Source organism: Ixodes scapularis, unplaced genomic scaffold, assembly GCF_016920785.2.
Source record: "Ixodes scapularis isolate PalLabHiFi unplaced genomic scaffold, ASM1692078v2 PGA_scaffold1__304_contigs__length_218370807, whole genome shotgun sequence".
Taxonomy (NCBI): Eukaryota; Metazoa; Arthropoda; class Arachnida; order Ixodida; family Ixodidae; genus Ixodes; species Ixodes scapularis.
In genome coordinates, this window is record NW_024609846.1 from 28482105 (window position 1) to 28626283 (window position 144179).

The 144179-nt window shown below is 46.9% G+C and overlaps 3 protein-coding genes across 3 annotated transcripts in view; 2 read left to right on the plus strand and 1 right to left on the minus strand.

Annotated features, from left to right (window-relative positions):
• The window catches only part of LOC8027089 (scoloptoxin SSD14), an 85206-nt gene extending 70617 nt beyond the window's left edge, over positions 1 to 14589 (plus strand). The window contains 5 exon segments of the mRNA XM_042290113.1: positions 2307 to 2382; positions 5183 to 5373; positions 7014 to 7251; positions 9905 to 10018; positions 14443 to 14589. Of these exon segments, the coding sequence (XP_042146047.1) occupies positions 2307 to 2382; positions 5183 to 5373; positions 7014 to 7251; positions 9905 to 10018; positions 14443 to 14589 (766 nt within the window).
• Positions 14590 to 42218: 27629 nt separating this feature from the next.
• LOC120844926 (scoloptoxin SSD14) lies at positions 42219 to 105827 on the minus strand. The gene is made up of 13 exons (XM_040216946.3): positions 105151 to 105827; positions 81787 to 81867; positions 75524 to 75733; positions 72184 to 72306; positions 68402 to 68499; positions 66755 to 66950; positions 62343 to 62506; positions 57231 to 57435; positions 56039 to 56114; positions 49480 to 49670; positions 47698 to 47932; positions 45500 to 45613; positions 42219 to 42499 (listed from the first exon to the last, which is right to left on the minus strand). The coding sequence occupies exons 1-13, from the start codon at positions 105255 to 105257 to the stop codon at positions 42353 to 42355; spliced, it is 1947 nt and encodes a 648-aa protein (XP_040072880.1). The 5' UTR covers positions 105258 to 105827; the 3' UTR covers positions 42219 to 42352.
• Positions 105828 to 126955: 21128 nt separating this feature from the next.
• Positions 126956 to 128341, plus strand: LOC8026859 (pseudopaline exporter CntI-like). The gene has a single exon (XM_002406295.3). The coding sequence runs from the start codon at positions 126956 to 126958 to the stop codon at positions 128339 to 128341; it is 1386 nt and encodes a 461-aa protein (XP_002406339.3).
• The last annotated feature ends 15838 nt before the right edge of the window (positions 128342 to 144179 follow it).

The window sequence follows — 144179 nt, forward strand, 5'->3', positions numbered from 1 at the left end:
ACCGAATGGAACTCTACATGCTGCCAAAAACAAATATTCGCCCGCTTGGAGTGTCATATTCCCTATGTCTAAATAAACACCTCGCATTCTCAGCGCATGGGACAGAAGTCAATTCATGTTTACGCAAGCTGTTTTTAACCGTTGCTGTTGGTGAAATTTTTTAATTTCTGACAATAGCATTCACCCCCTCCCCATAGAAAGTTTCGCCCTCTTCTTTGTCGTCTAAAAAAAAAAAAAAAATAATAACCCCGAAGCGTTTCCCAATTGAAGCCTCTGCATTCTCACTTAAATTTATTTTTTCTGTTTTTGACCTCCTCGGATAAAAGGTTTATCGGTATATGTAGTTTGTTTTCCGCAGAAAATGCTGTGTTAATCACTCCGAAATCCTAATCTTCGCAGTGCGAAGAACAAATAACGACGCTAGAAACGATACAAAAGTTCCGACTCGGAAACACGATGTGGGGAACGTTCAATTGTTGGCCCGGCACATGATGTAAAACTGTAGACCAGAAGTGGCCAAGCTCCGGCGGCTCGCGGCTCCCTCCCCTACGCCCCCCCCCCCCCCCCCCCCCCCCCCCCCCCCCCCCCGGGCCGCTCCCAAGCATCCCTGCCGTTCACAGGAGAACTTCCGCAAAAAGAAAAATGAAACGAGTTTTAAATCGAAAGACAGGTTCCAGTTTGATAGTCTTGTGCTACCTTATGTAGAATTGGACTGCTTTTGACTCGGATAGGTTGAAAGTAGTTCGAGTTTCGTGTATTGCTCTAGACAAAGTTCCCCCCCGCGGCTCTTGGAAGTATCGTGGTTTTGTTTGCGGCTCTTAGGCCAGGTCAGCCTGGTCACACCTGCTGTAGACGAATGAAAAAAGAGGAAGGGAGACAAACATATACACATCTCAAACATTTCATGCGTGCGTGTTTGTTCCCTTGCTAGTCACCCGCTTGTCTCCGGTTTTGAATTATACGTAACGTAAACCAGGTCGCGTATTTGTTAATCTAATCTTCAATTTACCCCAGATTAAAAAAAAAAAAAAATTGAACAACGGTCAAGCGTACACAATGTCTTAAACATGGCTGCTGCTGTACTTGACGAAATCACTTTACATTCACATCTATCCCTCTCCCACGGTTTAGATTTAAAACACCTTCAAAAAAGGTCTCACGGATCTATTAAAATAGAGCGAAGGTGAAGTACACACTGACATTCACGCTCTTTACTTGTAGCATACATATCCGACGAAATGGTTTTTGTATACATAAACGTCACAGGTAAGTCGTACACCAGCTTGCCTGCTTTTTCACACTCGCTTTAATAAGTGGTCGTCTTTGGTTATAACTAGGGATCTGTATTTTCGAATAAATTTGATTAAATCCAAAAAACATGGCCGGTATAATTTTCTTAAATTCAAACTGATCAAAAAGAAAACTCCCCGCTTGGAGGTCGCGATGACCCCAAAAAAAAACGTCCAGAGGTTCAGCGGCATTGAGGAGACGCCTCACCAGATTCCTTCGAAATCTCGTAGTATTGATTAAAGAAGGTTCACAGTCCATCCCGTTGGGGATCGTTCGGGACAACGGGGCATTCGAATTCTGCGTTACGGTAGCACCCACTGGTTTGGTTTCCAGATTGATCTTGTTAGAAGAAGGTATGGTTGTGACTCGATCGCCGGGAAAGATAAACTCCCTACTTCGCAGAATTGGGAATCTAACAAGAATAAACTCCGATAGACTTCGAATATTCGACAAAACATAAACTCCGAAAAACACCCTCCGGATTCCACGAGAAATAAACTCCGAAAACACGGAATCCTAGTTTTAGCCTTACTACGTAAGACCATGTGTCCAGCGCCCTCTTTTTTTTTTTCTTTTTTTTTTGTGTGGTCTGTACTATTGCCATTAAATAAGCTACGCTTCAAGTAACCACACTTGACCATATTTTATCTTAATATCATGGTTGCCAGTTATCGGAAGCTTTATCTGAAATCTTAGGGAACGCTTTTCCGCCCTCCACAAATGTATGAACAGTTCGCGACAAAGCAAAGCAATATTACATGAGCTTCCAACACCGCGTCTAATGCTGAGGAAGTCGCACTTCTGTATCATGACGATCGGCAGTTGCATCTGCTCTGCATACGAGCCGAAATGGCGGCGCCCACAAACAATGTCGCGGTATGGAGTGCAATACTCTAAGCGCGGCTAATTTAGTGGCTCTAGTGTGTACTTATACGTTGGTGACTCGCTTTTTCACTTTGGTATGGGACGCGGCTGACTAATTAACGAAGTCGTTCATCTGGTCTGTTTCCTTCCAGGTTCGCCGAGGCGTGCAAGTTCGCTTACGCCAAAAGGGCGCTCCTGGGGGACCCCAAGTTCGTGCCGGTCGATCAGGTACGGTGCGATCACCCCCTGTACGCGCGGCACTGACTACTAGGCCAGCGCGCTATTTACGAGCACACGAGGTGTGGGCAACCTCGCAGTTCCAGGTGTGGGCACTAGCTGCGCGCCAGCGCCAGCGCCGCGTGGGGGGTCTGCGCATGCGCCCTGCCAATAGCGGCGCCACCACATGACGTCGGGGCCACGTGTATGGACCGATTCAACGTCTCATTAGGACCCATCTCACCAATCAGTTTGACTACGCCACCGCTGCTGCAATGCATCGAGGCGATTTGAGCCTTTCTGCCATGAGCCTCAACTCCACTGCACCCGAACTACAGTGTACTATACTCTGTTTCACACTTAGTGTACAACGCTGTCAAAGCTACTGGCGCGAGCATGAGGCTTGATCTCGTTGTTCATCTGCACGCGTGCTCGCGCGAACGACACCATAGACAAAGCCACGTGCTCGCGTCAGTAGCTTTGGCAGCGTTGCACACTAAGTATGAAACGAAGTATGGACCCGAACCTCGCTGGAACACTGCGCGTGCAGAGCACGAGACGGTACGAGCCGTCTTGGGCACTGCCGCATGTCTCTTGCGAACTAAAGTCAGGGAGGCTTCACGGATGCGCCGAACGCTTGCTGAGCTCTGTCTATTAGCTCTTTCTCGCGTGAGTTGAAACGTGGTGGCGCCAATGTGCTAAGAGTCCTCAAACACTTCCAGTTCTGTACTAGACGGTGGGTCGCGCAGTATTTGCGAGATAAAAACTCCATGTGCTATCTTCGCGAAACGGTCGCTTAGGCCACTATCACATACAGGGTGCGGCCGTAAAAACTTTCGCATTTGGCACGCCAAGCAAAAATCGAATTTCAAACATACATACCTGAAATGGGGCACACGAACGTCGTTTATTCCAAAGTTTTTTGCGTATTTTTTTCAGACGTCAACTCGAGAGTAGCGAATTATTAGAGAGATAACAAAAATGGCAGACGTGCATTTCCTATGGCCTTATACCCGCCCGTTCGCCGTGTGCTATCTGGTTCGCGACGCCGCTCCCAGGTGGCGCACTGAAAGCAAAAACGCGGGAAACGCCGCACGAAAGGCTGGTGTCGGGCGAGATCAATATATGGGTGCGCTATAGCGCACCCATATATTGCTTGGTCGCAGATAACGACTCCCTGCTCGCCGTCCAATGGGACGAGCGCGTTCTGCCTTACGCTGCGTTCTCTGCGCTCAACATCGAAGTAAAACGGAGCCCCAACTCGTTCTTTTTTCGTTACTTCGAATAGGTCGTTTTTATGAACCAGTAGCAGCTTACAATATTTGTCGTCCTTAAGAATTCCTCGCCCTTTAACGCGTTCATTCGGGGATAACTCGGGTTATACCGCCATACCTTGTACACCTATTAATATGGTCCATCTGGGCCCGTTTGCTCGAAGCACTAACCGCGGCTAAAGTTAGCCGCAGTACCTAGGAGAGGGATTTTGAGATCACGTGACTGGCTCGGTAGGGATGCGGGGAAACATGGCGGTGCCCCAGTGAGTGAGCGCCGCTCGCTTTGGAACTAATATGTCGTTGTGGTTGCAATATCGGGCGCGTTAGTCAACAACAAATAATGCAGGAGGCTTTCGCTTTGCCTTACCTCACTTAAACCGCAAAGCATGGGCAATGACATCGCCGCATTTTTTATACAGTATTTCGATTCTGGGCACTCCTAAGCCTAAATGAACGCGATAATTGTCGGCATAGCAACGTCTTTGGAAAGCGGATTGTTGATAGCACACAAAAGCAGACGGCGTCCCAACAGATTTTTCTTCTAAATTATCCTAGCACCGAGGTGCATGCTACGACTGTAGTTGCGCGCGTCGCACGTGCTGGCGTCTGCAGTAGTAACTGTTCTAAAGCAAAAAGTATAAAAAAAATTTTGCCTTGCACGCGCCTTCGTTAAAGCCTTATTATGTTTTTTTTTACTTCAAATCTTTTATAAGAGGAAGGCCAGCGCGCGTGAACCGTAGAATTACACTTCCAGCGTTCTCCTCGCGATGCTTGGATAATTTAGAAAAAAGTCTGTCGGGGCGCTGTCTGCTTTTGTGTGCTATCAACAATCCGCTTTCCAAAGGCGTTGCCATGCCGACAATTATCGCGTTCATTTAGGCTTAGGAGTGCCCAGAATCGAAATACTATCTAAAAAATTCGGCGATGTCATTGCCCATGCTTTGCGGTTTAAGTGAGGTAAGGCAAAGCGAAAGCCTCCTGCATTATTCGTTGCTGACTAACACGCCCGATATTGCAACCACAACGACATATTAGTTCCAAAGCGAGCGGCGCTCACTCACTGGGGCACCGCCATGTTTCCCCGCATCCCTACCGAGCCAGTCACGTGATCTCAAAATCCCTCTCCTAGGTACTGCGGCTAACTTTAGCCGCGGTTAGCGCTTCGAGCAAACGGGCCCTGGTGTCTTCTAGACGTGGATATTACAGGCGCGAGCTGGGGGCTAGGATTAGGTTGGGTACCTGTGTGGCACACGTTCCCCTATACAAGTAACTATATATGTACTGTGACTCGTCACTTAAGCCGAAAGTAAAAAAAACACGTTACTCGCTCCTTCTCTTAAGAGTAACTTAGTCGTTACTTCGTTACCGAAAAAAGTAACCACGAACAAGTAACGCGTTCCATGTTAGTCGTTACGTACTCGCTACTGTCGCAGTCGTGCAAACGCAGCCACGATCGGCCAGTCCCGTCCGGTCCCGATGCTTCCGAGAGCGCTATGGTGTTTGTTGGAGCGTTCATGCGCGCGTCTCGCTGCTCGCAGCTGCTGAGCCAGTTGACGTCTCGGGAGTACGCCGAGGCCACCCGGAGGATGATCGACGACCGCAAGACCTTCGACAGCAGGGCGCACTACACCGGAGAGACCGGGTTCCCGGTGGACCACGGCACCGCCCACGCCTCCTTCCTCGGCGCCAACGGGGACGCGATCGCCATCACGAGCAGCGTCAACTACTAGTGCGTGAGCGGAACGACCGGAATCTGCGGCCGACCAACAGCGCCTAGAAGTCGAGGCCTGCTCATGATGCCATCGTTAGGGGACCCTCCCCGAGCAGCAAACACGCCTTTAATGAGAGTGGCCACAGCGTCGCCTGAAAACGGCGTTTTCAGGCGACGCTAATTGTAGCGGGAGCTCGCGCTGCCACCTCGATGCATGATCAGAAACGCGCGCCCGATAGCGGCAGCGGGCCTGCGAATTCGGTTGATGAGTGAAATAGCTTATGGAATTACGATAGCCTGGCAAGATATCTTCTCTGCTGAAGTGTTTTGTAGACCAATTGAAGTTTTAAGTTGTGTAGCGCTAACAGGTGTGTATTATTTTAGTATGAATCGAGTTTTGAAGAGATTCTAGCCTGTCATTTAAATACTCTTGATGGGGGTTCCAAACTATAGATGCATACTCCAACTTTGGCCTAACCAGATCCGTGCATGCTAGTATTTTGATTTCTGTTGTTGCCATGTACAATATCTTAGCTATTTTAAAAATGTAGCTTTATATGATTATTCCATGAAATATTGGGACTTCGATGAACGCCCAGATATTTAAATGGCGTTCTTTTATCTAACTTTGAATCTATGTGTCATGATGTAGAATTTAAGTACGCTTTGTAAATGTCATCGTTTTGAACTTTTTTATGTTTATTTCTATGTTTCACACCATAATATTATGTTATTGGGGTCTTTTAGAAGGGAAATGCAATCTGATGGATTAGATATGTGACGGTATACTACACAGCCGTCTGTAAACAGCTGCTCAGTGCGTGCTGACAGCGAGCTTTCAGAGTGTTCTTGCAACGTGCATTCCGCACCATGACCATTTCTGGCCTTTGGAACTTATAAGTGTGAACTCGTTCTGAACATGCCAAACGAACAGTGCGCTCAAACATGGCATCCAGTGAATACCCGTCTTCACATAAATCGCAAGAATTCTTTTTGTGCGCTACAATGCTTCTGCTTACGACAAACGGGTTGCTACGTGGGGCATTTAATTGAGGAAAGTATCCATGGAAAATTTAGCTTCGGTCAAAAATGGCAAATAAAAAAGACGTCTACATTTTTTTTACGCGTCCATAAACAGTCAGGATACTGATTTCAAGTGACAGCTTGCAGCTGATCTAGTGGGTTCATTGCTTATATATGCTGCCAGTTGAACATCAAGGGAGGTTTCACACAGAGAGACAGCAAAGGCAAGCACACCGCTGGACTAGCAACTCTTTAATTAAGATCATTTTTTTCTGTATCCATATGGCGTTTCAAGTCAGTGACAAAACAGTGCTGACGGATCGCTTTGGAGAAATCAAGATAAGCTTAATCTAAGGCTGATTTTCTTCCAACTCTTCTGTTTACAGTAAATCAAACGTCCCAATTGGCCAAAAGTTGCGTTCTTCTTTTATTCACTTTGAAATACAAAAGGCCTAAAACGTTGTCGGAAATATAGCCCACAGTGAAACATTGGTGCGCAATAAATTAGGAAATATACGCGTACCAGATGCGGGCTGGTCCTTAGATGGGGCCGGGCTTTCGTCGGACGCAGCCACAGACGATTACGACGCTGTAGATGACGGACGCTTGAGCCAAGTTCTCTCCTCGGGCTGCAGTTTCGGCAGCAGCGTGCGTACGTCGAGCGGCGTGGTGCTGAACAACCAGATGGACGACTTCTCGATCCCGGGCTCTCCCAACATGTACGGCGTGGCCCCGTCCGAGGCTAACTTCGTGGTGGCGGGCAAGCGGCCCATGTCCTCCATGTCGCCGCTCGTGGTCGTCGGCCCCACCGGAGACGTGGACCTGGTCATCGGGGGCACCGGGGGAGCCAAGATCACCTCGGGCGTCGCACTAGTGAGCACCACGCCGTCATTCTTGGGAGAGCGCGATGCGTATACAGATCAAATGCACCTAAAAAAACAAGGCCTGCGCCATCGTGATCGCTAGTGAGTGATGCACTAGTGATGACGGATCGGCGCGTCGGCATCGCCGCGAGCGAATCTTGCAGCGTTTCACAACGAACACGACGCTAGCACGCGGCCACGCCAACATGGACACGTCTGCTTTGACGCAACCTTCGTTGAGCTTCGCGGTGTTTTCGCTGGTGGCGGGTCGATGGTCCTCTATCAGTTACGTTATGCGCAGGCCTTGTTTTTGAGGTGGTATGGTTACGCTGCCTAGCGTCTTTGACTGAAAAAAAAGAAAAAAAAAACAGCCTGAACTTAGGGAAGAAACGTGGAGAGAAAACAACTTGAACTAAAACACGTTGGTAGTCAGCCGTCTATACTTCATTTCAGCTTCGGTCCGAGCGCGGCCGATGTTGTGAGCCGCAGGGCCAATCAAACAGCGAAAGGGGCACAACGTCATGGCGTGCTCTCTGCTGTTGATAGGACTAACCGGCGGAGGAGCGCGCTCAGAAAGACGGCGAATACCGGCTGGACCTATCAACTACAGAGAGTACGCCATGATGCTGTACCCCTTTTGCTGTTTGATTGGCCCTTTGGCTCATAACATCGGCCGCGCTCGTTCCGAAGCTGAAACGAAGTATAGTCTCTCATTTTTTTCTCTCTACGTTTCTTCCCTAAGTTGAGGCTGTTGTATGTATACAAACACGCTCAACTCATCACCGTTACTGTGGTCTTTGACTGGTGTGCTTCTTATGGGCGCCGAAGTAGCAACAAATGACGTTTCAGGAGCCGGCCTGTCTTGATGTCGGATGTCGCGATCCTATCGATCGGTGCGGGAATTCAACCCCGGCTCTCCAACTCCGTAGACGCACGAGCTGGAGAGCGACCTGAAGCAGAACAGGCGTCTGCCGTATTCACAGTGACACCGCCAGGATCGCGGCAAGCGGCACCGCAATGCCACCTAGAAGGGAAGGCCTGCGCGTGACGTCATGGGATCCCCGCTCCGAGACGCGCTGAAGCTCGACGCGTCCGTCTCGCTCGTTGTGAGACACGCTGACGGCGATGCTGACGCAAGCTAGGCGGCACTGCGTCCATCCTCTTCCGATGACGTTTGAGGGGAAGGCCCTTGCCTTCGAGGAGGTGGTATCGGACAACATGACCTCTATGACGTCATCAGACGGAAATAGAGGGACCACTTTTGAGCCCCTGGGACACAAACCCATGGGAGACTCGTTCCAGACACCATTAGAGAGGTGGCTGGATTAAGTTCCGCTCCTTACGTGGATTGCCGATCGTGTGTTGGGAGGGTAGGGAGGTGGGTTCTCGAGAGATGCGTGTAATTCTCAGCTCCTGTGTGTAATCCAGGAGACAGTTCGAGACGGATATGGTATGAATACCCTTGCAGGCGGCTAGTACGAACGACGTTAAAGCGCGTCTGCCATTCAGCGCCTATGAGCGATCACGGTCTGGTTTTAAACTAGGATGCCCTAGCTTAGGGGAAAAAAAAAAAGGAAGAAGTGAAGCAAGCTAGGTTTGATTGATCCTAGCCTGTCGATGAAGATGAAATGTTTCATTAAATGCAGTTTGTAGCAGTGGTTGAATCCGTCTCTCTCGTCCTCCTTACATGTATATGCTTGGTTTGTTCAGCTGGTGTCTCCTAAATAAATAAATAAATATGTTTCCTTCCGTTTCACCCAGACGTTAAACGCTGCCATTAAAAAAAAAATATACATATTAGTGTGGCGGAATATGCTTAAACGGGGTGCCAACCAGTTGGTCTTTGTCGACCTCTGACTCGAATGTAGAAACCACTCGTGTCCGCTCTACGCTGTGTCCAGCAGGGGGCGCATCTCGAACGCCTCACCAAATGACCGTCCCAAGGAACCTTTTCTTGCGCATCTTGACAAAGCACCTCTTGTAGTTTTATTTCTAAATGTATTCACGTCTTTATTGCAAAGACTTAAAAAAACATAAAATTCCAGCGACCTCATTGAATGACCCTGCATTCTGTCCTGCTTTGTGGCCAGTTCAAGTCAGATACTTTTTTTAGATGCTTTTTTCTCTCATATTCTTCTTACGCAACACATAATTTTAAGCCTGTTACTTTTTAAAAACTGGACCACCGCAACATATAGCCTCTAAATTAGCTTAATAATTCATTTTAATTACCCAGTCTTCCACAACGTAAAAAAAATATATTGACCCGGGGACACACACCTGCTGGCTTGGGAATCTGCGCCAAGTGTCCGTCCCCTGTGGCCAAGGTGTACCCCGCCATCTGCTGTGGCTCTGCTCCGGGACCAAGGCCACTCGTGAGCAGACACTAAGCGAGGCCAGACTAAGGGGTTACTCACACGACAACTACACCCGATGACTGAATGACGACGAGTTCTACAAGTCACTCTTGCAGTTCCTGCACGACGCTGAACTGCACTCCTTTCTTTGAAACCTCCTCATATTAAACCGTGTGGCACATCCTACGGTTTAAAAAGGAAATGCTAACGCAGGATTGATATGCATCGTTGCTGTCGGCCATACAGGTTGGTTCTAATATGCGTCCCAGTTGCACTGCCATTGAACCTCTTGGTCCGCTATTTCAGGTGAGCATGCGCAACTTGTGGCAAGGGAACAGCATCAAGGAGGCCATCGACTACCCCAGGCTGCACCACCAGTTTCTGCCAAACCGGGTCGACGTCGAAACCCAGTTTCCAAAGGTATAGAGCGCTAGCCGGAAACCCTAAGGAACTAGATAAGCGTCCGCGTAACTTGCCGTAATTAGCTAACATGGAAGTAACCAGATATTTATTTTTTTGTTAACCGCATTGGCATTTTAACAGCTGTTATTTCAACGAATAACAATGAAAACTTATGTGTATAACTTGAGAAGAGTAAAGGGGGGCGAGCTTGTGCCAAAACAAGAAGTACGACAGTGGGCGTCGTGGGCGTCGATGTTGGCTGGGCAGCGGGGCAGACCACTAGCGAAAGACCGACGATGTAGGCTGGACAGCTGCATGGAACGCTAGCGAAAGGCCGACTTCGTGCTACATGCTACGGCTGTTGTTATACGCGGTCTGTGTCCCTGGAGGATCCTATCTAGAAGGTACAGCCAACGAAAATGCACTGGAAGTTTCCAGTGGGGCTGCAAAAGTTTAAGGACATTGTAAATATTAATTATAATATAAATTATACACTATATGCAGATAATAGCAGTCCATTTATTTTCAGGCATAACACTGATTAAATTATGCGTTGGACAAATGAATTCTTAAAGAAACTGAATACTTGGACTATGACAAATTCTTCGCAAATCAATGTTCGAAAACATAGGCTGTTTTATTTAGATCCAGAAATACAAGTGTACGTACAGACCTTTGCATCGCTTATCACCCGGGCGAAAAATGCTGACTCACTGAGCTGTGGACGCGTGCGCCGAGTCTGATATACCGCGCAGGAGAGCAACAGCGCATGCTCAGAAGGCGTTCCACAGCCAGAGCAGACAAAGATGGCAGCGCGCAGAAGGCGACGTTTCCAAAGGTCTATACATCCCACATTTTTTCTCGGTGAAAAGAATGTAGACATAATAGGTCAGGACCAACTTTTGAGGTCTCATTAGCTGTGTTCTACCGTATGAGGTGCAATAACGATGTAACCATGGCCGCTAGATTGTTAAGAAAGCAATTAGGCACGCCCGGAGTGAAGACATTTTTATGAACATGGCGAAGTATGCGAGGTAGACCAAACCATCGCGAAGTAGTCCATCTATTTAATATGAAGTAAATGGTACCGCCAGGAATCTTCTGGACCCATCAATGAACAACACTCCGCAGCTTAAGAAAAGCTTGCGCATAAAAGATCGATAGCGGTGTCTTAGTTTAAGAAATAGGACTGCGAGCTTTCACGCAGAAAGGCACAGCATAATTAAACGATTTTAACCGCACCGATCGCTTTGCGTGTTTAAGAAAAAAATAAGACGAGGTGTGCTCAGTGCTAGAAGAAAACCGTATTTCTATGCGACAAGCGCATCGCTGAGATTAATTTCAATGCTTCGAGTTGTAAACCAAAGCTGCTTAGTGGTACATCTGTCAAGTTTCTAACAGATAGAACGACCTCGAAGTATTAAAACAAACACACAATTGAGACCCTTAGAGCACTTTTAGAAAGGGATCTTTATAAGCTGCGTTTAGATGAAACTACAATAAAAATACTAAATTTTGTGTTGACATGTGGCATAGGCGCTTGACAGCGTAGCCTTTAGTATAATATTATAAGTCATTAGACGCTCGTTGACGCGGGACACCACACCTTCCACTGCATTACCGGCAGGGTTCTGAGAGCAGCATAGCAGACGTCCTGTGCAAGCCATTTATAGATATCTAGCTTGCACATATCTATTCGTGCATCGGTTTATGTTGTCAACTTTCCCGACGTGAACCAGAACAAAAAATATTATAGCGCTTCTTCCTTTCTTTTTTAAGTCTAGTGCATGCTGATCTTTTTTAAATAATAGCTGGACCTGAACATAGCTTTTAAATGATAAGACAGTAGAATGACACCAAATATTTCCGATATTTGCACCCGCACCGAGTTCTATAAAACCGGGTTAAACCCGATTTCTCCCCCGAAAACACACTTTCCTCGAAGCATAAAGCCAGCTGAAAGTCTGGCAATTAGGAGACATTCTAGGATCACTTTTAGATGTGTTCCCATAAGTGATCCTATCTAGGATCACTTTTACATGCGTCCGCAAAGTCGCGATGCCCTAGCTTATAAATATCGCTCCGAAAATATTTTAGGCTATAAAAAGACCTGCGCTATTTCAAGAGGAAATTCTGTTATGTTTTTTTTATAACGTATTTTAATTGATCTCCCGTCACCTTGACCCAAGGGTGGGGAGGGGGTGAAATGCTTAAAAGTGGTGCCGGAGCTGGAACTTAAGACATCCATATAAACTTTATGTATAAATAAAAACAAACATGTGAGAAACAAGAAATGTCATGTGAGCTCGAACACTGTGTTTCTGCGTGTTATCTATGCATTGTTTAATTGTCTTAGTGTAAATAAAAACATCTTCACTAAAACCGAACCGGTATAGTGAATTTTATTTGAAATATACTCATTTCTTCTAAATATAACCCGTCAACACACGAATAAACCTATCTCACAAAGCGTTCGGCGCATGCGTGACGCCGCAGTTCACAGGAACTCCAAAGTATGAAATATACTGGCATGTAAAGGCCCATTCACACTCTTGCGACCTCTTAAACCTGGGTTCCTTAAAACTTCTTAAACCAGAGAACACACTGGCGCCATCTATTGGGAAGCAGTGTAAACTCGGCGGTCCGGCATATTTTTTTTTTTTATTATTATTTCTCGCGCATTATCCTTTCTTTTTTGGCTCGAAAAGCTTTTGTCAATGTTATAAACGAGCTTTCGACGTGTATTACGCACATTTGACCTCGGAAATCCCGCAAAACCTTCGCTCTTGTGAAATGCAGTTCCAGGGTCACCGCATAGATGGCGCCACAATGCCAGTGTGTTCCCTCATTCTAAAAACATTTAAGAAGTTTTAAGAGATCTCGTCTCTCTCAGTCGTACTCGGTCGCAAGAGTGTGAACGGGCCTTAATGTATATGGGATGAAACATCCTGGAATAAAGCGTCTTGGGATGAAACATCTCTGATCTAAGTGTCTTGGATGAAGTGAGTGGACCCCGAGGGAGGCTGCTGCGCACGAGGCGGCTCGTGTCGTCTCGTGCTCTACACGCGCAGAGCTCGAGGGAGCACGTGCAGGAAGACTAAAATCCCCTCAATGCATTGCGACAGCGGTGGCTTAGTCAAACTGGCTGGTGAGATGGCTCTATTCCGGAATGACTTCCTGAAAAGCCCGATTTCTCCTGTACTGTTAGGTATAAGAATAGCCGATAATAATCCCTGGAGAAGGGAAACAAGGGAGACTAAGGACAAACACAAATCTCCAAACACAGCTGGGTGACTGGTGCGCGACCGAAAAAGTCTGCCCGGTACTGGTATCGAACCAGGGACCTCTTCTTTTCCCGTGGACTCCTCTACCAACTGAGCTCACCAGGAGTTAGACTTCAGCAGAGCAAACGGGTTTTATCAGATGCCACCGGTCTAACATCAACAAGGGTGAACGGCCTGCATTTTTAAAATTATTGTTTTAAAGCAATAAATGCAAAGGTGCAAGCGAGCTAGACAAGGATGACAAGACTAATCCCTGGAGAAGGAGAACAAGGGGGACAAAGGACAAACAGAAATATCCAGACACATCTAGGTGAGGGTTTCGAATGGCCCGCATCCATCGCAACCTTGGACAGCGCCTCACAACGTACACGTGCAGTCAAAGACAACGGACGGCACAAGGAGCGCTTGCCGAAAAGCCAGGCATCCGAAAGAGGTGGTCATCTCTTGTCCTGTGTCGCAATCATCTTCGACCCTTTTTAAAACCACTCTCTCACCCTCGCCAAACGCCGTTTCACTTCTGGCAAGCACTGCGCACTTAGGTTCTTATATTTCTTTGCTTCGATTCTTTAAGGCATCGTTTTGTCTGTGTGTGTGTGCGTATTTTTGCGTATGTGTGTAAGTTTACAGGGCGCGCACGCGTGCATGTACGCGTTCGTGTGTGTGCGTGTGTATTCGTGTTTGTGCGTGCGTGCGTGCGTGTGTATGTGTGCGTGCTTGCATGTGTGCGCGCATGCGCGCGTGGGTGTGTCCATTCATCCCAGACTCGGGGCAGGTGGCTTTGTCGAGGACGGAACTGAGAAAGCACGAGCGTATTAGGGTCGGACAAAACCTCGGTTTCTTATCGAGATGTTTTTCCAACCAAGTCGTCCTTCCGCATCCATCGGTAACATGATGGCCTCCGACTGCTCATGCCGGTATATGTGAGAATTGAAGCCGGCGCTCCCCCGACTACTCTGGCTAATGCAGTTAGTTACAACGCGAAATAACTGAAGAGACCTAGAAAATACTACCTCCTGGCATAAGCGATGGTTTAGTGTTTGCGAGATAAAGTTAGTCCCGCGAAGCATCCCTTTAGAAACTAAATAATGCGTGACTCTCAGTCTCGAAGGTCTTGGACCGAGTATCGTTCTGAGGCCGGTGGTCTCGCGTGCGCCGCAGGTGTACAGGCGGCAGCTGGAGGAGAGGGGCCACCAGACGTTCGTGCCCAAGGGACGCTTCTCCATCATCATGGCCATCACCCGCCGGAACGGCCGAGTCTTCGCAAACTCCGACTTCCGCAAGGGAGGCACCGTGGACGGACAGTGAGGAGTACCTCGCCCACGCCACATTCTACCAATACCACCTGGAAGACACTCCCCCCCCCCCCCCCCCCCCTTCCCCAAACGTCATCACTAGAGTATCCACGCAGCGCTGCCGATGCGGAGAGCAAGGGGTCTGCTTCTTGCGCTGGAGTTGTGGTGACGTCAGGACGACGCCGAACTCTGATTAGCTTTGATCGGAAGGATGGTGGGTAGACATCAATGCTAGGTGCCTTGATCTCTACCCACTATTTTCTTTTTCAATTAACCAATAAGAGCTTGGCGTTCTGTTATCATCGCAACCCTTGTGCAAGATGCAAACGAACTTGCCCTCCGCATAGCTCCCGTCAGCATCGAAGTGCGTCTCGCGGCGCCTCAGAACGAATGGAACGCAAGCAGGTCCCAAGACGCGTGCGTCTGCCGACTTGCCACGCTCTGGTCGAAGCGTTTTCGCCCCTTGGGGTGTGTCGGGGATCCACTAGGAATGACGTCGTAGTTAGGCCCTGTCTTCTAGGTGGCGTTGATTGTACACAGGTGATTCGTCAACCCTGTGCCTTCCCACCCTGGAATCGCTTGGGAGACACTTGAACCATCTTGGCGTTCGGGCCTGGCTTCGGTTCCTTCGGAACGCTGTCCTCGGGACAGGTTCAAACGGACCGGAACAGGTGTTCCTGACGCCGTACACTTATAAAGCTCTGCTTGGGCCCTAATCTACACGGCGGGACGAAGCGGGACGAAGCGGGACGAAGAGAACGGGACATCGGCGCCTGCGGCGAATAGTCAGCGGCGTGGCGCTCACCAATCGCAGCAGGCGGCGATGTTCCGATCTCTTCGTCCTGCCGTGTAGATTAGGGTCCAAGACGCATCTTCAAATCGTCCCTGCTCCAGCAAGGTAACCGGGCCATGCCCTCACTCATACGTATCGTAGAGGCTGTATCGCGGGTCCAGGCTTGTTTTACTAGGGTCGAGTGGCACCTCCGGTAGTCATTCGTGGACATCAAAAAAAGACTCGAACGCCGTGAGGAAAACGTGAAAACGTGAAATTTCTCTCCTTCTCTCACTAATCCTTCGAAACCTCATAAAAGATTATTTAAGCCGGGGTCCCACTGCTTATTCATCATACAAACGACAGTCTGCAAACGTTCAGTCACCGCGATATCCGTGGTTCGAATGTCGTTTGTCAAGTTTCTCCTTGAAACTCACTGTCGTGCGGCATTCGAAGCACCGATCTCGTGGTGAATAATGTTGGACTTTGTTTGCAGACTGTCTTTTGTACGATGAATAAGCGGCGTGACCCCAGCTTCACAAGACGCTTCGCACACGCTTCAAAAAGTTAATTTTTATTCATTCCTCCCATAGTCTGGCATCTATTGCCTGGTGTCAAGCGATGGCCGCCGGTGGTGCGATCGTCAAGCTCCCAATCCACGATCCAGCCTTCAGTGCTGCCCTTTAGTGCTTGTCCTTTAGTGTGTGCCCTTTAGGTGGTATTGCTCCACGGCGCCTACCGCTTTGCGCCATAGTCTCGTCAAGCTTGAACCTTTATTTTTACAAAATCCCGAGACTGAGAAGGTTTTGTTTGTTTTTTTCCCTCGCGTTAGGGTCTTTGTATATAAAAACAGGTCCAGCTCCCTTCTTTTTATGTATCATAGGTTTCGGATCTGACATAATTGACGTCATGCCTTGTCTTCCAAGGTGGTAAGCCTCAACATTCCTTCCGAGTTATTTGGGCCGCAGACACTTCTTCCAACCAGGAACGTAGTAGAGTCCCAATGAGTGTGCAGGTGCTGCCAATACGTTTCGAGATTTTCATCGTCCACAGGTGACGAGGTATGTAGTGCTTTGAGATTTTCAACTCATAAGAATTGCGCCTAGGGAAGCACGGGTGATTTTTTTCTTCACAATGTATCACAAATAGGAGGGGAATCACATTGGACTGTATTGATTGAAGGGCTCCTCGTTATGATTTTTGTTTTCATAATAGTCGCCCCAGTGAGCAGCGACACTGTTTATTTCTTTCGACATCGCAAGAAATGCTCCCTACCTTGTCGGCAAAAATGTAGCATATCAGACTTTTTTTTTTTAATGCCGATTGTTTTATTATTTTAGTACCCCCGGCTGACTACACCTATTACAATGTTAACGCGGCAAAAAGGTAGCTTACTTTGGAGTCCAAGAAATCAGCCGGCACGACAACATCTTAACACTCTTAAAAAATCCCACACGTCACCGTCTCCCGAAGATAGAGCGCTCCCACGCGCAGTTCACTGAGTGCCATCCACGGAGCACCTGGGACGTCCTGCCATGTACGCCACGAATTGGACGAATGAACAGACCACTAGAAACGTTTTCGCCAAAAATAAGGAATTTTTAAAAGCGACACTCAGCACAAAGTTTCACATGGTCGCATTATATCAACACCTCATATGTTCAGTTTACCTCATCGAAAACTTCATTTGTATTGCGAAGCTTTCATATTCAGCTTCATGTTCGCGAGGTCCCTCCTTGGTAGATGGCGGTGCAGAGAAAGGAGACTAGAAACTTGAGCGTCTTGTTTTTGAGCAAACTCGTCACATAATGGAGGCGGCTTCTGTCCCCGGTCTCCTTCTCCTCAGTGTAGCAATGCGCCCCACCAGAGGGGGGAATTTTTTATGTCCTCTAGGTAAGCATAGTTATTACCGAACATCGCCGCACGATTAACTTCTTTGTTCCTTTTTTCCAGTATTAATATTTCTTAGGGCCAAATTCATTTGGCGATGCCTAGCTACTCGAATAGCTACAGTCTTGCACACGTGACGCACAAAATTAATGGATTGCAATTACAATTACTCGTTGTTAAAAAGTATTAGATTACTCGATTACTTGACAAGAAAAGAAATTTGCTCTCACTTGGAAAGTGACCGTTCCTTTTCCAATTACTGTAGATTTTTAGAACGACCTATTTTCTGCCATTTGAAAAGTGGTCTTTCATACTGTCCATCATTGAATATTTAATTAAGATCACCCGATTGTAAGCTACTTATAAACTTAATTCTAAAATTTTGACACACCGTCCTTCTCTCGTAGACTTGGTTCGAGCATTCATTTTTTTAGAAACTTGTAGAAACAAAAGTCTCCATTAGAATGGGGAGGTACAAAGCAACGGTTACGAGTAATTTGACTACTTTCAAAAGTAATCAAACGGCTCTTATGGTTACTTTCTGAAATGTAATTTTAAAAGTACTCCAAAAAGTACTACAAGTAATTTGATTGCTTTTAATGAGTAGCTTACATGTCGGAATATACGTCGTCATTTATGGCGAATCTCGAAAGTAGCTGAGTTTACGCTGCACCGTCACGCTCTTAGAACACCGATACCTGGTCTCATTTTAACCAGTCAAACCAATGAGAAGTGCGATCCCTATCCTGGTCTAATGATAATGCATCTCCAGTGGAAGAAACGTCGGATGTTTTTGGTTTTTTTTGTTTTTTTGGCTACTGATGATGAACGAGGGAATGTTATAACCCTCATTCGCATTGGTTAACCCTATTAAGAGCGGGCGGATGATCGGTGATTCAAGTGTGGCGTCGCTGCACAGTACAGCCCCGGGTGTTTATGATAATATTGGGACTTAGCCTATTTTATGCTGCGCAACATCGCGGTTGCATCTGTGTGCCAAAGTAACTGAAATGTATGGAAGGATATCACAATTTTTTGTTTCTTTTCGTGATAAGTGTTAATGTGTGTATTTGTAAACGTAATGTTAATGACGTGTGAATGTGTGCCCGTCTAGCAGTGTTGTGAGTCTCCGCATTGTCTCTGCTGAGTCGTAATGATTGTCATCAAAGTTCGTCGTCTCTGTAAATACTTGCATTCGTGCGCTCGCTTCGCATGTACACGCTCGTAACTGCATAAGCAGTTGTTGTCTGACCGCCAAATGTTTAGCTGTGTTTTTGCACGATGCTCGTTTGGTCAGTTTGCAAAAAGCAACTGAAGCATTTCAATAAAATTATACAAACTTAAACGAGTCTGTGTTTCATTTTCTTTTTTGTAAGGTTCACAAGGTGTCTAAAATAAATGTGCGGATTGGTTTGTGCACACTAGAGCCGTTTATACTGAGAGAGTTCGGCCGATGGGCGGAGCTTGTTGCCCGCTAGAACCAGTGGATTTCGCGATAACACAAAATGGCGTTACTTCTTTGTCTCGTTTATTTCTGAGAAATGGCATAGAGCTCCTATGAGTCAGAGCCCCAAAATGGCGGACGAAAGTAGTCATCCCCCGGTTGTCAGTCTACGCTGCTGTGGTTGCCAGGCTGTCAAAATCTCCTTAAGAAGGCCAACCTCTCTCAATATAAAAGGCTCTGATGCACAGCGTACTGGAGCGACTCCAGTGGCTGCGACGGAAAATTCCACCGAGTTGATCGAGACGTCTCTTCCATTGGTCGAACTCTACAAGATGAGTTATCAAAATTTGTCAAAGAGTTTGAGCATTGGATAAATATCTGCGTTAAGACGATTAGGAATGAATGCGACCGCCCTGGACAGGGGCCCTGCAATCATATTTAAGCGTCTACCTTTTTTGCGATTTCCACGTCTCTTAGGGTTCGGGCAAGTCAGCGGGCACGGAGAGAGTAACTAAATATCAGTGCGTCATATTTTAACCGGACGACGCGAAAACCTCCTCCACCGACGAGGGCGACCCGCGGTACCGAAAGCGCGCAAAATGTGGCGTCTTTGGTCCTGGGCTTACTACTGGTCAGAGCCGCTAAAAGCTTACAAAATATAAGAGTCGCGAACCGTTTCAATTATTTATAAAAGTAGTTTTTGTTCAGTATTTTAGATAAAAAAAGAAACGAATGCAGTTCATAAAGTACGGAAACAAGAAATGACCCGTCGACATACCCGCCACCAAGCGGTGGAAAAGGTGGCGCATAGTGGAAAGGAGTAGTGGGATCAGGCGCCGACAGGGAAAGGTCCCGGATGTACGCGGCGGCGCTGCGGTCGTATGGGCGGGAGGATCCCACCGGCTCCGAGCGTTCTGAAGGCCTTCGACGAGAAGCTTTGTCTTGCGGTTTGGCCGTTATGCGGTATGGCAGCGCAAGTAGGTTTGGCCGTTGTGCGGTATGGCAGCTCCCATTCTAAACTGATCTTTACCCCGTGTTTGCTGTCGTTTGTGGCCAATGAAGTGTCATGCCGAATTAGTATTTAATTGCGCAGCAAATGCAGTGAGAGCCTCTCTGGCTGCCCGCTGCATACAGCCTATCCAGAGCACGCTTTAATGGCGCCCTCTCGCGCCGTCGACACGGAGTGCGGCAGCCGTGAGCGCTCGCTGAGCTCACTACTTCTCCTTTAGTTCACGGCCACACTCAAGCAACCAAGGACGTCATGAAGAGGTTATTTTTTGCTTGTTTTTGTAATTTTAATTTGCCTATAACTTTTAAAATAAAGGGAATTTCGAGAAAAGGAAAGTTTCACCAAGTTATTACGTTCAGTGCGCTCAAGTTCGGTGCAAATTAAAAATTAGTAAAAAAGTCATTGCAGGGCCAAAGGCAGGACGTGGCAAGTCCCGAGAACCTTGTCCGCAGAGAGAGGAGCGTGAGGGTATGCTGTGGATGGAAACATTGCCCGAAGGTCCGGGAGTTTTACGTGCCAAACCAGCGAAGGGCGTCTGGCAGGTTCCGGCGGAGGGCTGAGGATTCCATCCTGGGATCCGTTGACGTGCAACCCCAATCTCGGTTACCTTGGGAGCACAGTGTTCGCAGAGGGGCTGGGGCGATGCCCCATGCGAGAGCGCTCTCCATCGTCGGGATTGAAACAAAGAATGAGAATGTGTACATTGCAGAGCATACCACGATTTGCGTCAGCCATTACCAGACTGAGTCCAATCCTTTTTTTCGAGTCGTTTAGTGCCTACACTAATAATTACTCCGAAACTGTCACGATCGAAAGAAGATTAAAAATCTCACTGGCATCGCAAAATAACACGTGTGAGACGCATCTAACCGAAAACTTCCATATTATACCAAGTGGGTAAGACAAAGACACAAACTGGGACGAATGTAAAATGCCGCATCCTGAACGGTCAGATAACTGGGACAGACACTGGGGGAGAGAAGGAAACGAGAGCGCGAGGTAAGTCAGAACGCCGAGCTCTGGTTCGAATGATTACGACGCCAAGCTGGCTGCCTCTGCCTCTACTCGATGTTCAAGCGCGGCGTTCGGCGTTCGAACGCATTCGAATATTCCGTAGAGATAAAGGCTTTGCGTCTTCATCATTCGAACCAGAACTCGGCGTTCCGACGTCCCCGCGCGCTCTCGTCTCCTCCTCTCCCTCAATTTCTACCCGTACAGGCAAATACGTCCATCTGAGTGCGCAAAAACGCCATTACATCAACATCGTTAAGGTTGGGTCTCTCCTGCAGAGGAAAGGAATTGTTAAGTAATTGCTTTTTGAAACTAACGTGAAATTAAATTTAATTGCTTTTCTCGTTAGTCATTCTAACCGTGACAAGGGGAGTTTGGTTGAGCGGGGGAAACAGCGCAGCTGGCAGAGCAGTGGCGACATCTATCGCGTCTTTTTCGAGCATTAAAGAACGACGACCATTTCGCGCTTTCCACTTTTCCCCCACTTCCTTCTCTCCTCCCTTCTACCCTGTCCATCGTGGCTGTTTCCTCCTCTCCCATGGTAAGAAGGATCTTCTGCCTTGCAGAATTTCGAGTCTGGTCGTCGGCCTTTAAGCCGGGGCCACAGTGCTCATACGTAATACAAAAGGCAGTCTGCAAATACAAGTCGCCGCAATATCCGTGGTTCGAATGCCGCGTGTCAAGTTTTCTCCTTGAACTCATTTCCACGCGGCATTCAAAGCAGGGATCTCGCGGTGACTCGCGTTCCAATCTGTACGCAGGCTGTTTTTTGTACGATGCATAAGCAGTGTGATTCCAGCTTTTGGCATGGCGCGGCCCGCACCAGACGTCTTCAGTTCAAAATGGGCAGAAGATCTGGCTACGACCGCACCCTTGTTCCGCGTGAAGCTCTCAACCACAGTGCTCTCTACTTCGCAGTTGAAGGCACGAACACGCACGAAAGCCCAAATCACGGGGCCTTTCTTGTACGTGAGTGGCTTAACGATGACCGAGCACGTTGCGCTTTTGATGTTGTTTCATGGGTCCCATCGTCTCGTAGCGTCGGCGGCGTCCGGACTCAACAAAACAAGTATAGGTGCCATGAGAGGCTTTGAAGCGGAGCTTGTGCAGAAAATATGGCCACTCTGTCGAAGGAGCAAGAAGAAGCCGCTTACCGACTTGCGGCTTCTTGCTCCCGCTCGCCGAGCTTGAACAAAGCCGGAAGTCCTCTTGAGCGCCGCGCTCCGTATTCATTCCTGCCTTTTCATCGGGGAACAAGTGCCTCTTGGAAAGAAGACACATTGGATGTCGCCATCGTTTTTAGCGTGTCTACATCAAGAGGCTTTGTAACCTGTCGGCGCTCGTTAAGCATGGCACACATGAGCGGTGAAACTTAAAGGAGCAATGCAACAATTTTTGTACTTTGCACAAATACCGCGTAAAACGGATCCCTAACGTTAACGACCTATGAAACACGCGTTCGTTTTTCACCTCACGCAATAGAAGTCCCAGAAAAAAATTTAAGAAAAACGAGCAGCATTCACCCCATCAACTCGCAGCCAGAACAAGCGGCCATGTGATCTGGGGCCGATTATATGCCGCCAATGTTGATCATAGCCACGCGCTGGGGTTGGCAAAGCGCAGGACACGCGCTGAGTTCCAGACATTGTTATGGCTCGGCTATTGTCGTCGTTGCAGCGATTGGACACGGGTTACAACCCGAATGCTTCTCGAGATAGCAATTGTCACGAGCCCAAGTCGAGTGCCCACGCAATGCTTGGGTCCAATCTATGAGCCGCATTCAAATATCGTCACTTGGGTGTACTGCGATCCCCGAGTTACGTCATCAAAATTTGCGAAGGAGAGATTGAATGAAAATAATCGCTTTTGTCCTTGAAATTACACCGCAACAAAGGCGTTTCTTGGCCAGTGGCGTTGCGTGTGAGTATCCTTGAGTCCCAGGTGTGCCAGTGAGCTCGTGTAGAGTGAAAAACATTCCAATTGAATATCGTTGCACAGCTCCTTTAACTGGGCGCCGCGCGGCACTCGCCACTATAGGTGCATTGAGCAAGCAACACATGAGCTATAAAAACGGGCGCCGCGCGGCAGTTTCCATACCAATTTGTGTGGACGCTGTAACGCGGCGGTTTGGCATATAGAGGTCCACGTCACAGCGTCCTGGGCTGTTGCTACGGTAATCTCCGCGCGGCGCCCGTTTTCATCGCTTACGTGTCTCCTGCTTTACTCTCCGAATGCTAGTATTAAGTTGCACTCGGTTTTCTTGTACACGAGTGCAATCCTGGATGAAAGTCGCCACAAGTGTCTATAGCTGATCATTGTACTTCCTTCATAACAAAATCGCAAAATAAAAAAAAAATAAAAATTCAGGAATGAAACGCTGTTCCCTCGAAGGGCTGCAATGTGTTGTGTTTGATTTAAGCGCAAGATGCGTTTGTCGGCTGGATTTCATGCCAAAAGCGTTACGCTGGGGTGTGGAGAAAAAGCGTTATACAGGCCAAAGCAACATAATTATAGAGCCCATAAAAGGCAACGCATAATCATTCAAAGCGCGTTGAAGGCATGCGTGGTCATAATTAATGAAGTAATTATAATTAGGCACAATTAATCGTAACAAACAGAGGCAATCGAACCCCGAACCGAGAAATCCTCAGTCCAATTTGCTCGGCGTCAAGAGTAAGGTTATATCTTCAGTCATTCTCAAAGCCTGGTCACGCACATAAAGAACAGCGGAAGCTGTGATGCCGATGGAATGCAAGTTCGTCCAACTAAATGTGTCGTCGACATAGTCGCTCCATTGTTCACCTTTCTTTTTAATCTTTATTTTATCTTTTGAAGCGGGTGAATTTCCGCTAAGGTTTCTGTTCTATTTTAGGTTGCGGTCCCACGGCAGCCATCTTGAAGAAGGCGTTAGTTCAACCAATAGATGGCGACACGCACCCTTGGGGTGGCCGAAATATTGGTTCACGGTGGGATGGCTCGAGCACCATCACGTTCCCATCGTGCCCTTGCTCGCGCCGCTACCAGCTGTGCCAAGCAAACGCATGTATGCGAGAATGTCAGGCTGGTTAGTAATTGTTCTCTGATATAGGGATATGATAAAGCCCGTGGCGGTTGCCACGGGCTTTCGCAGTATATCTTACCAAGAAGGAATCAGTGGTTGATTGACGTGTCAATATTCTGTCAATGAAAAATTCTTCGGCAGGAATGCACGCCCAGTAGACTCGATCTTCCAATAATACAATAATTTCGGAAATACCGACACACAAAATGTTGTAAGCGCACCTTAGGAGGAATTGGATGAAAAGCATCAGAATAAATAGGAACACGTTTATTTGCAACGAAGACGCTATAAATGAGCGGCGTTTAGCGACAGCAAGCGATGAGCGTTCGGGAATTTATAAGCTCACATGATTGCTAACTATAGACGTGCGGACAATGAAGACCTGTTTTGTCGGGAGATGGAGTTGCGGTGATGACCTGATGTCGGACGGATCGTGGCAGGCGAACAAGTAAGTTTCTTCTTACCGAATGGTAAGCGTCCAGGGTCAAGCACAGCACGTTGCTACCGACGTTGTCGACGTTTCGAACACTTACCGCTTTCGACAAAAGTGCTGGCACCTGGGCTAACCTTGTGAAAAGACTTGAAGTCTTCCTCGAGTCCAGCACCATCATGAACAGTAACTGAAAACAATCTACTATTCAGTCGGTGGGTGGCGAAACGTATCCGCATCTGCGGAGTCATGGTCGATGCGTATTCTAAGTGGTTGGAAGTGTACGCCCGTGAGCGATATGAAGGTGAACAGCCCTCTTCTTGTTTTTGACGCTCCTGCAAGTTTTGGAACAAGCTCTGTTCCAGAAGAGGACTAGAACGCAAAGTTTAGACCACCAAGCCACGTACTATTTAAGACGTTGCGAGTTAATATAGCTTTAGGGTGCCGTAAAACGGGCAAGAAACCAGGTAAGGTGTTCACCTTCATATTGCCGGCGGGTGTACACGATGCGTGCCACGCCGTCCAAATGCGTCATTGACGTTCTACACTCTCTTTTCCCTATTTTGCCCCACCAAAACAACTTTTCTTTGATAACGCGCCGAATCTTGTTTCAAATAAAATAAACAAGTTAAAAAAAAGGAGAAAAAAAAAAGAAACGGCATCAGGCACCACATTAGCGCACCATACCATCCTGCAACTAACGGGCAAGCAGAACAGATGGTGTGCGAAACGAAGAAAGCCCGCTTGAAGCTTACGGAGAAGCAGTTTAGTGAAGAATCACCAGGTTCTTGTTTCGGCAGCACGCGACGGTCTCATCTTCCACGGTAAAAACACCCGCCGAAGCAATGTTCGGCGGACGAAGAGCCACATCCCTCGATCCGCCTACGAACGAAGATCGAGATACTCCCAGATCGAAAGTAATGGCAGTTTATTCTATCGGACAACTCGTCTACGTGAGGAATTTCAGCGGAAGTCTGGACTTCCATGTAAAACTTGAGTAGAAAAGGCTTAATGTTGGTTGACCAGAAGGTGTCATCCCTCTGAATTCGTTGGATATCAATGCCCTTGAGTGTAAATATAACGAAATAACAAAACTGTCTTTGTTTATTGTGTAACTGCCTTTGTATTTGGTAGTAGAAGCTATGGTGGTGATTTGCACCTTTCACACTAGGCTCCTTTTTTTTATATTTTTCGCCTCATACTCTTTTTCGGTTTCAGTAGGCTTTAAGAATCCTTTGGAACGGGGCACTTTACGTCAACGAGGCCATTTGTTCCAATTAGTCTATCAGGGAATGCTGCTAGAAATCCGTCATATTAATGAGTAAGCCGCACTTTTGCACAATGCAGTTTTCCTGTTCCACGTACAGTTGTAAAGCAGCATCCTCATTGATTCTACCATTTTAATACTGCAGATTGGGCGAGTTGGTAAGGCATCATCACGAACCAGCGCAAGTAGACAGTTATTCAAAATCCAATCACACAAAAAATACACTCACACAGCGCTGAACTATCAACTGAATTGTATTTCAAACTTCCTCTTCTTCGACCCAAGGAATAGGTTGTCAAGGAAGAAAAGGGGAAAGACAAGGCAAATGGGGGAAGGCAAAAGAAAAAGAAAAGGAAAACAGATGAATAGAAGACAAAGAAAAGGAAAATAAAGTAGAATAATACTAATGCACCAGAGTCCAAGAGTTACAAAAATTACAAAAATAATTACAAAATTAATCACGCACAGGTTTAAACCAGGTGATATGCTGGCCTACTGTCGACTACACTCTCGGCGTAAATAGTTTGAGTGATGCAAAAAGTCCAAGAGTTACAGAAATTAGTTGTTAAATAATATAAGATGTAAACAAAAATCAGTGGTTATACTGGCTTATTGTCTTAAACACCTTCTGTCTAAATAATGTAGTTCTTTCTCCGATAAAGCTAAGGACAACGCACTGGGCTTCTCGTCTTGCAATGTTCTCCGCTTCTATAATTTCTCGGGTGAGCTGGTTTTTACTCCTGCCTAACACAGCACAGTTGTCCAGTCGCGCAAAACAGCCACAATCCCTACAGTGAATACCTAGGTGACCGGAGTTGGCATTGGCAATGTTGTTGTTGTGCTCTCGCAGGCGGTCGTTTAAACACCGCCCCGTCTGTCCAATGTACTCTTTTCCACAGGAAAGGGGAAACGAATAGACTACCCCTTCAACACATGGGACAAAGTTGGATCTGTGTTTCTTTGCGCAGCTGACGGTGCTGATTGAGGAGGTGTTTACTTTTTTGCAGAGGCTGTGAAGTTTGTGTGGTGCTGAAAACACTACATTCACATTTACTCTGTTCGCCATTTTCTTTAGACCATGCGATAGATTATGCATATATAGCACGACTACCGGTCTGGTTGTCCTGTCTCTGGGTATTTTTGCGCCGCTACCGAGCTTGATTTCTCTGAGGAGAACCTCGGTTACCGACGTCAATATTTGTAGAAAATATCCAGCGGACCTTAGCCTTGATACTTGAGCGTCGAAGCTTGCCTGCATTGAATGTAAGCATGACTTGCTAATAGAGTTCTTAAGGCATGACCTCACTATACCTCTTTTTACAAGCTTGGAATGTGCAGAGTTGAATGGTAGAAGAGGTTTCTTTCCCCTCGGCTCATAGGACCAACAGATGTGATATGGTGGCACATACAGTCGAAGATCCAGGAATCGTAATGATCTTTCGACCGGCAGTTCGTAGGTGAGCTCCAGAGGATTCATACAGTTCTTGAAATTGTAGAGGACCTCTTCCACCATGGCTGTGAAGTTTGTATCATCTGTAGCAAGGAAGATTAAAAAATCATCTACATATCTACATATTTTCACTGCTTTTGATGTATCCAATATTTGTTGTAGACTCCTGTCTTGATGTGCAAGGAAGATGTCACTAAGGACTGGAGCAATGCTGGATCCTATGCATACTCCCGTCTTTTGTAGGTAGGCATTTCCATCCCAAGCCGCGAAGGTGGACTCCAAATAGATCTTCAGTAAGTCCAGAAACTGACTTTGGGACAGACCCGCCGCGTTCATAAAGGGTATGACGCCAAAGGCGTCAATACTTTCTTCCACACATTTTAGGAGACGTTCTTGGGGTAAGGAATAATATAGGTCCTTGATATCGATGGAAAATATCTTCAGCTCTTCCTGACGATGTTCTTCTAGAAAGTTGAAGACCTCGTAGGAGCTTCGAACCAGGTAGGGATCGTCAATCTTTAGCAGATTTAGCCTCTCCTGTCACCTGGTTTATACCTGTGCGTGATTAATTTTGTAATTATTTTTGTAATTTTTGTAACTCTTGGACTCTGGTGCATTAGTATTATTCTACTTTATTTTCCTTTTCTTTGTCTTCTATTCATCTGTTTTCCTTTTCTTTTTCTTTTGCCTTCCCCCATTTGCCTCGTCTTTCCCCTTTTCTTCCTTGACAACCTATTCCTTGGGTCGAAGAAGAGGAAGTTTGAAATACAATTCAGTTGATAGTTCAGCGCTGTGTGGGTGTATTTTTTGTGTGTTTGGATTTTGAATAACTGTCTACTTGCGCTGGTTCGTGATGATTCTACCATATTCTGAGTGCACGATACTTGAAACAAGTCTGGCACTGGACTTTGTGGTTCGAAACCCACTAATGTCGTCGTCCTTATAGAGCCTCATCATTTAATCATTACCTCGTCACCTCATATTGCTCTTCATCAACAGTGAGTACAATAGGCTACCACCATATTACAATCCAAGAATTGAAACATTGAGTCGTTCAGTCCTTCATTATGTTAATTATTTATATAATGTTATCACGTTACATTACCTCGAGACGATCGCCGTCCATCATCGATCTTCAAATGTACCTGTATATGAATTAGACGCACAATCATAAAGAACACAACGAGCCGCCTCTTTTCTTTGGATCGTCTTTTAGAAACCAGCGCAAGCTGGCGTTCTCTCTTCTGAGACGGTTAGAACGGTCACACATAAAACCCGCGTTTTTCCTACCCGGCCGCTTCCTCCTCTCATTGTGTGTAGTTGGTTATAACTAAATGAGCTATAATAATGGTATATTATTCATATTAAGTTTCAGTTTCAGTCAGGGGAAAGGAGGTTCGCGCGAACTTGAGCCACTAAACGAGCTGCGCTTAGAGTATCGGCACTCTGTTCCCCGACATTGTTGTGGGTGCCGACATTTTGGTACTTGTGCAGAGACGACGCAACTGCCGATCGTCATGATTCAAAAGTGCGACTTACTCAGCATTAGATTCGGCGTTATGAAGCTCATGTAATATTGCTTTGCTTTGTCGCAAACCGTTTAAACATTTGTGGAGGACGGAAAAGCGTTTCCTGTGATTTCAGATAAAGCTTCAGATAACTGGCAACCATGATTTTAAGCCACAACATGGTCAAGTGTCGCTACTCTGAAGCGTAACTTGTTTAATGACACTATTCATGCCCTTGTTCAAGAAGCTTGTAATACCTGGAGGAGCCGTGACGTAAGCCCCGTGGATTCTACAAGCCACTATCTTTTGACGCCTGCCTCTTGCTCATTGTTCCTGCTTGTGCTAGTAAATTAGCTACGCTTCAGAGTAACGACACTTGGCCATACTGTGGCTTAAAATTATGGTTGCCAGTTATCTGAAGCTTTATCTAAAATCACAGGAAACGCTTTTCCGTCCTCCACAAATGTTTAAACAGCCCGCGACAGAGCATAGCAATATTGCATCAGCATTCTAGCACGGGAACTAATGCTGAGGAAGTCGCACTTTTGAATCATGAAGAGCGGCAGTTGCGTTTGCTCTGCACAAGGCCCAAAATGGCATAATGAACAGATTATATCACGCTAAGCTTGTTTAATTATTGATCTTAGATTTATTAACCTGACCCAGTACTTAAACCATTTATTTGTCGATAATAAATCTCCCAATATATTTTCTAAATGTGAAGGTAAAAAGACACGGATATTTATGATGATACAAACGCCAACGGCGCCCTCGAAAATTTCTTGAACTTTAGAAATCAGCAGTTTTTTCTGCCATCCTGCAAGTAGCGCAATATAACACCCGAACAGTTTCTAATTGTCTTTAAAATTAGGTAAGCTCTACACCTATCAAGAAACCAAGGCAAGATAATTTTGAAAATTTAATACATCGCGATGCATATCTATTTTATAGAATAAATGTTATTATATGCCAATAAATCTGTTTGATGTCAATAAAAGATATGCGTCAAAAACAGGTAAGTTTGAAAGGCTTCTGGAGTGTTATGACTTTGAAAATGAAAAAGAGCCATTGTCCACTTCTTGGGCAACCATTGTAGCTCTAAATGTTATAAAAGATTTTATCATAGTTTAATTATTTCCTCAGCGGCATTTGAAGCACCACGACTTGAAGCAAAAAAACGTGCAACGTTTTATATAGAATATCTAAACAAAACAAATTTACACAGCATTAAATTTTTCTCTCCATATTACCAATTATGGGCACTACGCCTGTATAATTTCATTGCCCTAGCGCATGTCATTAAAAACATATTTGTGCTGAAAAATTACAATTTTACGGCAATATTTGGAGAGATTAACAAAACAAAGTAGTGCAAATACCAAAAACGTATATCGTTGCATTCTGCTCTGACATCATCTTAACAAGACTGCTCTATTGGAACCGTGGTATCTTGAATAGATTCTTCATGAAACATGAACCAGCGGAGCAAGTGAGGGTCCGCGTCATCATATTCGCAACGCAACAAATGCGCATGAGCAGTATAAACCAATACATACATAATATCAAATGAAAGAGGATTGCTTGCCTTTCGAACGACATCAATCCCACAAAAGAGTATTCAAAAGAAGATGAGTAATGACCTGCCAAAAAGTACCTAAACTGCCACATTCAGTGTTACAGTGGCCTTAAGCTTCGCCTTTAAAGGGCAACTCCGCTCAATTTTTGCTACTGAGAAAACAATGTAATTCTATTCAGTATAATCTGGAAAGGCTACAAGTTAAATATTGGAATTGAATTCCGTCTAAAAAAGTTGTACAAGCGCGAAAATAACAATATCGGCTAACTATAGCGGGAACGTGCGGCGCTGCCAACACTGCACTTCCGCCGATTTGCTTCCGCCGCTTCCACCGTCAGTGACGTCTATAGCATGCGCAGGTGTTTTCTTCGTTTTTCCGTTTCGAGGTACAGATCCCACAGGCGGCGCCACACTCGCCGCCTCCGGCGGTCACTCTGCCCTCTGACTCTACCAACTATTGTGACTCCAACTACTCTACCTCGGAGGCGGTGTCCACGTGATCTGCGAGCGAACGCGGAGGCTCCGGTTCCGTCTTTGCCGTTGTGCTGGTTGTGCCGTGTTCATCTTTCGTTGCTTCGTGTTTTATTTAGGCAAGAGGCGCGTAGATTTGTACCTGGTGTGCCTTTGCAATGGCTGGCGGAAAGCGCAAAGGCAGAGGCTCACGTTGTTGTGTCGCTGGCTGCCCGAACTACCAGCTAAACAGGCCAGCAGTCCTCTCTTCCACAGGTTTCCTGGCGACACTGAACGGCGGAAAGTTTGGACGGACACCCTGTACCTATGGGACCCCGAGAAGTCCTTGTCGCCAACTGCCAGGATATTGATCTGTTCCGATCACTTCTTGCCCGAATGTTACGAGCGAAGTATGCGCGTGTTAGCTGACTGTGGCTTCTCGACGAAGTACGCGAAGCTGAAGCCGGACGCCGTGCCGTCGATCTTCGCACGCGGCACAGCTTCCCCGACAGCAGACGGCTCAGCGGTGGCTCCATCATGTTCAGATCTCGACAGCCAGGAAATTGAGTGGCTAGCGCGATTTTACGTCGGCAACATATGCAATCAAATATTACTCCAGCACATCGCTTTGGCATAGACAAGTGTTGAGCGATTGCTCAAGCAACCAGAACACGTTTTCACTACGCGATCGCGGGCTTTCGAGATGCATCTTTCTCGCGGGGCAATGTTAACACGATGCACGATGCGTACGTTCACTGTCTCCTGACAGACTGGCAGTCGCTCATACGCAACAACGCAGTCGTTTCTATCGGAGGGTTGCATGGGTTCATATACACGGGGGCTATTGGAACTACGTAATCGGAATTTAGAACAACGAACGGTCGCACCACACAAGTTATTAGAGCAACGAACAGACGCCACACATTCTGACTACGTTGCAACAGTCCTTCCTCAGACCCGTTCAGGTTAGAAATACAGCTCTCCCAGCGTGCAAGCGTGTGCAGCGTGCACGAGAACGTAGCGTTGACAAGCTTGTAACTGCACTGGCTTCCCCGCATAAAAATAAGATATGACGGCGGCTACAGGCCCAGCTTGCATCTACTACAATTGCGTACAAAATATACCTTGGCAAGAACTTACCTCGTTGTGTGTTTCGATTCACAATTGAAATGAAGCGGGAGCCGTCCTGTGCAGCCGATGCGATGCAGACGACGTGTGTGCAGCGCCTGTCCGTGCGGAAGGCCACGTGACCCTTTGTATCCCACGTGGTGTGTGCATCCTCTCGACGCCGACCGTAGACGCTGACGACAGTGTTGCCCATCTTTGCCGAAGTTTCGGTTTCGTTTTGCGATTTTGCTTCTTTCAAGATTACTCGGAAATTAATTTACTTCTCGGGGAAAAGAGTATGCAGGGTCGTTTATGAGTGCTTTGCAAGGTAACATCATCCACTAACTCCAAATTTTCAAAATTGAGCGGAGTTGCCCTTTAAGAATGGAACGCGACAGCGTTATCGGGTCCCCCTTCACAAAGCCTTCTCATGTAAACGCCTGCTCGTAGCCAAGCCATGCAAGCGTGTGTGCGCGGTCCCATATTGCAACGCGCGCAGTCACGTGTGACGTCACACGTTGCGACGCGCTTTGCATTATGGGATTTACCCGTTAAATATGGCGGGAAAGGTTCCGCTACATTTGGCAAGAATGTTTTCCGCTAACTTTGGCGGAAAATGTGTCCCCCACATTTAGCGGGTAAATCCCATAGTGCAACGCGCGCAGCCACGTGTGACGTCACACGTGGCTGCGCGCGTTGCACTATGGGATTTTTTAGTCGCACCGACGTCGACGCCGACGCCGGATTGTCTGCGACACGAGCTGCTTAACGCTGTCGCGTTAAAATGAATTAGGGAATTAGAAGCCTATTTCTATTTTGCCCGTTTTTTCTAAAGCCTTGGAGAAACTAATATATCACCATTTAATCAGATTACCGAACATATATGATCTTACTACCTCTTCACAGTTTAGTTTCAGAAAGAACTGTTCTACTGAAAGAACACTGCTTAATCAAAATAAATTTATTTAGAAATGTTTTTTTTCTGAGAATTAGAAATTAGTTTTAGGTTTTTTTCAAGATTTGGCAAAAGCTTTTGATTGCCTTAGTCATAGTGTTCTGTTTAAAAAAAGCTTGAAATATGTGCCATCCGTGGAGAGGTACTGCTGCTTTTCAAGTCATACTTACAATATCGTCAACCATATGTCTACGTCAAGAGTTATTCCTCCACAGTAAGACCTATCACCTCGGCTGCTCCATAAGGTAGCATCTTGGGACCTGTCCTTTTCACTTGTGCGTTAATGGCATCGCTTGCTTGTATAGGGAAATAACATTTGTAATTTACGCGGACAACACGAGCTTACTTTTTTCTTCAGAAACAATGGAGGATTTGATAGATACGGCTAATCTGACTTTATCTAAGGTAGAGTCCTGGGCCAGTATCAACTCTTTGCGAGTAAACGACAGTAAAACTAAATGAGTCATATTCGGTCCTAAAAGTAAGCATGGGCTAATATCTAAACCTCCAATTTTAAATTCGGATTCAATCGAGATGGTCAGTGATTTCAAAACCCTTGGTGTGGTTTTCAGTGAGAGCATTTCGTGGGATATTTAAATAAATTATCTCGTTCCATATCTAGCACGCGTAGTGGGGATTATATGTCGTCGCCATTATATTCTCAAAACGAAAGTAAAATTGCTAATTTATAACTTTATTTTCCTCTAATTTAACATACTGCAACCTCGTTTGGGGTACATCGACACTCACATGAATTAAAAACTCTTTTGATAACAAATATACGATTTTAAGAGGCATTTGTAACGTGTCTTACGACTTACACGCTGCTTAATTGTTCTAGAAATTCCGCATAAATAATATTTACCAATTATACAAATGTAGATTATGCACTAGTTTCAAGAGAGAAAAAACCAGGGGGTCATGTCTTTCGGAAAACCTTGCGGGGCTGAAAGAAAATTCACCGGTGTATCCTACTCACCATAGGGAGAAGTGGAGGATGGTCACTGAGCGAACAAATTACGACTCTCAGATGCTTCAGTTTACTCCTCCAGATCTGTTAAACAACGTTTTATTGATAATCTTCATTTTTACCTTCTAACTTCTAAAAATGTGTGCATATATCTCAGCACCTGATTTATTTATTTTTTGTTTCGCACATTGCTTAAGTGTTTCGTCTTTGAAATTTCTTGTCACGTGTATGTAAATTTCCACCGTTAATACATGCCGTTTGTGTGCATAATTTTTTGTATTATGTATCGGCCTATCCCGCACGCTGCATTTAACCATTAGAAGAACCCGGGGGAAAGTGAAGCTGCACACCATAGCTATTTTTGTCGGGCATCATAACCGATTTAAAAATTATGATGATGATGATGATGATTCAATCGCGATAGAACGTGGCCGCTGTAAAAATTAAATCAGAGAAGAGGACGCGCGCAAGGGCCCTCTCGGGCAGCGCCAAAAAATGACCCAGAGGTAAAACCCAAAAATACAAACGCGCTACTTTTTTTTTTTTTTTTTCATTTCACCTCGACCCTCTTCCTTTTTCCCTCTCCCGTTTCTCCACGCGCCGGTAGTCTTCTTTTTTTCTCCGTTGCGGTTTGTTGTTGTTTCGTAGAGAGGCCACCGCGTGTATTTTTGGCGTTGGCTGAAGGATTACCCCAGAGCCGTATATGGGGAGATTGGTCAGTCTATGATCTCGCCGCCGTAACGCTCTCCTCCTGAGTGAGCCAATCAGCACGCGGCGCAGAGCCAGAGGCATGAGCGCATGCGCGTGAATTCACGGCTGCTCCCAGCTGAGTGGGGAGGGCCTCCATTTTTGTTCATTCTCCCTGCGGAATGCGTGGGATCGGCATCTAAATCTCGATTATTTCCTTTTATATCGCTGGCTCTGGCAAGAAAATGACATACTCTTATTCCTCGGTGGGGTAAAAAGATAATAAATGAAGATTATTTGGCGTATGGCCACAAACTTTTATTCGGGCGAAAAAGAAGTCGGCCGGTAGCAGACGACGCGTAGCCTCACCAGTGCTTTTCTCCGACCAGTCTCCGACAGCGTTGCGGAGAAATGGCGGTCGTCTCTTCTCTGCTCCCTTCTTTCTCTCTTGCTCCTTCGGCGCTCTCCTCCCTTTCATTTACTTTTCTCCTCTCCGGCGCATTCGTCGCCACACCCACTGGCCGAACTCTCCCAATATACGGCTCTGGGTTACCCTAGAGTTCCTGTATATAGCTATCTACGGTAGCAGAGTTGCGCATTCAGCCTCGGCGGGTGGCCGTAGCGCCGGCTTTCCCGCACGCCCTGGATGCTTTGCTCCTCACGTGACTGAATTTGGCGAATAGCGGCGCCGCGCGCGCCGCCGCGCGTGGAAAACAGGAGAGGAGGAAAAGGAGGCGGAAAGCAGGGGAACATACTCCGGGGCGCGAGGAACGTCGGAGGAGCGACCGTAAAGGTGGCTTTCTTGCACGGCGCTGGATGCTTTGCTCCTCACGTGATCGGTCTCGGCCAATAGCGACGTGGCGGCGCGGGTAAAACAAATGCGACGCTCTGCTCCCCCTTCGGGGAGCATATCGAGGAACTGCAGTAATGTTTGGAGGTGGGCTAGTCAGTGATGCATTGTAAACATAGAAATAAAACAGCGCAAACGAACACAAGGACAAGTAGAAGAAGAGCTGTGTCTGTGTCCCTTCTTCTACTTGTCCTTGTGTTCGTTTGCGCTGTTTTATTTCTACATGTCGAGGGACTCTAGGTTACCCCAGAAGTGGAAATGCGCTACCATATGAGTAACCGTTCGGCGCCACTCGTGATCTTTTTCCGGCGACCGCGCACTCAATGGCTCCATCGTGGAATTGGCAGGCTTTCTAGAATAGAGGAGGCTAAGCTTTAGTGCAAGAAAAAGTAGCGTTACAAGGAGGAGGTGGTAGGAAGCGCAAGCCGATGAACTAGGTATGACTCGCGCGCGCCTCTTGTGGCAGGCGACCGTCACCAAGTGCAGCTTGCTCCCGAAGGACGAAGTACGTGATTTCATGACGTCATGGGTCATAACGGGCCAATGGACAACGCGCAGCGGGCGTATGGCATCAGGATTTCCCACAGCAGCCAGCAGATAGCGTGGCGAATGCGACGTACCTCCTCTCCGCACGATTACTTTAGTTACCACATGTGGCTCCTCGCGCTCCCTGAACACGAACAACTCGAGGCGCTAAGCGAAACCTCGAAAGAAACAGATCCCATGGAAACTTTTCCTAAAAGGGGCGATGCAACAATTTTAGCAATTTACGCACATACCGCTTAGAACGAATATCTGGCGTTAATAACCCATAAAACTCGCGTTCTTTTTTCAACACGTGCGATAGAAATCGCGAAAAAAAAAAAGAAAAAAAAAAAAAACAAGCAGCGTTTGCTTCCTTAACTCTCAGCCAGAACAAAAGGCCAGATGATCTGGAGCCGATTTTATGCCGCCATTGTTCATCGTAGACACGTGCTGGGGTTGGCAAGGCACAGGACGAGCGCTGAGTTCCAGACATTGTTATGGTTCGGCTATTGTCGTCATTGCAGCGATTGGACACCGGCAATGCCACGTCCCACTACCCGAATGCTTGTCGAGCTATTAATTATCACAAGACCAAATCGATTGCTCACGCAATGCTCGGGTCCAGCCAAGGACCGCATTCAAATATGATCACTGGAAGATCTGCGAGCCCCAAGCTACGTCATCAAGTTTTGCGAAGGAGAGACTGAGAGAAAAGGCTTTCTTGTCCTTAAAATTGCACCGTAACAAAAAAGTTTCTTGGCCGGTGTCGTTGCGTGCGACTGCACTTGGGTCCCACCAGTGCCAGTAAGCTCGAGTAAAGAAAGAAAAAAACATTTCAAGCGAATACCGTTGCGCCGCCCCTTTAACGCATGCTCCTCTCAGACACCCACCGCTCCCGACTACATGAAAACCTGCCTCGATCGTTCTGATAGACACAGGGGGCACGGGAGTCTCACGTGCTCCATGCATCCGAAACCGGCCATAGCTCCTCCTGAGCCTAACAAAACATAATGTACGCACGACACTTTCTTCGCTCTCCGGGTTTATTCAAATAATAAAAACTTTTTTTATTAAAGTAAATAACGATTTATTTGTTTACTACGTATATGGTAAAGGTGTGTAACGCTACCATTCTTTATTATTATTGTTATTATTATTATTATTATAGTCGTTATATCGGGTGTTCACGCAGGAGAAACATCCCTCCCTTTGCACCCAGGGAAGCACATCACGTAGTATCAACAACACGGCTTTGCACGGAGCCGCGCTGACGTACACTTCCCCGGGGGGGAGGGGGGAGCCTTTGCTCGGGCTGCACGAACAGCTCCGCCTTGGCCTTGGATCTCTTCGCTGTTGGCTGCATTTTGTTCGTGTGTCTGGCTACTTGACAGATTTTGTTCAGTGGGATACCGGTGGTGGTATAGGGATCGCCTTACCTATTGTGGCTTGCGCTGTTGCGCATGTCGTCAGAGGAACCGGAGGAAGTCTACAATATTCACCAATGCCGACCCTCCCCAGGCAGCACAAAACGTCGTGGAAACGTCGAGAAAAAGTCCCGGACGTCCGTGACGTCCCGCATGACTTCGATCACGTTTTTTCGATGTTGAGGTGACGTCCTTATATAACGTTCCATTAAAGTCCAATCAGTGACGTTGTGACGACGTTGTATTTCAACTCAAACGTCGCCAACGTTCCCACGACGTCGATGCACGACGTTCTCACAACGTCCAACGCTCACGTTTCTTTGACGTTGAACTGAAGTTCATAAATGACGTCCCATTACCGTCCTGTCCGTGACGTGCTGGCGACGTCGCGTTTCAACTTTAACGTCTTCATCGTCGCCACGACGTCAAGACAAGACGTTTTAGCAACGTCGAACACTCACGTGTCTTCAAAGTTAAAATAAAGTCCAGGGTGACGTTACATTATTGCCCCGTCAGTGACGTTTCTGCGACGTCGCGTTCACACCTAAATGTCGCAAACGTCATACAAGACGTGCTGGCAACGTCGACCACTCACGTTTTGTTCGTCGTTTTTAGATTTTCCAGCTCAATCTCCAGCCGCAGAATCACTGTGGTCAAGGTGACAGCGCTCAAGAGCCGCAAACAAAACTTATTTTTTGAGAGGTTGAGAAGTTTAATTATTTATACATTAATTTGCGTATTTCAAAAAGCTATTAATTGCACATCGATGACGCTAAAGAGGGTATTTACAAAACTCAATGTACACGGAAGGAAAAAAATAATATGAAAGCATGTTGGGAATATCATTCCTTTTAGATGTGCTTGTTATAATTTTGGTTTGTTTAAAATACTGTTACTGGTTTAATTTGCGAAGCCCATGGCGTCTAGAACGGATCGAATTGTACCATTCTTGCATTTTGCACGCGCGTTGTCGGCTTCCATGGGTCCTGGGCCCTGGCACGCGCCTCAGGGGCGCCGCTACACTATCCCCTCTCCAGGTGATTTCAGGCCTGCATCCTTTCCTAGGAGCATCCACACTGCTCCGCGACCACCCGAGATTGTTTTAAGGTTTTAAGGGGGGGGGGGGGGGGGGGGGGGACACAACGTTTTCCCACGACGGCTAGGGAACGTAATTTGGAAAGGTTTCTCGACGTTCTGTGAACGTCGTTGGTAGTCCGGATGTCATAAGCACACGTATCATAAACGTCGAGGTAGGACGCAGTGGCCCACTGAGACGTGCATGTGACGTGCAAAAAACGTCATTTGGAACGTCCCCTCGACCTTCTGTGCACCTTTTCTCGCGGACATTTAAAGGTTTCATCGACGTCGAAAGAAGGTAAAGTCCGGACCTTCGACGTTTTACGACGTCACGTAACAGACGTCTTCGACGTTCTTTCGACGTTTTCTTCACGTTTGTGTGCTGCTTGGGTCAAGCGACTCCTGCGCTTGAAGGTCGGCATTGGCTGATTTTGGATTTCTCGTGGAATCAGCAAAAACACGGAGAGTAGCACCCATGAGTGCAACTCGCGGTGTCGCATCCATCGACACGGAGAGTGTTGCGTCCATCCATTCAAGAAGCATGTTAGTTTTTGGCAGGCAGCAGTCGTTGGGGTCACTGGCATTTTGCAGCACTGCTGTCGTAATCGCGTATCGCCGTTTCATGCAAGTGCTCAACGAACCGAAATGAACCAGTGGAGAGCGTGGCCCTGCATTCCTCTCGAGCCATCTGCCAGGAGGAGTGCTCTATCTGGTGCCGCGAGTTGCACATGCGCATTGCTGAGCCAAGTACTAAGCGGCTGTTCGCGCTCAGTGCACACCCTCTGATAGTTCAGCAACGCTGGAATTGAATTTGCAACGCGACAGCGTTTTTAGAACGTAGCTCTTAAGCTACGTTCTAAAAATTGGCGTCGCGGAGGCTTGCCGCTTGACGCTGGGCGCCGCGGGCTGCCGACCAAGACCAGTTTTCGCCTTCAGCGGCGCGCCTGACGGCGCCTCCAAGCCAACCGGTCGTTGCGCGGTTCAGAGCTCGCCGCTCCTCGCCGCAGAAGAGAGGAGCCAATGGGAGGTGGCGTAGATAGTGACGTCGCGATGCCATGGCAACGCGCAAGCCGGTTCTCTGCACGCCGTTTACGTTCCGAAGGAACGTAGCGTTGTTTCGTTTCGTCTGCTGTCCCTCCCTATTTCCCCCAATGCCTTTCCCAACGGAGCGGTTCGTCGAAACTGTGCGACTGTTTCCCTTTTTATATGACAAGACGAGGCCAGACTACCTAAATAAGGACGCTTAAAACAACCGATGGGAGATTATAGGAGAGGGATTCTGAACTACAAGCGAGTTTCTCCGTGGCACTTGTTGCATGTCTTCTGTGTTGTGACGGAGGTCGTGTTGATTTGGTGACACTTTCGAAAGTAGCCTTCATCTCTGGCGCGCCGCCGGGGCAGCTGTCATTCGGTGTTTCGGTAGAACCGACTCGGCCGGACCCAAAACCTGCGCCTCCTTCTCTTTAGAGCGCGACGACGTCGCAAGACCGGGCCCTAAGCTGGACGCTTGGCGAAAACGACGGCGAGAAATTTGGCGGCCGCGATTGGCCAACGCCACACTTGACCTTGGCGCCGGCCAATCATAGCCGCCGAATTTCTCGCCGACTTTTCCGCCAAGTGTCCAGATTAGGGCCCCAACGAGCAGGCTAGGATAATCACATTCACGCTGATCACCAGGTCATCATGGACTCCTACTATGTAGGCAGCGAGTGCGGTTTCGATGCTGATATTTGCGAAAGATGACAGCCGAAGCGGAAGTATCTAACGAAGAGCAGTCAACAAAATGCGGGAAACCCGGCGGGAGGCGCGCGCGGGAACGCGACAGCCAGTGCTGTCACGCCCGCAAAACGGAGGCCGATATGGAGTAAGGTCACTTTTCAAGTCCTCCTTCTCCAAGTCGTGCACGCATTTCTCCGAAAGTAGCCTCAAGCTGCAGCAGCAGAGGTTAGAAAAAGCAGGCTTTCCTGCTGACCTACTTCGCTCCACGCTTGAGAGGTTCATTATCAAACCACAACTTCCGCGAGTTGTTTCAAAAAAGAAAGGTCGTTTCGCTGTGATTCCCTACATGCACAACTCCGCGCACCGTTTAAGGTCCATCGCGTCCAAATTCGACACGAGTGTGGTTTTTTCTTGTCGTATGCGCCTCAAACAGATGTGCAAAAAGGTTAATGGGAGCGACAGTCCCCGAGGGTGCAATGTTAAACATGCCAAAAAGTTCGTGGAATGCGAAGAAAGGAAGGTTTATTCGATTCCACTAAGCTGTGGCAGTCAGTACATTGGATCGACTGGGAGATGCGTCAACCACCGACTCAGAGAACATAACTTGGAAGCATCAAAGGCTTCAACTGAGTCGCATCACCCCATTGTCGTTCACAACCGCACATGCGATGACTGTACTCCTCATTTTTCTGATACTAAAATACTGGGCGGGCACAACAAAAGATTTGGGAGAGAAATCATCGAACCATTTGCCATGGGGACTGTTAACAACACCATTTCTGCACCTTCATTATCATTGACAAAGACAGAGGTCGAATTCTTAACACCAGAGATGACTAGAATATTGACACCTCGTCGTGACGCTACAGCTTTTTAAACTCTTATATTTATAGTACAATTCCCTTTTTGGACTGCAAACAAGAATAATTCTGCATTATCACTGACAATGACCAAGGTTAATTCTAAGTAATCGAAAATAACTAGATTACTGATGCGCTTTTCAAACTTTTCTTTTACTGTATTCCCTTTCCTTTATAACTAGTATCTCCTTTCCCTCTTTGAGAACGTTGAGACCCTTGGGGGGCGGTTTTATCTTTGTGCCTATCTATGTTGTTGCTAAATGAAAGATGTCCTGGTCCCGTCCTCATCCTCTCTGTTTTATACTTTCAAGTTTTGTATCTATTAACCAACACGCTCGTTTTCAATTGTAAATGACGCAGTGCAGAAAAGTAAATTTGGGGAACGCTTAAGCTTCGCCTTTACAAGTGGAACGCGATAATGATATCGGGTCCCGTTCCCAGTCTTCTGATGTAAACGCGTGCTCGTTGCCAAGCCGTGCAAGAGTGTGCGCTTGGTCTAGTCCGTAGCGTCACGTCTGATGTGACGTAACACGTGGTTGTGACATCATGACCCTATCGACCAGCTAAATTTGGGAGAAAACAGGTTCGCTAAATATGGCGGGAAAATTTTCGGCTGGATGTGGCGGGAAAATGTTCCGCTAAATTTGGCGGAAAAATTTCCCCTTAAATGTGGCGGCAGAATTTGTCGCCAAATTTGGCGGGAAAAGATTCCCCTAACTTTGGCGGGAAAACGTTCCCGCCAACTTTAGTGGGTAAATCCCATAATGCAACGCGCGCAATCACGAGCGACGTCGTCTGTGAAACACGTTGCTGCGCGCGTTGCATTATGGGATTTTTCTGTCCCACCGACGGCAACACAAACACCGACGCCGTGTTTTCTGCGACACGCGCTCCTAAACGCTATCGCGGTAAAGGTGTTTTACTTGAGAGCGCTGTGTGCGGATGAATTATAAACAACCGAAAAGTAGTGCTCATCGCCCCTGCACAGGTTGCGGTTGAAGCGTTTTTTGGGGACGGTCTCACACGCATGCTTTATTAGTATAACAGTTCTCGGTAAAACTTTATTTTAATGCACAACCAAAATAACATTATCCTTCGATGCTTTAAACAAAGCAATGGCGAAACGTATCGGCCATTATATCAACCGACACTCTTGGCGACAAAGTATACCAAATGGGTTAAAAGCGCCAACACCACCATACGATGACAGATCATGAGTCTCCGGGTACAACGGACGAAGTGAGCGTGCCATTTATGGTGCCAACAACGCGCTCAGAGTCACAAAACATGCCCCTCCCCCGCAGATCACACGAAAAGTCTATGAGGGTCGACCGGCCTCTCGGCGCAGAAATCAAGTCTGGGTTGGGAAACTGCGAACGTCACGTTTCAAACTTCCTGTTGCGTCCAAACACGTGTATCATTTTTGGGAACGGTATAAGAGAAATTGTCGTCACAACCTCCTCTCTTAACCTTCACAGCCTCCCTCGTTACTTCCTGTCTTATATACATTCGCGAAGAGTTTCCTACAATCCCTCATAACTTCACCTTAGAAAAAAAGCTCCGTTTTTACTATATACACCCCCGTGTAACTTAACCCCTTTCCTTTTAGCCCGCTCCCTGGTACCGTCCCTTTGGGCCTAGGCCCTCGGTCACTGCGGCTAGCACTCGGACGTCTTCGTGGGCGCTGTTGGGAGACGGACGTGCGGAGCCGAAAGACGAGCCCGACCGGTCCGCTCAGTCCCCGTCCACGGAACCTCCCTTGCGGAAGTCGGCGTTGGCGTAGATGCGTCCTTCTCGGCGGCCGATGCCCATCATGATGGAGAACCTGCCCTTGGGCACGACCACCTTGTGCCCTTTCTTCTCCAGCAGCCGCCTGTACACCTGCACGCAGCCGGCACCAAAAGATCACTGAGAAGGGAATGAAAGCGCAGAAAGAACCTTTATTTTCATGTCATAAAGCTCTGTACTGCCGCCGTAAATCCTCGAAATATAGCGGCGGAATTCTTTTTTTTTTTTTTCTTTTTTTTAGAGCGCAGTTCTTAGTCGCCCGTGTACGGGTTGAGCGCCGTCGGCGTCGGCGTAACCGCGAGTTGCATTATGGGACATTATCTGTAATGGCGTCCCGTGTGACGCCACGAGGGTAACATTTTCCCCCTAAATTTAGCAGAAAAAATTCCCGCCAAGCTAAGCGAAAATTCTTCCCACCAAATTTAGCGGGAGTTATTTTTTTTCCTAGTGACCTCACACATGACGTCCCGCTAAATTTTGCGGAAAGTTTTCTGCTAAATTTAGCGGGGAAATTATCGTCACGTGACCTCAACACCGTTTCAGTTTCCCGCTAAATTTAGCGGAGCGGGGAAATGTTCGCTAGATATAGCGGGAAAATTTTCGCTTCATTTAGCGAAAATTTCTCGCTCAATGGGACGCGAGCGGGAGAGGAGGAGGGGGAGCAAATACATACCCTCCTTCCCTCCTCCTCCTCAAGAACTGCGCTCTAATTCGGCATTACAGAAAATTGTAAACGTCTTTCATTTTTTCATTTAATAATTTTGGTTAAGTTTCTTAATGCATTCAAGAAGCGCATTTCTCTTTCGCAGTTGGTGTATACGAGCCAACATTCGGGCGTTGGAAGATGACGGAACGACCAAAATATTCTTATTCTTCTTACCTTGGAAATTTCTTAATAATAAGTGTGGTCGTGTAGATATTTAGACAGCGAGCTAACTGATCAGCCATCTCAAAGTTGCGACGAGTCACTCGCTGTAGATGAGCAATTTAGCCAGCGCAGTACAACCGCTATCCTGGGACCTTTTTACATACTCCACAAAGTATCGTGATACGGGACCGCACGCCGGTACGATGCTCATCCAGATCGAAACTGGCAGGGGTAGGGATTGAACCCAGGATGCTGGGTTCTGCAGTGCGAGTTTTCGCTCCACGTGCTTGGAAATTACTTCGAACACTATATCAGCGTTTTATCCGCCAGATCGTCCAGGGCCAATTCCATCCGACCAGTCGAGCGATAAAGATATAAATGCGATATGTTTCTGAATATTCACTTTCCCTTAGGGCGATAGACAAGCCCGGAATTAACTTGAAAATGATGTACTAACGTTTTATTCGGTAGATAACTCTTGAGGGAAAGTGCGTCTGCACTCTCTTTGAGTGAATAATAGGATGGTGCCTTTTTTCTACAGAGGCTCGGATGATATCGATTTGCTTTCTGGATGGCTGGACCGATTAACCTAAGACCAACGACCGGGGTTAAGAATGACTGGCGGGCAGTACAAATATGGGAGCGCGCCAAGTGTGCAGAGAGTCTCTGGCAGACTTTTACGTAGTCCGTGTCAAGTGACGAATTACCTATGATTCTTTGCATCTAGAAGTAATTTTCTAACGGAATAGTTACATATTTGCTAAAGTAATTGTAAAGTCATTTTCTTACATATTTACGCAACAGCTTCGTTGTAAACCCTTGCAATCTTTTTCACAACACCCCCCCCCCCCCCCCAGCAAAAAAAAAAGAAAAAGTGTTATAATTTCGGTGAATTTTGGCGCCTTACGCTGTTTCCACTCTTCTTCGTCCCTGTCGCTTTGGGCGCTTTTATGTATTTGTCATTTTGGTAAAGTCGTCCGCAGTGACGCTGTCAGGAGCAATGGCAGCTCTAAAGGAGGCTTGGCACTCTTCAGTTCCACAAAGCCTTTCTTTAGAACGCCAAACCCCTGGATATTTTTTTGTCTAGATCCTGACAGCAAAGTCGGGATATTTAAATGTGCATATCTAAACAAAAATAGGAAGTACGAGCAAACTATTTTCGCCTTTTCTTTTTTTGCTATCGAAGGCGGGCAAGAGGAGGATAAGTGATCGGACTCTTCGAGAAGACCGAGGCAGTAAGTGTGTTTTGGAACTGCATCAAGAAAGGTACGTACCGCAAACGTGCGTTTACGTCGCCTTGTTTTAACCGACGTTCAAATTAATTGTTCTTAGAGTATTGTGGTGTTTTTATTTCTTTATTACTTATATAAACATCGAGAAAGTTTTATTTTTTTATTCACCAACGTCCCAACCGAGGCTCGACCTGTTCAGTGCCAAATAAAGCATATAGATCAAAACCGTAAGTGTCGTTTAATTTTCACGTGTAACTATACTCTGTCCAACCAACTTTGTTTGCTACCGTCTGGCAATATTTGCTGGTATAGTTAGATGTACAGAAATCAATTCTTATTCCTCGTTTAGCCAGTTGTATGACGGCTTCTACAGCTTCGCGATTCCAACAGTATCGGGCACTGGCAGCAACGACGAAGGTTCGTTCTTTTTTTCAGGGTAAGGAGCCGTTCCATCGATTCGCTGGAGAAGCGCAATGCAGTGATTCCAGCATTCGTAACGCATATTATGGTACTCTCATCCAGCGCCTCAGTTGAAAGGGTATTCAGTGTAGCGGTCGGCATTTTCACAAAAAAAAAAAAAAGAGGCAAGATGTTTGCCGAGATTTCTGAGAGCCAGCTGTGGCCCAAAATACTCAAGGTCGATAATTGGGACTTGTGGCAACAATAAACACTAATAACCCTCTTCTTTTTGTTTTGTTAATTCAGGAGAGCAATCTTGAAAGTAACGCCACAATAGTAACGGACTAGTTACTGGAGTAAAGGTCACTTACTTTCCTAGAAGTCTAATTGTAATTGCAATAATTACAATTCAGTCTCGAGTAATTTCCAATGTAATTCTTTACGTTTTTTTTAGTAAGGTGTACAAGCGTGCTCCCCCGCGAGCCACGTGCCTTCAGGCTCTGAACATCTCGTCTCCGCAGCCGCCCAACCGTCCTGAAGTGCGGGAGGATGGGTCCAAGAAGGACAGCACTGCTTCCCGGCGGCAGAGCTCACCTGTGGGAAGTTCGCCTCGACGTCCACTTGATTGGGCAGAAGCTGGTGGTGCACCCTGGGGAAGTCAATCGCCTCCTTGATGTTGTTTCCTTGCCACAGATATCGCATGCTCACCTGAAATAGTCAAAGTCCAATCTTTGCGAACGAGTGCTAAATATAATTATTTCAATTTGAGAAGAAAAAAAATCAAGAATACTAAGCACGAACGCGGACAACCACTTTATATAAATAAATATGTAATTACCTTCCGTTTTTTTTTTCTTCAGATATTAGTAAGAGATAAAGTGGACGCATTTTTGTCAAGGTAAAGAACACGAGTTTACCAAAAGAAGAACTCATCAGAACGCTTAGCAGTCAGCTTTGTTCTCGACAAGTTACACTGTCTGGAGTACCTGAAAGCTTACTGGCTAGCAATGCTCTTGGAAGGCCCTGGTTTGAGCTTAGCTATAGGTCGTTCTTTGTGTGACGGTTGCCATGTTGAAATTTGACGTAGTTGGGGTTTTCGTGTAGGCGGCAGGTGCGCGCCACTAGATGAAGGACCAACAACAATACTAAGGAACATTTACAAAGATAATAATGTGATTATAACATGGGAAGGAAAGGCAACGGGTAAAATAGAGATAAGACGAGGCCTTAGGCAGGGGTGCCCGTTATCGCCTTTGCTGTTTTTGTTGTATCTGAGAGAATTGGAGGATAGACAAGAGAAAAGTGGGCTTGGATTGGACCTTTCGTACAGTAAGCTAAACCAAAAAATTCAGCAATCCTTATCGGGATTGACGTATGCGGATGATATCGTACTAATGGCTAACAACAGGATAGATTTGCAGGAATCAATGAGCATCTGTGGTAGGGAAGGAGAGAAATTAGGTTTAGAATTCAGTAGTGAAAATCAGCAGTCATGTTTTTTAACAATGATGAAGTTGAGAGGCTGAAGATACAGAATATTACAGTTGAAAGAGCTAGTAAATACAAGTATCTAGGAGTATGGATATGTGATGGTGTAGAATATCTCAGTGAGCATGAAAAGTATATAATAGGTAAGGGCAACAGAAATGCAGCTGTAATGAAAAATAGAGTACTTTGGAATTACAACAGGTATGAGGTGGTGAGAGAGATTTGGGAAGGGGTCATGGTGCCTGGCTTGACTTTTGGAAACGCAGTGCTATGCATGAAATCCGAAGTGCATGCAAGACTAGAAATAAAACAGCGCAGAGTAGGTAGGCTGGCTTCACATTGCAAAACGCCAAACCAAGGAGTACAAGGAGACATGGGATGGGCGTCATTTGAGGGCAGGGAAGCCGTGAGCAAGATAAAATTTGAGGATCGGTTGAGGCAAATGGATGGGGAGCAATGGGCACGAAAGGTTTTCAGCTATTTATACTAGAGGAGTGTAGACACAAAAGGGAGACAGCGCACTAGGAAATTAAGAGGAACGTTTTTAGGTTATAGTGGAGTTACGGAAGAGCAGGTCTCAGTTAAGAAGATAGTTAAGGCCACAGAAAAAGATTGGTGGCTAGAGGGGATGCAGACAAAGACGGCTCTGGAGAGCTATAGATTAAACAAAACAGTTATTGCCAAAGGAAACATTTATGACAATTCTAGGGGAAGCTCATTGTTTTTAGAGGCGAGGACGGGTGTTCTGCGAACCAAAACATGCAGAGTGAAGTACCAGGAAATTAATACAGTGTGTACTGCTTGTGGAGAGGAGGACTAGACGGCTGAGCACATGATACTCTACTGTAAAGGGCTTCACCCTATGCCTACCGAAAACAACCTAGATTTAATAAAGTCATTGGGTTTTAAAGACAGCGAAGGAAGAGTGGATTTCAAGACAGTAGAGATTACCAAGCAAAGATTAAGTGAATGGTGGCAGAAAGGGAGAGAAAACTAAGTATGTTCTTATTAACTGATGACAAGGGGGTTTTATAGCCTCACTTTCTTTTCAGTGCGGAGTGAATATAGTTTTTGCATTTAAATATTCTAAGCTTAAATTGTAAAACAAAATGGCTAGGTGGCGTAAGCTACCGCCCGATCCAAAGGGCTCAGCCGGACTCATCCATACATTCAAACATGAGTTGGTCTATACGTGCTCGCGGAGAAGAGCAGGAAAAAAAGTGTGTCCAACATTGCAGCGGGTATGAATGCGATTGAAGACGCAGGCCCAGGTGTATATGTGAGTGACGAGCAGTGGAACGTACGAGCGCGATTCCCGAGGTGATCTTGGCGCCCCCCGCGCCTCCGAGCACCAGCTGGACGTCCCCGTCTCGGCCGACGACCACGGCAGGCGCCATGGACGACATTGGCCGCTTTCCCGGGGCCGCGTAGTTGGCCTCCGAAGGAGCTACGCCGTACAGGTTTGAGGTTCCGGGGACGGAGAAGTCGTCCATCTCGTTGTTTAGCATCACGCCTCCGGACCTCACCATGCTACCAAAGCTGAAATTAAAAAAAAAAAAAATTGACGCTTGTGTTTAGTAGACGCCCTAAGGTCGATCTCCCTTTAACGACACTGGTTTACGCATGGCTTCCAACGCGGATGCACAACCAGTGACACGTCATATTCGCACGATTCGTGAACTCGCTTCTATTGTGGACAAGGTTGGCCAAGGTGCAATTCCTTTTTCCATTTTGCGAAGGTTTTTGATAGAGTATCGCGCTTCAAAATAACCTAGAAACTTGAACAGCTACTAAAACATGGTTGTCTTTGACAATGGATGGATTCTTACCTTACGAATCGTCGTCAGTGCGTTATTGTTGGCAATGTGAAATCTGTTAAATTACCCGTTACTTCAGGAGTACCCCAGGCTCGGTACCCGATTCTTTGCTTTTTTGGTGTATGTTAATAATCTCCGGGTTGACAAGCCCTCAGTACAGTGGGCATAAAGCATCCCAGCATACTTCTGGTGAGTGAAGGTATGTCACTTGAGTAAACGCTCGATTTTTAGGTTCGTAGGTAAACTTTTCTCCGCAACCGTTAAAAGGCCAGTGAGCTTTTCTCCGCATCGGACACTTTTGCGGTGAACTTTTGTCTGATAAGCTTATCTGCGGTGAGGTTTTCTCCCCCGTCCGACAAATACCGGCCCCTCCACCGGACAATCATTCAAATCATTCACTTGGTGGTATACCTCTGCACGGAAGGCGAACAACCCCAGTCGAAAACGAAATCAAAATAAATGACTGGTATCGGTTTAGTGGCACGAAATATGATCACAGCGAAGCATTACGTCAAAGTGAAGTCGCGTACTCCACTGAAACCTATTTTAAATATGCGACCAGCGGCTCTTTAGCGTGCGGCAAGCGGGTTAGTTTTTAGTCGAGAAACACTGGCGCAGCACTCTGGTGATGTCACATCGCTGAGGAGCTGCGGTTGATTGGTTGGCCAATCTGGCTTGTTCGGTAGGCCACACACTTTCGGTGTGCAGCCATCGAAGGAGAGCGAAAAGTCGTTGGTACAGCGTCGTTTAACCTTTCTATCTTTTGGAGCTCTTCGAGATGATCAACGAGCGAACGTTCGCATTTCATAGTTGGGTCGCGCAACAGGAACCGCGGCCGGAACGTTCCGATTATTAGAACTGCCTTACGTTGCTGCTGTACTTATTGAAGATGCCTCCCGCATGGGAAACGAAACGTTTAATTTTTATTTTATATTACGTCAAGTCGGTGTTTTTATTTTAATTATGACGTCTCCAGGCGTTTGGAGTATTTTTGCATCGATTGACGCGGGAGGAAATTAACATATCCAGTCCGTGCAATTACTTGGCGCGTCGTCTGCTCGAATCACACTCACTACGTCATTGGAGAGCGCCCGCGAAGTGGCGCCAACGAGACATCCCGTCGCCAATATATCGACGGGTCATTATGCCACTTGCCCTATTCATTGGTTCAAACGAACAAAGGCAGGTCAGCAATAGGTGTACCAAGGACATGGCGGGTAAGAACCCGTGCAGGAGCTTCGGAGAGTGTACGGCGTTCGAACCACGTACTAGAAGTTGACAGTGCTCGTGACCGCGACGGCATCTCCGTTGGGACTCAGGAAGGACGCGTGGGCGGTCCCGTGGTCCGGTTGGAACGGCTCTTCTCCGAAGTAATGGACCGCCTGGTCGAACGTCCTCGCATCGTCGATGAGCCACCTGGTGGCCAGGGCCTGCTCCACAGAAGTCAGGTTACCCACCAACTGCAGTTTGAGGGAAACATAGTATTAATAAGAAGTCAATCTAGTCTCCTATTTGTTCCGTCTAATGGCAGGTTCACACACTCGCAACTGCTTACGCTCAAGTGCCTTAAAACCTCTTGGAATCTCTTACGACGAGAGGATATACTGACGTCATCTATTGGGCAATCGTGGAACACTTGGCACTTCCGTATATTTTCTATTTTTGTCGCGCATCATTCTTTCCCTGTTGGCTCGCAAAACTTTTGACAATATTATAAACGACCACTTCTCATAGACATTTGATCTTATGAAAACCGGGAAACCTTAGCTCTAGTGAAATGCGGTGCCAGGGTCACCTCATCGACGGTGTCAGCGTGTGTGTGTTCAGTCGTCGTAAGAATTCACAAGAGCTCAGTCCTAAGATTTCTTGGTAATATTTGCTGGCCAATACAGGGGGAGCATAAAGTGTTTCCATGATTAAAAAAAACCTTACCTTAAATACGATGACTGATAGAAGCACGGAAGTTATGGCATCACGTAGGCCCACTCGTCAAATTTTATCGTTTGCTTTGTTTGTCATGCAACAGATAGCGCTGCGATCACCAGTTTCAGCATGGCGTGGATGAAGAAGAACCCGCAGTTTTGTGTGTGTTTTGAGGTACACCCGCCGGGGCGATATGAAGGTGAACGCCGGACCGTCGACCGGTTCGTGCTATCAGCGCCCTGGCGCGGCTGCCGTGACGGCTCGCTTTTTTATCGCGCGCTTCGCCGAGATTAAGCGCTTGGATCGAGCGTTGTTTTCAGATCTGCTGCTACTCCCTGCAGAAAGCGTGGAAGTGGGTTTCAATTTCGGCATCGCTTTTCGTGGGCGCCGTGCCCACGCTATTGCCGGCAAATGATTTGCACATTGCACGTGAACTAGGGTGAACGTTGTTCGGCATGGTTTTTCAGGGACTCAACCGCTTTCTTCGTTCATGAACGAACGATAATTACTGCGAACGGTAATAACTGTTCTTTTTATGAAGCGGAAAGTATAAGTTACTTTTTGATTTGTTCCGCAGTCTTCCGGTTTATTAGCACATATCATAACAAAAAAAAATTACTAAATGACATTGTCTACCGATAGCGTCTGAAAGGCTCTTTCCGCAATCCTCGCGCTTTCTGTGGGGAGTAGCAGCAGAGCTGAGAACAGCGCTCGATCCAAGCGCTTAATCTCGGCGAAGAGCGCGATAAGAAAGCGAGCCGTCACGGCAGCCGCGTCATGGTGCTGATAGCACGGAGCGGTCTACGGTCCGGCGTTCACCTTCATATCGCCAGCGGGTGTACGTGTGTGGTATTACGAAGATAAATCTCCAGTTACACTTTAACGACAGCTCAGAGATGCGTAAGGTCCATCATCCATGCTCATCTCAGACGTCGCACTTCGACTTGACTTTTGAAGAATGCACTGAAAAGCGCTCAACACAACTTTGAGAGGCTCTTCATGCACTTTAGGTCAAACTAAAGTCATCAGATCTTTGGAAAGTAGCGCCATTGGTTTGCCTGCCTTCAAGCAGGACACAAACAGGCACTAGCGTGCAGACGACCAAACCTTGAAAGGTGACTGGCTGATCGGTCTCAGTTGCCATGGCAATCGCCATTTTGGTACGTTCAAATATTCGGAGCTCCGAAAGGGTCGTTCTGAACCGGTCGCTCCAATATCGCTATTGAGCCTCATCGTACTCGATACGTTCTTATGCTTCGTTTCAGCTTCCGTCCGAGCGCAGCCAAAGGCTGAGGGACGGTTCGCAACTTCGAAAAGAGCATTCCTACGCACCACAAAGTAGTCCGCAAAAGTTTTTTTTTTATATATAACTGTTTTGTGAGTAAACAGTGCACAATATTCCAGATATCTACTGCTGAAAATTATTTGCAACTAAAGGAATTAAATATCTGAAGTTTATAATTTTATTAATATATGTAAATGCATGTGGTTTGGTTAAAGCACATACATCCGCTGGCAACACGGCTGTAGCGCTCAGTTTTTCTGTGTGATTTCGTTCCCGTAATATACCGTAATGGCCGAATAATGTGCTTCGCTGCTTTCCTCACCGAGTCGCTTCAAAACGTCCTTTCGCAAAGGTACATTTGGGCGTCAGGCGCGAGAGCTCGAGATGAATGTCTGCTTTTAAATTCGGCAGGAGACTCCGGCCGCATCGTACCGCGAATGCGTTGTAAACAAGAAAAGCGTCCGGGCCACTGCGAGTCACTGATACGCGGCGAACTCAGGGCACCCTTTTACCTGCCGATCACATTGAACGCCGAGAAGCTGGTAAAGTGAAAAGGACTGCGCCTCGAGCCCTGGTACATCCAGACAATACAAGGAAACACCAACGGCCGGGTCATCGGGCACCTTGCAACCTGTACTTACATCTCGAAACAATGCCGAACAGGTGGAAAGCTCGGACACAGACGGCAGCGGCCAGCCTACGTACTGGCATCCCCTGTGACTAAATTTCAGAACGTGAAAGGGAATTTTTTAAACCTGTAGCAGACGATACCACCCGTAGCAGACGAAATACTCGGCGAGCGCGGGCGGCGCGGACGACCAGCGGCGCAGCGGAGTGATACAAAGGTGCAGGCGAGATCGCTTGACCTATTGCCGGCGTCTGATTGGCTCCGGCCACGCGTAGCTTTGGCTGCGCTCGGACGGAAGCTGAAACGAAGTATAGTCAATATACGCATTTTATCACTGTGCATGCAATCCAGTTATCAATCCTGCTAATAACCACAGATTTATTACAGTGATATCGTTTTTCTTGCGTAGTGCGAGACAGGGAAGTTATTTTTCAAAGCCGCCACGCACCGACGCCGCTTGTGGTGGCGGTGCGACGATGGGCGCTTGTTTCGCCGGTGAGTGCATACCAGAATCGCGGTATTCTAGAAATGCCTTTATAAAGAAACCTATCACGGAGAGTTTGGATCGTCTCACCAGAATGGAGAGATATCACGCAGAAACTGCTCATTCCATGAACCAAAATGGCGACCGCACGGAATGCTTGGCCGTGCTATTTTTTTTTTCTTGTATTTTCCCAGGATCTAGAGCAGGGGTGGCCAGGCTGACCCGGCCTAAGAGCCGCAAACAAAACCACGAAACTTCCAAGAGTCGCGGGGGGGGGGGGGGGGGGGGGGGGTTTGTTTGGAGCAATAAACGAAACTCGAATTACTTTCAATCTATCTGAGTCAAAAGCAGTCCCAGTGTACGTCAAAAGCAGTCCAACCGTAACCTGTCTTTCGATTTAAAACGCGTTCCATTTCTCTTTTTGGGAAAGTGGTCGTGTGGCCGGGAGGGAGCAACACCTCCTAGAGTGGAGGGAGGTGGAGGAGGAAGTAGGGAAGGGGGAAGGGAGAGGAAAGGGAGCCGCGAGCCGCACTTTAACACGCGAAGAGCCGCATGCGGCTCGCGAGCCGCAGCTTGGCCACCCCTAATCTAGTGAATTTAGGCCAAAACAGTTTTGTGCATGCCACGAACGCTGTCAGTCTCTTTGCATACCACGCTTTGACGCGTCGAACATCTGGCGGATCTAGTCCATACTCATTTCTCAACTGTCTTTGAACTGTAACCGGCAGTCTACTTTTGCGATACCACAAAACACGCAGCGCTTTCTTCTTCGTTGATGCCATGCGGAAACAGGCAATCGCTGCCCCGCCTGTAACGAAACAAAAGGCTCGGTAAGTCGTCCTACATAGCGCCATCACTTCCCTGTTGCTATTCGTCACATATTTATTTTAACGATAAGTTAAGATAAGACGGAAGCCATAAAAAAGTGATAGGGAACGCGGTCACACTTGCTCATTGGTGCCCTCGCAGGGTCTACCGCGCGAGGCTAGTAACCGCGGTAGTTGTTTCTACCGCACTTCGGTAGCTTGTAGTTCCCGTGGTAGCCCCCAGAGAGCGTCACTATTAGATAGATAGCATTGTCGAACTTCAACAGGCATGAAGTGCTAATGAAAACTCAAAAAGGAGCTCGGGTTTGCTTTTGGAAACGCGGGTGTGCTCATTAAACCGAACGTCCAAGCGATGCAACGCGGTAAGGGAATCTATAGCTCTGAGAGCACGTGGTAAAACACCGAATCAATAAGTATAACGCGATATGGGATAGTCCTCGTTCATAGACTGGAAGGTTATATACTCCGTCTCATCGTACGATGAATTAAAGCCCAATGCCACAGGCCACCGGGTCCAATCACGAGCCTGTTAGAAACGACGTGGTATATTTGCTCTGTCGTACGTATGAGTGCGCCAAGACGCGTCATGCGGAGGCGAGTTTTTCGTCTACTTATCTAGCTCTCCCGGCGTCTCCGTCTGATTGCTGATGGGTTTTTGCTCAACTTACACCCGTGTTCCCAGTTCCTTGTCCCAGAACGAATGGTTACGACATTCAAGGAATCTCGACCGCTGACCCATCTGCGTGTGCTTTCTTTGTATTGCCGTCAGCCACGTGCGCGCCCCGGTTGCCGCTAGAATTAGATTGTTATGGCTAAGGCGCACGAAACAACTTTATGTCAGTGTTGCCTGCGCGCCCTTCAGCTTCTCCAAGCAGGCGACATGTTTACAAAATGTGGCACGAATATTTATGACACTAAATACCAAGTACCTTTATCGCACCAATATAAAATAGCCCGCTATCACAACAGAGAACCGTATGCTTAAGATTAGTGCTCTTCGTGCTCTGCGTATCGGAATTTCTCTCGCACACTATTTTGCAATGCGGATGGAAAATTTTCTGAGGTAGTACTCCACTCGCCAGCTTTCGGACCATAGTTCAAGGTAGGGTGAGACGGAGTATAGTAGGGAGATAAACGTAGAAGATAAGACTCCAAGAACTAGATGAGTGACGATGAACACGAACAGTCTTTGTAAGTATTTGTACAAGAGGACACTCAACACAAGATGAAAAAGCCAGACCAGTTAAAAAAAATATTGGCGATTGACCCCAGCCAAGTCTTCCCAGGGAAGGAAGGAACGACGTAAACAGATGGTGTTTGTGTGTGTGTGTGGGGGGGGGGGGGGGGGGGGAAGCTATATATTTATATATATATATATATATATATATATTTTTTTTTTTTTTTTTTTTTTTGTGGCAGGAGCGACGCAGATTACTTGATACTCTTTAAGAAGATGGCTAAAGCAGTAGAAAAAAATGTCATGCGGTTATGCGAACTAAATCGTTTTTGGCTAGATTCGGATCTTTTAAGGGGAATATCGCCATAGCAAGGAGGGGACATTGCTCGTTGTTTGAGGCCGGGATGTTGGTGTTGCGAACTAAGATCTACACAATTAACTAACAAAATGTGGATACTGGCTGTGGAGTATCCACAGGCAGTATCTTAGAGATTAGAAGGAAACTACTGAACTCTTTATATTACATAGTGGAGAATTTTATCTGAAGTTGACGAAGGCAGAACTGATTTAGTCAAGGCATATTATAATTTTAAGCAGTATATAAAGGCCTTAATCTTTTTTTGTGTATTGGGTAATATTTTTAAGCTTTTGGAATTGAAAACATTTGCTAGATGACGCAAGCTGCCACACGATTTAAAGGGTTCAGTCGTATTCGTCCACTGATCCGTTCATCTCGACAATGGGGGTAGGAAGAGGAGGAGCGACGCTGAAGCCAGCTCAACGAGAACATCTCAAGTGAAGCCGAAAGTAGAGGACGCGGTCGGTGTCCCCAAGGGGGACCGAAACCCAGCCAGTACCGCTGTTGGCGCTCCGTGGCGCAAAATCAGCGGTCTTTTCCGTCCAATGGCGACTTCTGAATTCGGTCATCGTTGGGGAAGTGTCCCTCCAAACCGGAAGTCTCCCCCGGCTTCACTTCTGGTCATGTTGCCTTAGAAAGCTTCCTACCTCCACAATCTCGACAAAGGAGGGTCGGTCAGGGAGCATTTGCGAAGGTTTGTCGCCACTATAGCCCGTTCAGCCCTAAGCTGAGACTGCGGTGGCAGCCATGTGCCCCCCGAACCAATCAGCCGCCTCCCTGCCATCAGCTGAGCCGGCTCTCTGCGCGTGGGAGAGACCTTGAACTGGTCCAATGAGGGCCTGCTTCTACCGCCGTCTCAGCTGAGGGCTGAACGGAGTTCGCTCGCCAAATTGGGCCAATGTTGGATTCTGGGGCTCATTTAACCTTCAAAACACGCTAAGAAAATTTTAAAAAGCAATGCCGAAAACAAGTTTATTTCGAGAAAAAAAAATCGAAGCCAAAGCTATAGACTCCCGTGCGCACAACCACCTTGAGCACCGATCGAAACTGGGCGCGTGCGTTCCTCGCTACTTTTGAGAGGCTACTGTTTCCTCGAGTATGAGTACCTTCGCGTTCCAGCTAGGCGAAATGAAACTTGAAACGCACCTGACCTAGTTCCACAAACTTGGGGTCTCCCAAGAGGGCCCTCTGTGCGTAGGCGAACTTACAGGCCTCCAGGAATCTGGGCAGGGAAACATTCGGCATCGTAGAAAAGGGCAACGCGGCAGACTGTGGTACGCGTTAAGGCTGCTTCACATACCACCACTGCTTACGACCCTGAGCCTCAAAACATTATAATATCTCTTGCGGCGAGAGAACACACTGGCGCCATCTATCGGGTGGAACACCTGTACTTTACCTATATTTTTTTTTTTTCTTTTATCTACGGAATACCTACAGCGCTTCGAGGGCATCATCAGGGGAAGAAAGTAACAAACACGAAAAACGCAAAATGGTCACTTGTCCGCACAATTAGTTATATAGCCGAGAAAAAAAAATACTCTATCGTCCAAGGTGCTTACCCCTTCCTCTGGCAGAGTCGTATGCGTCAGTTTTCGTCCCGTTTTCGTGTTTCTTCTTTCCGGTTGTTTAAGTATATTTCCAAACACGCTCGTTTTTAATGTCAATTCTACTCTCTTTTTGCACTTAGAAAGAAAAGGAATTACAGAAACTGCTTGTTTTACAGGGATATTCAAAAACCTTTCAAGAGTTGCCACATCTTGCTGAAACGTAGGTTGGCCTCAAAAGATATTCACTATACTGTACTGTACTTACTATAACCATAATGTACTTTATAATCGCATTTATCATAACGATAGAGTAACAATATAGTTATAAGATATGTGAGGAAAAAATTTGTTTTAATTTTTGCCTTCGAAAGTTTGCCTTCGAAAATTTGATTTTAATTAATTTTGTTTTAATTTTTGCCTTCAAAAATAATAAGACATTTCGACCTGGAATATGCGAGGAAATATTGATGAGGCAATACAAGAATGTGTGGCAATCCCCCACTTATCGTGAACACCTTCCAGCGGCGTGGAGAGATCAAAACGATGTTTTAACGCTTACCAAAAGTGACGAGGATGGCTGCGCCCTTCTGGGAAAAGTGTGTAGACGACCATTTCTCATATAAAGTGCGTACATTTGATTTTACGATTACAGCAAAATTTTCGCTCTAGCGAAACGCAGTTCCCCGGTCACCTTATAGTTGACGCCAGCTTGCCAGTGAGTTCTCTCGTCGCAAGAGATTGTAAGAACTCGGTCCTAAGCAAACGCTAGTCTGTCAACGGGCCTTCACCTGTGCAAGGTGAGGACATCGTCTGCGAGTCTCTCCTTGGCGTCGGTCCTGAAGGCGTCCATGATGCCCATGATGTAGCCGAGGACAGGACCGCTGCCCGGCGGTGGTACGGAGTACAGGGTGAGGTTGTCTTTGAAGCTTACGTTCACGGGGACGTGCCACTCTGCCTGATAGGACGCCAGGTCTTCGAGGGTCATGTTACCCCCTGCATCAGAAACGTGTTTTTACCACCGAGGCCATCTGCCAATGGGGTGAAATCTCCAGACGCTGGTTAGAGGGGCATTCAAGTGGATTCGGAGACCGTCTATCTATTGTCATAACTCAATCTACGGGCTCTAAGCATCCCAAGAAACCCAAATTACATTCAAGAGCGGCCGATTTTCTTATTAAAAATCCAATTAAAGATCGTGCCACGCCCCCCCCCCTCCCCTTTTTTCCACGCCTAGGCGCAGAAAGTGGGGCGTGGCTGATCTTTTTACTGGATAGTTAATAGGAATATCGGCCGCCCTTGAATGTAATTTTGATTTTTAAAAGATGCTTAGAGCCTGCAGATTGAGACACAATTTAGGGAAGGGGGGAGCACTAGTCTCCACTAGGGGGGGCTGGATGGCGCATTGAGAAAACAAATATGAAGCCACCGGAAGTAAGCGGCTTGTCCCGGAAGTGAGCTCTTGGCAGGCTTTGTAACCCTTCCGAGTGATGGTTCGAAAGGTGTCGAGGGCGCTAGATTTTCGCTTGTTCCCCCAGAAGAGCCTGCTTGTTAGGCAGTGAGAGCGCATGCAAACCCGAGAAGTATCATGGGAAGCCATTCAATGTAAACATTTTGAGATTCTAGTTGATCGAGTGTGAATATCTCAAGTTCAAATGCTTCATTCCCGGGATTTCATCCAGAACGGGAGTATTAAAACCCAATGAAAGACACAAAAAAGCATGGTCCAAAACATCTACTGTAAGCACTAGGAAGCCCAGCGTACGCCCGACTTCCGGGACAAGCATCGAACTTCCGGTGGCTTCACTTCTGCCAGGCTCGGAGAGCAGCTAAGCGCCATCCAGCCCCCTATAGTAGAGATCAGTGGGGGGGGGGGGGAGAGTGGGGGGGAGAGGGGGGGGGGAGAGGGTAGCCCTACTCCCCGCCCGGTGCTTACAAAACTAAAAAGTACCTATCCTCGGCTCACATGAGTTGGAGAGATGATTGGCAAGTGAAATGTTGGTTGTAAACTTGATCTCCGGTCAATAGTAGTATTTCAATCGACATTATTGTTTTATGTTCCAGAAAGAAACAATCTCGATAGAGTCATTTTCAAAAATATCTCGAGATTGACTTTCTGCTTCGGTTTCAAAAGATAACAAAGATTGCTGCCGGCGTCTGTGGAGTGATCAACCAGCGCAGCTCGTCGAGCTCGTCTGTTTTTATGGGGCGAGTCGTTCTGCGTTCCCCGAGGTGTTTAGAGAAAGATCTCCTCAACCGACCTAGTTTGCAGAAAACAACTGCCGCAAACACGCGCCTTCGGAAGCGCCGTTGCCGCTGTCCGGGTGCTTGGGCTCGTAGCGGGACTGGCCGAAGCCTAGCGTCCCACTTCAACGGGTATGTTGGTTCATCTGGCCTGATTTGTACCTTTGCGCGTGTTGCTGCCGAATAAAGATATTGGTCCCCTTAAAGAAAGGCTTCGCTGCTCTGCAAATTGTGCGACCGTTGTGATTGCAACCATTGTTTCAATCCCGAGAAGATATCGAGAGGTAAGAATTGGTGAGCGATTTGGTTGGAGGCAATCGGGCGTTCGGCTCGCATCTAACTTCTTCAGGTTTGTTCCCGTCATTTCGGTTCGAAAGGAAAGTAGCAAGTTTTGCAGTGCACCTGGCTTGCCAAACCGAATATTTTTAGGTCACGTTTTAAATGTGCGTCATGACGCTCACTCACCTTGCTCGCGGATGCCTTGCGAAAAAATTAACAAGAACAGAAAAGCTGGAAGGACTAAATATTTATTTTGTTGATTTTTTCAGACCTTTCAGCCGGTTTTAGCGCACATCTGCAGACGCTGGCAGACGCTTGTATTGAACCGTGGCTTGTGCATAATGGAACGCTAGAACGCCGTTTTTATGGTCGGGACTAGCAAGCGTTGCACAATGTTTTCGACTGGGGCGGAATAGCAGACAAACGAAGGCGAAAACGGACGCCGACGCGGAGCTTTCATGTCCGCGTCTGGGCGTTGCAGACGACGATAAACGGTGGTGGAATAGCAGACGACACCAGAGGCTCTCGTGCGTCTGCTCGCACCACTAGACGCGGTGTCAGACTTCAAGACTAGACGCACCGGATGTTGGGAGAATGGAGACAATAGGCTCCTGAGCATGTTCGGCCGAGCAGCCAAGCCAATGCAGTAGGAATGGGCGGGGCCACTGATCTATGGGCGGGGCTTAGAACAGGTCGTGACCTCCACCTACATTGCGTCTAATGGCCGTAAATATCACCCCTCCCCTCAAAAAAAAATTTTTTTTCGTGGAGAAAGTATGAAAAGAATAAGTCTCCCAGATATGCACTTTAAAAAAACTTTTTTTTTTAATTTAGTTTCTTTTTATTAGGCGGATCGTTCGACATGTATCAGTAACTGGACACCATTCCTGGGCACTTTGTTCACAGCGCATGGCCAGAGCGAGTGGTATGAACGGAAGGGCTTTCCCTGTGAGCACACACTCCTTGAGAAAAGATTCCAGAACGTCATTGCTAGTCGCAGCGCCGCCTAGCTTGCGTCAGCAACGTCACTAGCGCGTTTTGCAGCGTCTCACAACGAGCACGAAGCTAAACTCCGTTCACCCTTAAGGGCCATTCACACATTTGCGTTGAGTACGACCGAGTGCGAGGGTTGCTATGGCAACAGCTGCGTCGGCTCCAACGAAGCCGGTTTCGACCGTTTTGTTGGAGCCAACGCAGCTGTTGCCATGGCAACCGTAGCGCTTAGTCGGACTCAACGCAAGTGCGTGAATCGCTCTTTGAGCTGAAACTGAGGGAAGAGCAACGTGCCGCCGGACCAATCAGCCGCCTCTGGCGTCGTCTGCTATTAAACCACCGTCCATCGTCGTCTGCAATGCCCAGACGCGAACATGAAAGCTCCGCGTCGGCGTCCGTTTTCGCCTTCGTACGTCTGCTATTCCGCCCCAGTCGAAAGGGCGGGAGCGTGATGAGGTGGCGAAAGAGAAGCGCATGACTGGTCCAATGAGGACGTAGCTCCCACCGCAGTCTCAGCTTAGGGGCGGCGCCAAGACGGATGCGTCTCCCGCTTTGAGGTGACCCTCGTCGAGCTTCCGCGTGTTTGCCGCTAGGAGTCGGGTCGGGGATCCACTAGCGATGACGTCATGCGCAGGTATTCTAGATGGTATTGATTCAGCTACGGCCGCAAAGGACGTGAGCACACCGTATCTACGCAAGTGTACCATGCGTTTTTGTCCGCAAGTTTTATTTTGCTTATTTGTGAAAGAACGGTGATCACAGAGAAAAGCTCATCTTAGTCTCCTTCAGGGCGCTTTACCTGCCGAGTGGTTCCAGAACTACCGCAAGAAAGGAAAAATATTTAAAAATGCAGAGTACTTTGTAATTACTCGATCATGACACAAATGATTAGACGCACTGCAATTAGAACAATTTCATCAAAATACAACGAAGAGTTAAGACTGAAGAAAACTCTACCAAAGATTTGTTTGGTCCGTCGTTCATGTTTCATTCTTTCTAGTATTTAACTTTATCACCAAAGCGCTCAACAAAAGTATATATATTTCTCTCTTTCTCAGTATTGTAACGATCCCGAGCATTGCGTGATACTTGGGTAATTCTGGAACCAAATCTCTCGCCGATCGGGAAGGAGATCCAACCATCGCACCCCCAGTGGCTAAATTAAGAACTACACCGATAGGGACATAGCCTCCAAGATTTTTGGACGTTTCGTTCACCGGAAAAACTAAAAACACTGGTGACCGCGCGCGTTGCGCCGCCGTGTGGCAAAAATAGCAGCGAGCTACTGGCTTGCTTGGGCTTGGACCTGATGGCACGTTAGTAGTAGTATGGCACGCGGCGAGTAGTAGTCTACGGGATAGGGTAGGCTTAAGCCTTTCGTTCATCTGGAGAGCGCTCTTTTGCCGTTACACGAAAAAATAGCTTGCTGATATTTATAACGAGCAAGTTCAATGAAAAGCTGTATGCGAGTCCTTCTGACCTAAGCACTATCCGCGGAAAGAAAATTTACTGATTTGCATAATCTTGCAGGCTGAGGTCTCGTCTCAAAGGCCATAATGTGGACAACAGCAACATAGATGATGTGTTTGTGTTTTGACGCAGTGCTCGGCCCACGCAGCCGAACCTTAATCACGTCATCGTTCGGCACGTGTTCACAGTGAAGCCGAACGTGGAAGCAGCACTCGTGAATTTTTTACTAAATCTCTCTCGTCTGAGCGTGGGGAATACAATGGGCACGAGCCGTGCCTAATCTTCGCCCCTCGCTCAATCGAGAAAGATCAAGAATCCAGCGCACATTGCCCGTGTTGGTGTACACAAAACTCTGGGGAAAACAAGCTGGACATGTCGCCCCCTATAATTTGATCTCCTCGCCAATAGCTGCATCGTAATGTGCTCGGGTTGTTGGCTCATTTCAGATCAGACAAAACCAGTTCAATGAGCAGGTTCGCCGTATTTTCTCGAGTAGTAAAGAAACCCGCGAAACTGACGGGAAGGCACACGCGGATCTATGTTCAGTCAGACAACGCGAAGAGCCAATCACAGATGCGATCGGATTCCTAACCAAAGACATTGCCAAGAAAAAGCTAAACGAGTACAGGTTCACTGCGTTCGTGAGAGCATGATTCAAACATCCAGTTACCAAATATCTTCGACAAATTTCATATCTTTGTAACTCGGTCGACATGCTTTCCCGACCCACAGAAGCAGTTCGTTTTGCTAGAAGACCTATCGCGACGGCTTCTGCGGTTATTTCGCACGAAATCCACAAGTTGGTAACAACGTCACTAGGGAGTTCGAATAACGCTCCGTGGAGTTCGTCGTCGATTGTTGCCTATTCCTCGAACCCGAAGAGACCTAGTGGACACTCTCTGGACGGTTACTTTTACCATTTGCGTTTACCTCCCGCACCAGCTGCGCAGCGAAGGACCCCTCGTAAAAGTAGTCCGGCCCGTGCTTGGCAACGAGCTCCAGGGTAGCGGCCAGGTCTGGTTGCACCACAAGGTCTCCTTCCTTAAGCGTGTCGTTGGCAGCGGTGTTCCAGAAGATCTTCCTACGGCGCAAAACAATAATCATATTGTGCTTAGACAGGCGGAAGGTAGTCATCCTCAGTGGGCGTCTGGTGCCTCAGCTGCAGATAAAAGCCAGTGCAGTACCACTGCTAGCCTGTGGTTTTAAAGGTGCACTGCGCGCGTTTTTAGTGATACACGTCCGCACGCCGCTACGATGCTCACCCAAGTCGATACGGGCAGGAGTGGAGATTGAGCCCAGCGTCTATGGGTTCTTCAGCGCGAGCTTTCCCTTGAGCGCTCTGAGCTGCAGTGCGCTAACAGACTAGACGATCGATCCCCTTTCATACGGCACACAGTTAAGTTCCGTTACAAGAAAGTAAAAAAAAAAATAAAAAACCCAAATATCCACACTTTAATGGAGAGGTTTGATAAATTCTGCAGGGACCTTTAGTAGCTCACGAATAAACCGCGCAAGACCCGAAAGTTTAAGATCGACGATTTCGCCTAATCAAAAGATAAAAACAATTTATTGAAGATCTAGGTAAAGTGCAAATCTTCATACTCGATAGCATGTTGTCGCAGGCGTAGGCCGCTACCTGACAGCGCGACTCGCAGAGTCATGGGCGGAATTGTAAACCGACCTTAAAAAAAGAGATTGCGCGCGAAGCATATAACGTATTTAATAAAACAAACTGCCGGTTTCACTTCTGCTTTTCACTTGAGAGACCGCGATCCCGAGCTGATCGGTCACCCGCTAACCGCCGCAAGGATTAGCTCAACTGTGATCGAGTGCAGCCAGTTTTTGTACTCCGATTCATATTAGAGAGTTTTAGAGAACCGTTTTTGCACATCCGATACGGTACGATGGGCCCTCCGGTGCGAACTGCTACTATGCTACAGCAGAAGACTCGCGCATGCGCTGTTCGTACCGGAGGGCCCATCGTTACCGTATGGGATGTGCAAAAACGGTTCCCTAAAACTCTCTAATAGGTCCGACGGCAGCCACCGCTACGATCGGAAATGGTCAGTCAAGCACCGCCTATAGTGCATCGCCGTCCCTGTTCGTCTGCTATCAGCGGACCAGCCGCGCGTAGGGTACATGTCGTGATCCTTTTCTGTGCGGGGTTGGTTGAGCCTGTGATGCCAATCGCGCGAAGGCGGCGACCGCCATGACGATGCACTTTTGGGCGATGCTCGATCGCATCGATCGCATCGTAGGTCTGGCTCATTTCATGCGAAACATGGCTCGCACCTACGTCACACGGTGCACCAGCAACCGCCGTTTGAGACGTGTTATTTATATTTTTGTTGAATCGCAGGGTAGCGGAGTGGTGGGAAGCACGGGGCTAGTTAACATGGAGGTTCGGGCGAGTTGGTTGTTCATGACTGACAAGGAAACAGCGCACCCACAAAACAAGCACTCTAAGCTTTCATGCACACAAAAGAAAGAGCCACTTACACGGCGCTGACTGACAACTCTACGTTATATTCACAATTTTCGTTTTCGTCTTTCTTTGGGACTAGGGTTTCTATGGCAAAAAGTTGCCCTTTTCTTCTTCCTTCTTTTTCCTGTGTTTTTTTTTTTTTTGTAATAGGAAGCTAAACTATAAGATTATTGTATGGCTAAGTACTCAGTTCTTTGTTGGATAACATTATGGAAGGAGTGCTGACACATCTCTCCTTTTGCCTTGCAATGTTCTCTGCTTCCATGATTTCTCTTGTCAGCTTGTCGTAGTTCCTGCCTAACACTGTGCATTTCTCCAGCTGCGCTGTGCAGCCACAGTCTCGGCAGTGAATTCCCAGGTGTCCGCAGTTTTTGTTGGTGATAGTGCAGTTGTGCTCACGAAGGCGATCATTGACGCACCGTCCGGTCTGTCCTATGTATTGTCGTCCACAGGATAGAGGGAAGGAGTAGACCACCTTTTCGGTACACTGTACGAAGCTGTTTTTATATTTCTTCGTGCTCTTGACTGTGGTTCTTGTGGGCGTGTTTACTCTCTTGCACAGGCTATGAAGTTTGTTAGGGGCTGAGAAGACGATGTCCAGGTTAACGCTATTAGCTATTTTCTTTAGACCGTGGGAAAATTTGTTAATATATGGCACAATTATCGGATTTTTGGCCCTGTCTCTGTCTTTTTTGTTTAATGTGGTCCCCTTGCTTGATGTCTTTGATGAGTCGTTCGGCCACTGATGTTAGTAAGGAGGTTAGATATCCTGCGCATTTAAATCGAGAGACTTGCCCGTTGAAGCTTGTTTGCATGGAATGGCAGCATGATTTTGTAAGTGCGTTGTTGAGACTTAACCGCACGATGCTCCGCTTAACAAGTTTCGAGTGCGCCGAGTTGAAAGGTAGACGCGGCTTCTTCCCTCTGGGCTCATAGGACCAGCATACATGATAAGGTAAAATAAAAAGTCGCAGATCCAGGAATCTTAACGATTAGTCAACTGGAAGTTCGTGCATAATGTTTAAAGGGTTCATGCAGCCTTTAAAGCTGTCTAGAACTTCAGCAACCATGGTTGCCGAAGGGGGACGTGGCAAAAGTCTGTGGCCTTATATTTACAAGAAAGACTGAATATGCTCACCGTTGACGATCCGTACCTGATCAGAAGTTCCTACGACGTCTTCACCTTCTTCCATGAGCATCAGGGCCGGAAAAATCTACAAGTGTTCTCCATCGATATTAAGGACCTCTACTATGCCCTGCCCCAAGACCGTCGCCTACAGTGCATTGAGGAGCGCATAGACACCAATGGCACTATTTCATTCCAGAATGCATCAGGAATATCCCAAGGAGAATTTTTGAACCTGATTAACCTCTATCTCAAATCCACGTTCGCTACTTGGGATGGTCATACATACCTAGAGAAGCAGGGAGTCTGCATATGATCATGCATCGCCCCTGTCCTTAGCGACCTTTATCTTGCCCACCAAGACAGGCAGTTAGAGCACACCTTGGATACTTCCAAAGTTATCAAAGTCTTCCGGTATGTTGACGATTATTTAATCGTACTAGAAACCGATGATGACGACTTTACAACCATGGTTGCTGAAGTTCTAGACAGCTTTAAAGGCTGCATGAACCCCCTAACATTAACCACGAACTTCCAGTTGACCACTCGTTAAGATTCCTGGATCTGCGACTTTTTATTTTACCTGATCATGTATGCTGGTCCTATGAGCCCAGAGGGAAAAAGCCGCTTCTACCTTTCAACTCGGCGCACTTGAAACTTGTCAAGCGGAGCATTGTGTGGTTAAGTCTCAACAACGCACTTACAAAACCATGCTGACATTCCATGCAAACAAGCTTCAACGGGCAAGTCTCTCGATTAAAATGCGCAGGATATCCAACCTCCTTACTAACATCAGTGGCCGAAAGACTCATCAAAGACATCAAGCAAGGGGACCACATTAAACAAAAAGAAAAAGACAGGGCCAAAAAAACCGATCATTGTGCCATATTCACAACTTTTCACACGGTCTAAAGAAAATAGCTAATAGAGTTAACCTGGACATCGTCTTCTCAGCCCCTAACAAACGTTATAGCCTGTGCAAGAGAGTAAACACACCCACAAGAACCACAGTCCAAGTGCACGAAGAAACATAAAAACAACTTCGTACAGTGTACCGAAAAGGTGGTCTACTCCTTCCCTCTATCCTGTGGACGACAATACATAGGACAGACCGGACGGTGTGTCAACGATCGCCTTCGTGAGCACAACTGCACTATCACCAACAAAAACTCCGGACACCTGGGAATTCACTGCCGAGACTGTGGCTGCACAGCGCAGCTGGAGAAATGCACAGTGTTAGGCAGGAACTACGACAGCTGACAAGAGAAATCATGGAAGCAGAGAACATTGCCAGGCAAAAAGAGAGATGTGTCAGCACTCCTTCCATAATGTTATCCAACAAAGAACTAGTGTACTTAGCCATACAATAATTTTATGGTTTCGCTTCGTATTACAAAAAACACAGGAAAAAGAAGGAAGAAGAAAAGGGCAATTTTTTGCCATAAAAACCCTAGTCCCAAAGAAAGACGAAAACGAAAATTGTAAATATAACTTAGAGTTGTCAGTCAGCGCTCTGTAAGTGGCACTTTCTTTTGTGTGCATGAAAGCTTAGAGTTCTTTATTTAAGGGTGAGCTATTTCCTTGTCAGTCACTGGGCTAGCTTCGGAGGTTATAAAACAGAACGAAAAACACGCGAACACAGAAAAACCTTGCCTTTCACTGGAACCTTCTTGCTTTCTTAAACGAGCTTCAAGTGTCGCAGTAAACGGGAGCCTCACCTCATGTTCTCGTGGCTGTAAACGGCGTCCTTCTTAACCTGCAGCGCGTTGGCGAGATGAGGGTGGACAGAGAAGCCATGGCGCGCAAGTCGAATGGCGTCCTCGAAAAGCGCCTCCCAGCTCACGTTGGACCCCATCCGGTCCAGCAGGGCGCGATACCCGCGGAGTTCGCCGGGAACGGCCACAGCCAGACCCCCTGTTTCATAAAATGTTTGCTTGAGCCGATTTACATAACCCTCTGGAAGCCATTGTTTCCATTCCCTTGTTTAGTTAATGCGTTCGCATAGAACACTCGTTTTCATGAAAATCCTGCGGTGTCTGTCGTTTGTGAGCGACGGGGAGAAATGGAAAATGAGGGGGAGAGGGTGACGCGTGCGACGCTCCCATTGGTCCGAAGCGATGACGTCAGCAGGCGCCAAACTCTCCCTCCCTCCCCGGCGCTGACAAACTGACAGACACCGCCGGGTTTTCGTGAAAACAACCGTTTTCCTTTTTATCAAAGGAGCGTCGCGCAGCTGGCACGGATCCAGAGAGGAGAAGGCGCCGCGGCGCATTGGAATGCGGGCGTGCTCAGTTGCCGCTCTGCCGTCGCCGGATGTTCTTCGCTCTGGGTTTCCGTAATAGCGGTGCGTGGGCTCTGATGTGTGTGTAGTTAAAACGATGTATGCGGTTTCCTCCACAAGTGATATAGATGCGGTTCCTTCCCCGATTGGTATGAATGTGGTTCCTTCCACGAGTGACACGGATAACCGCATCCAAGGGCGTCGACGTACTCTGACAGGCAGAGTACGAAAAAAGGGGTGAAGCAAATTACAGGAAGATCCATTGGTTGATTCTTAGAGAATGCGTTAGCACGACTCTTGTAAAACGCCACACAAGTCTCCCTTTGGGGAAATGCTAACACGGACCCCGTAACGAGACCAAATAGAGGCAGCGAAATATAGACGAAGCAAAAGAGAAAGTCGAAACAGAAAAGTGACCTTCGCGTTTCTTAAGGGTCATGATAACGCACCTCCTAAAAATCCACAATGGATCTTTTTCTCCGACGACCGGATGATCGAGTAAAGTAAAGATATGTAGATACAATGAGGAAGAAATAAAAAAAGCATACGAATATGAACTTCAACGAATCATTCTTTTTTAACCATGGCGAGTCCCAAGACTCTTATGATCCCTCAGCAACCAATCAGAAACTGCCTTAGCAGATGAGAACATCGAGGAACGAATTACAAACGGAACAAACCGCGCACTACTTGTTTAGGCTGTCAGAGACTGTACGTTGCTATGGACGGAGTTTGGAAGAGTACGAACCAGCAATAAATCCTTCAACTAAAAGTAGGTCCGCGAAACAACACTGAGCACGCAGGTTCACGTTCTATCGTTGCGCACAGTGTCACTTCAGAGACGTAATGTTTTTCTGGAATTGTCTTTCGTCACTCGCCATTTGCCCTGCTTCGTCTTCTGACGAACCCGGTCACTGAATCTCCCAATGATCTGCGCGTAAGCACGCGCACGGACGAGGTCTAGTATGTGCATCTGCTGAAGAGCTGTGAAGCACAGCCGTCCTTTGGCCCACCATTTCCGAACGTCATAACTACTAGGAGCAGTTGCAGGCTGTCCTCATATAGTGTGCGGCAAATTTGTCACCTGTCTGAGCCAGCTTGGGGTTGGAAACAAACATATCCTTCGTGGCGGCCGCGGGCGCTTTCTCCCTAGCAATCAAGGTCTGTGCCTTTCTTGTTTTCCTGCAAAGCAAAAAGAGCCTGACTTTAAAGCGCGGAATCATTGTTAATCACGTCGTTTGAGCCAGCAACACGTACAAGTCGTCCTCAAGCGAATGATACACCGCTATGCCCAGAAAACAGTGTGCTTTATCTCACAATGTACTATATCTCACAAACATCGACAATAGCGACAAAAGCACGGGAGCAAGTCTGTAACTTTCAAAGTTTTTTTTTTTTTTTTTGCGCGAATACTTGTAAAATTAAAAATATTCGGCTGACCTAGGCTCCTGCGCCCGTGCCCGCACTGCAGACTTTTGTAATATGCAGTATGGTCATTGACCTACCTCCAATCAGCTCACCCAATGAGAGTGATCTGTAGCATGCTCTTAGGGTAGCGCAGTTTCACTGGAGCATGGAAACCTTTCTGTCACACACTATGCATGATAACCCGAGAGCAGGCGTAAACACGTATTTAAATGGAGTAACTTAATACCGACACTCGTTACTCATCCAAAAAGTAAGTTCGCACGTTACTGGGATTCAAGAGGAACGCGTTACGTCAGCTTGAAAGCAAAGCGTTATTTGATTTCCCAATGCATCATTTTTATGATGCAGTATACCGCTTCCAATACAGGCCGTCGCTAATAGTTCTTCGCTTTTTAACGCGCTCATTCGGAGCTTTGAAGCCGCGCCTAACGGCACCTAAACTCCCCTGTCCGTAGTGAAGCCGCAATCTGATGGATAGGCTCCCACTGGCTGGCGCGCGTCATCAAGGGACGAGGCTCCCATTGGCTCTTGCGCGGCGTAGTTAAAAAAAAAAAAAAGTAATCAGAGAGGCCCTCTCCATGGCGACGCAGCGCACGCAGCGGCCTGGCCGCCGGTACGAGGTGCGGACCTGGCCACACAGCCAATACCTCCTAGAACACAAGGCCTGCGCGTTTCTTCCTCTAAACGTCATCAGTAGTAGATCCCCTCAGCGCCCCCTAGGTAGCCCGGATGAGTACCGTCGTCTGCTACATCGTCTGCTCCATCACCTGCTTCAGTAGTCGAGCTCAGAACGAGCTCACATTGCTAAATTCGGCAATCTTGATGGTGTCGCATGCACGTTGCAAATGAGCTGTGGCAGCTCATTATTAGCTCGCGCTAAGCAGTCGCGCACGCAGCTGTGGCCGCCAGTAAATGCGGCGTAGTTCCTCCGAAAACACATGCGTTGGCAGACTTGTACGTAATCCGTTACAAGTAACGAAATTACTTGTAATCCCTTACATTTATCAGTAATTTTGTAACGGAATAATTACCTATTTTCTAGAGCCCTTTTAAAGTAATTCCCTTACACTTTTGGCGTAACGGATTCCTTGTAATCCGTTACATTTTTTGTCAGAACCCCCCCCCCCCCCCCCCCCCCACACTCGAAATAAATGTTTTTCTCTTTTTTTTTTTTCATTTTTGTAAAGTCGAGCGCAGTGACACTGTCACGCGAATCGACCAGCGCAAAGTGAGGCTTGGCACTCTTCAGTTCCGCAAAGCCTTTTTTTGCAACACCAAGCCCCTGAATTTATCATTTTTTTAGACCCTAACATCAATGTCGAAAAATCCAAATAAACGATTCACGAAAAAAAAAAAAAGGGGGGGGGGGGGGAGGGCAAGTTATTTCCGCTTTTTTTTTTTAGTCCCTGTGTTTTTCTTTGCGATCGAAGACGGGGAGAGGTGATTGTGCGCCTCTATGAGAAGCTCGAGGCGGTAAGTGCACGTAATGTCACAACAGGAGACAACACTCCGTCTACCCTACCCTTTTCGTGAGTCAGCTTTTTGCGAGCATTTAGAAAATGATAATAGTCTTCCTTTCTTCTTCCTGTTTTGCCCCAGCAGGGTGCATCTTGTCTCAAGCAGATATTTTTACAAATAAAACGTAATGGTGGCTGACGTAGACTTGATATTCTGGGCTTGAGGAGAGAGTGGAATTCGTGAGTTCCACTCTCTCCATAGCGCGGCTTACTTAGTACTCTACACTTTGCTGCCCGTGGCATCAGTGGACGTCTATCTGGAGAGCACCGGACTAAACTGCAGTCGGTTCGTTCTCCGTGCGTTTTTGAACGGCACAAAGAAAGGTACACACGGCGAACGTGCGTTTACATTTCCCTGTTTTAACCGACGTTCTAATTAATTGTTGTTATGAGAGTCCTTCTTTTTCTTTTATTACTTACATTTATATAGTGGAAACTTTTTTTTATTCACCAACGTCTCAAGTGAGGCTCGAACTGTTCAGAACCAAAGGAAGAAGAATATCGAGCCAAACCTTATTTATTATTTAATTATCACCTTACTGTTACAACTAGGTTTTGCTACTGATGGCTTCTTCAGCTTCGCGATTTAGAGAATGGAGAATTTTAGTAGATCGGTCCGATGACTCCGATAACGATATTCGATACTTCGCCGCCGTCTTTGCGTATGCATCATATCGTTATCGAGTACCGTTATCGCGGGTATCGGAGGTACCGGAAGGGTCTACTAAATCTCTCGAATAGCAGGCAACGGCTGCAACGACGAAGCTTTGCTCTACATTCGAGGTAAATAGTACTTCCCTTGCTTCGCTGAAAAAGCTCAATGCAGGGCATGAAGCATTCGTGAGGAACAATATGGCACTTCCATCCAGTGCATCAGCTCAAACGGTGTTCAGCGTAGCAGTCGACTTATTGATTAAAGACCGACGACCAGTTCGCGCTTTCCACTTTTCGCCCGCTTCCTCCTCTCCCTCCTACCCTTTCCACCCACGCCCGCCCCTCTTGGTCCCTTCTTTCCATCCTTCGCTTCCCTCGCCCGAAGGCGTGGAGAGGAGGGTCTTCTGCCTTGCAGAATCTCGAGTCTGGTCGTCGGCCTTTAAGAGATAATGCAAAATGTCTGACGAGACATTCGGGAGCCAGCTGTCGCTCAAAATACTCAAGGCCATTAAATGGAACAGGTGGCAACAATAAGAGCTTGAATAAGAGCCCTTCCCTTTGTTTCTTAGTTGAGGACAATAATGTTAAAAGTAACGCCACGAAATTAACGGATTACTTTTTGGGGTAACGGTCAGTTACTTTAATGGGAGGGTAATTGTAATTGTAATAAATTACAATTTAGCCTCGAGTAATTGTAAATGTAATTCCTTACTATTTTTCAGTAACGTGTACAAGTCTGTGCGTTGGTCCATGGTCCATGGTAGTTGGTCCATGGTCGGTATAAGGTTTAAAAACGCAAACAGACAGGGATGATAGGAAATAACACAAACGACTGGGACAAGCCGCTACTCCTGTCGTTTGTGTTATTTCCTATCGTCCCTGTCTGTTTGCGCTTTTAAACCTCACACCTTCCACGCCAATACGCCGCAGACGAACTAAGGGAGCGGAAGAACGACATTCGTGCTTTCGCATTCACAACTCATAACAAATGCTTAGGTGACCTCGAACTTTTTTATGTCATACCTTTCTCGTCATGCAAATTACAGACCCTAGCTGGGAAGAGAACTCGGCTGGGCATCTGGGCTGTACACGTTCTCCTCTAGGATTAACTAAATACCGTTAATGTTACTTCGTCAACGAGTCAGAAATATACATTAAAATTTCTTTCATTAAGAGGCCACGTTACGTCGTTGCCGAAAAAATTAACTGGGTACTTGTAGCGCGTTACATACAAATCTGCTCGAGAGGAGAGGCGAGAGCGCTGTACCTGGTGTACACGGTGGCCAGGAACCCGCCTCCCATGCCCATGGAGTGGGGCAACACCACGCCCATGCAGAGCAGCGTAGCCACGGCAACGTCCGCGATCGTGCCCCCTCTCGCCTGCACCTTCCTAGAATGAAAGCAGCGTTCACCGTAATCCACACGCTTGTTTTCATGAATATAAAACTCTGGGCGATCCAAATTTGTACGCCAAGTTCGGTGTTACGTCGCAGTACTTTAGTGTTCCGGCTGGCCTACCAGCGGAGACGGGTCCATGTCGCTGTTAGTAGACCAGTGCATCGCCGCCAGGCACGTATGTACCTTTCTGAACTTCTAGAGTGCAATAAGGTCCCTTTATACACGACCATGCTGTTATCAAGCAAGTCCGCATTTGCTGGGTGTGGATACTGCGCGTGCTCAAAGACGAGCTTCGCGTGAGGTCTGCCAATGCTCCTCGCCAATAGCAGCGCCACCGCAGCGACATGTCGTCGGCGCCGCACGTCAGTGTATACTGAAAGTAACACGAACTCAGCTTTCCTCCAGGAACATCTTCAAATATTTGTTTTTCTTGGCGTCCACACACTATCCTTCCTATCAGAGACGGGCACTGACTTCGCGCGCGCTCCTATTACCTTGTTTTCTCAATTTATCACCCTTGTTTTTTGGGTGTTTTTTTTTTAACCCGATAGCGGCTTTTGTCGCAAAAAAGCCGTCGTCGGTGGCGTCGTGACAATCCCGATTAATCGATAGGGTCATGACGTCACAGCAACGCGAACTCGCGCGGGAATTTCAAACAAATACGCTCAGGTGAAACGAGACGTCACGGTAAAAACCCGACATGCAATGCGATTTGAAGGTTGCCGCGTGTCTCGAAAAATATCCCTTTATAAAGTAAATAATTCGCTTTCCCAAAACATTTGAAGAATTTTAGGAGGGATTCGAACCCACGAACTTCCGGTTACGAGCCTGACACTGACCAGGCCGTGCATCCGCCGCACATCCTGGGGCCCTAAACTCGCCGAACACCAAGTTGGAGCCGAAAGTTCGCGGAGCTTGCCGATTGGACGCCGGCGAAAAAAGTGCGAGGTCATCGTCGGGACGGTCCAGTCGGTGTACACCGTGAACTTCGGCCCGAACTTTGTATTTGACGAGTTTCGAGCCCCTGCTCACTGGCGGGAAGAGCACGAGAAGCGAAGGAGAAGGCGATGCGAACAGAGCTCGATGACGCCATCGCGTTCCACGCTTAACGCCGAAACTTAAACGTCCTCCAAGTGTGTGTGTTTTTTTTTCTTCTTTTCTTGCAGTTGTTTTTATTATGATCGTCCCAGCTTAAAGGGAAGCTGAAACACTTCTTTCAAAAAATAAGATAAAGGTTGATTCTCGCGTAGTTTGATCCCGTGAATCGGAATATCATGTACGTTTTCCCCGTAGATGTAACTAAACGAGAGAAAACCTGGAAAACCTCCGACCATTCGTGACATCATAAGAGGATATTTGGGCCGTCAAGCGCGTGTCGCTCGTGTGGGCTGCGCGTGCAATCGCAAGTTTGCCAGGTATATTCTCCCGCACTGGCACCGACCGTGACGTCTTTTTCGGCCTTTTCTGCAGCGGAGCTGTTAAGCGCTAGTTTCCCCAGGATCGTGTCCGGTACCAAACAAATGTCGACACCCGTGGTTGACACAACACTCTGGTTGCCGCTGTCGCTCATAGATGGCGCTGGCTGTCCAGAGAGTTGTGTTTGCCGGTTGTCTGCTTGCTGCCGTCGCTCATAGATGGCGGCAACATTTCTTCGGAGAAAGAAGAGCGGGAACGGAACGAGCGGTGATGTGCGAAGCAGCGCGATTGGTTCCGCGACCGCCACGAGGCGCTATCGCCTAAAGTTCTACTGCATTGAGCGCTTCAGATTCCCTTGAGAAACAAGAGCAGATCGCTTGCCTAGAAAGCCACCACCGAGAACAGAAGCTACAGCTCCGCTGCTCTTCCTTCTTCACCCAAATAAAAAAAAAACTAATTTATATATTTTTTATATATAGCGACGGTGCGCGCACACAGCTAAAGAGGCTCGAGAGTGGAGATTCCGAAAACTCCACTTGTGACGTCACGCTCCGGGAAGTAGGGCCTTCAATGGTACTTTCAAAATATTTTTTTTCCAGCCTCCACATACCAAATTTAAAAAAAAAAAAATCAATATTCGAGATTCACGGAGGTCAAAAGAAGACGATTTAAGTGTGTTTCCTCAAATACAAAACCGCTTAAGCTTCCATTTAAGTTCAAGCGTAGCGGACGCGGTAATGAAACCAGTCAAGCAGCGTCTAAAGCTCAACTCACTCGATCTTTTCTGTCAATGGTTGTTTCAGCGATGGTAAAAGACATACAGCAACCTGACGAACAACGTGAAAGTGCACGTTTGATGCAGTCTAATTGGCCCATCAACTCGTAGCGTCGGCAGCGTCTGGACTTAAGCTGAAACGAAGTATAGTAGGCGGCATTTCTAAATGCCGTTTCATCATAAGTCAGAGCGCAGTCGAAGACTAAACGACACGGAAACGCATACACACAGACTGCATACGCATTGTCACGGTGCGCGTTTTCGATCTGACTGGATCAGCGACAAAGAGCACACCCAAAGAAAGATCCTGAGACCCGTGACGTTTTATTCATGACGTTCCTTGACTAGGGTCATCGACTCGTAGCTTCCACTGCGCTCTGAAGATATATGGGTGTTTTCTATCCGCCCTCTCTTCTACCCACTCAGTCTCCTTCATTTTATTTTTTCCTTGCTATCACGCGCTCGCCCGTAGTTATGATTGCCCCAGAATAGCAAACGGCGCTATTCAAAGGATGTGGCTAGTTTTCCGCGTGGAGGGTTTTTAGGGGATCCCAGCGATGCGGAGCGCAAGTTTGTCTGCTTTTTGCACACGGGTTGCGATTGATGCCAGGACGCCAGGCTCTTATTGGCTCATTAAAAAAAAAAAAAATAGTGGGTACCTCAAGGTGCCTAGCATTCACGTCTACCCCCGATCCTTCCAATCAAAGCCAATCAGAACTCGGCGTCATTCTGACGTCACCGCAACCCCCGTGCAAGAAGCAGACGACTTGCTCTCCCCATACCAGGTAGAAGACAAGGCCCCCCTGAACGCCATCGCTATCGACGCAGCGCCACTTAGCTTGCGTTAGCATCGCCACTAGCCTAGCGCATCCGTCTCTCAACGAGCGCGACGCGCAACAAGGCCGAGACAGACGCTACTTTCGTGGAACTTTAGCCTGTCTTGGGGCGGGGATCCACTAACGATGGCGTCATGAGCAGGCCTTGTCTCCTAAGTTGTCCCGGACGGTCAGAGCCCCACCTGGCGACTGGGGCGCACAGCGACGCATCCGTGGCCACCGCCCAGCTGCTGAAGTTGCCCAGGACGGACTCCGAAGCCTCCAGCACGAGCCCCTCCTCGGGCAGCGTACGTCTCGAGAAGAGCAGGGGCGAGAGGGCGCAGAACACGACCATCGCCAGAAGCACCAGCACGAGGCCCACACGGACGCCGGTCTTGCGGAACATGCTCCTTCTGCATGGGGGCCATAGGGGGCAGGTTGTCGTCAGTCGAAAGTAATCCTCACCTCATTTTTCTTCTAGAAATATAAATTAGTACGATATTAAACGCCCTAAAAATCTGATAGGTAATATTTATGCATTAGCTGCACAGCCGCGTGGCCGATTGAGACGATACCGCCCAGAACAAAAGGCCTGCGACTTTACTTCTCTAATGACTCTCCATCCACACCAAATGTGAAAGATAGCCCCATCCTTCAAACACGAGGAGTTTAAAAATACTGGAAGGGGGCACGTTCCAGCTTTTCTAAAGCCTAGTAAAAAAATAATAATTGAAGACGTTTACAATTTTTTTGTAATGCCGAATTACAGCGCAGCTCTTAAGGAGGAGGAGTGGAAGGTACGAGGAGGAGGGTATGCCCCTCAAACTACTCCGTACCTTCTCCTCCTCCCTTCCTCTCCTCCCTCTTCCCTCTTCCTCCATCCTCCTCCTCCCCTACCTCATCCTCTTTCCTTCCTCCTTTCCTCCTCCCCCTCTCTCCCGCCTTTCTCGTGACCCTAGTGACCCTCCTGATCTTACTCGTGAAGGCCTCGTGAAGGTCACTGTGAAAGTCATGACGTTCACGAGTGACCTTCGTGACGTCATTATAGGAAACGTCCCATAATGCAACGCGCGGTTACGCCGACGGCGACGGCGACGCCGCTCAAGCCGGAAACGGGCGCCTAAAAGCTGCGCTATAAAAGTTAGCGTAAGAACCATATGATCCTGTCAGGTGAGAGTTGGGTGGTTGCTTGTGGGATCTGCTCGGTAGCGTTGCCCCATTGCGCTCGCTTGCGTCCGGTAGGTTTTACGACAGCGAAGCGAAGGCGGTGGGCGGACGACGGACCACGACGAGCAGACGATCCGAGCTGCTGAGCAGTTTGAGAAACGAAAGTGTGTGTGTGTGGCGTCGCGCGCCGCCAAGACTGGGATGGTCCTTTGCAGAATGAGCGGCTGCAGAAGTCGCTTCTGTCATCCTTCCGTGAGGGTTTTGTTTCGCCGGCATGAACCTCGTGGATTACGTGAACGTCGCAGTAACATGAATTAACGGTGCTCTCAGCTTTCCGAGGGCCATCGAGCTGCGCAAACGGATGAAATTCTGCCCTTGGCCACGGCGAGGGCCCGCTCGTGGACTGAATCCCATCGAAATGATATTTCGTGCGCTTCAAACCTGATGTTTTCGACAGGAGCGTGCCAGGTAGTGTATCCTTCCAAGTCAAATTCATGTGGTTCAACGTTTGCCACGATACATATTATAATATCCCGTGAAATGTGGAATTTTTAATACTCGACGATAAACAAAAAAAAAATTGGCAAGCGACCTTTACCTTTAAAGTCCTATAATGCATAAAATGCATTCAAGGATATTTGTGAAAATTGGTGTGCAACGTTACGTATATTTTCCCGCTAAATTTAGCGGGGCTACTGAATGATTGTATAGGTCACGTGACCTCAATTTCCCCCGCTAAATGTAGCGGGAAAACTGGATTTCTGTCTGGGTCACAAGACGTGAAGTTTCCCGCTAAATTCAGCGGATAAACTAAGTTAAAGTATAGGTCACGTGCCGTCAATTTCCCCAATGTGCACACTTGACATTACGTGACGCCACTTTCCCGCTCAATTTAGCGGAAGAAGCACTGACGGACAAAATTTTGGGACTGGGGTAGCGTTTAAAAGCATTTCATGTTTAAAACAAGACATGTGCAATGATTTTAAGAAAGCCAGTGGATGGAAGGCTAGCACTCAGCGTCATTGTTCACCGAGCGAGCAAGTCGGCCGTCTTTCCCCAGCTTCGTCCTAGGTGCGGCCGATCTCTCGGAGCAGTTCGGGTTTCCCTGTCGTCGCCGGGACCACCAACATGGACTCTGGAGAGCCCAGCAGCAATGGCGTTAGCCCGGAATGCTACAACAACCCACGTGCATTGTTGCAATGCAGCAATAAAAAGAGGTACTGTTGACAAAGGAACCCGTTTGGAAACCTATTTTGAGTGGCCGTCAGCAGGAACAATCACCGGGGAAACTCGTAAGTATTGAGTTGACCACGTTAGGTCAATATATTTTTGCTAGCCAAGTGGGTGATTAGAACGAAATGGCTGTATATACTCCCGAATTTCTGTCAATGTACACACATTTGTCAGACGATCGTCGACACAATCGCTCTACTAGCTTGTCAATATTCCACGTTAAACACTATCTCTTGATCGGTGGTAACCATTTGTAAAGAAAATAATTATTTGACTTTATAGTGGCGATGATACATAATGAAAGAAGGAAGCAGGCGCACAGTTGTTCTCCGATGGTCCGGTTGTGGAGGCCTCTCCATAGGCGTTCATATCCTACGGGTATTACCGTTGAACCCACAAAAGTGCAATTTTCTCCGTACACACAACCCCCATCCGCTCAAGGCATGATGGGAAGTCTTTATAGGAGAGAAGGATTTGGGGAGGAGGACGGGGACGAGGAGAGCCCTAAGAAAAAAAATGTCTCGGAAAAGCTACGGGCCACGGCGTCATGCCCCCTCCTACCAATTGCAACTCCTTGCTAGCACCTACTAATCCTGCAGCCCGCCCACCCTTCCCCCCCCCCATCCCTTTCTTCCCTGTGAGGAATGGCTGACTTCGACCCCCAGGTACCGACGTACTCACCGCACGTTAAAGGGATACTGAACCAAAATTCGGATTTCGCAAAATACTGCCGCAGAAGCGTTGAACGGGAAGCTACGAACGTCAAAACATCCCACATACATCAATAACTCAAGCGGATGGCCGTACTTTTGGAAAAGAAGGGCGCCATCAAGCGAGAACTCTGACGTCGTTGTTCTCCTGGCAAATTTGAGAATGAGGGGAAGCGGCCTCGATTCTCTCCTCCTCGCATCGGTTCACCAACTCGACGGGGCGTAGCGCGGAGGAGAGGGAATGAGAATCGTGACGTAACTTGTCTCGTCGGCCTAGCCTGCCGTGTTCGATTGCGCCCTTCTTTTCTAAAAAAATACTGCGATCCGTTAGAGATGTCGCTGTATGAGTGATGTTTTTGGGGTTCTGGAGCGTCCCGCCTATACGTCCAGGCTTGTTTTGTGAGCTCGAAATTTCGGTTCAGTATCCCTTTAAGCCCTAGTCGACCACTGCAGTACCCTCGGGGAATCCATCCGCGACGCGTGAGACGGACAAAAACTCGAAACACAAAAAAAATATATATAGGTATATATATATTTTTGTTTTTTTAGACCATGATGCAACGCTGCATTCGGCTCGAGCACTCCACCGGAATTCATGTCGGTCTCATTCGTCTGCTTTCCACCAATGCCCTCTTAAGGCTGAACTCCATGGAGCGAATTATGCGACGAATAATTGACGAACTTTGCTCGACGGCGCGCTCGCTTCGTGCGCAACGTAGCAGCCACAGTGCTGATGCCACGCGCAGAGCAAAAGCCGCCTGGCAAACTTCGTCTATTTTTCGCGGCATATTGGCCCCATGGAGTGCAGCCTTTATGCGCAGACGCCACCCCGGAGGCAGTGTTTTTCAGATTGCTCGAGTTGCTCCGCGTCGTGATCGACTGCGCCAGCCAAAGTAGTTGGGGATCTGAAGGAGCATCGGCTGGTACTTGAATTCTGTACATACCGGCCTTGAGCAGTGGGCTCCTCGGCGACCAAATCGGCGACCGCTCCGAAGGAAAAGTGCGCGTTCATCCCGAGTTCTTTCACTGCGCTCACTTGCGCGTTTTCTCAAAGACGACGCCTTATCACTGCAGTGTTCCCCGTCTTGCGTCGCCGCGAGCGCAGCATCTCACAACGTGCGCGACGCTAGCAGGCGGCGACGCCCCTTCGCCGCCGCCTGTACTTTCGTCGAACGCGTGTTTTCACTAACGTAATCCTTATGTTCGAGGCAGCGTTGATTCAAGTACCCTGTCCCTCGAGACTTTCTTTTACAAGTAACGACAACTAACGCTCATGCCAAAGCACATTTGGCGGGAACAAAACAAAAGCGTCATTCAGGTCATTCGCTGGCGTCCTAAAGCCCACACCGTCATACAGTCGAGTCTTAAAAGTTTCGCCTTTGTTATGTGACAGCGCATCTGATGCTCAGCTGTTTCGTGCAGCATGTGTGCCGATTCATCGTACAGATATCAAGCAATGAGTCCGGTTTCTGTAATAAGCTTCCATGTTGGCGCCATACTTTTTCGTCTCTCCTTAGTTCCTCAAGTATCTGCTCTGCGTACTCTAGTTTTTTGGTGGCCATGTCTGGTATCCTGAAATCAGCTTGACGGGAGCTTAGATACAAGGTAATGATATCTTCACCGAAACCGATTTCTAAAAAAAGAAAGGTTAAGTCATCTATGAAAATTACCTTATTACAACTGAGTTGCTTGGCCAGGCGGACACTTCGTACAAACAAGATGGCAAATAAAAGTGGACTTCTTAACTAAAATCAAATAATTAGCTTTTTAATTACTGGTTTTATGGCACCAGCACATACCGTATTACGAAAATAAAGGCCACCACCTACACCAGCTCCCCCCCCCCCCCCTTTTCTTTTTTTTTTTTTTTTTTTTTGTTTCTAAATCCTGAAATGAGCATGCAGCTTTCGAAAAAATGATTGCGAAAAAGATTCTTGCATGCAAAACGGGTTCCGGGGTACAATAGACTTTCGGAGCGCCACTGCCTTTGGTGAGATGCTTTTCTTTCATTTTTTGTGTGTAACTATGTACTTGTTTCAGGATTTCTAAGAATGGCTAGTCAAAGACGTTGATTGTTCAATTTCGCAATATCTCCTGCCCTCAAACCAGGACTCAAAAACGTTAATAAACAAATATTAAATAATTCGTACATTTTTAGTGCCCACAGAGTGTGTAGCTCTGGCAAAGTTACTCGTTCGTAATGAGATCATATGTGTAACTAATAAATGTTTTGTTTTACAAAAGTATATTCCGATTCAAATGAATCACCCTGTTACCCTTTAAGATTAGCGTCAGCACCTTTAGTTTGGGGTGCTTCGTACCGTGCATTCTACACTGCGTCACGCCCTTATAAGGCGCTCTTGCACAGGGATGCTAATTTTCACCCCAGAAGTGTGCTCGTCCTGGAACCTTAGGGGTGTAAATAAGGGGTGTAAAAGAAGTTCAGTATGATATAGCCGTCCGGCCCAGATGTGAAGTTTTCAGAGCTCACCGTTACCCAAATGAAAAAGTCATAAGCGATTTCCGGAAATTTCAAATAAGAAATTGCTGCCGACGAAGCACACGAATGCACGCAGAGTAATGGCGTCGACTACCGGGAACAAGCCCCATTTTCTCGTCGGAAATTTCCCGGATATCGCTTCTGAATCAGTTAATGGCAATGTCTGAAGCTTTTGCATCGGAGTGATTTTGAAAGTGTTTCATATTCATATCACTTTTTATATTGCTGTATCCGCAAGGTGCGGTTTTCGACACCCAAGATATAATTATAGAGACCTACAAGTCTCTATGGCTCTGACGGGCCCGACATTGTGCATTCGTCGCAATTAATTCATCGCTAAAACGTGTAATATATATATATATATATATATATATATAGAAGAATAAAACGTGGTCTCAAATAAACAATTCACACATTTCGGGAGAAAACCAACGTACGTACAGACGCGCCTCCCCTCTGTCCGTCCGCTTGTGTTCTCCTTAAATCTGCAAATCGCAAAACCAAGCTTCTCCTCTTGACAAATAAACAAGTTATTTCCCTCGTCCATCTTATCCTCGCTAAACAAAGTAGCGCGTCAACTTAGCAGACGGGAGCACAGACCCAGACCCCACCTAAAAAACGAGGCCTTTTTCCACGCATACGTCATCACTAGTGGTCCACCGCGCAGCGCCGCCCAGCTCGTGTCAGCATCGCCGCGTGTCGCAACGTCGGAGCGCGACGCCAGCACGCGGCGACGCCAAGACGCGTGGGTCTGTCGCATTGCGACTCTCGTTGAGCTTCGGCGTGTCTCCACTAACGATGACGTCATGCGCAGGCCTTGTCTTGTTGAACGGTCAAGACGCATGCGGAAGGGTACCTGTGTGGACGCTCCTGTTCCTGGTCGATCAGAAGCTCGTACGGGGTGGACTCGCTGCCCCTGGCCACGAAGCGGGACGGCCTTCGGAGAGACGGTAAGAGATAGGGTGACCACCCGTCCCGCGACTCGCGGGACTGTCCCGCATTTAGGGATCGTGTCCCGCGTCCCGCGAGAAATTCCGAAATCTTCAAAATGTTCCGCATTTCAAACTGTAGTAAAATAAAATTCATTCTGCAACTCATGGCCCTGCCGAACAACGGGGCACGGAGAAGCGCGGAGGTAGCTGGTAATCGTGTAAATCGCAATGGTACACCATTTTCTATCCGAGCATTGCGGGAAGCGACCGTCGTTCTTGCAGGAGAACCGACGCGCATGCTCCGTTGTGCCTCTCCCCTTGGTGGCAAACTATTCTAAAACAATTGCTCGCCGAGAGTTTCAATATAAAATATTGTAATTATTTTCAGATCGCTGTGTCAATGCGGAAGGGTTGCTTTGGATTTTTGTTTCAGTGAAGAGAGCCACACAATGGAAAAAGCCTGCAACTCGCAACGGTCAAAAAATAACATAATGTTAAACATATGTGTAGGACCACGTTGATAAAAGTAAGCGTTGACAGGAAAAAATAACTCGAAAAAGAATTACTGTTTCTTTTTTCCACTTGATGAATTAAGTTCTGCTGTAGTCGACTTTTATGTTTTCAACTTCGACGCATTTAATAACACATTTGGCATAAAAATATATTACTGGGAGTGAAAATTCATTGAGCTTAATCGCTGCAATACAATTAGCAGGTGTATAAACAGCACAGGATATTAAATGTGTTAACAGGGCCTCGGTTCGTGGTGTGTCTGTTAATAAATTTCCTCTTCCGTTTGACTTATATTATTTTATTATGCATTTTCGTGAATCATTTTCTTCTCCACTATCTATATCTACCCGGCCCGTCCCAACCCCTTTTGACGTACGTATCTCTCTCTCTCTCTCTATATATATATATATATAAACAACGGGCATGGCGGCGGGAGGCCGAAGGCGGGGGTATAAAACTGAGAAGAAAAAAACCCTTAGTGAAAAACAGCAACAACGGACGATTTAATCTTCGACGTTTCGGCCGGAGTCCGGCCTTCGTCAGGAAGCTTCCTGACGAAGGCCGGACTCCGGCCGAAACGTCGAAGATTAAATCGTCCGTTGTTGCTGTTTTTCACTAAGGGTTTTTTTCTTCTCAGTTTTATATATATATATATATATATATATATATATATATATATATATATATATATATATATATATATATATATATATATATATATATATCGCTGATTTTATCTGAAATCATGCACGAAAAAATTGTGGGTCCCAAAACATTGTGAAAAAATATATGTTGGTAAAAAATCTGTGACTACAATAAAACTGAAAATTAGAGTTACGGTTCATTTTGCTCATGAGTTTTGGGCTTCGAAAGGGCGGTAGGTAGGTCTTGTGATTTTCGCAGATTTCACGAATGACACATTTCGGAGTCTCGCAACGTTTAGATTACTTTTTTCGCAACAATTGTAACTTTTATTACTCGTTTACAACTTTGTATCGAAATGTTCAAATTCCTTGAGTTTTTTTTTTTATTATTCTTAAACTTTTCAACTATGACAATAATGGGCCGATTTGGAATCGAGCCAGAAATTTCGATGTGCAATTAAATAAGGCATAAGAAACATATAACATGAAAGCTTGTATCTAACTTTAGTTCTAAAACTTAAATTATGGTTCATTTATGCATTGTCTATATAGAAGAAACATCACTAAACTTGTGAAGAGAAGCTAGAAATACAAAACTTAACGTCATTAAAATATTATGTTTCCATCTTTTTCAAACTGCTGATATGAAAGGCCTTTTATGTGTTCCTTAATATGCAACAACATTTATTTTCCACATATGGTTTCGTCATATTACGCAGTCCGTTTGAAAAGAAGACATATTTCTACCTCAGTTGTAATATAAAAATATACCGGCCGTTGCCATATCTTTTACGTAATTATTATACATATGCTTGAAATGACACGCCAATATTTATGATATTTAAGCTCATTCAACATTTGGTAAAAATGAGGCAAATGAGGAATGAGGAAAAATGAATGAATTTCAAAAAAAGTTCAAGCACATTGTCACGAGCCGGTCCAAATCTGCTGTGTCATCCGCCCCACGCCCCGATTATCGGCGCTCTCTCTCTCTTATCGCACCGAGCATGTAAGCAGATGCTGGGCGGGCAAAATGCACAGGGCTTCTTATGTTATCAACAAGACGATTTGAAGGCGAAGCCCAAGCGCCGATGCATTAAAGGCAGACACAACTCTTAGTGTGCTGAGTCATCCTTCTAAATGAGCGGGGCATCCTTCTCGGTGTGCTGAGTCATCCTTCTCAACAATCTGATGAGTCATCACCTTAATTCGCTTAGTCATCCACTTAATTCGCTTGAATACCTCTTAATTCACTTTAGTTCCTCTTTATTCACTTCCTCTTAACTAGCTATGTTGCCCTTCTTAATTAGCTTTGATTACTCTTACTTCTTTATAATTTCCCTTAATTCAATTTAATTCCTCTTAATTCACTTTGATTCAACTTAATTCGCTTTATAGTCCTTTTAAATTCCCGTTGATTGCTCTTACTTTTCTTTATTACTCTTAATTCACTTTAATTCCTCTTAATTCACTTTGATTCCTCTTCATTCGCTTTGTCATGCTTAATTTCATTGCCTCCGATTCGCCTGAGTGGTCACTTAAACGTTTTGGTACCTTTCGTGTCGCTGAGGTGTTTTCACTCAAGGACTTTGAAGGTCCAGACCAGACTACACACTTGACTATTTCACCTCAAAAATCCTAAGATTCAAAGTTTTTCTTTAAATTGAGACGTTTCTTTTTTTTTTTTAAATATAACTAACATAAAAATTAAGTTTCACATACATTTAAGTCAGACAATGAACTGGCGCGATAAATTATTTTCAGAAACCCAGCGGGCCGAGTGCGAAATTTTGTTTCTTTCATACGCGGCCGCATTTCGTTTTATTTATTTCCCCTTAAGGGCCCTATTGGGCGTTTTATAAGGGGGGGGGGGGGGGTGTAAGTAAATATAATGCAACACTTTAAAAAAGAATATAAAGCTCAAATAGAAACATTAGTAATAAAAACTGCATGCAATGTCAATCTGCAACGACGGTGGTGGTTACCAAGGCGTAAGGTGACTGACGAAAAATTGATGGGTCTTCCATAATTACTATTTCCTTAGGGACGGAGTTCCAGGTGGTTATAGCCTGTGGAACGAAATAGTTGTTAAAGGATTGAGGTTTGTTTTGTTTTTTTCTGTTGTACGTTTGTTGTAGTGACTGTGATTGAGGCGGGATGATATCCTATTTTGAGGTAAAAGAGGGGTGTCATATGAGCTCGTGTTTTTGTGGTAAAATCGATGTATGAGACACATTCGAGAAGTTTGTCTGTGGTCGGATAGTAATAAAAGTTTGAGAGTATGTTTAAGTTGTGTTACACTGACGTCATAGGAATATGTTGACGTAATAAATCGAGCGGCGTGGTTTTGGATTGCTTCAAGGTTATAGGCGAGGTAGGCTTGTGAAGGATGCCACATGAACGATGCAGGGACAGAACGAGCGGGTTGGTATGGATAGTAAACTTGAGGAAGAAAACGAGAAAGGACTCCGTCCTTTCTCGTTTTCTTCCTCAAGTTTACTATGAACGATGCATATTCTAGTTTTGGGCGGACAAATGTTATATAGACCAGTTTTCCTAGGTGAGAGGGTGCCGATTGCAGATGGTGTTTTAAGTCTCAAAGGGCGCATGATGCTTGTGCTGTAACATTATTGATGTACTGAATTCATGACAGTGAGAGAACCCGATGAACACCAAGGTACTCTAAGTATAATGATACAGTGCCGATTACAACGCCGCTTAGAGAGTGTCGATAAAAAATAAGACTTATTTTTCGTGTGAATAATATAAGTTTGCTTCTCAAGGTTAAGAAGCATAATTACCATTTATCACACTAAGCGCCCATTCCTGGTAGGTCATTTTGCAGCGTAAGGTGATCAAAGATATTTGAGGCCGGGTCGTAAATGACGCTGTCGTCGACGAACAGTGATTTTTAATTGATATATGTAGCGGAATCTCATTTATGCATGTAAAAAATAAAAGTGGGGAAAGTCCTGCGCCCTGGGGAACACCTGAAGTTATGTCTGCAAGGGGTGATTTATGATTATTATCTATCGCGAACTGTGCTCGGAAAGTGGGCAAATGATGAATCAGAGATTAGGGCTGTGTCGAGGCGAAGCACCGAAAGCTCCGAGAAAAGACGATTATGTGGCACTTGATCAAAGGCCTTGGAAAAATCCAGGAATAGGATATCTGTTCAGGCATTTAGCCAGGATTTTGTTTCGGGGGGGGGGGGGGGGGGGGAGGGGGGGGGGGGCTACTCATGACAAAATGCTGTATGAGGGGGAGGGGGGAGAAGAGGTTCCAGCAAAATGGAAGATTTCGGGGGAAGGGGGGCGGGCCCCATGGGCCTCCCCCCTGGCTACGTGCCTCCATCTGTTTGATAAATGTTATTCATGTTTACGTGCAAGTCTTGAGTAAATTCGGTAATCTGGGAATCGCAAACAAGAGTTTATAGGAAGCCAGGTTGATATGGGTACAGATCATTAATCTAATTAAGGTGACTGATTAGGCTAGAACTGAATATATGTTCCAAAAAATCTGATGGAACACTGGGCAAACATATTGGACGGTAATTAGATGCGAGTGATCGGTTACTGCTTTTATGGGCAGGGACTCCCTAACGCAGAACCCAGTATAACTTTTCACTGTCTGAATTATGGAACTGGAAAACAAACTGGAATTGCTGCCTGAAAACTTGATATTCAGTTATCAAACAAATGAATAATTCCCGAAAAGCTGAAATTCAGATAGAATCCAGATAGATTTCTTCATAATCCAGATAGCGAAAAGTTATATTGGGTGTTTCGGTAGGGCTATATTCCCAATTTTCCTCTTTTTTTTCTACTTCGGCCAGTGGAGAGATATTGGGAAAATATGTGGTTAAGAATTCTATTAGAGTTCTTAAGAATTTCGGAGTTAACATCATTTGCCCCAGCAGACGATGATAGTTTGGGTTTGTTGCTAAGGGAACTTCTTCGAGCGGGTGATATTATTACAGGCGGCATGACGTTAATTCGCAATGAGAGGAGAGAAAATCCTGTCGAGGTTTTCAACTGTAAACACAGATACAAAAAAAAAAAAGCTGTTTAGGGCTGTTGAGCAGTCGCTACCATTGGTAGGGTCGTAATTCCTGTCGGTTAATTCCACCGACCTAAAACAAATGTTTGGTGGAAGGGGCTGCCAAAATCAAGTTGGATTCGTTCGAAGAATTAAGGGCATGTCGTCCGATAGAAATTTGGTATTAGCATATTTAATGATTTTTTTAATAGTTTTTTTTTAAGTTTTTTGTGTGCTTTTTAATCTTGGATGAGGCCAGTACGCTTTGTTTTGCTATAGAGGTGTTTCTTTTTGTTGTTTAGAGCTTTGAAAGTCTTGTAAACCACGGATAATTCTTATCGGACCTAATGCAGATGGTTGAATCAAAGGCATCCGTGAGATCGGTCAACTTATGTCAAAATGGATTCCAGTTTTTTTTTTTAAACAGTCCTGGAAGTAAAGTGTTCACTGAAGTTTGTGTAATAGGCGATAAGTTCAGTGTAGAAGATGCAAAGTCTCCTTTTCGTAATCTTTGATAAATGTTGGCGTGGGCATTTTTCTGATCACGGGAAGTGACAGTGTCATGTTTGGGATTTGGTCGTTACTTAATCCCGGCAGTTGGATGACGTTTTGAACATGCTCAGGTGTGGTTGAAAACAAGAGACCGAGTGTGTTTCCCAGTCTAGTTGGTTGGTTAATGACTTGAGTGAGAGTGAAGTCAAGTGTTAAATCAAGGAACCTTTTAGGTTCATTTCCGGCAGTTTTCCCTATGACTGTGAGTGAGGTTCCGTTGATGTCTTTGAAGTTGAAGTCTCCAAAAAGAAAGAACGATGCTTTATTATCTGCGCTTCTAAATTCATCAAGGGTATGTCGTAGATTACCAACAAAACCTTCGCTGCTATCCGGTTTTCTGTAGCGAACGCCAGTGACTAATTCGGAAGTGGGGATCTGATGGGACCTGAGGCGAACTATTAACTCAATGGAATTGTTACGACTTATGCAAAAGGATAATATGTTATTTTTAGAGCAACGGAAACGCCATCTTCGCGAGTGCCGATAACGACGATAGATATTATAGTTCATATAAAGAGGAAATAATTCACTGTTATGCACATTATAAGTTAGCCACGTTTCTGTGAGGATGACAATGTCAGCTGTACAACCATCAATGAGGCTATGAATTTCGATACGTTTGGGCATGACGCTACGTAGTAAGGATAACTGAAAGCTGAAGGATATCAGATTTATTGTTTGTTGCGAGGACTGCATTGGTTCTTCGGGTATGACCTAGCTAGCTGCTAGTTTCAACAGCAAAATCCGATGTGATATCATATACATAGCATGACTTGCCCATGTAGATTTTGTCAAACCGCACCTTGAAAATACTTTTTTTTTTACCAAACTTAAGTAGTTTATTTTGTGATAGGTCTTTAGTGTTCCGGCGAGCTGACGAGAAAACAGGACCAGCCAGGTTGAGGAGACGAACAAGTCGTTCCCTTTTATTATTCGCCTTCTATGGTTTTACCCAGTGCACTCTAAAAGCTTCTAGAAAATCTTCCCCTTCTAAGATCTAAAAACCTAGTCTGTCGACAGGTTTCTCAATATCTCCACAGCGCGTGATTTGAAGACCTGTAGATGTAGGCAAGGAAGGCAACTTTTTTTCATAGCGAGGGGTTGATCGTTTATCTGCGGATTGTTCTTGTGTCATGGGAGTGAGCGTCTCAATCAAGGTCCTCCATATTGCCTCACAACTCCCCGGTCGGTCTCAACTATCCATGAGCGGAGCGCTTCCGAAGGTGTCAGGATGTGAGCAGTTTGTCTTTCTTCTGAAACCCACACGCGTTCATCTTCTCTTTCTCTCTGTTCTATTTCTCCCAATTCCCCCGATTCCTGGGGAGTTCTGGATCCGGAGTCTTTCGATCTAGGCAAGATCCGACTGTAGACAATTAGGTGCTTACGCTCCTCCCATCACGAGTTCTACGGGACTGAACAACTGAAGTGCACGATAGGCGTCATCGGTCTTCTTCCGACTGCGCTTGATTATTTTGACAGCAGATTCTACAAAACCGTTACGTTGTAGAAACTTCTGGCTGTAAGTTTTATGGTGGAAGCTCCAGTCTTGTGAAAACTGACGAGTCGATTTTTTGAAATTGTGGGCCGTTGTCACTGAACACAATTTTTGGCGTGCCATGCGTCGCAAAGATAGATTTCAAGTGGTCGATACGGATATTGTTTTCAGGCTCATGAGTGGTCTACAGAGTGTCGAACAGACATTTGTTTTCGGTTCCGTTCGGGTCCGGGGTTACGGCTTTCGGTAGAGTTCCGGCTCAGTTCCTGCTTAGTGTCGGGGAGCAAAAATAACAGTTCAAACCGGTCTGAATCGCTAAATTAAGGATATATTTTTCGCACTGTTTCGGCAATTTCAACCGTAAAATAATAATAATAATTAATAATAACAACAACAACAACAGCAATAATAATAATAATAATTTTTATTATTATTATTATTATTATACGCGAGTGCGCCAGCCAGCCCGCCACTAAGGATTTGAATTGAAAAAGAAAAAAGAAGTGGAAATATGTTGAAAGATGAAAAAAATAGTAACAGTATTGCTTTTATTGTTTACACAATGCAATTTTATTCTCATGTACCAAAATAAGAAATTGCAATATTTAATTTGGACGAAGCAGTTAAAAAAAAAAGCTAGATTAACATACAAAACGTCGTGTTTATACAACTCAACATCTATTTGCTTACCTCATTTGCTTATATTTTACCAGAATCGAAAGGGTATCAGTCTAGTAGGCCGCCTAAAATACCCGTGATTGGTACAACGACTTAGGAATTAAGTACAGTGCATTAAATTAAAGAACGGCCCCTCCTTGCCATATATATATAGTAAAATCTATTTTACGAAATACGTTTTACAATATATAGGATGACGACACAACTCAGCTAAGAACAATATTATTTTTAAAACGTCACGAAAGTTTTGGGACAAATCATTTCAGTCTACTTTTCATAGAAACACTGAGCATCAATAAAAACGCTTGTTTTCCTTATCAACATTGTTTACACTCAGCACCGTGAGGTAGGCGAATATTTATGCGGAAACGGTATTCAAATTTGTTCACTTTATTGCTGACCTTCGTACTCAGATCAAATCGTGCCTGAAATATGAATATCGCATACCCAAGTGAACATTTTCGGCATAGCTCGGCGTTTGAGGTTTGTCCTTTATAAGATGCCTTTCAATTCGATTTGCAAATAAACATCGCCCTTGCTAATTTGTGATTTTTTGTCGAATACAACAAAGTAGTATTTCATACTCTACTCGACATTGAAGGTACTTAATTGGTAATTTTCTGACGCGTCCGCAATCGTCATAGTTCCGCCACGAGCCTCTGTGCACATCGTTTTTGTCCAGCCCACAGACACATGAAATTGTTGTTCATCACATAAAGAGGCAATAACAAACTTCATATGTTTGAGAAGTTAAATATCCTTCAAGAACACACAGTGTTTTTTTGTTTTTTTTTTAATCAGCTTCAATATCAGAACTTTGTTTAAGATCTAAGTGCCTATTTAGGATAAAAGTGCCGGAAAAGATTTTCAGAGCACATTAAAAATAATTTGGGGGTGCGTTTACTTATCATGTATATTTTAATATGATCAACCCTCTATTTATGTTGTCAAATTTTCAGTCAGTAATTAAATATATTTTTATTATCATCAATAAATTTGACTGTGTGAAGTTCACATAACCACTTGAGACCGACACGGGAGGACGACACTCGAAAATACGCCAGCTGTTGTGTCTGCAAAAAAATATTTTTTCTTTTTTACAGTTTAGCGGCATGAAACATCGGGTCGCGGTGTATGGCAAATAGGACTGTGTGCTCACACATTAGATCTGAAGGCAAATGCACGAAATGGTGCAGAAAGAGAGATAAATGGTAGTTTTTAAATAGTCCCATACACAACGCCTTATTGCAAAAGAAAAAAAAAATGCATAGAGATGCATGCTATGGCTGACCACACGGAGAATAAAACAAACCCGGGACAAAGGACGACGAACATTTCTTTCGACTATTGCTGCGCATAAGCGTTATCTCGACCTTGACGGGAACCCTTTGCACCCCACGCACGGCGACGATCCATTTTGCTCGTCGCTGCACGTCTCGCGGATCGGAGGTGCTGCCCGGTGGTTGTGGCAGCCAACCGCGCAAGAAAAATCTCACTCATCCACGAAACAAGTCGAGCGCAACAACAAAAACGAAGCACGCTGCGGCGTTCACTCGCAGGCAAATGACGAGATGGGAATGCTATGGTTTTGCGTTATGTGACGTCAGGGCTTCAATGTTGCCGACGAAAGCGTCGTTTACGCTAGGATGCAATTAGAGTGGTTTAAAATTCAATTAATCATTCAGGGGCGCCTATAACATTCAGATATTGCACTGTCGATGCGTTTTGAGGCAATAACGACGATATTCAATTGTTGTCTCGAACACAAAGTTTGACCGGACAATCCCTTTAACATATACAAGTGAGTAAATGCATTAGCATTCTCCGACAAGTCATATTCAGAACCAAGCGACTCCACGAGCAAGATATGCTGCAGCGAACTGGTGCTGCGTCTTAGGAACTCATGACGTGGCGGTATTCCAAAGGAGCTTCAAAGACACCTAGTAGGCGCAATTTTGAAATCAGGTAATTCGTTTTAAACTTAGTTTTCTTGGCTTTTCTGTCGGCAGCCTAGAAACAGAAGTCTAGACTAGTGTTTCTCGGCTGCTCCCATAAAATAGACTACATTAAAACGAAGAAATAAGTACAAACATTTTGCTCCCTAACCATTAAAAGGTGGCTGATATGGTAAGCCTAGCCAAGAGCCGTCTTTTCTTCATCAACGACAACTCCACCTAGGCGCGGAGATCAGCATTTATCCTTCAACTTCGGAGGATCGCCGACGGAATGACTTTCCGTCATAATGTTGAGTATTAGAGCTGCACTCAAATTAGACCTTGTGTGCAGCGCAGCGGAGTTAGTCTACGGCACACCATTCCGCCTGCCAAGCGATTTGTTCTGCGCTTCACCATAAAGCTCTCTGCCGGATCCCTTCGACTACGTGGAACGCTCTCCCATATGGCCAACCTTCGTCCATCATCATTCCAATAACAGAAAATCTTTGTTAGCCGGCTAACAAAGATTCAGACCTTCCTACACATGTCTTCGTGCGACATGATGCTACAACCAGCTTACGATGGCCTGTATAAAGTTCTTGCAAGAACAGTCAAAACATTCACCTTGGCATAGCCGAACCGGCAAGACGACTTCACTATCGGCCGCCTTAGCCTTAGGTCATCGTACTTGCTGCCATCTGACAGCACGGCAATAGAAACGGTAAGCCCACCACCTTCTGCTAAAACGAGCATTACACGCCCATCACAAAAAGACAAAGCCAGTTCCGGCACTGTTGATTTTTAACTCCCACATAATGCGACTCGGCGCTTTAAAGGAATGCTGAACTGAAATTTGGATTTCAAAAAAAAAAAAGAAAAAAACAATGCAGGATATGTAGGCGGGGACGTTACAATCCCTACAACACTACTCGTAAGGCGATATCTCGAATGGACGGCCGTATTTTTGGAAAAATAGGTCGAGATTGAACGAAGCCGACGAGGCGCGTGACGTCTAACATATCTCGTTTCCTCCTCTCTTCTCTTCGCCCCCTCCTCAAGGCGGTGAGGCGGAGAAGACGCGAGGCCGTTCCCTCTCCTTCTCGGAGAAACAAGACATAAATATATCTGTCAAATGCGCCTCCTTTTTTTTTAAAAAAACACGGTCATCCGTTCGAGATATCGATGTAGGAGTGATGTTTTGATGTTTGTAGCCTCCCGTTGCACGCTTTGGCCGCCGTGTTTTGTGGAATCCAGATTTCGGTTTAGCATCCCTCTAATAGCGTCTTCAATCGTTTCTTGAGCTAGGGGGTGCTTACCGGCATTGCTACAGTGAGCCGGCAGCGTAGCGGCTCCTGCCTCGTGGAGCGAGCGAGACAGGAGTGATCCACGAGCGGCGTGACACGAGCCACAGAGCGAACCGTGCGAGCTCGGGTCAGCAGGTATGGCTCGGCGCCCATTGGATGGGCCGACATCTTGATTGATTGAGTAAACGTTTATGAACCCTTCCAGTAAATAAAAAAAAAAACAGGGGACAACTCTTCACAAGTTTGAAGAATGATGACTGGGCGGGACATTTGCAATTTACAATCTATGGTACAGCTGTGGTCCCGCCGCCCCACACTTTACCATCTCTTGTAACTGTAAAATAAATATAGTTTTGCAAAGGAACACTAAAGCCACGACAACTACAAACGCAATCCGCTACAAATGATATGATCGAGGTTGGTTTCCTTAAGAAATATAGTAGCAAACCAGATCTCACGATGCCCCTACCCTCGAGGATTCGTCCACAAAGCGGGACCTTAGATCCAAGATAAAGCCTCTCTTCTGAACCGGTAGGACAAGAAAATTATGTTCTCAAACAAAATCAAGTAATATAAATTTGTTCCTATCCCAAGCCTACCTCCTTGGTTTACGAAGTTCCTTGACCACGTCGGAAAACGATGTCCCGAGTCTCGTTCGCTTCGATCCTTTGAGCGAACGTTCCTTCAGAGGTCAAACGGCGTACGAGGACTAAAAACATCGTTCTTTTCTTTGCAAATAATTATTGTCTGGTTCCACTTCTTTATCGATACATCCTGGATGCTCTGGGAAAAATATTTCATTCAGAGCTGAAAGATCATAAAAACAAAATGTCACATTTTGTTCTATGTGGATTTAAACGCGAAAACTCTGTTTGAAAGTGGTTTCATGAATATGAAAACAGCTCGCCAAAGGCTGGAACCACAGAGGAAGTATCACGCGGAAGGGGGCGGCACTAGTCTTCAACACGTCTTCAACATGGCCCCCTGCCACCCGCCCCCCTCACCCCCCCCCCCCCCAAAAAAAAAAAGAACAACAAACAAACGATGTGTTTTTGCTTTGGGATTCAGAACTGCGCAGAAGACGATGGACCAAACGAAGAAGTAACACGGACGCAGCGCTGCGTCCGTGTGGCTTCTTCGTGTGGTTTTTCGTCTTTTGCGTTCTTTTGAATCCCGAAGTATGTCGTACCAACTCGTCCAAGCCTCACCCTCAACATTGTCTTTTTTTGTTTTATTTCTACCGCAAATATAAACTACGCATCGTCGAAACCTTATTTTACGCTACTTATTATTTTTCCCGTAGAAAATACTGCCTAAATATTTTTTTTATTTAGACAGTCGTTTTATATTTATTTACCCGGAAGGGTCAATAAACATCTACTCAATACTACAACGAAAGAGAGGCATGCTCTAATTTGGTTGACAGCCATTCAATTCTCAAAGAAAAAAACGACTATCCCTCGTACAATAAAAACGCCGTGTTCTTTCTACGACTCTGCAAGTTTTACAGTATTTATACCTACTAGTGGCCACTAATAACTCTACTAGTACTACCGGCCGCAGGGGCGATGACATCCGTCATTAGCCCCACTGTCCCCGTACAGCACGAACATGCTTCCTCAACAGTCGTACGTGCCGCCCAACTCGTTGTAGTCACAACTGCAACATCACATGACTCGGGCTCTAGTCTTTCACAAGAAAATGACGCCCCACCGAGAAAATAGCGAGCTGATGAGTATCAAAAGCCACTCGCTCAGTCCATAGAACATCAGCAGTCCATCACTGATGAGGAGGCACCATTCACTCAGGTGGTTTACAAGAAGATTACACGGAAGGCTACACTACCAGTTTTGTTCAAACTCAGTGATCCCTCTCAGTTCTTCTTGAAGGTCAATCCTAATAGATTGGCACAATAAATTGTCGCAACATCCCACGAGAAAGTGCTTTCTCAGCGCATTGACAAAAAACGATTATTAGTTACTGTAGCGTCCGCTGAAGCAGCAAATAATTTGCTAAAACTCAATGTCCTTGCAGGAATCGAAGTTGATGTTACTCTGCCACTGTCATACTATAGAAACTTGGGGAAAATCTGGGGTAGGCCAATTGATTACACTGATGAACAACTCCTGGAATATCTGCGATAGGACAGAGTAGTTTCCGCACAACGACAAATGAAGTACATTCGACGGGAAGATGGCTACGTAGCAAAGCATCTTTATGACAACAGTTATCCTGAGATCTTGAGAAGATCTAGAACTACCTGCACGAATCAAACTAGGATTCAGCAGCTTCCCCATACAAGAACATTGCGAGGCACCCACTTAATGCTACAACTGCCAATGCTATATGGCCACCCAGCACACAACTGCCGCAGCTCTGGTCGTTGCAAGATCTGTGTAGGTCCTCACCACCACAAAGAATATCCAACACCCCGTGAACCGCACTGTGCAAACTGTTGTTCACGCCATGTGTTAACCTATGTGGGATTTTAACGAAAACAGTCCGCACATGTAGCTAAACAAAGGAACTTTTTCATAAAAAACCAACTTTGCGCAAACTTCCTCCTCCAAGTGCGGATGTCGTCAAGCCAAGGGACAGTACGTAAACGTTAAATGAAAAAAACAGGGCATAAATATTCAGATCAATATTAAAGAAGGAGACGACAGTATGAACAGTTGACTAAAATAAAGGTCTAATCGGCGAACAATTGTGCCCGACAAAATAAAATACGAGCGTCGAGACATCCAGAAGGCGGGCGACGATTTGGCGGCGTAACAGTAAGCGAGAGCAAGACTGACTCGACAAGGTCCCACTCAGCTCCTTATCTAGTGTGCGCCACTATCTCGAAAATAAGGCAAAGAAGGTTCGAGCGTCGCGCGCTCGGGGTGGGAATGAACAGGCACGTCCGGATCAAGAATAAACGCGAATCTTCTAGACATCAATGACCTAGCTTTGTTTTCTCGGTCATGCGGGCGGCAATATCCTACAGAAAATTGTGTTCCTGTTCTAAACATAGACGAACAGTCTTAACTGACTGGTCTAAGTATGGGTCACTGAAGAATGGTACAATGATAAACATGAAGACTCTAGATGATTTAGTTTCCGGGATAAAAAAAAAACCTATAAACATCATCACAGACATTAGTTATCCTCCAAGGATATCTGGGAGTGAATCCCGCGTACCAGAAGCTACGCGCTCAACGACGTCGGGCGCAACGAAAAGCTCGAAGGAGTAAAATGCTTGAAGATCAACGAAAGTCAGACAAATTCAAACAAAAACCAAACGCGAGCTCGAATATTGGGGAAAACGCCGATGGATCAGTTTTTGGCATTCAATATTACCAAACGCCCCAACGGTACAGGCGTGGCGCATAGTTCGCTCATTAAATTCACCAGTATTACAACGTCAACCATTGCGCGCGCTGGCACTTCATCGAGAGAATTTTGCAGAGTGGTCACACATCAAATATCAGCGTCCATAACAAACACGACTAAGAAGACAGCATGCCCATTACCAACAGATTATAACTGTAGCATGAATCGGCCATTCAACCAAAGGGAGCTTAAATGGGCATTGAAAACACTTCGCCGAAAAAGGAACCAAAAGGATCACCCTGGCTGTAATAGGGAATGTTGGCAAAGAAGCTGTGTCTTTCCTATTCGATATATATAATCGATGCTGGGTTAGTGGTCGCATATCCTTGGTCTGTAAAAAAGCTGTTTTAGTACCCGTACTAAATCCTAAAAACTCTTTTTGAAGCACCTAATATTATTGACCTGTGAGCCTCACAAGTGTACTAATGAAGGCGATGGAACATATGGTTTTCCAACGACTAAATTGGTGGTGAGACTCCAGCGGAATATTAGCTTTCCAAATGACCGGCTTTAGACAAATTATGTCGGCCATGAATTCTGTTTTCAATCTCGTGACCTGTGTAAAACACGAGCGCAGTATTCACAAAGTGACAGTGGCAGTATTTCTCGACATACAACGCGCATTCGACAATACTGTCAGTCACCATCACATAATTAAACAGGTACAACGACTAGAAGTAGTTCACCGCCTAATCAGTTGGATGAGCGATTTTCTTCATGATCGGTAGGTATATGCACGAACACCCAATGGATTTACATCTAAGCATTGCGTTTCACAAGGACTACCCCAAGTAAGTGTATTAAGTCTCACATTGTTTAAAGTTATCTTAACAGAACTCCCTAGTTTATTACCAGATAATGTTTAAATTTTTATGTATCCTGATGACATCTCTATTTGGTCATCAGACCCTATACGTCAATACCATTCAGACTCGTCTCCATACTTCACTTTTAATAATCGAACAATTTCTGATTGAAGGAGATATATCGATTTCTACTAAAAGTCTGCGGTTCTTCTATTTACACGGCGACGTCTTGTTAGCCTTGAACTCACTCTTGGTGGGCAACCTCTGCCCTTAGTAAAACCACATAGCTCCCTCGGAGTATATATCGACCGAAACTTGTCTTGGACAGCTCATATGAAATATTTAGAAGGAAAGATAGCGCCATGCGTAAATATCGGGCGTTGTTCCTTAGGAACAAGATGGGGTGGTTCTGCGAAGGCACTTCTAACTCTTCACGGCGGTTACACGGTCAATACCATACTCACTTCCAGCACTGTGTGGGCTCTCCTTTACTCTTGAAACACGGCTAAACCATCTTGTAGCCCGCAGTAGACACATTTTTAAGGAGTACCACGAGCGACAGCTTCCTTGGTAATTACGGAAGCTCGCGCTTTCACGATACCAATCTTACGTGGACGGGAAACTCTTTGCCATTTCTTCCGTCTTCTGACTCGCTATCACGATCATCCACTCGTCGCAACTATTCGTCGTAGGACCCCTTCCAGCGCACATGAGATAATGATGGCTAATACTGGCATCATTCTCACAAGGTTTGCGCCCCCATTTGAATCACCGCTTTGAACATATAACTGCGGAAATATTCCTACATCAGTACCTGTTATACTCACACTTTCCATACTTGATAAATGCTCCGACTGGTATTACTGCAGTTTACACGGATGGGTCAACCAACGATTTATCCTCGACGACAGCCTTCGTAATTCCATCTTTAAAAGTCGAGAAAAGTTTTTTTTTACTTCCACACGACAAGCTCAACTAATACGAAACTATTTTCTATGTTGCAAGCGATTTTATACATTGCACAAAAACAGATACTGTATTTTCCGGGCTAGAGTCCGCACCCAGTGTATAGTCCACAGGGTAAAACTTGGGGTCAAAAATAAAAGTTTTTGCTTAGGTAGTCCACGCCTGGCCCATATAGTCCACACGCCGTGCATTCCGCGCCTGGTGCTTATGTCGACACGAAAATATTTTCCTACACGGTACACCTTGAAAAATGTCTGCTTTTTAGAGCGCAGCTCTTAGGGGCCCGTTCCCGGCTTGAGCGACGTCGGCGTCGGCGTAACCAAGGTCACCCCAAGCTCACGCGGCCCCCCAAGGTCATCCTAAGGTCACGTGACCCCAAGGTTACCCAAGGTCACGTGACCCCTCCCCAGGGTCACGTGACCCCAAAGTCACGTGACCCCCCAAGGTCACGTGACCTCCCCCAAAGTCACGTGACCCCCCCCCCGCCGAGGTCACGTGACCTCTCCGATGACGTCGTCGTCACTGATGACGTCACCGGCATCCGCATCGTCATCGTCATCATCACTGATGACGCCATCAGTGACGCTAATGATGACGTCACCGGCATCCGCATCGTCATCGTCATCATCACTGGTGACGTCATCAGTGACGTCACTGATGACGTCACCGGCATCCGCATCGTCATCGTCATCACGGATGACGTCATCAGTGACGTCACTGACGACGTCACCGACATCCGCATCGTCATTGTCATCATCGCTGATGACGTCATCGGAGTCCGCATCGTCATCGTCACTGATGACATCATCGGCATCGTCACGTGACCCCCCAAGGTCACGTGACGATGCCCCGATTCTTGGGCATCGTCACGTGCCTCGACCTTGGGGGTCACGTGACCCCCCAAGGTCACGTGACCCCCCCCCCCAGGTCACTTCACCACCCCCCCAGTACCCCTCCCTCCTCCTCCTCAAGAGCTGCGCTCTAACTCGGTGTTACAGGGAGTTGTAAACGGCTTTCACTTTTAGAGCGCCGCTCTTAGGGGCCCGTTCCCGGCTTGAGCGGCGTCGGCGTCGCCGTCGGCGTTGGCGTAACCAAGGTCACCCCAAGGTTACGCGACCCCCCCAAGGTCATCCCAAGGTCACGTGACCCCCAGAGGTCACGTGACTCCTCCCTCGTGACCCGTCCCCCAGGGTCACGTGACCCCCAAGGTCACGTGACACCCCCCAGGTCACGTGACACCCCCCCCCCCCCGAAGTCACGTGACCCCCCCCCCCCCCCGAGGTCACGTGACTACTTCCATGGTCACGTGACCCCCCGCTGAGGTCATGTGACCTCCCCGATGACGTCATCGTCACTGATGACGTCACCGGCATCCGCATCGTCATCATCACTGATGACGTCATCAGTGACGTCAATGATGACGTCACCGTCATCCGCATCGTCATCGTCACGGATGACGTCATCAGTGACGTCACTGATGACGTCAGCGACATCCGCATCGTCATTGTCATCATCGCTGATGACGTCATCGGAGTCCGCATCGTCATCGTCACTGATGACATCATCGGCATCGGCACGTGACCCCCAAGATCACGTGACCGCCCAAGGTCACGTGACCCCCCAGGTCACTTCACCCCCCCCCCCCAGTACCCTTCCCTCCTCCTCCTCAAGAGCTGCGCTCTAATTCGGTGTTACAGGGAGTTGTAAACGGCTTTCACTTTTTTAGATCAGGAAGAAGCTTGTATTATATTTAAATCACCACTAACAAACTATTTCATTCACAATATCCGTCACGTCTCGTAATAATATACGATCTTGTAAAACAATACTCCTGTAAATTCCGCACGCGCAGATAGTCCGCACAGCCTAAAATTTCAACTTTTAAATATGTATAGTTCGCGGACTATAGCCAGAAAAATACGGTACTGCCAGTTGGATTGTTTGCACAGACTTTATGGCTGCTTTGAACATGATAAAATACAAAGCGCCTACAAGTTCCTTTGTTGCCATCAATATTTCCTTTCATACTTCGAGAGCTATTGAAACAGGAAAATCAAATTATATTTCAGTGGATTATTGGACACTGGTATCCAAGGAAACGAAGCGGTTGATCTGGCAGCCACAAACACTCACAATCTGGACACTACACTGTTAGCAAAAATAACACGCCCAGACGTGTAAACCGTTGTCCCATAGCGGACACGTCGAAACGTGTTCGTTTTACACGCAGCCATCTGTGTTTTTCGTCTACACATGAGGTGCTGTGTAAACTTAACACGATACACCGTGTTTTTCTTCCGCTAAGCACGGTTCAGCGTGTTGGCTGAGCGTGCTCATAAAACATGGCGGCCAGCAGCCGAGAACAGGCGAGGGACGAGCCCAGCAAGCCGCGCGCCTTTCGGCTGAATTGAAAGCACACAGGACGGCGTTTGTTCTCCTTCGATGTCTTTTATACACACTAAACAGTCTCCAAGCGGCGGACGTAGCTACGCGCAAAAATACGTACGTGCGTCGTCGGCGGTCGGCGGCGTCGGTAGCTACGGTAGCTACGATCGAGCCGCTAGACAGAAAAGCGAACTTAAATGGACAAATAACTCGAGCAAACTATTTGAAATCGGGCGGTAACTTCCGCCACCTAGCGGGATTTCTAGCAGTCTATAAAAAAAGTTTGTTAATATGCTACGAGCCTACGACCGATCACAAGTAGACACAACCCCTACATACATCACGCACAACACCAATACCACGCATTACACATCACCGACATATACACAAACACAACACCCGACACTGCGCCCGACACTTCCTACTTAACATGCTTTTCTCTCCGCGGCGTATATAAGCTTGGCATGTGCGGGTGAGCTATTTAGTCGCTGACCGTTACAGATTTATAGAAGAAGACACAAAACACGGCGCAATGGACAGCCGTATGTAAGAACTCTTTGCATTTAAAAAGTATGGAGGCAAAATCTATAATGTTCGTCCGTTGCGAAAGATAACGATGTATTGACAATAAATCCTAAACCGGTCATGAAGAAATTCAAATTTTTGTTATTTTTATGCTAGACCAGTGTTATGAGCAGTCCGACTAGCTTGAATCAGATTTTTTTTAATTATTAAGATTTTATCATTATATAATTAATAATAAACGGAAATGATGCTTGCGCAAAGCATTTTTTTATATATTCTTGTGAAGGACCTGTGCTCAACACTTCACTTCCGCTAGTTGCAGTACAGGAGCAGACGCTTTCACTTTTGGGTCGTGTTGATGCAGTTTGTTGTCGTCTGTCGTGTCGGTGTTGAGTGGAGCGGTGGGGCTCGGGAGTTCGTGGCCGGTGTTATTCGTGATCACTGGTGTAGAACGCTAATGCGTCTTTCTTTCTTTTTTTTTTTTTTTTTTTTACACTGCCACGCTGTTACCATTCCGAACTTTGAATATACACGGGCCCGTAGCTCTGCATTATGCTGAATGGCGAGCTCCTTCTCTGCTGACGTCGCTTTCCTGGTACCACTCGTGGATACTGCAAGCGTTTAAACAGTGTACACCGTCTCGCCTACAACCCCGGTGACGTATTCGACCTGTTGAAACGTTTTGCTTCCGTCATTTTTAAGTACGCAAGGCTGTTATCTCGTTGCTCTGGTTCCGGTTATAAAAGCAAGGCAAAACGCTCGTAGTTCCCGCCCTCAGTACACGTTGGACATCTTCCACACTTTGACACCGGATAACTGAATGAACGAGGATCTACATTCACTTCAGAGGTCACTCTCGCCGCTTCCTCACCGTTTAGCAGCAGGATCAGCTGGCGACAAGCCACGGATGAAAGCATTCGTGGCTTGTGAGCATCAACAGCCCAAGCGCACTCGGTGCCGACGCGGGCGATGCGGGTTTCTGTCAACGGGGAGGCCAGCACAAACCGTGACCGTTCCAGCTCTTCGTCATGGCACGGTGTTGCAGAGAGCAGAGTAAAATACAACTACACGGACCACCGAAGCAAACGCACTGCTATTGTAAATCTTGGCTTGTGATTGCGCCTTTGTAGATCATCTTATTCGTTTTACTGGAGAGACGCAAACGACAGGCATAACAAAATCGCTTGCATACTCCGCATACCTCGCAAAAGCATTTATTTACCCAGTCACCTTACGAAAAGCGCGAAACACGGAGTCCGCACCGTCCTAAGCTTCTTCTGTTTTTTACCTGCTTTAGAGCAGTTTGTACCCGCTTTTAGATATGCCTACTGAAACTGAAACAGGGCAGTGCCATAGAAAACAGACAAAGTTGGAAAAGCTTGCTCGCTCTCTCCAATTTCTCAACTCTAAGTGATTGTACCATAGTAAATGCACCAGCGCCTTTCCAAAACAAAGAAAAAGCACTATGTTCACCACGCAAAAAATGGTCTCAGTTCATGCATCTGTGGGCAGGTAGGAAATCTTGCCCCCATTTATTCACACCGCATGATGAGCGCAACAAACTCGCACGAGATTTAAAGGAAAATATCAGTGGTGACTTAAGTTTCCATGAAATTCTGTTACCGGTCGTTTGCAGGACCGAGTCATCTACTCGAGCTGTGTGCGTCGCTGTGCAAACGCAGTCCAACACGAAGCATAAAAACGGCAGCTCTAGGACAACAATCCGGAGTCCATTGTTCAATTTAAACGACGTAATTTTGTTGAAAACACCCACAGCTTTTTACTCACGGTATGCGTCGGTATACTTCCACATTTTGAAACAGAACGAGGGAAGATTTACTTTTAAAAACGCTCGCTGCGTCCTCCCGGACCAGCTGGACCGGATCAGCTGATTACGACGGACTAAACCCACAGCAACCAATTCGCGCTCCGTGTTAGTGTGGCTTTCTACCTCCAAGCACCGCACCACACACCACGGACACTTCAGCTCTTTGTCGCATCGCCGCGTTGCACCAAACAGAACGAGATCGCCGAAGTAAACGCAGCGCTGTCGTGACCCTTGGCTTGTGGTTGCGCACTCGTGGACCCGGTGACACCCTTCGCTTTCCAAGCACACACGACGATTGCGAATGATGCTTTCCGTCGTCCGGGAACATCACAGGGGCACGTCTCCGGTCACGTCTTCGCTACATGTGCTCGCAAACCGAGCACCTTCCAACCTTCTTGCCCAACCAAAAGAATACCGGCGCCATGTTAAACGTGCGTTGTTGCCAGATTTTCTCCGACCAAATAAAAAACAACGAAAGCAAACCGCTTCTAGCTTCCAGCTTACATCGGCGTTACGCCGTGGCCAAATTTTCTCTGTCAGCTCTAACTTAAAGATGACCTACAGATGCAGCAAACACTGGACACCACGGAGCGCCGTAAATTCTGAGGAGGATGCATGGGAAGCGGCGGCCTTCGCTTGCAGTTGGAAGGGTTGAAGCCAAAACGAAACCAACTGCAATGTCGCGTGTTCAGATCAAGGGCACGCTTTTTATAGCCATTGTAACTGTTTAGAACGAGTAATTATACGCCTAACTTTATTTTTGGTGTGTGAGAAACAATTATCAAGACCCCTAATATAAATACAAACAAGGGCGACATAAGGGAAGCCGCATTGCCATTGTCGACCACAAACAATGGCAGCCAGCACGCACGGTAAGCGCGGGGTTCGCCCCGTCTCGCGACATGGCTTTTGGTGCTTATCTGTCTCCGAGACATGTTCCTTTCCGCGGAATTTGACTCCACGGTCCTTTCTAGGTGTGTCCCCAAGCGTTCCGGTGCTTCGGTAGCCGGCAATGCTGCGGTCGTCGCCGGCGGTGGTGCGTGTTTTCGAGGTCGGCTACACGGTTATGCGTGTATGACCGAACGAAAACACGTTTTTTACAACCTCCCATGATTTTTGAACGAATTATCCGTTACTCAACGTGTAAATTTATGGTAATTTGTGTAAATAGCGTGTTTTTCACCCCAAATATTCACCAAATACACGGGACTTGCTAACAGTGTACGACCGCAACTAGTTTCACAAAAGGACATAGATTAATTATGCTGCGAAATTTATCGGGGCGAAAATTCCAAGCAACACGGTTCAGAGACGCTCCCCAAAACTTCCATCTTGAACGGATCGACCCTACGATGAAGTTTTGGATGCCGCGATACATTTCGAGAGTCTCTGAGATCCTGATACACAGATTTTGATTGCATATTCCTTTTGGAAATCATTTTCTTTATAAAATAAGACAAGTTCATTCCCCCATGTGCACCAGGTGTGACGAAATAGAAGATACCAAACACATGCTCATCAACTGCCGACGTTATACAGACGAACGTCACCACCTTCGACAACAAATGTCCAACATCGATAACCGGACATTCTCCCTCTTGACACTCCTACGTCTCTGGAGAGCACTAAGGGCGCAGCAGAATGTGATATTGAAGACTCTCTGATGAACACAAAGCTAAGTGAAAATTATTCACACGGTGGTTTTCATGTGCAGTGCTCTCCTGGCTTAGAGTTGCTGTGCTGCAGCCCATTTCTAGAGGAATCGGGGCATCGTTCAGAAATCGGTCGGTCTGACGACCAAGTGACATTGTGCCTCCTCCTCATATCGAAGACGAGTGCTCGGTCCGGGGACGGTGCTCCCCCACCAGGGATGGGTGATAGTGCTGTGAGGTTTGGCTTTGGGACATTGTACATTATATACGACTATTTTATCGTATATAAGTAACTATTTTAAGTAAGTTATTTATATATATTGTTCATTATTTTAATCTATGGTCTGGGGTATAGCTGGCGCTGGCACTACAGCCGCTAACATCTCCACTTCTACCAAGGTTTTTTTTTTTTTTTTTTTCAAATAAAGATGTATTTTCTTTTTGCGCTCAAGGTGTATTCACACTGGCGATTGAACCGCGTTCGAGAGCGGTTGCCTAAAGATGCAATACAAATTCAGTCGCAGTTGATGTTGAAAAGGAGCGGATCCGCTTCGCGAGCAAGCAGCCCGTTTCGAAGCGGCCGCCGGACTCACCCGAAATATCGCTGTGCTTCCTTGATGGCCATCTCGGCTGGCGCCGGTCCTCCGGGGTCTGCAGGCTGTCCGTCTGCGCCGGCTGATGGGTTCGGCACAGACTGCATCGGTGCACGTTGTCACGTCGCGGATGCCGAGAGCAGCCTTGCAAGTCACGTGTTACAGGTAACCGCGCTACTGGTATCCCCTCACTCTTTTCAGTAACTCACGAATGTATTCGTTAGATCCGGAAACAAGCTACGAGTAATTTCGTTTTTTGTCTACGGTATTGTCTATCAAATTACGTTAGTCGTTATGCTGGACTAAAATAAGTGACATTCTCGATCCCCTTAAATAGTCGCGCACCATAGGGACCTACAAACTTGATAAACGAAGGATAAAAATATTGTCCACTCGCTCTTAAAAAGTTGAATTGCCCCGAAGTTTGCAACTGCGGTTTATCGCTGGCAAATACTGAAATCTAAAGTAACGTTGGTTAGATTTTGGAAGAAACGGTGACGGTATTCTCTTCCGTTTGCTGGACGGTAACGAATCTCGGTGACGCGTTAATTTTCGACATGGTTTTCCGTGGGGGGCACGAGACTGGCACGAAGCATCCGCGAGCGTCGACGCACTGCTACTTTCTGTACCGCGCTTGAGCACGACGACGTCAACTATGTTCGGAACGGGTACGCACTGCGGGGAGATAGCACCCTTGCACGGTGTCACCAGTGTCACTTCCAGCACGAGGGCAAGGACACCGTCGGCCCTCTCGGAACGGAGGCAACCAGCTTGCGACTGATTATGCGCCGAGGCGCCGAGGAGCGCGGCTGCCGTGGGCTCCTATCCGCGGGCTTATCTTCGGGTGGATCTCAGACGGACCTCGCAGCGCGCTTCGGATGCGCCAGAGGGCAGGCTGGAAACGCGGTTGGAATGAGACGTATTCTTCCGAGCTTCGGTAGATGTTCTTGTGAAAAATATCAAAGAAAGTCGAAAGCTTAAAATATGTATATATATGACGAAGCCGAGCCTCTCGGCGAAACTGTCGTAATATATAGACGTTTTCTGCGTACTCTCGTCCCCAGCCACCTACTAGGCGTACCCGGTATGGGCGACGGAAAAATAATCCAACGTTTCAACCTGCAAATAGTAAAAAAATAAAATGGAGGCAAAACGAAAAAGTGTGAGGACTGCGCTTATATCCTAAATACCTTCTATTAACGTGACAAAGTCAAAACAATGTTTTCGCCCATACTGGAAGTGACGTCAATTCAAGAGGGCGGCGCACTTGCAGAAAAGGTCTATACAATAAACTCTCTAGTGGAAGCTCCTCTCACCTCTTTCCACTTTAGTAGTGCGAACGGTGGAGAGGAGGCGACCTCCTTTCCACCGTTCGCTCTACTAAAGTGGAAAGAGGTGGGAGGAGCTTCCACTTCGTTCCTGACCTGTCACCGACTATAGCGTAGGAACTCCGAAAGTACGCATCTTTGACTTGTATATTTTTACTATTAGGAAAGCAAAGGTTTGGTACGAGCATACTAGATCGAACTCGAGGCCTATATTTGGCTGTAAATAGCGCATAGCATATCCGTAAAATATCCGCGCCCTCCTCCCTCAAGCAGTACTCATCCTAGCTTCACTTTTTTGATGGCGTGGTAGGCAAATGCATTTTTCACAGAATTAGACATGTTGAGAGTTGCATCTCGGTAGCAATTGTAAATTATATATATTTTTTAAATGTATGGTTTTATGACAACTGCAAACTCAGTGCGACACTGCCTCGGGGATATAAATAGGCCGTAAGTGTTAGCGACAAAGCATACACTGTCTCCTCTTTTTATTTTTTTTATTTATTTCTTTATGTGCACAAGCCTAGCACACCGTTACCAAGTTTCAACTCGGCGCAGTGCGTCGTCGTGGAATACGGGGAGTCGTCAAGCAATAGGCCATACTGAAACGCAAACGCCTGAGCCTTTGTGCAGCATGGTTTCCAAAAACCGAAAGGTATGTTTAATTATTTTGACGCTTTAACTGCGATATCGCTTCAGCGGCCCTTTGCCTTCTCATTCTAGCGACCGAGAACAAAAGCACTCAAGTCAATAAAAAAAAAAAATATGAAAAGAAAGTTCATGTTTGAACTGTTTCCTTTATTCCTCTGACCTCTCCGCGTGACAGAGTTTACTTCCATAGCAACCGAAGACACGGAACGATAAAAAACAAACAAAACAACAAGTCGAACCATAAGACAACGAACAGAACAACAAGTCTCTTTAAGACTTGCTGTTTTTTTGTTTTGTCTTTTTCTTTTGTGTTTTCGGTTACTATGAAAGTTCTTCACCAGCCGGCTCGCGTTTTGTGCATTTCTAGAAAGATTACCGATGAAAAGAAAAATGTCTTTTAATAACATACGGTATGGCACAAAATCTTTCCTCCAACCGTTTGCCACACACGTTTTCAAATCTAAAAAAAAAAAAAAAAAACTTTGGCGCGGGGACGGTATTTACAGCATTTCTGAAACAACATCGCTCTGTTACTACGCTGCGCAGTTTTTATTACTCGAGGATAACGAACTCGACGGCGGGCGCCCTGCGAACAGCAGTGGGTCGCATGTGGCGTAAAAACTTCTTTTTTACGTTTTTCCTTTTTATTCGCGTAAGAGCGCCGCTTCGGACCTCCGCTTCGTTCTCGCAACTCGTCGCCTGTTTTGCTCAAGTGCCTCGAGCAAGGGCGCGTTTAGGCGCTGACGCCAAGAAAGGTCACCCATAAAACATTTGTTCCCCGTTCACGTCACCCTGTGATTTTTTTTTTTTTTTTTCGTAAAAGATGTTGAAGTTATAGAACTGTCGGCACCTACGTAGAAAATATTCCCTAACATGAAAATAGACGCCACGTATGCCGCGAGCCTATTCTAACATTCGACTCAAACGTCAGCACGCGAGAATTGTATATTTTTAGTCTGTTTCACTCGAAGTGTGAGCGTGGAAGAAGCTTCAAGAGCGAGCTCCCGGCTTTCCGGGTCCCTGACTAGCACGCGCGCTCGTGCAGGCATGCAATCCCTGTTCAGGGAGACATGCTCGCGCTTGTAGCTTCGTCCTCGCTTGCGCTTAAGGTGAGACGGAGTATAGTGAATATTTTTCTCGCGCACTTCGCCTGAAAGTATCTCATAATACAAGCTACGAGCACGAGCGGTGTATGTACGCCCATAGCCTCCTCTATAGACGCTTTACACACGCGCCAGAATACAGCCGCCATTGCTGACCTTCTCTTGTTTTACCGAGATACCGAGCCACTGAAATTGGTGTGGACGAGCCTCCACAAAGGCCAATGCTGGGGAGCAAGACAGAATACAATCTAAGATGTCAATAACCTGGCCTGCTATGGTAATAATGAAATGAAATAAGCGTAATAAGGGGGAACAAAAACTGAAGGTCAGTTATGGCGGCGCCCATGCACAGCTGCTGCAAAGCGTCTATTGGCGACGTGAGCGAACGAGAGTCGATGTGGTCGGCCCATCACAATTGGCCGAATGCTGACTATGACGTCAGCAAAGGATGTCTCATCGACGGAAATAAGAGAAATGTAAGAACTTCAATTTTGACGGTGTTGGCAGTGTTGCTTTGAGAGCGCTATGATTCGAGGCTTCCACCATGCCCATTATAAACACCATCAAACTTGTTGTTCACAAGGTAATGACGTCACGAAAGGTAACCGAACGAGGGCGCCACCGAAACATCTCGCCGCTAATACTGACAAAGCCTGGCAGATCACCACGAGAAGCGGCCGCCGAAGTGGAAAAGGTGGAGCGGCAGAAAACGGATGAGAGGAGAGCCACGTGACTGGCGCCCCGCTGCAACGAGCCGCCGAAACACACTTCTCCCGAGCGAACGAGTGTGTTTCGGGTCCTTGCCGCTGCAAAAGCTGTGCGCTGACGTCCAGGTTCTCCGTGAAATGGCTCTTTGATGCTCTGTGCTACCAGATCCTCGCGCTCCAAATCTGCGACCGGGCACCCTAGGACTCCGTCGTCGAACTGCCAGGCTTTGTGAGTATAAAGGAGGCTATGATCAGTCTTGTACACGTTACTAAAAAAAAGTAATCGATTACAATTACTATTACTCTTGGCTAAAAAGTATTCGATTAGATTACTTGATTACTCGACGGCAAAAGTAATTGGACATTACTTAAAGAAGTAATCGTTACTTTTCCGATTACTTTATTGTGTGAAGACTTACATCTTTAGCGCTCATAACAATGAACTACTTCCAACCAATATTTCACATTTGCACAAGTATTGAAGAAGAAAAACTGGCTCCGTCCTCGTGGCCATTGCACCATCACAATGCGGACACAGGCATAGAATTCGTTTGAAGACGTTTAATGCTTTGGGCGTTCGCCAGTGTGTGTGTGTGTGTGTGGGGGGGGGGGGGGGGGGGGGGAGAGGAGGAGGGGAGGGGAGGGGGAGAGCGGAGGGGGTTCTAGATCTTGTTAAGCTTGAGCAAGGGCTGTCGCTCAAAGTTTGCGTCGCTCATTTCATTATTCACATGTGGATGAGCTCGCATGTTATACAAAAGAGCAGCAGCTCCAGGATTTGAAACGGATCATGTGTAGTATCCATTAGCCGGAAGAGATTGCCGCGACCACTTCTCAACTCGAAACATTGCTTGTCACAAAGACCACGTAGGGGAAATGGGGAAATATTTCAACTGCCTTTGTTATATTTTGCATTCGCTTTAGGCATTCTTCGGTTCTGGTTCTCCTACGGGCTGCGAGTAGGTACCCTAAGCAGGATTCTTTTATATTTTTATTTCTGTGTGTGTGTGCGTGAGTTTGAACGAAGGACTCACAAAGCTACATTCTGCTTCCTCAAACTTCGCCCTGAATGGCCTTTGTCACGCACTGTGGCTTCCCTGGGGCTTCCTACTCCCAGTCCCAGCTCGAAAGAAGAAAAAAACGGATATTCCACAGAAACTGTACATAGAAAGAGATTCACCTCGTTCCCTACAGCTCCGCAAAAATCTTTCTTTTTTCCTTTCGAAAAAAGAAAAACAAATTTTATTTTTGTCAGATCATAAAAAAAGGCGTGTGCCGGGGGGGGGGGGTCCCGTGGACTAAATGTAACGGTTACAAGTAATTTTATTACTTCAAAAAGTAATCAGATTACTCTTGTGATTACTGCATAAGAAAAGTAATCAACTGATTACAAAATTACTCCAAAAAGTAATCGATTACAAGTAATTTGATTACTTGTAATGCGTACGGTACAAGTCTGGCTATGATACACCATTCCAATGTATAAAAGTCCTCAGCCCAGCACGCGCATGTTCGTTGCTTCGGAAAGCGAGAAAATCACGCGCCATACGCAACAACGCTAAACATGGAACCGACCAGGAGCCCTCTTTTAGAAAGGCCTACAGGAAGGGGTTTCGAATTTATTTGACAAACTCAGAGCTACAGAAGCTTATGAAACTGTACCGCCTAACGCTGCCACGTTGCCTATCAACCTGTTTAAAACTTATGTGGCTGTGCGCTTATTTACTTCTTGTCGACCGACAAACTACGCAGCAGAGGTATTATGCACGGATGCACCCTGCTGTAAACGCCTGTGAAAATCGGTATTAATTTTGCAGTCCTAGAGGGGACAATATTGAACAAAATCTATGCAACAAATCAGAACTCTCATTCCTGTGAATTGGAGTTGTAGATATTTCCCAAGAAACAATACCCTAAAAGAATAAAAAAAGATACGTTGATTTATGTTTTGTGTTTAGAGTTCCACCGGCGGAACAAACAGACAAATGCCTCTTTTTTTTTGCTTTCTTTTTTACTATTTGTCAACAAAAGATAGCTTTAGCTCAGAATGGAAGCTTGCGCGTGTTAGTAAGGAATGATTATTTAAAACAGACGAGAAAGTCTGTTTGCTGTCTGGCTTTCAAATCGATCCCCCTCCTGTTCAGAAATATTTTTGTGTGGCCGGTTAATGACGCTTTAGACTTTATGAAAGGCTGCTAAGAACGTGTGTTTAGTGATAAATATATAACAGAAAGGGTTGGGCTGTCGCGAACATTATGTGTTTGGTTCGCGAGCAGTGCTTGTCATTTGTCTCGTTGGCAAAAGGAAACATTGGTCGTGGGTCGGTTTATACAACCTTGAAGTTAGTCTGCCTTCAGCGAGCGACGTGTCACTCACCTGTAGATGAGCAATTTAACCGGTGCTGTACAAAGCCAAGACTGGGGTCTTTAACGTGCACTCGGCAGTAGTGATACGCTACCGCACGCCGGTACGATGTTCATCCAGATCCAAACGGGCAGGGGTGGGGATTGAACCCGGGATCCCAGAACCCAGGGATCTTGGGTTCAATCCCCACCCCTGCCCGTTTCGATCTGGATGAGCATCGTGCCGGCGTGCGGTCGTGTATCACTACTGCGTGGTGCACGTTAAAGACCCCAGGTTAGCGGTTGTATTGCACTTGCTAAATTTCCCATCTACAGCTGGGAGACAGGTCGCCCGTTGAGGCAGGCTGAGTTCTAGGCTGAATGAACATAATGATGAGTTGGGCCTGTTGGTTCATTGTACCGAAAGAAAAGCGCCAAAAACTGGGACAGAGTAAAAAAGACGACAACACAAGGGGCACTCGCAACTGAGTTTAAAACACTGTCTAAAATACACTTTGAAACACCCCATGTCATTTTCCACGTCCCCACTGTTTATCTAAATATAGGCGCTCTTTGTCTGTCAGGTTCAAGGAATGCTCACTGGTACACTTATCTGCACCCTTTGCTTTTATGACATACGCTTCATGGATTTCACTGGTATTATTTTTGCCGTGACGCCCCAGTATAGCAATGCCATTGAATACTGGTGTACACACACATCGGCTGCAATGCACTGACAAATACTCAGCCAAACATAGTTGTCTCGAGCTTGTCCGCTCGTGCTTCTCGTGTGCCTCGGGCTACCGCTTCTTTTCTCGTCGGGTTTGAAGACCATGCTTTGCGTCCGCCGCTGCAAAAGCTGTCCGTGAATTCCAGACTCCCCGAGAAATGCTCTGTGCTGCCAGATCCTCGCTCTCCAAATCTGTGACCGGACACTCTACTGGGTGATTCAAGGAGCGGCCAGGCTTTTTAAATTGACCGCAAAATTCGGTTTCTTAACCTTGTGCGCTACGACTTTGTGCAGCATTGCCCACAGATGGTGCATTTTTTTTTTTTTTTTGTAATATTTGCAAGCAGCGAACTTATTTGAGGAAAAAGTAAAGAAAGAAAGAGGCTTAGCTCCTATGGAAACGTAGCGAAGCCACCAATCTTCAAACAATACGGCGCCGTTTGTCACGGGTGACAAGAGATGGCGCAAGTGGTCGCGACGCCAGCGTAGGGTGCAGGGCGGTGGTAACGCTTGAGGCGTGCAACATGAACGGTGTCAGTTTGTTATGAGCGATGGTGAAACCGGGGCGACCCCGTAGTTGGTCGCGGAGATTCAGCGAAGTATTTGGTATGGCCCCTTGAACTTTTTGAGCAGCTTATCGCACTTGCCTGGCACTCGAGACGGTGTCCATAACAGTACCTCTTCACCCACTGTGTACTCAACCGGAGTATGAGTGTCGGAATAGCGGAGAACTTGCTCTTGTGGACACCTTAATGTGTAAATGCGCGAAAGTTGGCGAGCTTTTTCCGCATGACATATCTTCAGCGTAACTATCCAGGGATGTGTCATCAAGGTAGGGCAAGAGGGTGTCCACCGTTGACACGGGTTCACGAGATAATATGAAGAATAGTTGGTGGTAGCTTGGCGACCAGTGTTGTATGCGTATGTGACATATAGGCAGAATGGTGTCCCATTTGTCGTGGTCCTCTGCGATGTACATAGAGATCATGTCGGTCAATGTATGATTTAGGCGTTCGACGAGGCCGTTTGTTTGAGGGTGGTAAGCGCTTGTGATATGATGGACAGAGCTTGTGAGGCCGCAAAGCTCATTGAGGTCTTTGGCGACGAAGGGAGTGCCGCAGTCGGTAATTATGGCTTGCGGGGCTCCGTGCCGATGGAGTGCAGGAAGAAGTCAGCGACTTCAAAGGCTGTAGCGGCTGACACTGCTTTAGTTTCAGCGTATCGGGTAAAGTAGCCGATGGACACTATTATCCATCCGTGGTTCTGTGCTGAGCAGGAAAAAGGGCCTAAGAAATCGATACCAATGCTTTAAAAGGGATGATTTGGTGGGGGAATGGGTCTCAGGACTCCAACAGGCTTGTTTTTTTTTTTTTTCTTTTTTTTTTCTTTGTTTGGCACTGGTGGCATGCCCTGACACATTGGTTAATTGAGCGGTGCATACCATTTCAGAAGTAGTTTGTGCGTGTTCTGAAGTACGTCTTGGCGAATCCTAGATGACCAGAGGTTGGGTCATCGTGATTTGCTTTTATAATTTCTTTTTGGAGACGGCGGGGGCTCATAATTTATTCTGTAGAGGACGCCCTTGTGAAGTTGGAAGAGCCGGGCGCGACGCTTGATGCGTGGGGTGGTGGAAGCCGGGCTGATTCCTTGAAGATAGTGTATTAGTGGTCATAGTGCACCATCTTTCAGCTAACAGGAATGTATATTGACGGCATCTAGCGTGGTAGCGGCAGTAATATAGAGTGCAGAGGAATCCTTCGGACGAGGTATGTTAGAAGGGAGTGGACATCGGGATAAACTGTCAGCATCAAGATGTTTTCTGCCTGATTTGTATACAGCTGTAAAATCAAATCTGTAGTTTCAGGGACCATCGGCCAAGTCGTCCCGGGGGATCCTTGAGAGTAGCTAACCAGCAAAGTGCGTGGTGATCTGTTACTATCCGGAAGGAAGAGCCGTAGAGGTATGGCCCAAAATTTGAGATTGCCCAAATGATGGCCAAGCGGTCTTTTGTTGTGGTAGAAAAGTTTCTTTCAGACTTGGTAAGAGTACGGCTTGCATATGCGATGACGCACTGCGTGTCGTTGATGACTTGAGCGAGGACAGCCCCGATGCCATGGCCGCTGGCGTCTGTTCTTATTTCAGTACCGCACCTTTAATGAAATGTCCGAGGATAGGAGCGGATGTTTGAGTTTTCTTGAATGTAGCAAAAGAATCTTGCTGTGTCAGAGTCCAGTTGAAGGGAACCCCAGTACGGATCAGCTGGTTAAGTGGTTCGGCAATGTCTGAGAAAGCCCGTACAAACTTGCGAAAATATGTGCATAGACCGAGAAACCTCTGCACATCTTTTACTTTTTTCGAGACTGGAAATTCGGATACTGCCTGTATTGTTTGAGGATCCGGGCGTACTCCGTAAGAATTAACGAGATGGCCGAAAACACGAATTTCGCGGGCGCCAAAAGTGCACTTCTTGGAGTTTAGTTGCAACCCAGTAGCATGGAAACAGTCAAGGACCTGACGGAGGCTCTGTAAGTGGTCGGTGAACGTGGTTGAAAAGACAACATCATCAAGATAACACAAGCATATGTTCCACGTTAGTCCTCCCAGCAAGGAGTCCATCATGCGCTCGAAGGTTGCAGGCGCATTACACATGCCGAAAGGCATTACGGTGAATTGATAAAGACCTTGGAATGTGATGAAAGCAGTCTTGGGTTTATCGGTATAGGCAAGCGGAATTTGCCAATAGCCACTGCGCAGGTCCATTGATGAGAAATAAGAGGAGCCTTGTAGGGTATCGAGCGTGTCATCAATTCTGGGTAGCGGATAGACATATTTTCGGGTGACTTTGTTGAGTTTGCGATAATCAACACAAAGGCGCCAGGAGCGGTCTTTCTTTTTCACTAGCACAACCGGAGAGGACCACGGGCTGGATGATGGCTCGATAACGTTTTTTTTTTAAGCATGTCATTGAATGATTCGACCCTATATGGTCTACTCTGAACGGGTGGTGAGTCACCAGTGTCAATGTGATGCTGTACAATTGGTGTGCGTGGCAGTGTATCAGTGCCGAAGTCAAACGTATCACAGTACCTCGTCAGGAGTTGAGCTAAACTTCTCTTCTGTTGTGTCGGCAGGTTCGGGTCTATCATGCTTGTGATTTGTTGAAAGAAATCGGTGGAGATCGTGGGAGCAGGACTTAATAATGTGTTAGACAGCGTTGTGAAATTGTCTTCTGTATTGGCGTTGAAGTTAGCAATACGGCTATGACGAGGAAGGATTTGGGGCTGGGACGAGGCGTTAGTGATCCATACATGAAGTTTGCCTTTTGTTACTGATGCAAGAGAATAGTGAATTATAACACCTTTTTGGACAAAAGTAGTGGCAAGTGGCTCGATAAGACTGAATGATGTTTCGAGAATCTTGCTTGGGATAAGGACAGCTGCAACGGCCGTCTTCGGTGGTAAGACCAAATCCTCTTTAAGTTGGAGGACAGCGAGAGTCGAATTGGAGGGGAGGGTGGGCATAGTCAGAATCCGTCAGGTGAAGTTCACGGCTGCCACAATTAATAAATGCGTCAGCGGACAACAAAAAGTTCCATCCTAGGATGACGTTGGCGGTGCAGCTGCTGAGCACTGTAAATATTACGGTGTGATTACTTTGACCAATGCGGGTACAATAACCAAGCGGTTGAACAAGGTCACCGTTTCCCATACGCAGCAAGTGTACGACGGTTGGAGGTGTGAGCACCCGATGCAAGTGAGAGCGAACACGCTCTGATAAACACGACTTATAAGCTCCCGTGTTGACTAACGCGTTAAATCTGTGTCCTCCAATTTCCATCGTAATAGTCGACGGGGTTACGGCAGGAGGATTTGCGGCGTATCGAGTAAGTGCAGCCTGACCCCCGGTGTCGATGCAGGCTGCTCTATTCAGTTTGACGGCGGCGTAGTCGATGGTGCGGCGTCGTTGAGGGGTGATATAGAGCGGCGACGAACTGGATAAGGGGAAAAGGATCGGCCACGGCGGTTCTGGGATGCGAAGATGGGACTCTGGAAGCGGCGGGCGGAGGGACGGTCGTTGTCTTCAGAGGTCGGTGAACGGCGTGTTGGGAAGCGAGGGGTGTGGTTCGGCTTTCCGGAAATGCGGCGCTGTCGTCAGGACCGTTAGTGCGGAGAGTACGGCTGAATGTAGAACAGTGGTAGCCAGCGTCATACAGCCGCCGACGGCAGTAGCGCAGAATGTGGCCAGGTGTATGGCAATAGTGGCATACAGGTTGCTGATCCTCGGTCCTCCAGATGTTTGCTCTGCGTCGCGGTTGCTTTCGTTGAGCTGGCGGGTGCGTAGTGAGGAACGTCTGATAGGCGCAGAGCGAGGTGACTGCGGGTGCCGCTGGAGAGTAAGCCGGTGACGTGGTCGTCAAGAGGTGCAATGCAGCACGCATCACGTTCTGGATCGCAGTTCAAAGACTTTAGAGTTCTCCGTGGGACTGCAGACCATCGTGAGCTGTCCGTAGCTGCGCCTTGAATTCGTGCAGCTCCTCTCGAATAATGGTGCGTATCAATATAGTCAGACTGTTGTCCATTGGAATGCTGTGGGCCACTTCGCGAAGGCGGTCAAAAGGGCGTTTTAAAATTCGTGCGCCGTCGAGTTCTCCGTATTTCCTGCCTCCTGCAACAAGGATGGTGACGGTTGCAGGGGACTTCGGGGCGACAATCGAGAAAAGCTTGTATGACAGTCCTTTCAGCAAATGACGGACCTTGTCGTCCGCGTCATCTGAGGGTCTACTCTCCGGCAGAGGCGTAGAACTTCCTCGATGTAAACGGTAGCGGACTGGTCTTTAATTTGGTAGCGTCGAAGCAGTTGGTCCCTGGCCTGCTGTTTCCGATGTTCTGGTTTGCCGAACCTTTCGGCAAACGGGGCCTTGAACCCATCCCAGGAGTTTATGGTGTCCTCGTGGTTGTCGAACCAACAGAGCGCCGTGGCTTTCAGAAAAAAACACGACAATGGCCCGTTTGAAGGAATCTTCCCAGTTGTGGTGACTCACCCGTTCATATTTCTTAAGCCAATCATCGATGTCCTCATCTGAAGTTCCTGAGAATGTTGGAAAATCCCGCTGGCGGTGTTTCACAGTAAGGGCAAGGGTGGTCCGCTGCGTGATGGGTCGGTTGGTGTCGTTCCCATTTTCTTCGGGCATAGTTATACTCCGTTTCACCTTATGTTGTACCGCAACGAAGGCTAGAAGCGCGAGCTCATAGTGTTGGCAGCTGCCCTTGGTGCACGAGAGCTTGTGCTGCCGAGATGTGCCCTAGAGCAAGGAGCTCGCGCTTGCAGCCTTTCCTGCTGTACAACACAAGGTGAAACAGAGTATAGTCGCACGGTTCGGCCACTGCGGAGCTCCAGGATGTTAGCGAGAGGTGAGGAAGTTGTTCGCACCTCCACTAACCTGTAAGACTTGAGAAGGGTCGATTTAATGGGTTGATTATTGACTGAACGATGGCGGTCTCGGGCGAACTGACTTCTTCATCCACTTCGTTCACTACGGTATATATATATATATATATATATATATATATATATATATATATATATATATATATATATATATATATATATATATATATATATATATATATATATATATATATATATATATATATATATATATAAAACTAAGAAGAAAAAACCCTTAGTGAAAAAAACAGCAACAACGGACGATTTAATCTTCGACGTTTCGGCCGGAGTCCGGCCTTCGTCAGGAAGACTATATATATATCTATATATATATTAACTCCAACAACCGTCTCAAGTGCGTTTTTCTGCCATTATATATATATATATATATATATATATATATATATATATATATATATATATATATATATATATATATTTATGGCAGAAAAACGCACTTGAGACGGTTGTTGGAGTTTTTAAAACCTATTATTCGTAAAGTTCGTCGACGTTTCGGCCTGAGGCAGACCTTTTTCAAGACTGGCTCAGGCCGAAACGTTGACAAACTTTACGAATAATATGTTTTAAAAACTCCAACAAGCGTCTCAAGTGCCTTTTTCTGCCGCATATACTTTTCGTCATCCTGCGCTACGTTTTCTGTCTCTATCTCTCTCTCTTTATATATATATAGAGAGAGAGAGAGAGTTCACTATATATATATATATATAGAGAGAGAGAGAGAGAGAGAGAAATATTGAATGAAGAGGGGAGAAGGTGATTATTGAATTTATTGCATCAAAGCTAGGGAAAGGAAAAGAGAGCTGGCGAAAAATTGGGCCACGAGCGGGGATTGAGCCCTCAACCTTCGCCTGTCCGGGGCGACGCCTTAACCGATTAGACGATCCCGGCCACTGGTTTCGGCGGACTCAATTTCTGACCAGCTCTCTGTGTACTGTTTAGTTTCAAATTCGCTTAACTTGGTAGACGACAGACAACGCACCGATCAGCGTGCGTGGTTCAATCTGCCGGCTCATCGATCACAACCAAACTCGGAAAAAGCAGCTATCGAAATCTTCGTTTTCACTTGACTGCTACACTCGTTTTCCCTCCAGTGAAACGCGGACCCTGTCGCTCTCGATCTGCTATTCTCCATCCGTATAAACAAGCCACTTATGAGCTAGCAAGTAGTCGTCACTCTACATGTGGTACTAGAGGAACAAGCACTCAAGACCTTTTTTCGTGATTCTTCCCTATCCAAGAAATCGAAAGCACGCGCCCGTGTGTTGTGGAGTAAGAGGGCTTTCAAATGCGTGATGAAACGAAACCATTTACTGAGGCTTCACCACACTAAGGAACACTGGAGTACAATTAAGTAATATTCGGACTTTTGTCAATTAACCTCGTTCGCCACCGCGCTGACAAAACGTGTCCGCGAAAGCCGCCAGAGACGGGGAGAGGCGCAAAGCGACCTGTTGCAGCTGGTTCCCCGTTTTCCCGCGAGGTGCCATTCGTTTTGCTGGAATCGCGAATACAGAAATTTTATGTATTGCCTACGTAGGAGCCACCGCAGGAAAGCGGTATGTCATAAACAACACCGGTTCGACATTTCACAAACTTGTTCGGATGTTTTTTTTTTTTTTCTTGCATTCGTTGCTTTCCCCCTTAGGATAGTTGATCTTTTTGCATAACGCAGAGAGCTTATTAGGGGTTCAAAAGACGACCGGAACGTCGTAACTTTCCGCTACTTTTTTCGAGTTATGATAGACCGCGCGGACGTAAAGGATGACGGCAGGTCTTATTTTTTGGCGTTCACAAACATTTCTTTTGGCACCTCTTAATTTTTAAGGCCCTCTGCAGCTTCAACAGTCGATTTCAGCGGAAAACCTGCTCTCACGAGCCGATCGACCTGCAGAAGGAAGCTCCTTTCCACTTTATCGGACAGAACTTTTTTTTTCTTTTTTTTTTTTTTTAGAGCATCTAGAGGCACGAAGAGGCAATACCTCTTTTTGCTAACTTGAAGTGAGCGGAATTAAAAGGAAGGCATACCTTTCTTGGAGCGGGGTTCATAAGCCTAGCACACATGGTCTTTCAAAAATTTAGTTTTAAAGAAAAAAAAAACTGAAACAAGACCCTCGAGGTCCTGTCACGAGTGAATTTTGAACCAGGAGAGCAGGACGTAAACCTGCCGGTCACTTCAGCCCCCATCTCGTCCGTAATCTCATTCCCTGAGCGGGCGGTGACAAGGTAATCATCGACGTACTTGTATATTTTAAAGAACGCTTTCACCCCCGAGATTTTCAATAATAGTTTGGCCGCAGTGTGCTAGAAAGATGTCGCGCAGAACAGGGGTTCACTCGCGAACCAATGCATATCCCCTGTTTTCGCACAGAAAACCCTCACCAAAAGTGACATATGTGTGGCCAAGATAGAAAGAAAATGTTAAATCAAACTCTCCCCACTTATCCCGCAAGAAGGCCAGTTGCCCGCTGCTCTCAATGCAATTCCTAGCAGTGTTATAAAGAACGGTATACGGAAAGGAAAAAAAGCGATCTCAACGTCTACTTAAAAGGCTTCGCATTTCCCTTTACACCCCTCTTTCAAAAATTCAATCACATTTTCTAAATTCTGAACCAAAAAAAAAATTATCCTGCAGTTTCAGACTCGACAGGTGGGTTCGGAGAGAGGACGATATCTAGACCTGGCCACGTATCTATTTCCGTGAAGGCTGGTTCATACAACCCCGATTTCTGACGCTACGTTACGTAAGCTTACGTACAAGCCACCGGGATATCAGTGCTTCATATCAAGCGTGGCTACCAATTCGAGGAGGTATACCTGGCACGCGACATTCGAGACAGGAATGTTTCGGTGACTTAGACGTAACGTAAGAAAACGGTGCTGTGTGGAGAGTTGAACCGAGGTTAACTGCTTACGTCACGTTACGACGAGCTTTGTGTCCTTGGTTGCCACGGTAACTCACCGTCCTAGCTCGTCGTTAGCGAAACATTCGTGTTTAGAATGTCGCGTGCCAGGCTATCTCCTTCAATTGGTAGCCACGCTTAATACGATACTCAGATTTTCCGGTGACTTGGACATAAGTTTTCGTAACGTAACGTAATGTAAGAAAAAGGGTCTGTGCGAAACAGCCTTTACAATTGCTCTAAAAGGTACGAAAGGTACATCCATTTTATGCTTTTTCGCCATAAAGAACATGTTCAGTAAAAAGTTTCTTACTCGAAATCACCATCCTTTCCAAAAGAGGGAGGGACAGTTGACAGCACAATGCCTTCGCCCTCGCCTTCACCTCCCTCAGAGATCTTTTTTTTTTTTTTTTACCTGCTTGAAGTTCTTAAGGAAGATTTGCTGTGCTTTTTGCGTTTTTAAAATATACAGGTATGTCGATGATTACCTTGTCCTCGCCCGCCCAGGGAATGAGCCTACGGACAAGATGGAGGCTGAAGTGATCGGCACGTTTACGTCCTGCTCTCATGGTTTAAACTTCACTCATGAAAGGACCTCGAAGGGCCTCTTACACGTTTTGGATGTAAAACTAAAATTCTTGGACGACCACCTCTGCTGGACTTATGAACCCCGCTCCAAGAAAGGTGCGTTCCTTTTTAATTCCGCTCACTCCAAGTTGGCAAAAATAGGTATTGCCTCTTCGTGCCTCGGAGCTACTCTGAAAAAAACCCTATCCCGATTAAATGGAAAGGAGCTTCCTCCTATAAGTCGATCGGCTCATGAGAGCAGGTTTTCCGCTGAAATTGATTATTGAAGCTGCAGAGTGGCTTAAAAAAATTTAGAGGTGCCGAAAGAAATGTTTGTGAACGCCAAAAATAAGACCTTCCGTCATCCTTTACATTCACGCGGTCTCTCATAACTTGAAAAAAGTAGCGGAACGTTACGACGTTCCGGTCGACTTTTCAGCCTCTAATAAGCTATCTGTGTTACGCACAAATAATCAGTGTTCCTAAGGAGGAGAGCGACGAATTCAAGAAAAAACATAAGAACAGGTTTGTGGAATGTCGAACCGGTGTTGTTTATGACATACCGCTTTCCTGCGGTAGCTGCTACCGAGGCCAAACAGGCCGCTGTCTGAACGATCGCGCCAGAGAGCCCGCTGCCTCCTTAAAACAGTCACCGCCTGGACATTTGGCTGTGCATTGCAGCCGATGTGTGTGTACACCGTTGTTCAATGCCATTGCTATCCTGGGGCGTCACAGCAAAAAAGACTACCAGGGAAATCCATGAAGCATAGGTTATAAAACAAAGGGTGTGGATACGTGTATCAGTGAACCTTCCTTGACCCTGACAGATAAAAAGTGCTTATTTTTAGATAAACACTTGGCACGTGTAAAATGACGTGGGGTGTTTCATAGTCTATTTAAGACAACGTTTTTCTAAATAAAAACTCAGTTGCGAGTGCGCCTTGTGTTGTCGTTTTCTTTACTCTGTCACAGTTTTTTGGCGTTTTTCTTTCCGTGTATAAACATACACACATACCAATGTTTAGCAGAGGACCCTGGGTTCTGCAGCGCGAGCTTTCACTCCACGTTCTCCGAGTTGGTGTGCGCTAGATCGATCACTCGGCCATCAATCCCCCCTCGTGAAAAGGGCCACAAATGCAAGTCCCTCACTTTTTATCGTGTGAACAGAAATTCGCGTAGCGCGAGTGTAAAAAACAGATCCCTAAATTATATTTAATAATATCGCTTTATGTGAGATCGCTACTGCAGTTTCATAATTTGTAGCAGTAACTTTATTCTTTTTGTTTAGACAAAGCGTACACCTCAACGCTTAGAAAAAATGTGTGTAGATACAGTGAGAAAACGGAGACTACACTAAAAGGCAAATCTATGTTAGAGATGAGGCATCATAACCGACCGGCGTCACGCGCAAGCATGTTTTATTCTTCCTCCTTTGCGCCACAAGTCTCAGGTGTTGGACGACATGATCGAGAAAAAACAAATCCCGGCAACGTCCGAAAATGGGAAATGAAAAAAGAGCAGCACCAACCTGTAGTGGTCCTTGAAGCGTGATCTGGATCCAACGTCAACAGCGGCGTACGCTTGGCGCTGCTGCGCGGGGCTGTAGCGTCCACGGCAAGCAACACAACGCACATCTGTGCTAAAGGCACACCTGATCTCTCCTACAACACTTGCACCTTCTAACAACGCTATAAGCTCCGCGACTGGGATGGTCACGCCATCTGCTACCGCCTCGCGCGTCGGAGCGCGCTTGCTCGGAGCCACGTGGGCTCCGAGATCGCGCAGCCGCTCTTTTGTGAAGCTATAGGTACGTTTATACACCAACTCATGTTTACAAACAAACCGGAGCGCCCGTAGCGCCCCTAGCGGACGCCACCGGCGCCGCGCATGCGCGATGGGGGTGTGGGCAAAAAGCTCGCCGTCGCCCATAAACAAACCATTGAAATACGATGTTGTCGGCGCCGGTGTGAGTCCCCGCGCTCTTTTTCGCGTTGGAATTGTTGATTCTACGTCCTCTTAACAATGTCTGACTACCTGTCCAGCGTCAGCGAAATTAACGAGGCTCGTTACACCGCAAAACTTCGCGTGATTAATCTGATATGCGGCGATTCATTCCGCGGGGACGCCGCAGAACGTACGCTAAAGCCTGATTCACATGATGAGATTTCGCTCGCAATTTTCAGTAGCGACGTCGTTCGGACTGCAAAAGCGTGAACCGTAGCTGAGATGGTCGACGCCGATACTGAAAATCGCAAGCAGAATCTAACCAAGTGAATCAGGCACAACAAGTCGGCGATGGCCAGTGGTAACAAGGATCAACATCTTCTTGTATCTGCTGTCGAGCCTGCTTACCAACCTTCAAACTTAAGTATTTTGAGGCCTGCACTTAATTCTTATCGCAAGTACCGGGCCCACGTTTGGTCTACGGGCCGGTGTCCTCTAAAAGAGCAGACGACAAGCAGAAACGTTTGAAAGAGCAGACGACAGTTCGAACGATCAGGCGACCTTTTGAACTTGAAGACGCACTGAACGTAGTTCGCAGGTGGTCCGTACAACTTGACGGTTTTCCGGCGTTCATTTTGGAACAAAACAAATAAATTTGATGGCCAGTAGTATCCGTGAATTTAACCCAATGCTTCCCGCCCAAGCAATCGTGGCCCGACGGCGTCTGGTTTTCCCTTTTCACTGGACATATCCGCGTTCTCGGACGAACCGAGCGCATGAAAACTGACCTTCAAACCTTTCTCGACACTCTTAGTACAGCCCCAGTCGCAGCATTTTGACGAGAAGGCAAATTTTTCCTTTCAAAATAACGCGGGAATACACGTCTCAAATGGGCACTTCCGCCCACAGCCCCGGACCGAAAGTGCGTCCGACGCGCCACCACCGCGCCGTGACGTAACAGAGATGAGTTCGTGTATACTCCAACGTAACGTCGACGGGCGTGGCGTAGCGCAGCGCGCACAGATACTAGGGAGTTTTCGTAGATCGTTCTGGCGTCTCCGCTACGTCTCCGCTACGTTATCCGCTACGCCTCCGCAACTACTGCGCATGCGCCAATCTAGCGCAGACCTTGCGGAGTTGCGGACGGGGTTGCGAAGGCGCCTTACGAAATAGCGGATCTCGAGATACGCTGGCCGTTCTATTGCGTGTCGTTTTATCTATGTTATTTTATTTATAGACGCTTTACACACGCTCCAAATTACGGCCGCCATTGCTGACCTTCTCTTGTCTTACTGAGATGCCGAGCAACTGAAACGGTAGTTGACGATCCTCTACAAAGGCCGATGCTCTAGAAAAGGACATAGTAGAATCTAATACGGCAATAACCTGGCCTGCTATGGTAATGATGAAGTGAAATAAACGAAATAAGAGGAAACAAAACTGAAGGTCAGTTATGGCGGCGTCCATGCACAGCTGCTCCAAAGCGTCTATACATATATACGCGTATAAATAAAGAACACAACGACGACGACGTTGAGAGGATGACAGACTGGGCGACGGCGGTGCCTCAATCTGAGCCCTTGTGCCTCGGAGGCGGCAGCTTCTACTTTGACTGGGCTACCTCTTTGGAGCCTGATGCTTTGACCGCAGTGGACCCCATAATGTTCCGGAGGCTCCTTCATGCACCGACCGAACGGCGTGCCAGATCCCCCAGCTCGCTTCTCACCCGCCCAACCCGCCTCCACGAAATCTGGACTTCTGCGAATCGGACTGCCATCCTCCCCAATACCAACAATCCATGTCGTCGTCATTATGCATGTATATACTCATGACATTGCGATGTTCATTAGACGCGGCACCGCGGGCCTCCATGGTACGAGCTGCTGCCTTTCCGTGGTGCCGCGGCTCTCCAGAGCCAAATAAATAAAGTCTAAAGACTAAAGACTAAATTCTTTGCTTGTGAACAGTCGGTAGCGCCTTAAAAAAAAGAACAACAGTGCTTCCCCGTTTATAGAATACAAATTCCAAAACTACACATCAGTGAAATAACATAACACCGCTTTGGCGGTTCCGAAACATCAAATACACATCCTCTACTTCCCTCCAACTATAATTTGACAATAAAAGTTGGTCCTCAAGAACTCTGAGCCGCTGCATCTTTGGAAATTGGCGGAGAACGCGTCCACGAACACAAAAGAGCGCGAGAGGACAAAGAGAGGATTAGCTTGGCCGAACTGAATCTGGCTTTAAGCGAAGCGCGATTGCCGCAAGCTGGCAAGATGTGTTACGAAGAATTTATCCAGAAAAAAGATTAACATCGTAAATTAACCATCTGCTGTGTTCGAAAGGAGGCACTCTGATAAAACAAATACGTGGTTGCAGTAATAGTATGCGTTTAATGTTTTATATAGTGGTTTTTACGACCGCTAGTGGCGCTGTCATAATCGCGGTACCGTAGTCTGCAGAGAACGGTCTACGAAACCACTTTTTTGAGTCTCCGCTATGCCTCTGTTAGCGGGTCTCGTAGCATGTAGCGGATAGCATTGCCGAAAGGCCAAAACGATCTACGAAAACTCCCTACTGATTGGTTGCAGATACCGAGTTCCTGGGCGCCAGCCAATTAAAGGCGCGCGCTCTGCGCTACGCTGCGTTCACTGCGCTCAACGTCAGAGTATAAACAGCCCTTAACGTCCATCCCAGGCTCTTGGCTCATTCACCGTCTGCCATTGTTGTGCGGTCGAGTCCGTCCGAACGCCTGCCAAGGACGGCGGCCTTGCTGGCCTGAGGTGCATGTTGCTAAAGCTAGACACATCACGTTACTAAAATGAAGTAACTAAACACGAATACTCGTTGCTCACTCAAAATGTAACCAGGTACGTTTCTCGTAACTAAAATTCAAAAGGAGCCTGTTACCTCAGCTTCAACATAACGCGGTATTTTTTTTTTTCGCTACTCGGAATATGTCATTTTTATTAAGTAGTAGCCGCTTTCAATATTTCTCGTCGTTAATAATCGTTTGCTTTTAACTCGTGCATTCTGGGATAACTGTGGCTATACTGACATACCAACTATTCAGATATATTTTATGGTTGATCTACCGTTTTTTTTTTCAATGTGCCAATTACAGCGCAAGCTGGGGTCAAAACTAGGTTCGGTAGGAGTGCGTCACCCGTTCCCTTCAGAAGTATCTAAGCAGTGTTCATCGTTACATCAGCAAAATGTAACAGAAATATATTACTCGTTTCTTCTGTTAAAATGTATGTAGGACGTTACTTACCAGAAACGTAATCAGGTACAAGTATTTTGTTACCTGTAACGGGTTAAGTACGAGTCTGGTTGAAGCGACGTAGAAGCTCGCAGATGCACATGCTCCGCTGAACAGCGAATATTTGCTTGGGTGAAACAGCGAACAAGATCTACACACAAAAGACAAGCACACAAAAAAACACGTACACTGCGCTGACTAACAACCATCGTGCTAACCACTAGAAACTCAGGTTTGTATTTCTTTCCTTTCTCTGATCATCTTCTTCTTTCAGTTAAACGAAACATCGGAAAAACTCTTGCGCGCTATTTCACCCAAACATGAACAACCAACTCGCCCAAGCCTCCGTCCTCTCAAGAATATTTACATTTTCAAAATGCATTTGCACGGGCGTGTTACTCCGGGGTCGGAAGGTTTTGCCAAGTCGCTGGCTTTGACGAGGCCAAGTCTCGTAGCAAAACATCGGCAATCGTTCTTGAGGCTTCAGGTAGGTATTAAATTTGGTCCTAACAGTAACCTTTAGAATCATTACATAAGCTACGCTTTGAGTATCGACACTTCATCCTTCTTGCGGGGGCGGCCATTTTGTTGCCTAATGCAGGGCGAGAGCTATTGATGATAGTTGCGATTCAGAGCGGCGACTTCCTTAGCTGCACTTACGATGTCGGGAAGCTCAGACGATATCGTTTTGCTTTGTCACTTCCTGTTTTAACATCTTTGAAGGACGAAAAAGCGTTTCCAGCGATCTGAGAAAAGAACTTAAGATAACTGGCATCAATTATTTTAAGCAACAAGGTGGATGATGTGTCGTTCGCGTTGTTTAATCAGACGCGACAACAGCCCATGCGCTGCTCGTGCCGACTCGACTCTGACGCTCGTTCGTGCCATTCTACATTATCACGCTCACCGAGCTCACGCTCTGCCGGTGGCATTCCACGAGCAGCAACTCCTTCGGAACGTCGCACAAAACGACCATAAAACCTTCTCCGAAGCATCCTTCCAGGACGTCATCGACCCAAACGTTATGACGTCCACAGAGTACCAGGCCGCCCACCCGCGGCTTTCCAAATCGGAGCCTGACCCAGATCTGGCGGTGTCCGCCGAGTTCCCACCGCAGGTAAAGTCCCATCCGCCTAGCTTCCGCGAGTCCATCGCGCAGCGAAGCCCCAGCGCGCTGATTGCGTACGTCAGACGCGCCAGCATCGCCACCTTCAAGCACGAACCCACCGAGACCGAAACCGACGCGTCCAAACAGGCCAAATACCATTCCCTCGTCCTCGGGATCCTGCTCTCCATCGCTTCCAGTGCCGTCCTTTCACTCGTCAACGTGATCATCAAGCGCCTGCCGGCCGTCAGCACCCTGGAGGTCCTCACCTTCATGGCGTTCGGCATCTTCATCGGCATCCTTCCAGCAGCTACCGACGACACGGAGCCCTTCGGCTCCCGCCGCGCCCAACCTCTGCTCTTTGTGCGCACGGTGCTGTCGCTGTGCGCCGCCATCCTTCGCCTGCTCAGTCTGTCTCGCCTGTCTGTGGCCGACGCGTCCATTGTGGCCAGCCTGACGCCGCTGATGGTGTCCCTGATGGCGTTCATGTTCCTCTCGGAGCCCTTCCACTGGACGCAAGGCGTGGCGGTCACCTGCTCCATCCTGGGTGTCACATTCGTGGTTAAACCGCCATTCCTGTCCGGCGGCACGTCCTTCACCATCGACCAGTACATCGGCATCGCGTACGGGCTCGGTCACACGGTGCTGAACGGCGTGACCACCGTCTGCATCCGCGCTATCAAGGGCGTGTCCAGGAAGGTAGTGGTCTTCCACTACGGCTGCTTGTCCATGCTCCTTATCTCCGTAATATCCGTAGTCACCGGCCAGATGAAGATCTTCTACGAGGGTTCCCAGATCGGCTATTTGCTGCTCATCTCGCACCTGACCTTCGCCACGCAGATGTTCTTGACCAAGGCGCTGCAGGTGGAGAGCGCCTCCGTGGTGGTCATCATCAAGACGGCGTCGGACGTCATCTTCAGCTTCCTCATGCAGGCAACGTTCCTCAGCCTTTGGCCGGACTCCTTCAGTGTCCTCGGCGGAGGTTTCGTGGTTGGAGGCGTCGCTCTCATAGGCTTCAGGAAGGTCGTCGCGGCCGCGCTGCCCGACTCGCCTGTTAGAACGCGCTTTAAATTCCTCCTCTAGCCACATTCACTCTGTTACTTTTGATTTTGGCATATGTTAATGAGCTACATAAAGCGTATTTTGAAATTATGTACCTTTATTTTTCTTACGAAAAGATTATCTGAATAGTAAATAGACTTTCCACTGACCCGCGATGTCGTGTTTTGAGGTCCTGATAAACCTGAAACTGGGAGGTTATAATGCTTGCACGTGGTGAAATTTCTTGAACAAACTGCAAATTCAAGAATAAACTGAAAATCTGGTAAAATTAAAGACCCTCGATGTGTTGGTTATTTTTGCAAGCAGCGTAAAATGCGCAAGTGCTCGAGGCCCGTGTCTTGAGAGGCCCTTGGAAGCAAATGGCGGCGCAGCACCGAAATGAGCGGCACTTTGAAGCGAATGGCGGCGGAGCACCCGCTCGTGGCACGTGTTCCGGGTTTGCACAACACTGGTTGGTGGCACTTGGGAGCGCAAATTTCATCGAGAGAATTTAGGTAGAACGATCTCGGGGCTGCTTGCTACTCTCAACTTTCAGCTTTAGTGGAACTGTGGTGTGAGAATCCCGCACCCTATAGCTCCTCGATGATCGATTTCAGAATGAAGGTGCTTGCTTTCACTTTTCTGACGTGGAAGTATGAAGTAAGTATAGGTCATTATATGGCTCTGATTTCACAAAACTAGTATAGACCTCTTGCAAAATCGAAACGATACTTGCATCGTAGCGCCGTGCAAAGCATGGTTACCCACGGCCTCCGAACATTTTCGCGCGCTGGCTGTGCTCCTCAGGCCCATTGCATTCCCGCGGCATATACTGTTACTGTATACTGTTACTGCGGGCGCTTGGTGGCGCTCGCAACCACACCCAACTAAAGCCCCTCGATGTGTTTGCGCTCGTCTTGCAAGTAGCGTCAAATGCGCGAGTGCACGAGGCCGATGTCCCCAGCGGCCCTTGGAAGCAAATGGCGGCGCAGCACTGAAATGAACGGGCCTTGGAAGCGAATGGCGGCGGAGCACCCGCTCATCGCACGTGTCTCGAGCGCTTCCACAACAATGGTTGGCGGTACTTGTAAAAAACGCTTTTATCAAGGGGCTTTACACCCAACTAAACCAACAACACAAAGAAGTGGCCGCGAATCATCATCATCACTATTACCGTCGATCTATGGAACTTCGGAGCCGTGCGAAGTGTGCTCCCCGCCTCTCGCCGAGTGGCCTAGCGCATGCCAGCTCGGAGCACCAGGAGCGGAAGCTCGCGTTGCAGAATCCAGGGATCCTGGGTTCAGTCCCCACCCCTGCCAATGTCCCTGCCCATTTCTATCTGGATGAGCATCGTACCGGTGTGCGCTCGTGTATCACTACTGCATGGTGTACGCTAAGGATTCCAGCCAAGCAGTTGTACTGCACTGGCTAAATTGCTCATCTACTGCGAGTGACTCGTCGCAACTTTGAAATGATTGACCAAATACACGCTGTATAAATATTTCACCGCAACACCCAGACCTTTGGCGAGGAAGAAGTTCATCTAAATTTGAAGGTTCATCTTTTCGAAGCGTGAACGAGGTATAAACAAAGGCCCACGATGTTATTTTTACACAAACTTCGCGTTTAATCATGCCAGTAAAAAGCAGGAAGTTGAGGCAATCCAAATAAAAAAGCGTGTCAAAATATAGAGTCGCAATAAATAGCGACAGTGATTTATATCGACTCAGGAGAATCGCGGCCTCGCAGAAGGGCAAGACGCCAATTCCGTAAAGACTCACGGCGCTGCGTTCATCGATGATGAGATGGTACTTCACAGATAATTTTTTTTTAAACAAATGGTGATGATGGTTTGGATGGAGCTTGTGGACCAGGGTGAGTCGTTTATGTTGCGGTTGAAGAGGGTGAAAAGCGTTAAGCTCGCACCTGTCTTCGCGACGGTGGTCTTCGTGGGGCCGCCATGGGCCGCTGACTCTAGCAGGTCGGTCTTGAGCGCCTGGCGAGGGCTCCCTGCGTGCACGGCTTGCAGACGAGCCGCCCAAATTTCTGCAGACGCAGGGAGTCCAGCATCCCCGTGGTGGGTCTCCAGGCGTTGCCGCCACTGTTGGCCGGGCGGCAGTCTTACGGAAAGCTGGCTCTGAAATATCTCTCTCCCAGCTTGAGGTCGAGCTTGTAACCGAACTGTGTGACCACCCTCTCGATCAAAGACATGGTGTGTGCCACTTGTCCGGCCGGCTCTTTGACGATGGGTAGTTAGTATAAAACGTTTATCTGAACCGCTTTAAGGGAAGGGGGAGGCGCATCGTGGCCTGGACCATAGCCTTTTCTATCCTGGCAGAGTGCCCGGTCGCAGATTTGCAGCGCGAGGATCTGGTAGCACAAAGTATTTCTCGAGGAGCCTGTAGTCAACGCACAGCTTTTGCGGCGGCGAGGATTCGAAACATGGTTTTCAAACCCGTCGAGAAAAAAAGCGGTAGCCCGAGGAACGCGAGAAGCACGAGCGGTCATTCCATCGCTCGGGACAAGTGTGTTTCGGCGTCTCACCGCAGCGGGACGCCCGTTACATAACTTTTGTCTGCCGCTCTACATTTTCACATTCGGCGGCCGCGCCTCGGGGAAGGGAATTATATGTGCACTTCTATGCCAGCTTCGTGGATATAGTCCAGAAGCGTGCGTAGTGCTTGGTGTTCGCAACTTTCAGTGATGGTGGTACCGCGCTGTGAGAATCGCGCACCCTAGCTCCTGGATGATTGGCCTCATAATAAATGGACTTGCCTACACCTTCCTGGCGTGAAAAAATAACGTATATAGCAAAACTAGAATTACTTAAGCGTCGCAGACCCATCCTCGTACCGCTGTTCTACGTCGATCATCCAGGTGGCAGCCATTTTTATAGGCACCGCTGCGCCCCCATAGGTCGTGAAAGTTGCGAATTGCTTATCTGGAGGGCCTGGGGGAAAGACCCAATCCTCCATGAATGTTGATGACAGAAAAAATGGCTGCGCTGTCGTAATGGCGTGTGCGTTGGCTCGAGCGGCGGGAATTTAAGACGCCGTGTCGAACGGATGTGTTATATTCTCCGACGTTTTTCAGCATGGAGAAGAGACTGCCACGCAAGCAGGTAGGCACGACCCCCGACGAGGAGATGGATATCGCTTCGCCTATGACCGCATGCCGCAGTCATAAGCGAAGCTCTATCACTGGGAATCTCCGGGAGACCCTTAAACTTCATTCGAAGCTTTTTCGAGGGTCGCACGCACTCGGTTCGCTGCGGACACGAACAAGGTGGGAGGAGGACGAACAGAATTAGTGTCCCACGGGGCTCTGTGATTTCACCAATGTTATTTAACATAGTGATGGCAGCCTTACCGCACCAACTTGAACAGATTGAAGGACTGGGTCTAATGGTTTATGCCGATGACGTGACCATTTGGACGCAGACCGGAGATCTGTACCATCAAAAAGAAACGCTACAAGCAGGCTTGGACGTCATCGAGAATCACCTGCGGAAGGTGGGACTCAGTGCGGCACCGGAGAAGACCAAGTATGTGGTCCTAGTCCCTTTTAAAGAAAGGACAAAAAAGATTGGAGAGAAGATGACCCTGGTGCTGGCTGGGAAAAGGATTCTCCCGTCTCGAGAGGTCAAAGTGCTTGGTCGGGCCTTCGAGGAGACTGGTACAGGGGACATCTGGCTTCGACAAACAAGCAGGCATTGCCACTCGACGCTGGGAGTCATCAGCAGACTATGCAGCGTTAGAGGTGGAGCAACTCTAGAGGTGGCCAAGAACATGGTCAAGGCACTCGTGACATCGCGGGTTTGCTATGGCGCGAGACACTACAATCTAACCAAAGTTCAGTGGGAAAGACTCGAGACACTCAATAGGCATGCGATGAGAGTGCTTACGGGTCTATCTTTTTTTCTAAAAAGATAGAATTAGAGAAATGGGCGCAGCTCAACATCTTACAGGACACGGTCCAGGCCAGGGTCGTGGCGCACGAAGACTTCAACACACAAGGCAAGGAAGACAGATCCTGGGGCTGCTAGGCAACAACCTAGAAGACTTACCAAATCTGCCGGAATGGCTTCCGCCATGGGAAGACATGGCAGACTTCACCGAAAGGAGGCCTCTTAGAGACAAGAAAGGGGACGAAAAAAGGAACGAGCGGATCGCCAAGGCACACCGGAAGATGGTGGAGCACTGGACCGACCCGAGCGATATCCTGGCAGTATACACAGACCACGCAAGAGATGACACACCGACGCCCGCTGGGGCAGCGGCGTTTCTCGCCCCCGCTGCGGGAGTCACGGAATGCTGCCAACTACCCGCAAGAACCACGATCAAGGGAGGAGAGCTCGAAGCCATCCTCCTGGCTTTGAACTTCTTCGCGCATCAACGGCAAGACCTACGCCCAAGGGAACTCAGGCTCTTCACAGACTCCAAGGAGGCAGTGCGAGAGTGTAAGAAAGCCTCCAGCGCAAGCAGGAAGGTCAAGGAAATTAAGAAAATGGCAGCCGAACTACGTCAACTTGGCACCACCATCAAGATAGGTTGGATCCCGGGCCATGCAGGGATCCCTGGCATTGAAAAGGTGCTTCAACTCGCTCGCGCAGTGCTCGTTTCTTTCCGCGAGCGAGGGGGAGCACCCACACCCTCACAACCATACGACCACGGATACGCCACACCCGGTAATGGGAAGACGTTTTGTGATGGCGAAGAATATGATCCTGACGAGGAGAGGATCCTAATCAAGGAGAGAGGTACAGAACAAGATTGTGTGAAGGCCTGCCCCAGACGCCCGACCTTCTACCATGAGGGATCGGAAGAAGGAACCGGGTCCTCCTCACCCGCATCATGGCAGGCGCCACCCGCTCTACCGCATGCATGGCCGCATGGAGCAAAGGAAGACGGTCCAGCACGTGCAACAAATGCACGAACAAGATAAAAGGAGGCATGACTCATCTCTTATGGGAATTCCCCTACTATCAACAAATTCGGACCAAGTTCAAACCCATATATGCCCAGAACCTGGATGACTGGGTCCTAAACTTTGTGCTGGAAGCGAAGCTGGACGTATGTGTAGATTCTGTCCTCCCTCCTACTCTTTCCTAGTGCCACATGCCCAGACGAAGATGTCACTCGGCATATTCCCCTCACCTTCACCTTGTATTTGTGGCAATAAAAACGCCTTTTGAATCTCTGAATCCGTTACCCCGTCTTCTAGGTACATCTTCCCTGTGCTCTCAAGGCCTTTGCAGCCCTATAACAGGTGAACTAGGTCGACCAGATGTTGGCCCCTTGCAGTAGCAGCCTGTCGGTGGTGTGCGTGCCTTTCCCACGCTTGTCTTCTGTTCGGCGAAAAGGCGGTATTAGTTCTAATGCGCCTTAGGAGCACCCTCGTTCTCCGTTCAAAGCCTCGCGGCAGTGGGTCGGAGATGGGTGGAAGATGTTCCTTCAGCGTATTACGGGGCGAAAGTCAGATTTGTTTTTTTTTTAGCTTCGTCGGGGTCATAGTCGTCTTCGCCTTCGTCCTCTTCGGGTGTGGAAGATGCGTAGCCGTGATCGTGGAGGTGGCGGGGCGGCTTCTGCGTCTCGCGGAGTGTGGCTATTAGCGCGCGAGCTGCAGAGTAGGCCTGCTCATTACTAGAGCCACTCTATATGGCAGCGTAGCTGCCAGAGTAGCGCCTCGCCTTTCCCTGTGCCGCCTCTCACTGCGATTGGTCACACGCAGAACCATAGCAACGAGCCGAGCCGGCACCGTGCCCATAGCAACCGAGTGACTACTTGTCACTTCACCTCGCAAGAGCCGTGATGTCGCCGGTAACATGGCAGCGCCCAAAGCTGGTGGATACGAGTTTGTTCGGTGCGTGGTAGTCGTGATGTGCCGCAGCTTGCCTACAATCTCGGGCTTCTTCGTGCTCTCTGACGTAGGTATAATGTGAAGATCTGAAAGAAGGATACTTTATACCCTTTACGTGCAAGATCGCCCTGGATATTAGCACCTGTACGACAGCATCAGTCATATCACCGTAGCGGTGCTCAGATTCCCGGATGTGTTCGAGGATCGATAAGACTTTTAGCATGCAATTTTCGCATACTGTTAGCTTTGTTTCAACGCTGGGGTGTCTGAGAATCGATGCGAAATCTATGCGTCGCATGTTGGACCTTGGGGAAGTTGTGTCAGCCCCAGCTAACCGCATAATCACAGAAACGTTTAGCCAGGAAGCTCCTGCTATGTTTACGTTTTGTACTAATCAACGATTTAACAATATAGCTTTTAAGATAAAATTTTCGGATTTTTCTAGCTTTTTTTTAAGTTTGAATATCTGAAAATCGAAACGAAAGGTATATGTCGCGTGTAGGGCCTAGGGGAACTTGTTTCAGCTCTGGGTCACCGAATAATCACAGCAGCTTTTAGCGAGGAAGCTCCTGCGATCTTTAACTTTTTTATGAATCGACGATTTCATGAATTCGCAGTTCTGAAGATTTTGATATAACATACTCTCTTTGCCATAGCTTGCATTTGATCGCAGTGTTTTTCGGTTTGTCCTTTCAAGTGACCAGCTGGCGTTTGCTCAAGTCACGTATATGAAATGTCCTGCTATATAACTATGCATCAACACATTCTATTGAACTAAGATGCTCAGAGGTGTGTTCGTCTTTGTAATTAACAAGTTACAGACATAATTATTTCTTACGAGTGTAATATTTATTTTCTGTAGCTGGGCCCGTTTTGTGCTCCTTGGTGGTGCTCCTTAATGTCAGTGTGCTCTGACGTTATCATCTTGTGTGTATGGTTCTAACAATCCTCTTTGCAATGCCTACAAGGCAAAAATGACGTCAGCCAACCCCAACTCACGCATTAGACACGAAACTGCGTCACTCGGAGGTATGCGCTCGTCAACAGTCTGTTCGTCGACGAATATTTAAATTCGCGTTCGTAGCCAATGAGTGCCCTGACGGAAATTTTAAAATCACTTCCGAATGCCAAGTTCTATGGTGTGCTTAAAAAGCACGGTGGAAGCTTGGGGTCATCGCACCGGTACCCTAGCATGTTACGACCGCGTGATTTCACAGTTCGCTTTTGAGTTGAGGATTAGAGCTAAGCAAGAATAAGTTTTAAAAAAATCATTTCATGGCTCCTTTAACACGGATATGTGTACTGCACCAGATAAAAATATTAACTTTTTGTATGCCGGTAAACTTCAGGACGACCACTTGGCCTGTCGCCAAGAATACCTCAAATCCGGCGTCCGTCTCTTTTAATGGTGTTAACAATCTTCTGGAGACCACCATGCTGCCCTTTTTCGTTGAACCCCGTCGGCTGCTCATCGCCCAAACGCGGGTGTGACCATCGTCGACGTCGCTCCTCGCCGTTGCACTTCAAAAGCCTGCAGAGGCTTTTGAAGTGCAACGGCGAGTCCGGATATGGGGTGTTGAATCTGCTTTGCGGAAGACAACGCCTTTGCTATTTTCCATGCTTTAGAAAAGCTACCAGCCAATCCGAAGGAGGCGCAGAGTTGTCCCCATTGCTTTCGGTGAAGACGAATTGTATGTCGACGAAATTTGGCATCAATCTTGTGGTGAGTATTTCAATTTTGTTTATCTTTTGTTCTTCGTGCCTTTCATTGAGCTCTCCGGCGCGCGGCGCGGAGGTTCAAGTATACCAGGTCTGGCGCTGGCCTCAAGAGTGGCACCTTTATCGCCCTCGTCGAGAGACTAAGAGCATTGGCGATTGCTATGATTGGGTCCTTCAGAGGACCTGCTGCTAGGGCACTGTCAAGGTGCCGTCGGTAGATGTCCCAGTTTGTGACCCTGCATCGTCTGTACTTCAGTTTACTAGCGTTGGGAGAGACAATTTTGATAGGAATATGGTCACTGCCCCATGAGTCGGGTTGTGGACTCCAGTTTGCAGCTGCATCCGGTGGGGCAAAGGATAGATCAAGAACACTGTCGTTTACACCTCGGCGAACATATGTTTCTGTGCCGTCGTTTAATGCTTCTAGGTGAAGCGAAGACGTGACACACTTGAGCGATCTGCCTCTTGCAGTAGTTCGCCTGTCACCCCAGGCAGAGTTATGTGCGTTAAAATCACCGCAGAGCATCAAATGGCCAGAGAATTTAAGCGCTATATTATTTAAATCTCCCGCGTCCCAGCTGTTAGCACGCCCAGGAGCGACATATTCAGATATTATTTAGTCAAGAGCTCGCCTCGGACTTCAATCGTGGCAGCTGCGAATTCTGCTTTCTCTGTGGTGAACGATGAAAGATCAACCGGGTTGTGTGCTAGTCCTGCGGTCACAAGGAACGCTGCTCGAGAACGACCTCCCTTTCGCGCTGCGTACTGTGGTGAATGGCGTAAGGGAAAAACCTAAAGTCGCCCGGTCGCGTCATCGGTTCTTGGAGGGCCAGGACGTCAGCAGGAGAATGAATCAGGTGCTGTCGTAGGTGGGGAAGACGCCTTCGAAGGCCACGCGCGTTTCATTGGAGGATGGATGGACAGGTTAGGAGGGTATTTCTTCTTTGATGACGTGCAGCACGCACAGACACTGCCGGGGTCGCTCTGATCGAGTCTTGTGCATGAGAGGACGATGGCACTAACATCCATCAAAAAGTGGAAGCACAGCTTGTATCATGGTAGTTAGTGTCGTTGCCCTGGATGTTTTGAGGCTTCTAAGTAGGGTGAGAGTGATATTGACTGCTGCCTTGACTAAAGGAATCCATCCTGCAAAGTCCCCGGAACTTGACGGCTTCGCATCCGCCTCCCTTACTTGACGGCGCTGGCGCACAGTTGATAGCTGCAAATCAGACTTAGATGTCTCAGGGGGTGGTGCTTCCGACACAGCAGACATTTGTATACCCTGTGATGTTGATCCTTGTCGAACTCCTTGAGATTTTGGTGCCTTGGGCTTAGTTGCCTTGAGAACCGACGCATATGGTGTTGCCAAAGCTGTCGGCTTTTTCGAGTGTTCGTTCTTGTTCCCTGCAATGTCCTTGAAGCCAGAAGCAGCAGCCAGCTCTTTCGTGACACTGCTGTCAGCAGGAGTGAACTCAAATGCCGGAAAAAGTTCCTCGTGTTCTAAGGCTGATTTGGCAGCGTGGAAGTCCACCGAGTTTGCCTTCGAGTAGGTTTGAATCGTTTCAACCCCTCTTCCTTTCGGACAGGACGGTGCTGTGGCCTCGTGGTTTTGCCCACAGTTCACACATTTCGCCGACAATGACACGCATGTGCTGTCCGTTTGGTTGTGATGTTGTGCGCAGTGTCTACATGTTTTCGGTCGTTTGCAAGCCACCTGTTTGTGACCAAAACCAAAGCAATTAAAGCATTGGATTGGTCGGGCCTTGAACGGAGACACCGGGTGGCGCACATGCCCTAGCAGAACGTAGGATGGGGGTCGGTTTCTACGGAACGTTACTTTTACAGAGCTGGTGTTTCCGAGCCGTCGTGCGCTGCCAATCTCTTCATCCGCCCTCAAATCTGAAGTGATGTCTTCAATAGAAAGTTCCTTGTCCACGCTTTGAATCAGTCCGACAACAGTTGGTCCAGCCAAGGGAGAATAGGAAAGTACAGGAATGCTGCAGAGTGTTGTCATGCTCTGTAACTTCTTGGCAGCTTCTCCATTCAGCGCATCAACTGCAATGAGGTTTAGTCGATGGTTAAGCCGAACCTCGCGAACGCATTTGGGGAATTCTTTATCTAGTGCATTTGATATCTTCAGGCTACTAAGATCTGTAAGCACCGTTTCGGCTTTTCCAGAAGCGAATATTACCGTGAGCCCCTCTTTGACAGGCTTTGGCCGTATAATCGTGTTCGAGCTCGAAGCAGACAGGCTGTTTGTGAGTCGCGTTCTTTTTCTGGTTCGAACTTCGTGCCATATGCCTCCAGCTTCGTTTTCATGGTCGATGTCGTCAATTTCAGTTGAGGACGATGTCTTCGATAGATCAGAAGAACCAGGTTGCCCTTCTTCTGAGGGCGCTCCATCTGTCGCAAGCTGGGCAGGTGTTATGCTAAGCGCCATATTTTCGACGTCGGTGACTTTTCCTTGGGCCGATGTCATGCCGGGTCAAATCTATGGGGAGCAGCTATGAAAGGCTGCAATTCCTTCGAGGTGCGTCTGCTTCTATACGGCGTTTGGGACACCGATATATATATACCTGGTTCGCAAATATTTTACAGGTATCTGGAGACTACAAGCAAAAGAATTATCGAAATTACCGGGAGCGGAAGATTTGGCGTTCCTCATACAAAACACTTCGTCGTCTTTCTTCGCAAGTCCAAGGATCAAACAGAACATGAAAGTTTACCTGTTGCTATTCTGTCAAGCTCAGTCAGGTCTTAATTGCCTGTCAAGGCTGTACACTACGCTGTCGGACAACTCGTATTGCACATGTCGTTTTGGGGAGTGAAGATGAGCAAAAGGGACTTTTCGTAGGTCGCACGCTGTGGATTGAGGGACCTCCGGGCTCGTACTCAGCCCGCGCTCAGTGTGACCCGTACGAACTACCACTAGCAACGCAAAGCTCTTGCAAATATCCACCTTTTGGCGTACATGTGCTGCCACCTAGACACGCAACTGAATTTGAGACTAAGTGACTAGAAAACAACGTGCGCGCAAGGCCTCTCCCACCCGTTCGACACCCAAAATGTCAGCCACATCATGTTCACCCATTGAGCCGCTGTAACCTAGATACAGCTTCCCCAAACTCGCCTTTGTTGTGACGGTCTGGAGCTGAACTGGTTGGTTTGATATGCTTCCTTGAATACCAGCTGAACGTAGAGGAAAAGCGAAGGAGAGGAGAAAACAAAGACTCACACTGCTGGATTATCCGAGAGAAGAAGTTACTTCTACGGAAAGTGTCAAGGAAAAGGAAGTTGTTTCGTTAAAAGGAACTTGATAGTCCAGCAGTGTGAGTTTGTTTTTTCCTCTCCTTCGCTTTTCCTCTGCGGTCAGCTCGTATTCCAGGAAGCTCGCCTTTGTCCATATCGTGGATTATCTTCTGCCTCGAAGTCGACACCAAGAAACCATCTTCCCTCTCTGCTCGGCCAGATGGAAGAGAGGGAGGATACTAGAACCATTTACTCTCGAACCGATGTTTCTACAAAAGGTCCATTGTGTTGTGTTTATAAAAAAAAAAAATTATGAACACCTATTTGAATAAAAAATAAGAAAACACAAGACGAGGGAAATTAAGAAACAAAAAAAAAATGAAAAAACGTTTACAATAATCTGTAATGCCGAATTAGAGCGCGGCTCTTGAGGAGGAGAAGGGGAGGGTACGGAGGGGAAGGTATGCCTCTTCTCCCCTTCTCTCCTCTCCTGCTCTCCTCTCATTTAGCGGGAAATTTTCATTTCATTTCATTTATTTATCCTTAAGGGTCCGGGTGGGGTATTACATAAGGGGTGGAGTAGACGAGAACTAAAATACGCTTTGACACTTGAAAACGACAAAAATAGGAAAAGGAGAGAGTCAAAATAACAATAGTAAAAAAACACAAAGTACTTATATGGTTTAGTCGGGAATGGTTAGTGGTTGTGTAAAGAGACTTCCTGGCGAAACCTTATTGGGTCAGTAATGACTACAATGTCGTCGGGAAGGGAGTTCCAGATGGCTATTGCATGAGGGAAAAAGAAAGTGTTGAAGGCAAGCGTTTTGCCTGCAATACGCTTGATGCATTGACTGTGATTAAGGCATGATGATACTCGGTCTAGAGGAGCAAGAGGGGTGGTATGGGAGTATGGATAGTTATAGTAGAACTTATGCAATAAACATAACCGAGAGTTCAATCTTCGCCTGGACAGTAAGGGTAGTTCTAGAGTTTCTTTAAGTTGGGTTACACTGATGTCATGAGTATAAGCTGATGCGATGAATCGGGCTGCGCGGGTTTGTATGCGTTCCAGGTTATCAGAGAGGTAAGCTTGAGAAGGGTGCAGATGGATGACACATATTCAAGCTTTGGTCGAACAAATGTTATGAATGCAAGTTTCTTAAGGTGACTGGGCGCGGACTTTAAATTACGTTTCAGGTATCCAAGTCTGCGTGATGCCTCAGCTATAATATTATCGACATGTAGTACCCAAGAAAGCGTTGAGGTTAAATTTACTCCTAAGTACTTATAAGAAGATGAAGTATTAATTGGGGTGCCGCCGAGTGAATATAAATACGTATCAGTAAATTTTCTCCGGGTAAACGAATCTACTTTACACTTGTCCAGGGTGAGAGGCATAAGCCATTGTTCACACCAGGTATTAATTTGTGTTAGGTCGTCCTGCAATATGAGATGATCTGAATCATTTGTGAGTGGGCGATATATCACGCAATCATCGGTGAATAGCCTAATTTTCGAAAGGATATCATGAGGAAGGTCGTTTATGCATATTAAGAACAGTAGTGGGGAGAGTCCTGCACCCTGGGGAACTCCTGATGCTACTTTACCATGGGGTGATTTGTGATTATTAGCCAATGTGAACTGAACTCTTGAGGTGAGAAAATCCTGAATCCAAGCGATGATAGTCGAATCAATACCAAGAACTGAAAGCTTGGTGAGTAGATGACGATGCGGAACACGGTCGAAGGCCTTCGCGAAGTCGAGAAATATTACATCTGTTTGGTAATTATTATTCATGTTAACAAGTAGGTCATGAGCAAACTCTGCAAGTTGTGTCTCGCACGAGAGACCTTTACGGAAACCGTGCTGGTGTGGGTAGAAAAAAATAATCGAGTTAAGGTGACTTATTATGTTCGAGCTGATTATATGCTCTAATAGTTTAGAAGGGACGCTTGTTAAAGAAATGGGGCGATAATTAGATATAGGTGATCGATCACCACTTTTATGGACGGGGAGGATTTTTCCAATTTTCCAGACTTTTGGGCTTTGGCGATCTGAGAGTGATTGGGAGAAAATGAGTGATAGATACTCACTTGAAACAATATTGGTGCTTTTAAGGACTTTGGTGCTGATGTTATCCATGCCAGCGGATGATGATAGTTTTAGTTTGTCAATTAAGGCACTTATTCCAGCAGATGAAATGACAATAGGTGGCATGATGGCACTAGACAATGAGCGGGGAAATGCTACTTCGCCGAGGCCTCCGTCCGTGAAGACAGAAATGAGGAAGTCGTTTAAGGCTGTCGCGCTTTCGTTCTCAGCGATGGGATCTTTATTGCTGTCTGTCAGCGACAGAGATTGGGAGTGATATTTGGGTGACAGGAGTTGCCAGAATCGGGTTGGGTGAGAACGAAGAATGGAAGGCATGTCGGAAGATAAAACCTTTTCCTTAGCCCGTTTAATATATATATATATATTTTTTTTTTTTGCATATTCCTTTGCAAGTTGACTGTGTGTGTTCCAGTCTTGAACGTGACCAGTGCGCTTAGCTTTGCGATACATACGTTTCTTTTTGTTTCGTAGTATTTTTAGTGTCCTATCAAACCAGGGGTGGTTCCCATCGGATTTAATAAGGACTGTTGGTATAAAAATGTTGATGAGACTGTTTATTTTATTTCGAAAAAGGTTCCAGTTTTCTTCAACAGATCTCGAATAAAAGTTCCTGCTGAAGTTCGTGTAAAAAGTTTGTAGTTCATTATTGATGGATTCAAAATCTCCTTTATTGTAATCTTTAATGAATTTTTGAGTTGGCATTTTTCGAATAATAGGTAATGACATAGTCATGCTTAAGAGTTGATGGTCGCTTAATCCTGGTGAATTAATAATGTTTTGAATATACTCGGGAGTAGTGGGAAAGACGAGGTCAAGCGTATTTTCGAGTCTTGTTGGACAACTAACTACTTGAGCGAGGGTGAAGTCGAGCGTGAGATCAAGAAATTTTTTTTATTCATTTATGGCACTTTTGTTCGTCACCGTGAGTGAGGACCAGTTGATGCTTGGAAAGTTAAAATCACCAAATAGAAAAATGACTGCTCTGGGGTGACTGGTTTGAAGCTCGTGAAGAGCATCCCGCATCTTATCAACAAAAGTATTATCGCTCTCGGGCGCCCTGTAACATACTCCGATTATAATGTTTGAGTGGGGGGAGCTGATGCGAACCCAGGTTAGCTCCAGATTGTTGTTCCGACTGATACAAAGCGATGAGATGTTGTTTTTTATGGCAATGAAGACGCTGCCTCCCCTTCTTGAGCAACGATCATGACGATATACATTATAGTTCATGTGAGGAGGGAATATTTCAGTATCATGCACGTCATTCGTTCACCAAGTTTCTGTTAGAATGATAATGTCGGCTGTGCTATCATCAATAATACTATGTAGGTCATCTAGTTTGGACATGACACTGCGTATGTTAGTAAAGATTACAGAAAGTTGTAGAAACTTTTCAGGTTTATTTACAGGAACTATAGGGCTTGTAACAGTCAAGCAATGGCCTAGTTAGCTGCGAGTTTCAATGACTTTTCCTGATTTGGCATCGTACACATAGCAGAGATTACCTACAAAACGTTTATCGAGCCGTAGTTTAAACGAAACGAACATTTCTGAGGTTTGATGAATTCGAGCAGTTTGTTGCGGGCTAATCGCGTTGCTGGTGCAAAGTCTTCGCGGATTGCAAAGTCTGTTCCTTTCAGTTTTCGTCCGCATGCTAAGATGGATTCCTTGTCCTTGAATTGATTTAGTTTAATTATGATTGGGCGATTTTTATTTGCAGTGAACTTCCCTATGCGGTGTGCTCGTTCGATGTTGTTTGGGTCAAGATTGAAATCTAAATATTGCGCACAAAAAGCAATCAGTGTTTCTTCCGATTGCTGCCAAGATTCAGACTGCGAGTCAGCAATTCCTAGGAACAGAAGATTATTCCTACGCAGTCTGTTATTTAAGTCCTCGTTAGCCGCTTGGAGGACGGCAATATCCTCCGAGATTGCGTGAGTGTTAACTATTGGTTCTGTGCCCCCTGAATCTGCTGAGGTGTTTTCCAGCACCGTAAATTTTTGCTTAAGTTCCTCCGTTGTTTTATGTGCAGAGTTGTTTTCCAGCACCGCAACTCTTTGCTTAAGTTCCTGTACGGTTTTATCTGTAGTCTCTTGTCGCTCTTTCACTGTCTTAATTTCTGCAAGTAGGGCTGCTTGTCCCTGCTCGATCCTTTGTACAATGGCTTGAACAGTTTCTTCTATTTCTGTGGGACCAGGGTTCGTTTCTATGTCACCGGACAGTAACAAGACCATGTGCGATAAAAGGACGTTGGCATACGAATTTAGGCACAAACACAAAAAACTACACCATCTCAAGTCGTGGGGGCACGACATCGCAAGTAAACAATAATCACTACTACTATAATCTTTAGCACAGTCGAGGTAACTAACCTGTAGTAGAAGTAGAGGTGAGTGCATTGCGTCGTTGGCGATGTCCTGCCCCGACGAGTGGGCGTATACTGGTCGTTTATATAGCGCGCACAGTGTGTTCCCGCCGAAAAGCGTCGACGATCCAGGTTGCCATCCGTGTTGGAAGGGTGGCTCCACTTTTGGCCAAGTTTGTGATGGAGCAGGCGGCCGGGCTTGTTGGTTCCCGTGCAGATCTTGTGGTGTCCATCGTTGGCATGCACGACCGTAGTCAGCGGGCTCAGTGGGGCTGCCGGCGAGCGACAGCACCTGTAGTAGAAGTAGAGGTGAGTGCATTGCGTCGTTGGCGATGTCGTGGCCCGACGAGTGGGCGTATACTGGTCGTTTATATAGCACGCACAGTGTGTTGCCGCCGAAAAGCGTTGACGATCCAGGTTGCCATCCGTGTTGGAAGGGTGGCTCCACTTTTGGCCAAGTTTGTGATGGAGCAGGCGGCCGGACTTGTTGGTTCCCGTGCAGATCATGCGGTGTCCATCGTTGGCATGCACGACCGTAGTCAGTGGGCTCAGTGGGGCTGCCGGTGAGCGACAGCA

Bases quoted from the DNA above. Each gene is read 5' to 3' on its own strand.
- LOC8026859 (XM_002406295.3), top strand. From the start codon at position 126,956: ATGTGTCGTTCGCGTTGTTTAATCAGACGCGACAACAGCCCATGCGCT.
- LOC120844926 (XM_040216946.3), bottom strand. From the start codon at position 105,257: ATGCAGTCTGTGCCGAACCCATCAGCCGGCGCAGACGGACAGCCTGCA. The intron at 47,933-49,479 runs GTACGTGGTTCG...TTTTAATTTCAG, and splicing joins ACGAGCACTGTCAACTTCTA to CTTTGGTAGCATGGTGAGGT. The intron at 45,614-47,697 runs GTACGTTCCACT...TGACTATTTCAG, and splicing joins TCACCTCGGGAATCGCGCTC to GTGAGCATGCGATATCTGTG.